This window comes from Bubalus bubalis, chromosome 2 (genome assembly GCF_019923935.1).
Source record: "Bubalus bubalis isolate 160015118507 breed Murrah chromosome 2, NDDB_SH_1, whole genome shotgun sequence".
Lineage (NCBI taxonomy): Eukaryota > Metazoa > Chordata > Mammalia > Artiodactyla > Bovidae > Bubalus > Bubalus bubalis.
In genome coordinates, this window is record NC_059158.1 from 86,272,419 (window position 1) to 86,416,597 (window position 144,179).

The 144,179-nt window shown below is 38.2% G+C and overlaps 2 protein-coding genes across 6 annotated transcripts; both read left to right on the forward strand.

The window, feature by feature from the left end:
• The first annotated feature begins 7,166 nt into the window (after positions 1-7,166).
• LOC102411144 (fibroblast activation protein alpha) lies at positions 7,167-85,254 on the forward strand. 4 transcript variants are annotated; one of them, XM_025275886.3, is made up of 27 exons: positions 7,177-7,440; positions 8,670-8,850; positions 9,182-9,266; positions 25,666-25,764; positions 26,938-27,032; positions 27,953-28,027; positions 30,424-30,476; positions 34,179-34,251; positions 34,948-35,068; positions 35,990-36,144; positions 38,230-38,333; positions 40,144-40,279; positions 44,571-44,615; positions 50,800-50,904; positions 51,003-51,073; positions 53,793-53,846; positions 55,591-55,715; positions 60,502-60,549; positions 66,343-66,441; positions 66,900-66,969; positions 67,711-67,905; positions 73,532-73,586; positions 81,183-81,282; positions 82,459-82,523; positions 82,994-83,066; positions 83,327-83,400; positions 84,854-85,254. In XM_025275886.3, exons 2-27 carry the CDS (start codon positions 8,845-8,847, stop codon positions 84,953-84,955), a joined length of 2,283 nt encoding a protein of 760 aa, XP_025131671.2. In that variant the 5' UTR covers positions 7,177-7,440; positions 8,670-8,844; the 3' UTR covers positions 84,956-85,254. The 4 variants fall into 4 exon arrangements, with proteins under 4 accessions (XP_044790587.1, XP_025131671.2, XP_025131674.2 ...); XM_025275889.3 differs by lacking the exon at positions 7,177-7,440 and adding an exon at positions 7,612-7,800; XM_006073995.4 differs by lacking the exon at positions 7,177-7,440 and having other exon boundaries at positions 8,621-8,850.
• Positions 85,255-106,349: 21,095 nt separating this feature from the next.
• Positions 106,350-116,758, forward strand: GCG (glucagon). 2 transcript variants are annotated; one of them, XM_006073997.3, is made up of 6 exons: positions 106,350-106,493; positions 109,561-109,661; positions 111,125-111,286; positions 113,615-113,752; positions 115,490-115,633; positions 116,282-116,758. In XM_006073997.3, exons 2-6 carry the CDS (start codon positions 109,570-109,572, stop codon positions 116,286-116,288), a joined length of 543 nt encoding a protein of 180 aa, XP_006074059.1. In that variant the 5' UTR covers positions 106,350-106,493; positions 109,561-109,569; the 3' UTR covers positions 116,289-116,758. The 2 variants fall into 2 exon arrangements, with proteins under 2 accessions (XP_006074059.1, XP_006074060.1); XM_006073998.3 differs by lacking the exon at positions 116,282-116,758 and having other exon boundaries at positions 115,490-115,637.
• The last annotated feature ends 27,421 nt before the right edge of the window (positions 116,759-144,179 follow it).

A 144,179-nucleotide genomic window follows, 5' to 3' on the forward strand; every position in this document is an offset into this window, starting at 1 on the left:
ATATTACTTTGCCAACAAAGGTCTGTCTAGTCAAGGCTATGGTTTTTCCAGTAGTCATGTATGGATGTGAGAGTTGGACTGTGAAGAAAGCTGAGCGCCAAAGAATTGATGCTTTTGAACAGTGGTGTTGGAGAAGACTCCTGAGGGTCTCTTGGAGTATAAGGAGATCCAACCAGTCCATCCTAAAGGAGATCAGTCCTGGGTGTTCATTGGAACAACTGATGCTGAAGCTGAAACTCCAATACTTTGGCCACCTCATGCGAAGAGCTGACTCATTGGAAAAGACTCTGATGCTGGGAGGGATTGGGGGCAGGAGGAGAAGGGGACGACAGAGGATGAGATGGCTGGATAGCATCACCGACTCGATGGATGTGAGTTTGAGTGAACTCCGGGAGTTGGTGATAGACAGGGAGGCCTGGCATGCTGTGATTCATGGGGTTGCAAAAGGTAGACACGACTGAGTGACTGAACTGAACTGAATCCAATAAATGGTTCCCAGGTGACACTAGTGGAAAAGAATCCGCCTGTCAATGTAGGAGACTCAGGTTCAATCCCTGAGTTGGAAAGATGTCCTGGAGAAGGAAATGGCAACCCACTCCAGTTTTCTTGCCTGGAGAATCCCATGGATAGAAGAGCCGGGCAGGCTACAGTCCATGGGGTTGCAAAGAGTCAGACTCAAATACAATAAATAAAAAATATCCATTTGGTTATGTTATTTGGCATTTCTTTGATTTCTAGCCAATTTAGCATCATGTTTATATTTTTATCACTTGTGAATTTGCCTGAGTAAACTGCTTTGTTTTGTTTTACCATTTATCCACTTTTCCCTATTGTGCTGCAGAATAAATGTTCTGAAAGAGGAACACAAGATGGGAAGCACAAATGTCACCTCAAACTTATTCAGCTTATAGCTGAAAGTTTGTATCCTTTACCAAGCTCTCCCTGTTTCCCCCAGCAACCACTTTTCTACTCTATTTCTGAGTCTGACTTTTTTTAAAAAAAAGATTTCATATATAAATGAAAACACAACATATATGTCTTTCTTTATTGGGTTATTTCACTTTGCATAATGCCCCTCAGATCCATCCATGTTGTTAACAGTAAGTGTCAGGATCCCTGATTTCTCATGGATGAATAATATTTCACTGTATATGTTGTGTGCTTAGTAAGGCAATGGCACCCCACTCCAGTACTCTTGCCTGGAAAATCCCATGGACGGAGGAGCCTGGTGGGCTGCAGTCCATGGGGTCTCGAGGAGTCGGACACAACTGAGCGATGTCACTTTCACTTTTCACTTTCCTGCATTGGAGAAGGAAATGGCAACCCACTCCAGTGTTCTTGCCTGGAGAATCCCAGGGATGGCGGAGCCTGGTGGGCTGCCGTCTATGGGGTCGCACAGAGTTGGACACGACTGAAGCGACTTAGCAGCAGCAGCAGCAGGCACTCAGTCATATCCAACTCTTTTCAGCCCCCCATGGATAGTAGCCTGCCAGGCTCCTCTGTCCATGGGGATTCTCCAGCCAAGAATACTTGAGTGAGTTGCCACGCCCTCCTCCAGGGGATCTTTGAAACCCAGGAACTGAACCCAGTTCTCCTGCATTGCAGGCAGATTCTTTACCCTCGGAGCTGCCAGGGAAGCCCATTGTATATGTATACCCATAATTCCTTATCCATTCATCTGTTGATGTGACACTTAGGTTGTTTCTATATCTTGGCTATTGTGAATAGTGTTGCAATGCACATGGGAATGAAGATACCTGTTTGATATCCTGTCTTCACTTCTTTGGACATGAACCAGAAGAGGGATTACTGAATTCAAGCTTAAATTGTTGTCTTCTGATCTCATAATTATCTTTGTGGTCATTTTTCCAGATTTTTCTTGAGTTTTTTTTTTTTTCCTTACTTCTTTTTCTTAGTGTCCTTTACATTTTCTTTAACATTTTAAGATTTTGAGTCTTCTTTTTTAAAAAAAAAATATTATTCTTCTCTACTTATTCTTGGTTTTCATAATAGATATAAGAATGAGGGAAGATCAGAGAGACCTTGGTATGCAGGTGGGGCTTATTGGCTGGTGGGTTTTGTTTAAGGATAAGTGGTCAGGAATCCATTGAATTGAAGAACTGAATTTACTTTGTTGCACTGACTCCCAGCAAGTTCCTCTCACAGTCCCCACAAATAGTTTAATATCTCTTAAATCTTTTATTTTTTTCAGTTCAGTTCACTTCAGTCGCTCAGTTGTGTCCAACTCTTTGTGACCCCATGAATCACAGCACGCCAGGCCTTCCTGTCCATCACCAACTCCCGGAGTTCACTCAGACTCACGTCCATCAAGTCAGTGATGCCATCCAGACATCTCATCCTCCGTCGTCCCCTTCTCCTCCTGCCCCCATTCCCTCCCAGCTACTGCTGCTGCTGCTGCTGCTAAGTTGCTTCAGTCGTGTCCAACTCTGTGCGACCCCATAGACAGCAGCCCACCAGGCTCCCCTGTCCCTGGGATTCTCCAGGCAAGAACACTGGAGTGGGTTACCATTTCCTTCTCCAATGCATGAAAGTGAAAAGTGAAAGTGAAGTCACACAGAGTCTTTTCCAATTAGTCAACTCTTCGCATGAGGTGGCCAAAGTACTGGAGTTTCAGCTTTAGCATCAGTCCTTCCAAAGAAATCCCAGGGCTGATCTCCTTCAGAATGGACTGGTTGCATCTCCTTGCAGTCCAAGGGACTCTCAAGAGTCTTCTCCAACACCACAGTTCAAAAGCATCAATTCTTTGGCGCTCAGCTTTCTTCACAGTCCAACTCTCACATCCATACATGACCACTGGAAAAACCATAGCCTTGACTAGACGGACCTTTGTTGGCAAAGTAATATCTCTGCTTTTCAATATGCTATCTAGGTTGGTCATAACTTTTTCCCAAGGAGTAAGCGTCTTTTAATTTCATGGCTGCAGTCACCATCTGCAGTGATTTTGGAGCACAAAAAAATAAAGTCTGACACTGTTTCCACTGTTTCCCCATCTATTTCCCATGAAGTGATGGGACCAGATGCCATGATCTTCGTTTTCTGAATGTTGAGCTTTAAGCCAACTTTTTCACGCTCCACTTTAACTTTCATCAAGAGGCTTTTTAGTTTCTCTTCACTTCCTGCCTGAAATAAATGCTCAGCTGCAGATTGTTTTGCATCCAGAGGTGAAGAATCCATACATCATATCTAACTGCTGCTGCTGCTGCTGCTGCTAAGTCGCTTCAGTCGTGTCCAACTCCATGCGACCCCACAGACGGCAGCCCACCAGGCTCCCCCATCCCTGGGATTCTCCAGGCAAGAATACTGGAGTGGGCTGCCATTTCCTTTTCCAGCCTTCCTTTTTTCCCAGTGCCAGTTCTCTCTCCTACCCTCAGTGGTAAATGTCATTTCAATTCTGGAACCATCCATGTAAGTCCCATTCTAGGTGTGTCCCAGGCAGTTGCTATTTCTGCTCTGCTATCCCATGCTCTCTCCATCTCTTCACTGTTACATGTCTTATCCTTTTCTTCCTTTTCCAATCAGTTTAAGGGTGTTTTAGAAAGCAAAGAAATTGATGTATATGTTCATTCTACCATTTTGACCTGACCTGAAATGAAGTGACCTGAGAATCTCTGTAGTTCTTTTATAAATAGTTTAGAATGTTACTCAATGTATTTCTTCCCCCCTCCTCAATTATTGCCATAATATGGAATCAATTAAGCTCCCATATATATCCCAAATGATTCCCTCACTTCTCATTGTTTTGGCAACTATGGTATAGATACCTTCACCTCTTTCCTCTACCATAGCCACCTACTTCTGTATCCACACCCACACCTTTGTCAGCACCTTGCACTGAAATCTTAAACTGAAACCTGCTCATTTTTGATAACAACTTCTTTATGTCCTATTCTATCACTGGTCTCATCAAGATATCCAGCTTATTAGACCATCTAATTTCTTCCTTCTGTTTCACCTTTTCCTAGATCCAGTCTTGATTACACACCCCAATCACTATATATATATATATATATATATATATATATATATATACACACCCTCCTAGCAGAAACTTAAACATGGACCAATCAAATTGTGTTATAGGATAAGACTTAAGACTGTTTGGATTCATGTGGTGTCTCTACCACCCACATAGCTCATGAACACATAATCATAAGCTATGTAACTTTGAGGGAGTTACTTAAATTTTCTTTGCATCCATGCCCTTGTGTTTCAAATGAAGAACATAATGGTACCAATGTTCTGAAGGTGGAATGAGAAAGTACAAATAAAGTGCTTAGAAAAATGTCAGGATTAATATGTATTCAGTAAGCATTACCTATTAATAGTAATATTCTCTACTGTAAAAATACTAGTGAAATTGCAGTCTAGTAAGTTTTATCAAAGTGTATAAAACACACACTCAATTTAAACTATTTAATATAATCAAGCCTACTGATTTATTACTTCTAGGAAAATGTAATATTTGCATTTTTAACCTGCATCTAAACACCCAAAGAAATAGGTTGTTTCTCTACTTTTTATTTCCTAATCCGACTTTATTGTGAACTTTCTGGGCCACCAAGGAGACCTTGCCCTAATTATTAGAGGATAATAAACACTGGCATCTAATTATAATATTTATTAAGAAAGTAGGTATCAATTACAAACCAGGAGGCATGTTGCTTCATATTCTCCCTCATGTAACAACTGGAGTTTTAGAAAATAGATCAGATTCAAAAGTAATTTAAGCTGTATCATTTGTCATCGATGCTGTTACATCACATCTTCCACATCTATACTTATGTGACAGTTGCCCCAAGCTTTGACGATATTAGCTCTTCTTAGCTTAGATCTCATATCTTTGATGATGGATATTCTGATGAATCCCTTAATTTAAACAGGTCCCTGGAGGGATACCTTCTGATCCTAGGCATTCTGTAACTATTGCTCTGATTACTAGACCTCAATTCTAATAAAACTCTAACCAAGCTGATATTTTGGACGCAGACCCTATAGAGTAAGACGGAGATCTTTGGAGTCATGTGTAACAGTGTTCTCTGAAGATGTGAGGACTACACGTATTTTACCTCTAATTATTCTACCATCACACTTGGATGCCTTTCAACAGAAAACTCAGTAAGATATTAATTAAAATTTTAACTTATTATTTTTTTAATTTTTAAAAATGTTTATTACTTTGGAATCAATATATTTTTAAAAATTAAAAAAAATAAATAAGCTTTGGAATCAACTTCAAGACTTATCACAAAGACTCAGTATACCATAGTAACAATGTTTCCTGCTGGAATCTTGGGCAAGTTACCTAATTTTTCAGGACTCCATTTCCTAATCATTAAAATGGGTTTTGTATGAGTTATAGGAAATGTATTAATGCACTTTGTACAAAACAGTTGGCAGGAAATTTTTACTGAATGTGAGAAGACAAATGGACAGGCATGGCCTTCTTGGGAGCAAGCTTTTATTTTAGAGTTATTGCCCAACCTTAATAATATGTTTTAGCTTTTGATTAATGAAAGCATCTTTCTTTATCTCCCTACCCCAAATTAGAAAGACAAAATCCTTATTTATGCTTTCAACATTGTCTTAACCTTCGTACTCAAGGAATATACAGCTGAATGTGTTTTCTGGGAAAACATCTAAATCAAAATCATTTTTGGCAGACACAGTAGCTATTACTAAATAGTTCTATTGCTACTAAATAGCAAGCTAAGGATTTATGTTATAGTTAACTTATTCAGTGGGCTTACTAAAATGCAGTCATATTTTAAATTAAAACGTGTAAGTTCCATCTCTGGAAAAAGCTCACTTTAGTCTCTAGTATCCTAATACTTACACTTAATTGTTTATAGGCCAAAGTCATACTTTCCATTTTATCAGCAATGAATAGGTCCAGAATTGCTAAATGAGGAAAGTCTCCGTCTCAATAAAAATAAGACTTAGACTTGAATTAAGGATCACAAACATGTGCCATGTTGACTTTCTGTCTCTCCTCCTGGGTCCATGTAGCAATCAACAAACCCACCAGGGAGCTCTTGGGCACTTTCTTCTACTAAACACAAAGCCAGCTTCAGCAAGGGCTCCAGGAAAGGAAAAGAAACAAATATGTAAGGACTCACTTGCCAGGTGGTGGAGTGGTAAAGAATACACTTACCAATGCAGGAGAGGCAAGAAACACAGGTTCAATCTCTGGGTTCAGAAGATTCCCTTGGAGGAGGAAATGGCAACCCACTCCAGTCTTATTGCCTGGAAAACTCTATAGACAAAGGAGCCTGATGGGCTATATAGTCCAGGGGGTAATAAAGAGTCAGACATGACTAAGCGTTCACACACACATACACACACACACACACACACACACACACACACACAGTTGCCAGGCTTGTAGAAGAATGTAAGTTTCCTGAAGACACAGATCATAGCTTATTCATAATTATTTCCACCCCCTGGCCTATTCATAATTATTTTCCCCAAAAAATGTTAACTGGATGTTAACTAACTACATAAAATAAGGCTATATTGAGTTTCTTTAATGTTTAAAAAATGTTAGCATAAGCATTTGCATTTTGACTCTAAAAGGAGAAAAAGTCAGTAAAGAGGCTATAATATTAAAAGAATGTAAGTTATTTTTGTGGGAGTAATTGTTAGAAAATTAGAACACTTACACATTATCTCAAAGGGATGGATATGTGTAGTTTTGTTATAAGCAATGTATCCCTAACTCCCCTTTATTTCTGTAGTCAGTCTCATTTTTCTTGAAACCTTTCAAACCAGTCAGAATCGTCCAAAATTTGCAGTTTGAATTACCCAACCATCCAAGGAAAAAACAAACAAAATTAAAGAAACATGTTTTAGCCTCATATTTTCCCTTCTCACTAAAAGTTTCAATCAAAACTTTTTCTTCTTAAAGCACCCAGATTTCTTCTTAGATTCTGTCAAATGAGTTTCTTATAGACACCCACACTTAACTGCAATCCTAAGTGGTACCCAGGCAAGTCACATGTCAGTGCATTTTTAATTGCTAAAGCCAAGAGTAACCATTTTAATTATGCCCTAATCATTTACTACAGTCAGTTCTTCTTCAGGATGTAAAGTCGTGGAAATAACTCACTAAAAAGCACTTGGAGACTTTGGAGCCTTGGCAGCTGGAACAGAACTTCTGAGAATGCGCTGTGTGAACTTTCCAAAGAAGGCAATACATGTGAGAGGACCCACATGGTAGCAGCAGTTCATTTGGAACCTGGCTGGTGGCTTTTATCTTGGATTTGAGGATTTCACAAGCACACGGAGATGCCTACATGTATATAGCACAACTTGGATGTTTATCTCAATGATTGCTCCAGTTTGCAAAGAGCTGGCCCCATCAACTGCAAAGGAGGGAGGGCCGCCTCTCCAACCTGGGGTGGCTACATCTCGCTGCCAGTAAGTGCTTCATGACTCATTTTCCTCAACAGAATTTTCATAAGGCTGGAATTCAGGGAGGGATGTCTGGAGAATGTCTGAAAGGAAGTTCACAAGCCACTGTCCTGCGCTTTGCTGGAGAAAACCTTCCATGGTAGTCAGACCGGTTGACTAAAGCAAACAGCAAAAGATTTCAGAAACATTTCCTCATTACTGTTCATGAAAAATCCATGAAAGTTCACCATGAAGTTTGTTTTAGTCAGGTTGAGACCCATGACTGGGGGAAAAAACACACAGTAGGTTAACAACTGTATTTATGAGGAACAACAGAATCTATCCAAAGGAGTTATACTGAACCAGCCAACATACGCTATTAAACTGGTATGTGTGTGTGCATGTGGACGTGTGTGTGTGTTAATTCAGACTGATGTCAGATGATGTCAGGTTGACCGATTGCTTGGGATTTATGCAAATTTAGCCAAAATGAAATTGTACATATGACTTACTTCTTTTTTCAAATGCTTTTTATTTATTTTAAAGGCTTTATAATTACTAACTGTTCTCTCTCAGAATATATTCTGAGAGGGAAGCAAAAATATCACTTTTGCAAAGCCATGTTCATTCTTTCAAAGGTCTGCTGGTAAATTATTCTTACTGATCTTTCCATCTTTCTGGCCTGTGCATATACACCTAACCCATACTAAATTTCACCAGATGGCATTTTAATTCTTTAAAGTAAAGCAGTCGTGGGTTTAGACAGTTGAATTTTTAAACTTCTGTATTTACTGAAAGTGCATATGGTGCTATATGGACAAAGAAATTGTGCTGAAAGAAAAACATTTCTGTCTGCAGTACCTCATAATCTCCCAGAGAAAGAAAAATTGCAGTAACATGGAGTCTGTCTTACAAAATCTTATGTGGCTTTAATCTTCTTCCTCTGCTAAAAGTTAGATATATGTGTATTATACACACCTTAAAGTTATATTTTAAATTCTTCCTTTGGTTGCAAATAGAAAGGTTATCCAAAACCCCATGACTTTCCAATATGATTCATAAGTGATTTCTAGAAGAAAATGAAACATAAACCTAAACTTGTTAAAAAAAATATTTTAAAAAACCTCTGTATGTCAACGTAAGCAGATGTTGGTGTAGAATTTACAAGGATAAGAAGGCTATAAAACCTCCCTTGAGCCACTCACAGTTCATTTCAAGGCCAAGAACGCCCCCAAAATCTGTTTCTAATTTTACAGAAATCTTTTGAAATTTGGCACGGTTTTCGAAAGTCCGTGGAAAGAAAAAAAAAAACTTGCCCTAGCTTCGACTTCCAACTACGAAGACAGACCTGCTTCTTTCAACGGTTTTCACAGATCTGGTGACCCACGCTCTGAAGTCAGAATTAGCTAACTTTCAAAAACATCTGGAAAAATGAAGGTTAGTATATGTAGCCTCAGATACTGCTAAATGATGGGGGCTGGCTGAGTTGAGCACAATCAAGAGTTTTCTATTGTTTAGAAGGTGAGGATTTATACATAAGTATGTACTTCCTGGAGTGGGTTAGGATAGGGGAATCGTTCTAAATATACTGTGGAAACATTTCTCCTTGCAGAGCTGGAAGAATTCCAGCAATTATAGCCAGATCAGTGGAAGACAATCAAAAGCTTTATGGGGAGGGAGAAAGTGGATTTAGGTGTAAACAAAATCTTGCCATTTCTACTATTTAGCAGAAACCATTCATATGTCTAATTTTCTTTATTTTATGTAGACATGGTTAAAAATTGTATTTGGAGTTGCCACCTCTGCTGTGCTTGCTTTATTGGTGATGTGTATTGTCTTACGTCCTTCAAGAGGTAAGAATTTTCTCTATTTTGCTCAGTCTGCCTAGAACAGTTTGGAAAAAGCAGTAGTGCATGGTGACAAGAGATTGAACATTTCCTAAGTGCTTATTTTCCAAAGTAACTCTGTTATTTCTAAGAAGACATATAAGCTCCCAGGTATGTTGTTGAGCAACCAGAATCACTGAGGAATTGAAGGCATAAGTAGCAAGAGATTTCCAGTATTACTTCTGCAATAGAAAAACCCGAGCACTCTTCTGTAACACCCCGACGTCTCTCCAAAATACATGCTAAATTCCAAGCTTTGACAGGCCTTTAGAGACAGTATTTTTAACTAACATTGCTTTTCATTATTGGATTGCCTCATGGAAAGTAAAGATGAGTAAGAATGGAAAAGTTAAAACAGAATCTATGGAAATTTTTATTATGAGTCTTTCCAAAAATTTAGGGAGGCAGTCAAGAATAGAGATCTCAGGAATAGCTGCATAGAAAAAGTGAAATTGTTTTTCTAGATGCAAAAGCCAAGAAAATCAAATTAGAAGACTAAATATTATTAAGCAAGCATTATGTTTAGTTTTTAAATGGATCCTTTTTAAACAGGCTTAGATAACATTGATCTCACTTTGATGAAATTCAGGAGACTGGGGCTAGTTTGGATTTAAATTAAGACTTTGTTTATAAACCTTTCTGTGATATCAGGGACATAGGTTTTTATGAAACTATGTAAAGAAGCTTACGATCTAAAACAGGAAAAATGTACAATAATAACATGTCTAGCTTTGGAGTCTAGGGAAAGGAAAAATGTTTGCACCAACATTAAAAGCTTATGATAGCTTGTGATAGCTTATGATAGCTGAAGTGGGAAATACCTCTGGTTCAAAGCTAACTGACAATAATGGAAGAACAGTGGCAAGCCTTTAGCTGAAGAAAGTATGAGTTCTGAATTATTTATTGCTTTAAAATTGAAATATAGGAAAATACTTTGAAAAATTAAGAATGCTCATGAGATTTTCACAGAATTACAAAATGAGGAGGTTAACCAATAAGATAAAGGCAATATGTCTTCAGTGTAGATCTTCAATACTCATTCCTCTCTGTGAGCACAAGATTATTCTGAGGCTGTTAATTGAAATAGATTGTGTGAGTCTGTATTTTTTGTACTTTGTCAAGTTAAAATTGTTTTCAGACCAGTGTCTCACCTCATTTTGGGGCCATATTTTCCTCAAAGCAGCAGTGGTCACGCAGTGGATTAGGTTCTATCCTATTGATTCCTTGAATGCTAATACATGCAAAAATAACACCTAATTTTGAAAGGAAACTCCCCAATACTTGAAATGGACAATTTGCTTCATCAGAAACAAATGTGTGGGGAACACAAGTATGTGGATTTTAGGGGGACTAAGATCCCGCATGCTGCTCAGGGTGGCCTAAAAAAAAGTCAAGGAAAAGTATGTGGATTTTATGGTGAACCTGCCTCCATGTCTAGAGGCAAGGGTGAGTTGCATTTGCATTTTGGAATTTGAGTCATTATTTCCAGTAAGAAATATATGACAGTTATAGTATATGAAAGTGAGAACATTTTGAGAAACTTAAAGACCCACTTACAAAACACTCGTTCGTTTGCTGTTGTTTAGTTGCTCAGTCATGTCCAGCTCCTTGCGACCCCATGGACTGCAGCATGCCAGGTTTCCCTATCCTTCACCATCTTCTGGAGCTTGCTCAAACTCATGTCCATTGAGCCAGTGATGCCATCCAACTATGTCATCCAATGTCATCCCCTTTTCCTGCCTTCAATCTTTCCCAACATCAGGGTCTTTTCCAATGAGTCAGCTCTTTGCATCAGGTGGCCAAAGTGTTGGAGCTTCAGCTTCATCATTGTTATATATTAACAGATGAAGTCCCACTAGTTAGTCCCACTCAGTTAATTGAGTTTCACCTCTGCCCATCATTGTGCTAGTTGGGGAAATAAGGGTACTGCATTTAAACTTTCGTCTGAAAGCATGAATAAGAATGCAGTATGGATGCTCAGTCATTACCACCAATATGGGATCAGGCATTCACTTAGACCACTGGGTCACTTAAATCACTAGGTCTAAGTGAAATAAGAAGTGAAAGTGAAAGTGAAGTCACTCAGTCGTGTCCGACTCTTTGTGACCCCATGGACTGTAGCCTTTCAGGCTCCTGCGTCCATGGGATTTTCCAGGCAAGAGTGCTGGAGTAGAATTGCCATTTCCTTCTCCAGGGAATCTTCCCGACCCAGGAATCGAATCTGGGTCTCCCGCATTGCAGGCAGATGCTTTACCGTCTGAGCCACCAGGGGAATAAGAAGAGGAAGGGTTTTTCCAAGGAGAGGGTAGGTCCCAGGAACATCAGTCTGAAAATTAAAAGAGCTTTGGGAGAATTAGGCAGGATTTTAGGAACAAATAGGACAATGGGGTGGTAAAATGAGAAAGATCCATTTAGCTCACTCACATAATAATAAAAATAACAGATAACTATTTTGGGACTTCCTAATTTTCCCATTTTTTATTTTTACCCAGTGGGAAACAGGTGTGAGTTCCCATACCTTAGACCCAAGCTGTCCTCATTGGCCTCAGCCTACTCCCCTCCAACCAATTCCCTTTCTTTTCTCCTTCTCTATTTTTTCTCTTGAGGTTCTTCTTCCCAAGCATCATTCCTCATCCTATGTGACGATACAACCACACCAAGAGTAGAAACTAAGCTTCTCATCTTTCCCTCATTTTTGCCAACCTTGAGGACAAACACAAGACTTTTTGGTTTAAGAGATATGCAGAAGTGACCAAATAAAAGCCAGACAAGCAAAAACTAGAATTGGAAAGTAACAGAGGCTCCAGAATTTTTCAACTAAATTCTATATGGCCTTGCTTCATGATTTACAGTTTCTGAATTCCTGAACATTTGTGAAAGGACTTAGGGGAGCTATCTGCACTTTTCTTGATTTCATTTGAGTATAGAGTTCACTACATGAGCAAACATTCAATAAACATTAACTATTTTTTTTCTAAAATTGCTAACATTTTGTGGCAGTTTAATAAATGGTAGCAAGCATTTCATTGTGTTCTCCATCCTAGTACACAAAGATGACAGCTCCCTCTGTGTGATGTATTTTTTTTTCCCCTCAATGATGCTCTTCTTAAGGCTGAGAGTAGGGAGTAGTTATCCCTGAGTAGCACCCGTGTTCCTATCCTCCACCTCTTTGGATCAGAAACGAATTTTTTCAGGAACTTTGGTTGCAAAGCAAGGATATTAGCAGCTGTAAGGCAAAAGCAGGAGAGAAGAAATGAAGAAGAAAGGAAAAGGAAGCTGAGGTGGGTAGGAGTAGAGAATAAGGCTCAGTGAGGGATAAAGAAAAGAGAGATTATATAGTGTGGAGAAGTCGGGTTCTTCTGGGCAGGGCCTCCAGTGCCTGCAGTGAAAGGAGCACCACCTTTAGCTAGCATAGCTTCAGATCTCCTTGAAGGCCTCTCGTCGACTTCTGCATACTTTTCCTTTTATTATTTTTTTATTGTTCATTTTGGCCTGCAGTATTTTATACAAATTTGCATTAGTTGTCAATTTTTTTAAATCATAAGATTTCACATAAAAATGTAGATTTTTTTTTTTACTTCTTTTTAAATATTAGATCTGACAACATTGGGCCCATGGGAATAGTTGACTCAGAAGCAGGTGTTGTCCTTAGGGTGGCAATGCATTCTCCAGTTTGCTATGTACCCCAATATAAAATAGAAAATGGAGAAAAACCTTCAGTTTTATTTGCATAAAGTAACATATTCACTTACAACATCTACTTGACTTCTATAAACAGTTGGATTTTTAACTCGTGAGCCGAAGAAGTTATAGTGTTCCTCTTGTGATTAAAAATAACCATCTACTGAATAAAAAAAACAGAGATTAGCATCCCATAGTTATCCATTATCCACAATGCCTAGTCCACTGTGGCTTTTGGATACTTTGGTTATTTGTTCAACAGTTATTTATTGAGTAACTTCCAGATACCAGGCACAGGTATAAGGCATGAATGAAAATTCTCTGGCCTTACAAAAGGACAGTCTGACAATAAACAAGTAAATAGTGAATTAATAGAATATTTAAAATTTGTAAAAGTGCTACAGAAGACATCTGGAGTGGGGCTGTGTTAGACATCCAGGGTTGCCATAACAAAATATCACCTGGGTGATAATAATAAAAAACAAAATAAAGCCTGGGTGGCTTAAATAACAGAAATTGCTATTCTCACAGTTCTGGAGACTGAAGTCTCAGATCAAGGTGTAACTGAGTTTAGTTTTTCTGGGGGCTTCTCTCCTTGGCTTGTAGATGGATGCCTTAAGCTTTGTCCTCACATGACTTTTTCTCTGTGCATGTGCATTCCTGGTATCTCTTCCTCTTTCAGTAAGGACACCACTAGCTTCATCAGATTAGGGCTCCGCTGTGTGTTCTTGAATAATCATAATTACTTTGTTAAAGCACCTATTTCCAAATACAGTTCCATTGAGGATTGGAGTTTCAATTTATGTATTTTGAGAGGACAAAATTCAGTTCATAACAAAAGTGGCTAGGGAAGGCCTCTCTGAGATGATATTTGAGCCAAGACCTAAAGGACAGGAAGGATGCAAACTGCAGGCTAGATCCTCACTGCAGAGGGAAATGCAGACACAAAGTCTCTGACATAGGCAAGTATCTGGGAAGTTCAACCTGTGCGGCCAAAATTATGTAACCGATGAACACAGGAAAAAAAATATATATATGCATATAGACTTATGAGTATACATACACATTTATAAAATTTATAGTGATTGCTTACTTAGGTAAGTAATAACCTTATATAATTATTTCAGAGGGTAATCTGAATTCACAGATGATTTAGACAGAATGTGGATCAATATTTTATAAAGACAAGTATCACTTAGAATGCCTATATTTTCAGCAGAAATCCATTGTTCTTATTACTGTTATTGTAACTATTGCTAGTACTATAATCTCAACAACCTATTTTTGTAAAGTAAGATATATGTGAGACCAAATTATCATCAAAGGAGATGTGAATTTGTTTTTAAGGCTTAAAATGTTCCCAGTATCAACATTCAGAACTGTGAAACAGAATATTCACTGTTCTTTTGGAGGAAATATGGGGAAGTCTAAAGGGCTGAAGAAAAGATTCAGAAAGTTCATGGACCTAAAAGAGTTTTTAGTTGAGTATAAATATCAGCCTTGCAGATTATATTTCTCTACTTTGCTCTTGGATTTTAAAGTCACAGAGGATGAATCTTGGCAAATTCTTTTTGAGTTTTGTCAAATTCTAAATAATTTGAAAACAATCCAAGTTTTCGGATGATTCCCATATTGCAGAGGAGTTTACCTGTCTCTGATTTCCAAAGTGAATTGTGTTACAACTACACAAGAATTTACAGTCATACATACACCTTGAAAAATCAGGTTCTAAAGCTCTAACTGGGAATATGAAATCAAGGCTAAAGGTTTTTTTTAACAAGAGGCATTCAAACTGAGCCTTAAAATCTAGGAACATGCTAGGGTAAATTAAAATAATATTTCCATAGGATAATCAATATTAATGAGTCTTTTATTTACTTATTGCTTATTTTATGTAAAGCAAAGAACTTACTTTTTATTTCAGTATCCTTGTGAATTAACAAAAATTATGTAGTAAAAATTGAATAGCTTACAATCATTAACCTTTATCCCTGTGAATAATAAACAAATAGAGTTGCTTTATATCTAAATTAAAATTTTCTCCAACAGATTATGGTTTTTATACTTGGTAGAAAAACTGATGAGATAGTATTCCTTAAAGGAACAGGTTAGAAAGACTGTATATCAAAAAAAAATCAGACAACTTAGATGAAAAGAACAAATTCTTGTAAAGATAAAAACTACCACAATTCACTCAAGAGTAAACAGAAAACCTGAATAGAACTATAACAACTGAGAAAATTGTTTTAATGATTTTAAAACTTCCCACAAAGAAAACCCCAAGCCCAGTTGACTTCACTGGTAAACTCTAGAGAACATTTTAAGAATTATTACCAACCCTTCACAAACTCTTTCAAACTATAAAATAGAACACTTATCAATTCATCTTTAAGGCCAGATGCTATGATACCAAAACCATACTCCTTTATGTTACAAGTAAAGAAGTTACAGACCAATAGTAGTTACAGACCAATATCTATTATGAATATAAATGGAAAGATCCTCATCATACTACTGGCAAGCCAAATCCAGTAATGTATAAAAAGGATTATTCACCAAGATCAAGTGAGATTTATTCCAAGAATATAAGGTTTAACATCCAAAAATCAATTACTATAATGAGTTATATTAATAGAAAAAGAGACCAAAAAAAATATGGTGATTTCAATAGATACAGAAAAAGGATTTAACAAAATACAGCCCCCTTTCATTATAAAAACACTCAGCAGACTGGAAATAGGAGGAATTTCCTCTATCTGATAAAGGGCATCCACACACACACACACACAAATCAGGGTTAATATCACACTGGTGAAAGTCAGTGCTCTTTCCCTAAGATCAAGAATAAGATAGCATGTTAGTCCTTATTTCTATTAAATGTCTTATTGACAGTTGTATGGGCTTTCCTTGTGGCTCAGCTGGTAAAGAATCCACTTGCGATGTGGGAGACCTGGTTTTGATCCCTGGGTTGGGAAGATCCCCTGGAGAAGGAAAAGGCTACCCATTCCAGTACTTTGGCCTGGAGAATTCCATGGGCTGTATAGTCCACGAGGTCGCAAAGAGTTGGACGTGACTGAGAGACTTTCTCTTTCACTTTTTGGCAGTTGTATCCAGGGCAATTAGATAAAGAAAGAAAGAAAAAGTATCCAGATTAGGAAGGAAGAAGCAAAACTATATTTAGAGATGACATGATCTTGTTTATGGAAAATCCTAAGGAATTCACTAAAAAATAATGGAACTAACAAGCAAGTTGAGTAAATTTGCAAAACACAAGATTAATATATATAAATCAATTGTTTTCCTATACATTAGCAATAAACAATACAAAAAGATATAAATAAATGAAAATAAATCCTATATTTATAGATCACAAAACAGCATTTTAAAGAAGGCAATAGTCTCTAAATATGTCTGCAAACTAAATATGACCCCTATCCAAATCCCAGATCATACTTTCTGCAGAAATTTATAAGGTGATTCCAAAATTCACATGGAAATACAAGGGATCGAGAATAGCTATCTTGAAATGGAAGACTGAATCTGCCTGCACTACAGGCAGATTCTTTACTCACTGAGTCATTAGGGAAGCCCACAGCTTCCGGGAAGCCAAAGGACAGACATATCCCCTAAAGAAGATATTGTGCTTGTTGCTGAGTCACTAAGCCGTGTCTCTTTGTGACCCTATGGACTCAGCATGCCAGGCTTCCCTATCTCCTAGAGTTTGTTCAAACTCATGTTCATTGAGTCAGTGAGCCATCCAACTATCTCATTCCCTGTCACCCTCTTCTTCCCCTGCCCTCTTTCTTTTCCAGCATCAGGGTCTCTTCCAATGAGTTGGCTCTTCCCATCAGGTGGCCAAAGTATTGGAGCTTCAGCTTCAGCATCAGTCCTTCCCATTGATTTCCTTTACAATTGACTGGTTTGATCTCCTTGCTGTCCAAGGGACTCTCCAGAGTCTTCTCTAGCATCACAGTTCAAAATCATCAATTCTTCAGTGCTCAACCTCCCTTATGGTCCTACTCTCAGGTCCATACACAACTACTGGAAAGTAAGCAATAAGCTTATGAAGAGACTCAACATCATTAGTCATTAGAAAAATGTAATTCAAATTCACAATGAAGGGATTTCCCTAGTGATCCAGTGGTTAAGAATGTGGGCTTTCACTGCAAGGGGCCTGGGTTTGATCCCAGGGAATTAAGATCTTGGGTGCCAAGAGATGTGGCCAAAAAAACAAAAAACAAAAAAACCCACAGTGAAATCCTAGAAATGAAATTGCAGGTGTAGCAAACAGATATCCATTACAGCCTACCTAGTGAGACATAGCTTGGCCTTGGAGGTTGTAGGAGAAATAGAGAGGGTAGAGAGAGATTTTGGACATAGAATTGTCAGACCTGGGTGCTACACAACGGCAGTAAGCAAAGACGGAAGGCAAAGATAAATCACGGGTATTTGAATTGAACAACGAAGTGGATGATAGTGCCATTGACTTGGAGAAATCTGGAGCAGCAGGATGGAATTCCTGTGTTTCTGAGCTTTAGACATACTGATTTTGAAGTGCTTGTGAAATACACAAGTGGAAATATCATCTAGGATTCAAAGAAGAAATCCAAGTAAATTCAATAAAAGTTACATCACAATTTAAAACAGAGATTAGAGGAAGATGAGATGGCAAAGGAGACCAAGTGGGCCTTCAAATATAGACCGGGTTTACTTTCATCTTCAGGGTCACCAAAACATTTGTCATTTAATACCATGTGGTGCTAGTGATAAAGAACTCACCTGCCAATGGAGGAGACTTAAGAGATGAAGGTTCAATTCCTGGGTTGGGAAGAGCCCCTTTAGGATGGCATGGCAACCCACTTCAGTACTTATGCCCAGAGAATCCCGCAGAGAGAAGAGCCTGGTGAGCTACAGTCCATAGCATTGCAGAGTCTCCCACAACTGAGGTGACTTAGCACGCACGCAAAGTAGTAAAGATCACAGGGTATGGTCAACATAAAGCATAAGAACATGGTGCATGCATATGTTCTCAGTCACTTCAGTTGTGTCCAACTCTGTGACCCCATACACTGTGGCCTGCCAGGTTCCTCTGACCATGGGATTTTCTACGCAAGGATATTAGAGTGGGTTGCCATGCCCTTCTCCAGGGGATGTTCCTGACCCAGGGATTGGACCCACATCTCTTATATCTCCTGCATTGGTAGGTGGATTCTTTACCACTGAGCCACTTGGGAAGCCCCTTACTGCTCTAGAGATGGGGGAGTGGGAAGCCCCATTTAACATAGCACAACAATAACATAATACACAGAATGAACTTTTAAAAACCTGACAATTCCTTTGAATAACTTATATTGTTTAGTGTTATCTACAGAGAGAACCTTGCAATATTTTTTCAAAACCAAGAGCTACTACATTCTTCAGTGAGACATTAAAAGCTTTATAGCAATCTCTTTGCTAATATTTGATGGAGATCAAATTGTCTCATTTTCTCTTAATGTTCATTTTGAGGTATAATTATCCTACCTCCCCTTGTGTGTTGCTTGATTTTTGTGTTTGTTTTGTTGTTGTTCTATTACAGTGTGCATTCACTTTAAATCAAAAGGCAGTGGTAAAGCACCCAGTCTCTAAAATCAGATGGAGCTGGATTTAAACCCCAGCTCTGTTATATATTAGCAAGTTATTTTAACTCTCTGGTTTCCATTTCCTAATCTTCAAAATGGTGTTGATAATAGTACTTATATATCAGAGAGTTTCTGTGAGCATTTCATGGGACTATACATGTAGAGTGCCCCATACATAGAACTTAGTATAACACTTTTTGTTACTGGTCTAAAGCTACCACAGTCCCATTTCTTCAAAATTGTCAGCCTTTGCCCAAATATAATATTGATTTTAAATAGTTTGTTCCCCATCCTTTTATTTCCAGCATTTACTCCTGTGGTGCTCACTCCAGAAATAAACATGACCTGATGTGATGGCTGGACATACTGCCTACTGAGGACAGCATCATTGTAGAGCAGGCAGAGAGACAGATGCGGTGTGCTTGGAAGTCCATGTCACTCCGCTGAGATGGCCTCATAAGCATCAGTTTCAAAATCAGTATGAAAGTGAGAACAAAAAGACCTACCAGCCATTTATGAGCCCACTATAATAAACCATGTTTTCTCATTTAGTTTATGATGAATATTAGAACTGACATCTGATGTCTCTGCTCTGACAGTTATTGTCAGTTTTTCAAGACTAGAAAATTAAATGACAAAAACAGAATCCTAATAAAGAATAAATACAAAATTTTAAGAAAGAATTAGGAGAATAGTGAATCATTACTTGTGAATTATTTCTGTGAATTGTAATTTTTTGGATTCGTAATTGAAATAATTTCCATCTTTGTTTTACTAAGTTGAAAATGCAAATAATTATTGTTAATTAGAGTGTTTAAGCAGTGTATGAGTAATTGTAAAGATGAGCCAAATTGACTCTAAGGGCACTATCAGGAAGTAAGTGTTAAGTGAGTGTCAGTTACCAGTGGAAGAATGATACACTCTCAGAATTCATTTATATTCTGCTCAACTACTTTGAGTTTAAAAATTTCAGATGGCAAAACTAAACTTTCAAAATAATCAAGAGATTATAATTCAATATTAAAACATTATTTAGAAAAAGTAATGAAAATCCACACATTCAATTTTTTAGGTGGCTAGAACTTGTTTGGTGTGATTGATGCCATAGTGATGCATTTTATACTGATTTACATGTACAAACACACACACACATACATATTCAAAACACTAGAAAACAATGGCTCCTTCCCCTATCATTGCTTTCCCTGTTATCTTGTTTAAACATAAGCTATGGCAGCAGGATCAGTCCCCTTGCCCTTTCTCTATTCCATAGAAGTCAGCAGAGGGAATGTACCTAAAGAAGAATCCATCTGGCGATGAGCAAGAGGACTGAATAGAGACATAAACATTACAAGAGACTTTGAACATTCCTTGAAAGCCATAATCAACATTAGCTGTGGGGAGTCTGTCCGTGAGATGTAAATTGCTATGCAGGCCAGACCTGTCCACCTACCAGGAGTTCATAGGCTGTGAGAAATTCAACTGATAGGTACAGGAGAACACTGAACTAAGTAGATTCAGTGAAATCACTAAATTTGGATTCTTTGAAGAAGACTCACCAGTGGGGCTTGAACAAAAATGAGAATCAGGGCTTTATCCCCAATTCTGAATCAGTAGATTTGAGATAAGAACTAGGAATCTGTTTTTCAAACAAGTGTTCCAGCTAACTCCAAGGACAAAATTTGATATATTTTAAAATGATGTCCAGGTAGAAGAGTTTATATATGAAATTTACAACATGGACAGGATGGTAAAAAGTAAGGGCAGGTGTATCTTTGGGGGAGGATTAGTTAAAAAAAAAAAAACAACACCTAAAATAAAATCTGTACATTTGATTTATTTTTTCATTCAACAAATATTTATTATTCTTCGACTATATGCCAAACATGGTCCTAGCTGGTACAAAGAACCAGAGATTAGATTGGAAATTCTAAGTACATGTTTTATAACTCTTAATATGTGATCTAATCCATCATCTTAGAGCAGGTACATTACTCTATTCTATTATGAACATGTGGTCATTTTAAGCAGAAAGAAAAGAATGCCTAATGTAAATCTTCCCCCATCTGATTCAGTAGAATCAGCCCGACTCCAGGACAGGCTGACACCTTTTGACCCCTGGTTACACCCCATGCAATGTTAGGAGTAATCACCTATCCCAAAGCTCTATTTCCCCTATTTCCACAAACCCTATTTCCAGATAAATCCAGCTGGCTCCTCTTGATGTGTTCAGTATAACACCTTATCTCTTCCTGGGTGCTGGTGAAGCTTATTATCATTATGATAATTAGCAGTATAATTAATGCATATTTAAATTGTTTCACAGATATTGAGTCAATGTGACATATGTTAAGTTCTCTAGATCATTAGCATTTATAGCTACTATCAGTTCAGTTCAGTCGCCTCAGTCGTGTCTGACTCTTTGTGACCCCATGGACTGCAGCATGCCAGGCTTCCCTGTCCATCACCAACTCCCGGAGCTTACTCAAACTCATGTCCATCGAGTCAGTGATGCCATCCAACCATCTCATCCTCTGTCATCCCCTTCTCCTCCCACCTTCAATCTTTCCCAGCATCAGGCTCTTTTCCAATAAGTCAGTTCTTCACATCAGATGGCCAAAGTATTGGAGTTTCAGCTTCAGCATCAGTCCTTCCAGTGAATATTCAGGACTGATTTCCTTTAGGAATGACTGATTGGATCTCCTTGGGACTCTGAAGAGTCTTCTCCAACACCACAGTTGCATAGCTACTATGCACCCATTTAAAATAAATGGCTGGCTGAGAAGTAATATGACATATACCCTTACTCTCACATAACTTTACTGGATAATCTAAATTAGAGGTTACAAAGAGTAAATAACTAATCCTTGAAATTTTCTTGAGAAATCTGATAAGAATCAGCATGATTGTTAATGTTAAAGGAAAATGAGTAGGAATTTTAAAATAATTTGAAATTCTTGTTTTTTAATAAATTTTATTTATCCATATGTGTGATATCAGTACTAACTGTACTTATGATCATGATTGGACTATTTCAGTTATGGAGCCCTAGGATGACCAAGATGTTCCAAGTATAACTGATGAATTCCATTACATTAGAATAAAAATTAACCTTTATATACTAACAGCTTAATCTGAAACTACATTTCCTATATTGTCAGGGGATGTTCAACTTTAAAGAATCCAATATGTTGCACTTTTTTTCCTTTGTGTGCCATTTCTCAAGGATTCTCTGTTCCTTATCAGTTCCTATTCCAGGAACAAGTAGAGCTGGATGCAGTTCTCAGGACTGAGATCATGGGAAAGGGCACCTGCCTGGATTCCTCTCAGTGGCTCCCTTCAATGACTCTTTTCAGTGTCAGCAACCTTGTGTGTATTAGACTATCCATTTTCATCCTTTGTAATGGCTGAGTAATCATTTTACTAAAGATATATAAGCCTGCATTTCTGCTAATAAAATACCCTTGTTCCACTAGAGACCCCATGTCGTTCTTTCTCTCTCTCCCTCTGGCTAATTCTCTGGAGTGCAGAAACCTGCTGAGCTCACTTTCCTGCCCAGGCTTTCAAGACCTCTTCGAGAGGACGCCCTGTGCCTCCATGAGCGGTACAAGCCCTGTCCTAGGGCTTTATTGGTTCTCTGCGTAACCCAGGGAATATTAGCCTCTTTCTCTCTTTTGCTTTCTTATCAGCGACTCCAGACCACCAGGTTCCGGTCCATTAAAGGACTGCAACACTATATTGTGATTTCGTGTGTTTGTGCTTACTCAGTTGCATTCAATTCTTTGCAACCCCATGGACTGTATGTAGCCCACTGGGCTCCTCTGTCCATGGGAATTCTCCAGGCAAGAATACTGGAGTGAATTGTCATGCCCTCCTCACTGTGATTTTAGTAGATATTTTTTAAAATCTCAGTGGCCGAATTAGTTTGGAAAACACAGATCAAAAATATTTATTTCAAGAATATGATGAGCTATGACAATAACAAAAGCTAACATTTGTTGACTGCCAAGCATAGAGTTAAATGTTTCACTTGAATTAGCTCACTTAATTTAACCTTCTATAAAAATGAAGACTAATTATAGCTAAGAACTTCTCAATTAAACATAATTGCAAGTAAGGAAAACTATATTCAAGGATACTTAAACAGGAAAATCTATTATATAAGTCATTAGCCATAATCAAAGCATTATTCATGCTAGACAAAAAATATGTCACCAAGATTATATTGATTTATTGAATTAATAACTAAAAAAGTTTTTAAAAAGCAGTTACCTAAGTTTTCTTGGTATTCATAGTACAGGGATTCACTAAGGTAAATTTTGTTCATCTGTAAGTTCAGTATTGTAAAGACACAAATTAAATATATCTCAAAAGAAAATAATTTCCACTTTAAATAGTACTAGAATTTTCCCTTGACTATTTAGAAACAGATTGCAATTTACTCTTGAAAGTTAAATAAAATCAAATTAAAATACTTAGCAATTATACTTATGCCATTGTAGTAAAATGGTATTTTATTCATTGAATGGGAATTACCAAATCAGTGGTATGAATTTTGTACAAGATCATTTAATTAATTAGAAGCACTTTCATTACAAATAATTGTATAGCATGTAGAACTTTACTTAGGATGCAAAGTACCTGTACAAATGTGATTATTAGAATAATCTAACTTCATTTATTAAGTATTTAGTGTCTGGTTGCAAAGGGGTTCATCAGTCACTCATGTTCTTCTAGCTACCAGGATACTGTTTAGTAAATTAAGATAACTCATGGTCCTAATAAAAAGTTGGAGCATACTTACTTCAGTGTGAATCAGTTAAAACCTCCGAAAATGCTATTATCCAGGTGGTCCCTTGGACCTTATCATATGGCAGTTTACTTATGTTATTGTATAGTTAATAGAGCATATTTTTTCTCAAATTCCAAAATTTAAAGTGGTAGACCTGGAAGGTATTATCAACATTTTCTAGTCCAGTCCTTTACATTATAGGTGAGCAAGCTGTGATGCCAGAGATTGTCTTACTCAGTATAGGAAATTGGTAGTAGAAACATTCTGTAAAGAAGAGGGCACAAATCTCATCCATCCACCCATCAATCCTTCATTTCATGTATTCATTCATTCATCAAGTATTTATTAAATGCCTATTATGTTCTAGACCCTAGGGATATGGTGGTGATCAAAACTAGACATGGTCCCTGGCCTTACATGACTCTTTTGAGAATACAGTGGGAGGTAATGAAATGTGAATAAAATAATCACTCAAATGCATACAAGATAACAAACCAAGACAAATGTCCTTTGAAAGGGGAACCTGAGGTATGGTACTGTATAACAAGGGAACCAGACCTAAACCAGGGGGTCAGGAAGGGCTTGCTAGAGGAAGTGGCTCTTATTAAGCACAAAGGGCTGAAAATAAGTTATAAGGAGAGAAGGGAGAGGGTGAAAAGAGGTGCAATGGCTCTAGAGAAAGAATTAAATATTTGAGGAACAGAAAGTACAGCATGTTTGGAATCGAGAAGAAGTGAGAGAAGGGCAAGAAAGGGCTGGAGAGATAGATCATCCCAGATCAGCTAGGGCCTATCGTCCAGACTAATGGTTTTGTTCTTTATCTTGAGAGTCTTGGAAAGTTGTGGAAGATTTTAGCAGGAAGATAAAGTTAAAGCTCATCTTTGACAGTTTTATTTTTACATGAGCAAATACCAGATTTGTATATCCTATCCAGGGTGTAGGACACTTTCCTATGTTTTGGTTCTATAAGTGATCGTCTGGAGAAGGGGTAAGGTAGGAGAAATGGAGGACAGGAATATGGATGTGAAGAAGGATTGGAAGTTGGTCACCATAGTTTCTGGAGTAGCAGACCGTTGCCAGGCTCTACAATGAATTTGGTCTGAGAATGGAAATCACATTTGAAACATATCATTGTCTTAGAGGGTTCAAATACACCTGAGTTTTGCTTGTGGTTTGCGAACTACTTTAGGTTAGTTTTTACATGGAAAACCTCTACTCTTGGAATTTCCAAGGTCAATTGTATAGATGATGTGGTTTTCTTTTCTTCTGGTCCACTTTGTCTTTATAAAAATCCCTAGCCAGGATAAGAAATTATCTGCATTCATTAATGTCTCTCTTGAGATGTCTGAAGGTAAGGATTCTGGCTGATGTCACCTGACCAATTGGGATGCTAAAATACATCATTTATGTCAATAGAAATCTAAGTCAAGCATGTGTGAGGAACTACAAAGAACTGCTTAAAAGACTGAGTTTTTAGTCAAATGTGCATGGGCTTCCCCTGTGGCTCAGTGGTAAAAAATCCACCTGCAGTGCAGGAGCTGCAGGAGATGTGGAGCCTATCCCTGGGTTGGGAAGATCCCATGGAGGAGGAAATGCAACTGTACCCAGTATTCTTGCTTTGAGAACCCCATGACAGAGAAGCCTGGTGGGCTACAGTTCATGGCGTCTCCAGAGTCGGACATGACTGAAGCAACTAAGCATGCGTGGTCTGCAATCTCAGTTTTGAAAGACCTAGAGTTGTTGGAGCCTCATCTCATCTTCCTTCTTAAAAACCTCTGAAAGTTCTTCACTGCCTGAAGAATAATATCTCTGATGCTCAGCGTGGTCTCCTTCACACTTCTCAAGTTTTTCCCACAACGTGTTCATTTCAGGCAATCAAACTACTTCTCTAAGCCTCATTAGCCTCTCTATAAAAAAAAGGAAATAATACTCGTAGTCATTAGGACAAGAGTTAATGGTTCTGGTGGTAAAGAATCTGCCTGCCAGTGCAGGAGACATGAGATGTGGGTTCAATCCCTGGGTCAGGAAGATCCCCTGAAGGAAGAAATGGCAACCTACTACAGTATTCTTGTCAGGAGAATCCCATGGACAGAGCAGCCTAGTGGGCTACAATCCATAGGGTCACAAAGAGTAGGACACGATGGAGCATCTGAGCAAACACACAAAAAACAAGGGTTTAGCAATGGCAGATCTTTTCTTTATATGATATCTGAGAGATATCTGAGTTATTAATCTTCTTTTAAGTAATGATATGTTTCCTCCTTCCCCAAAGTTCACAACTCTGAAGAGAGTACAACACGAGCACTCACACTGAAGGATATTTTAAATGGGACATTTTCTTATAAAACATTTTTTCCAAATTGGATTTCAGGTAAGTGAATTATGTTTTACATTTTTTTAAATGTGTGGTTTTAGTGTTTTTAGTGCCAGCACATCTCTATTGTAACATAAGCCACCTTAGTTGAAATGGATTAAAAGAGCAATTATTTAGATAAGTCAAGTGGCCACCAAAGCATTTTTGACAGAACTACTTAGACAGGATTTGCTCAATAATAATGATGCCAATAGTAGCTTTAGCAGAACAGTAAAATCTGAGAATGCATTGTTAGAATAAGCTGAGCATAGGCTATAGCTTTTCAGAATGGGAAATAAGCACCTATTTAAAAGAGGTCATGAGAATTTTACAAAGAGAAATTCCACTGTTAATCTAGATAATCTAAGAAATGAACAAATCCTACCCTGAAGACAAATCCTTTAAGGGCCATAAAATTGATATTTGCATATAGTTTTTCAAAATAGCGTGTTGTTAAATGAATCCAGTCAAACAAATGGTAAAAGAAACTAATTGCGTATATTATAATTTATATCCAAAATGCCACTAAAAATTGAATATTTTTGTTTTCTCTTTAGAAAATAACATGCATATAAATAGGTTTGAAACTAAGTCAAAAACAGCCTAAATGGAATGTGTGTGTGTGTGTATATATATATTTGCAAAAGAAACATGCCATTTTAACTAGTTTATTCTCCTTATAATGACTCATTGAGAAAGACTCTGATGCTGGGAGGGAGGGATTGGGTGCAGGAGGAGAAGGGGACGACAGAGGATGAGATGGCTGGATGGCATCACTGACTTGATGGACATGGGTTTGGGTGAACTCCGGGAGTTGGTGATGGACAGGGAGGCCTGGTGTGCTGCAATTCATGGGGTCGCAAAGAGTTGGACACGACTGAGCGACTGAACTAACTAATGCAGAGAAAATCCAAGTTTATTCCTAATCACCCTGAACTGGTAAAATAAGGCTTCTACTGGCAAATACAGCATTTTTGTATAAAGTATAGGAAAGCATCCTTTCCTGTCTTCCACCATCAACTTATTGGTTTTTTTTTTTTAACTTATTTTAAATTTGACAAAGCAATGTGTACTGGACAGAGAGGAAAAAAAAATAGTCTGTCTATAAAATAAGAGAGGTGTTTCTTTGTTATAAATATATTTCTTGCTAAGGGAGATCATTTCAAGTTTTGTTTTCCTTCTTGTTTAAAGGACAAGAATATCTTCATCAATCTACAGATAATAATGTAGTATTTTATAATATTGAAACAGGAGAATCATATACCATTTTGAGTAATACCACCATGGTATGTATCCACCATCATCTTCCTCCTCAAAAATCTCTGCCAGCTCTTCACTGACCAAGGAACAGAGTTCAAACTCGGAGCACCTGATCTGGACCCAACTTGCCTTCTCAGCTGTCTCCCACCATAGTTATCCTCCAATTCTCTCTGCTAGTCACACTAGGTTACTATCCTTGCCTCCTCAATTACTAGCATTTTTCTTCCTCTGTAGAACTAGTATCCCATGAAATAAGAGGTACAAACTCAGTTCTTCTGGCCAGGCAAATTGAGTTCAGATCCTCACTCTCATTTACTAGTTATGGGTCCTTGGGGTTCCACATTCTAGCATCCTCATTGTGCCTCAGATTCTTCTTCTGTAGAGTAGGAATAATAATACCACTTTGGGTCAGTATAAGAATTAAATAAAGGGACATTTGAAAGTGCTTAGAACAGTGCTCAGTAAGAGAGCTCAGTGACTAGTCCTATGGTACATACGCACACATTCTTCTGTCCTAGGCTCTCGGACCTCCTACTTTCTCTACCCTCAGTAGCCTAGTAATCTCTTAGTCAAGCTTGGCTGATATTTCTCCTTCTCTGGGCAACACATGATCCTCTCATTTGCATTTAATCACTTCTTCCTCAAAATTTTTGCAGTGCTGTATTTACCTCTCTCTTATAAAACTGTCTAAATTATAATGTTATTTATTTACAAGTTTAATATTATAAGCCTCTTAAAATCACAAAGTGTATCTTATTTATCATACCGTCATCCCTTAAAGTGTAGTAAATTTCTTTGTATATGGTAGGTATTACCTAAACTTTTAAAAAATTACTTTTAATGTATATGTGGGAGTATATCAATGATATAATATTCTCTTAGAACTATAAATGTATATGGCTCTGTTATTTTTTCTGTATTCTAATCAATTTCTTCATAATTTCAGAAAAGTGTGAATGCTTCAAATTATGGTTTATCACCTGATCGGCAATTTGCATACCTAGAAAGTGATTATTCAAAGGTATTGGCAATTTAATTTGGATTTGTCTGATTACATCTCCTATTAACCCACAGACTGGTCTCTAAAAGAGGAAACAAAAATCTCTTTACCTCTAAATATTTGAGAAATTAATGCAATTCTAGTTGAATCCCCAAAGCATAACAGTAACATACAAGTAATTCAGAAATTGGCATTCTTGTCTGGCTATCATCAAGTATTAAAAATTACTTTCATCCTGAGGGAAAAATTTATTTTGGGGGCACTGATATTCATCATAAAAATGTTATTTGGCATCATTAGTCAATTCTCACTTATTTTAACCTTTTAAATATTTATTATTATTGAAAATGGAACTATCACAGTGTATCTTATTTAACTCACTTGCTCAAGCACAATAATATACAGTCAGTGGTTAGACCACAGTTTAATCTGTGTCTTTGAAAGCCTTGTGTAGTGTAGCAGTATCCATAGCTGGACTGTTTAGCCGTACTTAATTTCCCCTTCCTGGATGAGGTTGTGGAGGGAAGATAATCAACTTATTTTTTTCTACATACTTTTACTGGCAAAAGAATTTATTTCAAATTCAACTTCTAATAATTACTTTGATATCAAGAACCTTTTGTTTTAACTGCCATTTTTCAAATTTAGTTGAGATGCAAAACTCCCTCAATGCAGAGAATGAAAAGTCAAGCTTGCCCCTCCCCCATTGTTCTGACAGCTGATTATTTTCCAGTGGACCAGGACTTGGTCACCTGCAATCTTCAGAAAGACATGTCTCAACATGCTGGAGTTTCTTTGCCAAAAGGTTGAAAACCCTTTAAGAAATAAAATCCAAAATAATACTTGATTTGTTCACTTAACTACAGTACAGATGCATGTCAGGAAGCAACAGTTAGAACTGGACATGGAACAACAGACTGGTTCCAAATAGGAAAAGGAGTACGTCCAGGCTGTATATTGTCACCCTGCTTATTTAACTTACATGCAGAGTACATCATGAGAAACGCTGGGCTGGAAGAAGCACAAGCTGGAATCAAGATTGCCAGGAGAAATATCAATAACCTCAGATATGCATATGATATGACCCTTATGGCAGGAGGCAAAAAACTAAAAAGCCTCTTGATGAAAGTGAAAGAGGAGAATGAAAAAGTTGGCTTAAAACTCAACATTCAGAAAACTAAGATCATGGCATCTAGTCCCATCACTTCATGGCAAATAGATGGGGAAACAATGGAAACAGTGACAGACTTTATTTTTGTGGACTCCAAAATCACTGCAGATGGTGATTGCAGCTATGAAATTAAAAGATGCTTGCTCCTTGGAAGAAAAGTTATGACCAATCTAGATAGCATATTAAAAAGCAGAGACATTATTTCGCCAACAAAGGTCCATCTAGTCAAAGCTATGGTTCTTCCAGTCATCATGTATGGATGTGAGAGTTGAACTGTAAAGAAAGCTGAGTGCTGAAGAATTGATGCTTTTGAACTGTGGTGTTGGAGAAGACTTTTGAGAGACCCTTGGACTACAAGGAGATCCAACCAGTCATTCCTAAAGGAAATCAGTCCTGAATATTCATAGGAAGTACTGATGCTGAAGCTGAAACTCCAATACTTTGGCCACATGATATGAAGAACTGACTCATTTGAAAGGACACTGATGCTGGGAAAGATTGAAGGTGGCGGGAGAAGAGGACGACAGAGGATAAGTTGGTTGGCTGGCATCACTGACTCAATGGACATGAGTTTGAGTAAACTCTGGGAGTTGGTGGTAGCCAGGGAGGCCTGGTGGCCTGCAGTCCATGGGGTCAGACACAACTGAGAAACTGAACTGAACAGTACAGATAAACAATGAAAAAAAGAGCAGTTTTCTTTTTTTCCTGGAGGAATTACAAGCTGTATATCTCTTATTTATTTTTTCAATATCTATTATTTAAAAAAAAAAAAACTATGCTCAAAAAAAGCAAGCATTTTATAAGAAACTATATGATGGATAAAATTAGCTTTACCCAGTTTTATGGGATATTATAATTATTACTCAGGTACAGGGTAATCCTTACAGGACTTGGAAATTGTAGTGATTTTACTTCAATCAAGGTTAAGTAGAAAGGGAACAAATTTAGAATACAACGTGTTAGAGAAAAGCTTTTTATATTAAGAAATGTCTTTGGATATACTTTTTATGGAGTAAGGGTTGAATCACTGCTGAGATTAGTTCTGGAATTTGGATGAACAGCACAGAAGTCTACAGTAAAACTCTTTAAATGACACTCATTTGGAATTGAAACATCTCTTTCCTAGTGCTTTGTGAAAACAGTTTTTATAATTCTGAACCTTGAACTGAGTGATCTATGATTCTACCTTATTGACCTGAGCCTCTTGTGAATCATAATTTGTCTTTGCCTCTTTTCTTCCTGACAGCTTTGGAGATACTCTTACACAGCAACATATCACATCTACGACCTTACAAACGGGTAAAATGTCATGTCTTTTTATTAACACAACTTCAATCTCATATAGAGCCTCCAGACTCTAATTTGAGATTGACTGTGTTATCTTATTTCTAATCTTAGTTTCTTACGTCTTTATAATAAACATATACCTATGCAACTTAAGAAATTCAAAGAAATACTTCCTTGGAATATTCACCTGTTTTTATTTGACTGATATCTTACATTTTTATACAAAACATAGTTTTGTTTTTCCTACTTTTGAACACCTAATTATAAATTTCTAGTTTATGAAAGTAAACATATCTATAAAAGTACCAAAAATGCATGGGAATGATACATGGGGAGAGGGGCTCCTTCAATGGAAGGAAGCAGAAGGGAGGGAAATGTAGCATTTAATCTAAATTTAATTAATATTATGCTAATTGTTTTTAAATGCAAAATGTTAATATTTTTAATTTAGATGAGTAAATTATCATCTATTATATTATTTTCTATATCTCTGTGTTTAATTTTTTGAAATATTTACAGCTTAAAAAAAATTAAAAGAATGAGTAGGTAGGCAAAGGACTGAGGGAGAGAATTTCTGACAGAAGCAACAACATGAAAGACCTAAAAAGAAAGGGAGAGCACAGAGTGTTCAGGAAATTCAAAGTAGGTCAGTTGAGTTGAAATTGGAGGAGGGCATGCTTACTAATAGGAGGCGGTGTAAGGTTGGGAAGGAATTGAGGCCAGAAATCATGCAGTAAATAATAATAAGGAAGCCATTAAGAAGAGTTTAGTTCTCATCCTGATGACGATAGGGAATCACTGAATGGTTTTAAATGGGAAATGACATGATCAGATTTGCACTTACGAAAAATCACTCTAAATATGGGCAATGAATTGGTTTAGTTACTCATCTTAATGTGATATCCTATTTGCTGTTATATAAAAGGGAAAATAATTATATGGCTTGAAAAGGCATTAAAAATCTTACAGTCTATTTCCCCTTTTGTCCAGTAAAAGCACAAAAATTTAAAGACAACTTTCTACTTCTTCTAAATTCTTTCTACTTCTTTCAGAAAAGAATGATTCTGATCTTCTTGAACTGTCAAATTAAGAAATAGGATCTGCTATATAATGTAGACTCTAAATCCATCCAATACACTCTTGAGTCTTTTCCTCTGTATCCACATTGTTACCGAAGTCAAGAAGTGTTTATTGAGCAACTCTTACGTGGGCTTCCCCAATGGCTCACTGGGTGAAGAATCTGCCTGCAATGCAGGAGACAGAGGAGTCAGCCCCTGGGTAGGGAAGATCCCCTGGGTAAGGAAATGCAACCCACTCCAGTATTCTTACCTGGAAAATCCCATGGGCAGAGGAGCCTGGTGGGCTACAGTTCAAAGGGTGGAAAAGGATCAGACGCAAGTGAGCACAAGCACAGACAGACATATGACAGGGAGACACAAATGAGTTTGAGGTGGTAACCCTATTATCAAAATCTTTAGACTAGTGAAATGGAAACCTTACTCTTTCAGTAGCATTTCTCAAGGCTTTAATCATTTCCTTGTTTTTCTTTTAATCATTTTAAAGTTCTGTGGAGGTTCACCAAATTAAATAACATTCCAAAAGAAGATGACAATACTAGTATTTTAATCATGGTTTCTATAAACTTCATGGCCTAGAAGCATTTTAAATATTTAGCTTTTGTGCAGTGAACTTAATCAAACCACTGTTGTGTTTTCCTGCACAACGTCAGATTGTTTTTTGGTCAGGTAAATACACCATAATTTAAGGAGTGAAGAATGACAAATTTGTTGAAATGCAAGGCAAGACTGAATATCATTCATTCCAAGTCTTCTATGTGCCTCTGAAAATTGTATTTAAAAAATCTACCTTAGAGAAGATGAGGATCGTTCTGGTTTCAAGCAAGGGAAGGGTAACTGAAGAGATGAAAGCCTTTGTAAAGAACCGTGCTCCGTTTTCTCTCATACTGTAAAACAGACAGTGGCCGCTGTGGTGGCTTGCCAGCCGTGAAGAGACGGTGGGCTGAGATTTTCAGCTTGTCTGCATGATTGCATAGATGATTCCATGGGATATGGAAACCTAAAGCAATGTTACGATGTCAAGGTAACATGGACACTGATTTGAGACAGAGCAGTAAATGGGGGCAAATGTCTTCTCTCCTGAGACATTCTTTTTCCTCTGCCCTCCTATGTTGATCTGTTCCGAACATTCTAGTGGCCTGGTGCTTACAAAATGCCTTCTACGATCAGGATCCCCACTGCAACACCAACATTCTTCCTCTGTGGCAATCACTTTTTCTACAGTCAAAGTTGATCTGTCCAGTGCCGTGTTCCCTCATTGTTTGCTAGGCCGCATCATACTTTGTGATGTAATAAGTTAAATCAAGGTAACATGTGTTAGAAGTGTTCACAAGTGTCCAAACTTTAAAATGATGGGAAAAATAGAAACAGCAAGCCTATGTCAGGTTGGAGAGATGTTTTTGGAGGGGGCAGACAAGGAGTCTTCCTTCATATGCCTCACATTATACCTTGGAGGTAGGTCTTGTTTTGCATCTCCACACAAGCATTCTTGATGAAACTATTCATTTCAAGAAGATAATAGTCAAAATTTAAACAAGACATCCTATGACTCTAACACTTATAAAAGTCTGAACATATTCTTGCTGAAGAACTACAAAGTCTCCATGGTGCAAGTCAGTCAATTGAGTATTTGCAGGATGACTTAAAGCATCAAAGTGAGATTTTGGGCCAATAGTATATTTGAAATTGGGCTTCCCAGGGGGCACTAGTGGGAAAGAACACGCCTGCCAATGCAGGAGACGTAAGAGATGTGGGTTTGATCCTTGGGTTGAGAATATCCCCTGAAGGACAGCATGGAAACTCACTCCAGTATTCTTGCCTGGAGAATCCCATGGACAGATGGAGGCTGGCAGGCTACAGTCCATAGGGTCACAAAGAGTCGGACATGACTAAAGCGACTTAGCACACAAGCATGCATATTTGAAATTTCCCCATGGGTGGAGGACTTTCAAGCTTAAGGCATACTGCCCAGTATATGATCTGTTTTTCAGTTTAGCTTGAGATCAGATGTTCCTTTCTTTTTCTGATTTCAAGTCAGATCCCTGGGGAGATTGTCAAATGGCATCTTATTTTCAAAAATTTGAAATGCATATGCATTCACAGGGATGGGGGTTGTGAATGAAAATGTGGAAGAGTACATATTAAACTTTAGCACAATTATAGAATTTCAGAGCTGGAAGTCTCTTTAGCGACCATTTCAGCCTTGTGTGTACAAATTTTACAGTTCTGAGGGTTAAGAGACTTGAGTTTAATGATGGGTCTGCCAAGAACTAGCAATATTATTTTTTAAAAGTCCTATCATTTCTCTAATCTTAAGTTTATTTTCACAAGACTAGGGAGATTCAATTAGATAATTTCTAGAGGTATTTCCACTTAGTCTATAAACATTTAATCCATTCACCTCAGTATAAAAGGTCAGAAAACTGAGATCCAGAGACATTAAATGACCTGTGAACTAATGAAGAACTACAACTACCGCCCCATGTCTTCTGTCTCATGTTATATCACATTCTTTCTATTACGTTTGCAGAAGCATAGATGATGATGCATTATTTTTTTTTTCTTTTTATACCTATTATTTGCACTGAACAGCAAAATTCATTTGTTTGTTTTTTTTTCTTTCTTTCTTTTCTTCTAGGGAGTTTATAAGAAGAAATGAGCTTCCTCGTCCAATTCAGTATTTATGCTGGTCGCCTGTTGGGAGTAAATTAGTAAGTGTTTAAATTATAGAAGTGTTTAATCATTTAAATAAAAGAGGAGCCATTTGATTTTGGCCTTTGTTAAATTTCCCTGCCTGAAAAAAAATACATTTATGACTATTTTAAGTGGTTAAAAATGGGAAGAGTTTAGATAAATTGAAACCCATCTGAGAATTCCGCAAAATCTCAAGCTCATGGATAGACTTCTTTAAATATCGCAGTCAAAAACTTTATCCTCATACTCAGCCAGAATGCGTTGTGCCAGAAAGCTCAGGAAAAATATGGTTTTCACAAGTTTCCCAGACTAGCTTCAGACAACATGAAATTTTGTCCAAGCTCTTATTTAAGGACTCTAAATAAAGATTAGATCTGGCTAGCTATTAATATTCAGAGATTTATTTGACTTTCTGTTAATATACACAATTATTTATTTACTTAATAAAAGCAACTAATATAATAGCAGACATTGTTCTTTATTTAATATATAGACTTTAAAATCATAACTTTTATATGTTAAAAATCATAATGTTAATGTGAGTTGGTTGGTATTTTTTGACCTGTTAAAATGGTATCTTAGTTGCAAGTCTTTTCATATCTGGATTATCACTCTTTTTAAAAGTATTAGGTGAATAATTAACACAAATATGCAAACTTTATTGTGTTTCTTATGAAATTTCTCCTTATTAACTAACTTACCACCACTTGTAGGCATATGTCTATCAAAACAATATCTATCTGAAACAAAGACCAGAAGACCCACCTTTTCAAATAACATATAATGGAAAAGAAAATAAAATATTTAATGGAATCCCAGACTGGGTTTACGAAGGTACGTCGTATTCTTTTTCTTCTGCTGTGGTTAGGCTTTTAATTGAAAATAATCACACGCATTTAGTAACATTTAGATGAGTGGTATGTTGCTGTGATGAGGGTGGCATTTCTGAAAGCTGTTATCAGGTTATGAACAGGACGTGCACATTCTGAAAGAACGAAATCTTGTTATCAGACTGGTGGAATTTATTTTCATGAGCATTATAAAGCAGTAGTAATAATTTATATTCTAAGAAGTATATGGTCCTTAGAAGCAGTGTGAGTATATTTTCTCAGGTTTATCTTTTCTTGCAAAATAAACCTTTTATCCAAAACTAAAGAGCTGTCTATATTATTGTGCAGGAAAATTTTCTTAGTTCTCAATGCTGTCGTGAATTTTGTCCTCTTTCTTAGCTCATGTAGGATCCAGGACTTAATTGGACTTTAAAAGGTCTTCTAGTCCTTGCCTTTGTTAAAAAAAAAAAAAAAATATATATATATATATATATATCTATATATAACTAAATTAACAGTTTTTTTTAAATATTCCTAGAACAGAAAGTTAACTTTCAAATTTATGTTGCTCTGTAGTATAAGTATGGTTTTCCTTGTCTTGGCTACTTTAGATGACTGTAAAGAAGCTCCCCCCAACGGGAAAATTAATTATTGTTGAGATTTTATTTTAAAAAATACATTCCTGATTAATGTCAATTCCCCAGTACACTAATTGATGTTTGATATAGGGTATAAGGTTACACTATTCCTCTATACCCAGCTTATTCATCTTTTGATAACCAAAGCATGATATATATCACATCCACATTAAATAAATTATTTCAGTTAATAAATGGCTATATACAATGTATTTTGAAGTATTTACAATTATTTTGAGTAAGCTGTCTCAGTAACTAATAATAATATGCTAGTATTTATTTTTCAGAGGAAATGCTTGCTACAAAATATGCTCTCTGGTGGTCTCCTAATGGAAAATTTTTGGCGTATGCAGAATTTAATGACACAGAGATACCAGTTATTGCCTATTCCTATTATGGTGATGAACAATATCCTAGAACAATAAATATTCCATACCCAAAGGTATGTGGAATACTTTTAGCAGATGCTTCCATTTCCCTGCTGTCAAAATGAGCAACCAATACCGTGAATAGAGGTGGGATCAACAAGTTTGGAGAGCTTCTTATCCTTGTGCATTGTAAGGCAAACATTGTACTGTGCTCTATTATTTATGTGGACATCTGTTGCTTTGGACATCTGGTTGTGCTGGATGAAGTAGTCTTTGCAAAATCCATTGCAGTCTTTGAAAAACATATGGTCTAGATCATGGAGGAAAAACAAGCTTAACTTAATTTTAATTTTTTTCTTACTTCATGCTCCAAATTCAGGGTAAAGTTCTGTTTTGCAATTCCTTCTGAATTCTGATCTAAATGCAAACTAGAATGGGAAATTAAGACGTTGAATGTGATGTTCCTGTCAGGTCAAAGCAAGTAGGAGTTATGGTCTTTTCTGGACATTTATAGCGACTTCACTTTCCCTTTTCCCTTTCATGCATTGGAGAAGGAAATGGCAACCCAGTCCAGTATTCTTGCCTGGAGGATCCCAGGGACAGGGGAGCCTGGTGGGCTGCCATCTATGGGGTCGCATAGAGTTGGACATGACTAAGCAACTTAGCAGCAGCAGCATGGTAGTTTAAGTTTATAAGCCTAGGTTCTTCTTTGAGGGAATTAGACATGCTGTGAACCAATGTTTCTTACATAAACATTCTAAAATTCTTAGCTTATGTACTTCACATGCAGTCCCACCTCTCAAGAGAGGCCTCCTGAAAATAAGAGGCCTCATGAAAATAAATTCCACCAGAATGGCCATGTCACAGTGGAGAAATGTCATAATCTGAGTTAATTTAGAAAGGAAATCTGAAAGATCAAATCACAAATTCTCCTCTGGCATGAGGAGTAGAAGTGATTTTAGAAGGTAATTCTTTGTTCTTAAGTCACTATTGTTTTTCCTTGCCAAAGGGAACCCTGTTATAGAGGTCCCTATATTGACAAAGACGGGAAGGACATGCATAGACAGAAGTGGATTCTGAAGCAAGTCAAAGTGGCCATAGTGAGAGAAATAGAAATTCCAGATAGTCTAAAATTTATATTAAAAATCATATGAGAAAAGGAAATGAGTATGGGGGAGGGTGTCTGTTTAGGTAGAAGATACTTCAAAGATTGTGTATTAAGTCTGAAAGCTGGGGGTATTTGGAAGTGAGAGGTATGATCCTTGGAACCCAAAAGATGGAAAAGAACTTGGATCTTTAGAAGGTTGTATGGAGCAGGAAGAGATGAAGAAACCCAGAAGTCAGGAGCAACTCACACTGACAGAGAAGTCAGGACCCCAATTCTCCTGTTTCTTTGAAGCTGAAGCTGCTGAACATCTGACACTGGACTGAGAAGTGAGGCAACTATATATATGGCCTATATGCCTAATTTTTGTGGATTTAAATTATTTGACAATTTTAAGGTTCTCTTTTTCTGTGGTAAAATAACAGAACTCTAAGAAGATTCGTGAACATGAACTACACTGCCATGTAAACCTAGGGCATATGCTAAGGCAAAAAGCACAAAGCAAGAACAGTGTAAACCACAAGACATTTTATTTTGGGGTGGAATTTTCCTAATTTGGGGGCATTGAAAGCAGTAATAATTTAAGCAGCTACTAGACTGTTTGGTAATTGTCCTAGATTAAATTACAGGGTAAAAGCAAAAAGTATTTTTCATTATTTATTCTTTACACTCCCCAAATCAAGCTCCCTCTGCACTCCCCTTGGCACATGGAGAAATTATTACAATTATCCTAATAACAATAATAATAGTGCAAACTATCTGTCTTAAAAGTCAGAAAAGAGAATATCGATTATGGAACTACACTTTTAAATCCCTAATAGTTTTCCCTATGAATTAAAGCTCCCATTAATCACTAAGAGTATGTATTTTCACTCTGGTTGCACAATATTTGTAATTACACTGCAATGAAATTTGTAAACGTTAGAATGTTTTCAACAGTAATATACCTAACAATTACTAGCTTATAAAAATACGCCTAAATTCCAAAAGTGTCTTTAAAATGTTGGTGATAATTAGAATTTTGTGAGTTTATCTATCTCCACTTTCTTCACAGGCTGGAGCTAAGAATCCTGTTGTTAGGATCTTTATCATTGATGCCACTTACCCTGAGCATATAGGTCCCAGAGAAGTGCCAGTACCAGCAATGATAGCCTCAAGGTAAATTCATCTCTGATGCTCCCCACCTTTTAAACTGAATTTTAGCACTGAAATTTCTTCATCAGGGTTTACATTTCTTTTCTAGCAAGTTTGCAATGACTATGCTACAATAAAAATAAATAAATAAATTAGCATGCCAAACTAAACACATAGCAAAATTAAAATTCACAAATAAGTTTTCTAAACTGATGTGAACATACTAACCCTTTACATACATATAAAGATGACCAGAGTACTCAGTCTAAGTGCTGCTTCCCTTGGATATGTGAGTGTAAGCTAGGGACAAACAAGGAGATAGTAAAATTTATGCATGCTCTCTGCCTGGCTTCCTTCAAGTCTGGCCTACTTTTTCCCAGCATTTGTGGATCATGCTTATTATATGTGCATGGCAAACAGGAGAAGATAAGCCAACCCCCTCCAAATATTAGTGTTTTTCACTAGGATGCAGTCTATTTGAAGTGACCCGGTTGTAGCATTATCTGTTTGTGGATGAACTGCAGGCAGACCTGGACAGAAGCATTTTCATTTCTGTGAAAGGTACCAGCATGGTACCCATTGAGATCTTGTCTGATTGATCCTGGTCATTCTGGTTGACATGGAAAACAGGGAGGGGTCCATAAGCCCTGTCTGGCTGGCATCCTTACTCCTTCCCATATTCTCTCAGAACAAGGCTTGACTCCTCTTCTCCTGCCTCAGGAGGAAGGTCAGCCAGGGCCAGATGATTGATTAATAGGAAAAAAAACACCTCATCAGAGGCCTCTGCCGGACTTTGCCAAGGTGAATCCACTCTCGGATAATCAAACATTCTTTTTTTTTTTTTTCAATTATCCATTATTCCCCACCCTAATCTGGTTGATGAAAACTGGACTAAATATATCTGATTTTTTTATGCATCATTCTCCTCCAGAGGCAAGCAGGACGAAAGAAAGCATCATTTGTGCATCTGTAATATACTAACAATGTAATAATATCTAACATTTTTTGAGCACTCACTATGTTGTATGTATAGTTTGTAAGCACTTTAAGCATTCTTAGTAAATCTTTACAGCAACCTTTCATACTGGTAATGTTATTATTCCCATATTATATAGAAACAGAGGCACAGATATGTTAGTCAAGGTAGTATAACTAGTAGGAGATAAAGCCAGACTCTGAACTAGAGATCCCTTGTAGCTCTGTGATTCCTTTTACAACAAGGTCCAACATTTTGTGGTTTATTTACATTGTTGTTCTCTACACGTTCACCCTCAGAGCCAGGTAATCATTGCTTCCTTTCACCAACATCCACTTTGTGCCAAGCACTGTTTGAGTTACTTTGCATACACTATCTCTGATTATTATACTAACCCAAATTTCAACCCCTGACCTGTAGCTAAAACTTAGCTTCCAACACAAACCTGCCTGGAAAGAAAGGTGGTCTTTTATCCACTTAGCTCTCTTTTAATTAGTTAAAAAGTGAAAACTTGAGTTCAGCTATGGAAAAATAGGCAATTGAATGCTTTTTGTCCTGTAGGTTGGCCAATAACTTTGGCCTTGTGTCTTAATTTTTTTCCTAAGCTATTAAAATCCCAACTGGGGAGAAAATTCAATTATAAAATCATTCTATTAGATCAGTGAACTCTTGTATGTTCTCTAAAACTTAGCAGGTGTATTTAAATTTTTAATGTTTAAAAGAATATTTTGCCTTCCTTACCTGTGGCTTAAGTGTTTCAGAATAATAAAATATGTCCTTTAGAAAACACAAATTAAGAAATTATTTGAATGTGATATTGATTTATAGTTGTGACTTTCTGTTTTGATTTGTTTGCAGTGATTATTATTTCAGTTGGCTCACATGGGTTACTGATGATCGAATATGTTTGCAGTGGCTAAAAAGAATCCAAAATGTTTCAGTCTTGTCTACATGTGATTTCAGGGAAGACTGGCAGACATGGAACTGTCCAAAGGTATGTTGCATTAAAACCACAGAGGTGTATTTCTGAAGATAAAAGTACAAGAGTGGGGACTTATCTATAGCTAATATTTTATATTATAAAGCAGAATTACTGCATTCAACTCCTGATTGCTTTGCAAAAAACACTATTTGAAGGTTCGTTATTTTTATTAAACCAGTAAGATACCTTTTGTTTTCTTGAATGACTTTGTATTGAAACTGAATAGAGAAAAAGATTAAATGACAATGCCATACTGGGAAAATCAGGTATCTGGTTTTGAATTAGGATGGAAGTCCATCCTTTTGAGATTATAAAATTGTCAGTCCAAAAAAGCAAAATAATGATGATAAAAATAAAAGATGGGTCCATTAAAGAAGTAGATGTGTTCTATTCAAAAGAATTAGAGAAAAATGCAAACGGTGATGTTTGCATTTGTAAGTGTTCTATTCAAAAGAATTAGAGAAAAATGCAAACGGTGATGTTTGCATTTGCAAATGTTCTATTCAATGTCAAAATTGAAAAATAAGAATTCCAAAGTAAACAAATATTATCAAAGGAAAGCCAAACACTTCTATTTGAAAATCAAAAGTAGGTAACTGAGAATGATATGAAACAGATTTAATTATCCTGCTAGCCTGTTATCTTTGCAGAGTGCTCAATACTGTGCTAATTTTAGGGAGAAAAAACTAGGCACAGATTTATTGTTGAGTTTTAATTGTTTTTATTGCTCAAATCCAAACATAATCTGTTGAATTAATGAGTCAGAAAGCTACTTCTCCAATCGGAAAGCTTCAAAATAGGCCTGTTCTTAAGTACTCATATTAGAGACTAAGAAACACAAAATGTTTTCTTTAAATAGGAAATTTGATGGGTACATTTCATGAGACATCTAATTATGAAGAAATGTTTCATTAAACCAAATATAGAATAAACCTATTTTATAAAGTAAGAAAAAAAGCACAGAGCAATCAAAGTAAAACACTAAATTCCATCTAGAAATTAGGACATTATGTTTTGCAAGAAAAAAGTCATATGAATCTGTTTGGAAATATATCAGGACTATAATAGTCAACATTACTCAGGCTAAAAATATTTTTAAATCACTACTGGGTCTGTAAGAAGCTTGACTAATTTTGATGGAATATGCTAGAAGCTTATTTTTATCTTATTTATGTTTTGATATACAAAGCAGGAAGATTTTTGGCATTAATGCAGTATCATAGGCAAAAAGAAAAGATAGAATAAATTTAATTTTTCTAGGTAAATAGAAACAATTGGGTGAATATATTGTTAATATCGTCATTGAATCTCAATACTAGGAATTATTGATTTAATTATATTAGTTTATAAGATTGGTCATTTAGATAAAATTTTTAGCTCTTAAAACTAAGCATTTAAAACTATAATTGCTTTGGAATTTGAATTTCTAATTTATCAAATCTGAGACAACTTAATCCAAACTGACAGAACATATAAGATGCTCATTCAATGAGATGTGGAATTCCCTGGAATATAAACTTAAGTTTTATGGCCAAAATCAGTGATTAAGTTTAGAATACCAGGTTTGAATAACCTTAAAATTTCAAAACAACTGCAGTTTCGAAATAGTCTGGTAAGTACATGGAACATATTTTTTAGATTTAAGAACAGAGTTGAATTTTCCAGTAACCATACTTATGACTGATGTGTGTGTGTGTTTAGTTTTGAAAACAAACAACATTTAAGGTTAAGAGACTTGGCAACACTTTATTCATATTGGGAGTCATACCCAAAATAAGCAAAGGAAACTGGCAATAATTACTTGCAATATAACTGTATTAATAAATTTGTAGTTTGAGGGAGGAACATCCTTCATCGTATTATTCTCTGCAAGAGAATTAAAATTAATTTTATCTTAATAGCTATAAATGATGAATAAAACACTTCAGTCTATTAAGTCTTATCTTATTTTTTCTGAAACACTGTCCTATCCCTATAAGAGAAAATCCAAACTATGCTTTCAAAACTTATTATTCCTTTGCTTTTTATGACAATACACTCTCTCATGTTTCTCTTTCTAGTTTACTGTTTCTTTCTAGCTCTTCCTCTTCTGACTTTTCTAGAAATCTTATTATTCTCCAAGTTAATGCATTTAACCCCTCCAAAAGTTCAGCAGGTTAATACAAAAGGTTTGCACATTCATGTAACCATCTAATAGTGAGGCCAGGTAAGTGGGTGAGGAAATGGGTGCTCTGCTCCACCGAGTCATTCAGGAATCCAGGTTGATAACATTTCTGTCTTCATCCAGTAACTTCTAAGGATATTCCAAGGTTATTCAAAGCTGGTCATCAACATCCAGCTAGGGAGTGAAAAAAGAATGGAGGATATGTATGAAAGGGTTTTATAGGTTAGACATAGAAGTAGCACGAGTTACTTTTGCTCAAAAGCTATGGGTTAGAACTTACACATGACCACATCCAAGTGGATGGGGGCCTGGGAAATGTAGCCTGCCTGAAGTTCTAGGAAAACTAGGAAGTAAATGATTGCTAATTATCTTAAGTCTCTATTCCAACACTCTGTTACTCTCTTAGGTGATTTTTATCTAATACAAGAAAGTTTCAATTACCACTTGACCCACAAATTCATTCTGAGGATTTGAACTTTTATGTATCTCTGGCTACATCTGCTCTACTCCACCCTCACTACCACTACCCAGATTTTGGTCTTCAGCATCTTTTTTCCAAACATTATAATGTCGTTATTTAGTCGCTAAGTCATGGCTGACTTTTTTTGTGACCCCCCAAAGACTGTAACCCGCCAGGCTCATCTGTCCATGGAATTCTCCAGGCAAGAATACTGGAGCGGGTTGCCATTTCTTTCTCCAGGGCATCTTACTAACCCAGAGATCAAATCTACATTTCCTGCATTGCAGGCAGATTTTTTACTGCTGAGCCACCAGGGAAGCCTCCCACTATGTTACCCACTTCTCATCTCTTCTCTTATCATGTTCACAATTATATTTTTCAAATTGTGATTTTGAAAACTTTCAAAGGATTTATTATCCACTGGAGAAATCCAAATTTCCTAATTGTGGCATAAAATTTTCTCCAAGATTTTGCTGATGCCCCTACATTCTCCCTCATCTTCTAATTCTTTCCCACAGTCAGCCCCCACTCAGCCATACTGAGCCACCTGTGGTTTTCTAAACTAGCCTCATCTCTATGCTATTTATTCCATCTAGAATACTTTTCATTTAACTGTTTATAAAATTCTATTCATTTTTAGGCTTATTAAGTATTTGTTCAATAAATTTGTTGTACTATCCTCAGTTCACTTCAGTTCAGTTCAGTCACTCAGTCATGTCTGACTCTTTGCGATCCCATGAATCACAGCACGCCAGGCCTCTCTGTCCATCACCAACTCCCGGAGTTCACTGAGACTCACGTCCATCGAGTCAGTGATGCCATCCAGCCATCTCATCCTCTGTTGTCCCCTTCTCCTCCTGCCCCCAACCCCTCCCAGCGTCAGAGTCTTTTCCAATGAGTCAACTCTTCGCATGAGGTGGCCAAAGTACTGGAGTTTCAGCTTTAGCATCATTTCTTCCAAAGAAATCCCAGGGCTGATCTCCTTCAGAATGGACTGGTTGGATCTCCTTGCAGTCCAAGGAACTCTTAAGAGCCTTCTCCAACACCACAGTTCAAAAGCATCAATTCTTCAGCGCTCAGCCTTCTTCACAGTCCAACTCTCACATCTATACATGACCACTGGAAAAACCATAGCCTTGACTAGATGGACCTTTGTTGGCAAAGTAATGTCTCTGCTTTTGAATATGCTATCTAGGTTGGTCATAACTTTCCTTCCAAGGAGTAAGCGTCTTTTAATTTCATGGCTTCAGTCAAGTATATACCAAAAATAAGATTCAATGCAAATTTTAAGATTTATAGATACTTTATAAGATTGAGGAAAGAAAAAAAAATTAACCTAAATTCCACTGGGAAATGCCTTTTTACCTAAATGACAACAGTTTGGTTTGTGGTAGGTCTCCATGGATATTGTTATAATTCCAGTCACTGACTTGTGGAAAATTTAACCAGAATTATGAATGATTTGCAATAAGATACAGCCCTCAGATCATCCGTATGTATGCAATAGTGATGTTGCATAAGATTTTGAATTTAGTCATCTTCAACTCAAGTGTGTAGTTGGTTGACTAACAGTAGTACACTCTGACCAGCCAGCTTAACTTGTTCAACTGTCCAGAGTAAAAAACTGTCCTCTTAATACTATGTTTCATTTGATCTTTTTTTTTTTTTTCTCCTCTTAGACCCAGGAGCATATAGAAGAAAGCAGAACTGGATGGGCTGGTGGAGTATGATTGCTATCTTTTCCTTATCTTTTAATTAAATTCTCAGCTATTAAAGGACTATTTGAAATGTATGCAAACTGGCACTACTTGATTTTATAGAAAAATAACAAGGTAAAAAACACAAAGGTAGTGATCCCTTCAGCAATTCTGTGCCAGACAATTTTAATGTCTATATATCTAGAATTCTATTGAGAATGAATCATATACCTCATGTTCATTTCTTAACTTTTTCAACCAACTCTCTGATATCTATAATTAATATTGCTTCTTTAAAAAGGTAATAAATATCATTTTTCAAAAGGGAACACAATCCCTGATTTACTTAAAATAATCTTGATAACTTTTAGCCATTTGAATCCAGGGAAAATAATTACATTTGGTATCCTTGGTTTAGAGACAACCCTACCTCTCATTATATTTTATATAAATAAGTGAGTAGATTAATTTCATACATACCCATATTTATTCTAGTTTTTAAGTAAAGTGGTATCAGTTAGGGAAGTGTGTGTTTTGTTACAATTTGTAATCATATATATCTGGATTATTTTGGATAGATTTATTCAGTGATTTTTAAGGATTTTTGTGTAAAACTAAATTGTGTTTTAGGAAAACATTAATTGTATCTTATAGCTTATACGAAGAACACAAAATAAGACAAATAATAAATGAATATTATATGGATGCTACCATTTATCACAAATATGGCATTGAATTCAACTAACATTTGGGTAAAAAAAAGAAAGACTACTTATGAGATTTGGACACATGCAAAGAAAAAAGAAACTCATATAGTTTAACACATTAACCCAAGACAAGGGACAATAAAGAATTCAGAAGTAAATTCTGAGACGTTAAGTCCTATAAAAATTTAAATTAAGATGGAGAGTGAAGTAAACATCTTCAGGTATTGAAAATTATTTTTTGTATACTTTCCTAGATCCAGCAATTTTAGCTTACATATATTTACTTTCTATCTTCAGTTAAAGGTACTTCAGTTTTATTCATTAAGAGAATTTTGTTGTGTTAGTCGCTCAGTCTTATCCAACTCTTTGCATTCCCATGGACTCCCAGAGGACCAGGTTCCTCTGTCCATGGTCTTCTCCAGGCAAGAATACTGGAGTGGATAGTCATTTCCTTCTCCAGGGGATCCTCCTGACCCAGGGATTGAACCCCAGTCTCCCATATTGCAGGCAGATTCTTACTGTCTATGCCACCAGGGAAGCCCCTAACTAGAGAATAGTTATTACTTTATTTTTTTATGTAAATAAGTGTACATGGTTGCAGGCTAAGTCACTTCAGTTATGTCCAACTCTTTTTGACCCTATGGACTGTAGCCCATCAGGCTCCTTTACCCATGGAATTTTCCAGGCAAGAATACTGGAGTGGGTTGCCCTGCCCTCCTCCAGGGGATCCTTCCAACCCAGGGATAAAATCAGCATCTCTTATGTCTTCTGCATTGGCAGGCAGATTCTTTACCACTAGCACCATGTAACAAGGTAACAAGGATAAGTGTGTAATTCAGAAAAAAAAAAAGAAAAAGAAAATCCTATTTTATTTCACTCTTTAACATTGTATAAGTAACAGGAAAAAAGGAAGAAGTCAGTGAAAGAACAGGATTTTCTAAATTTTTTGGATTCTAGGTCAACCAGAAGCTTGCCTTCCAGAAAGATAATTCTTAGATCAGCATTTGAAAACTTGAGAAAAGGGAAAATTTTAATTTATGAGTTCACTGTCATTATAGAGATTTCCTGTAAAGAATGAGAGAAGAAAGAATACTTGCAAATATCTTTAGTTGTGTTCTCCATGATAATGATATAGCTAGAGTTTCTATAAAGTAATATGAATGATGTGATTTTACAAATAGATAAACCATGATACCAGCAATCTTATCAAAGACGTGATCTTAGGAATCCATACACCTTTATTCTGAAAATACTGGCACCATTTGGAACACTCTGAAATGCTTTAAAACACATCTTTTGAAATCTGTTTATAAGCAGGTTGAGGACAATTTTATCTTGTAAATTTTCATAGTCTGTATAGCATCAGTCTTGTAATCCCAGCAAACAACAGCTGAATGAATGAATGAATTGACTTCTAAAGTTTTACAACATTGTTTTAAATACCCTCAGTGGAAGCACATACATGCCCTTTGAGGGAGAATGAGGTCTCTACATTAAATCAAAAATCATGCCAAAATAAATCTAGTGAATAAATGAAATATGTATCTAGTGTAAAATATGATTTTACACTAGATCATTATAGTATCTATAGTTTTAGAATTCTAATGGAAAAAATTAGTTTTCCTGTGTACTAATCTCAATTTCTCCAAATGTATCCAATAGTCATTAACTTTCTGAATATTAGAAGAATTGTGGAAAATTTTTTGAAGTGAATTTTCAAGAGTAAGTTCACACTTCCCCAAGGCAGCTATTTTCAAGGGGGCCATTCATTAGATTTTATAAGCCCTGACAAGCTTTTTGGAGTCATGACTTTGTATAGTCATAACTCATATATCATAATGTGCTGCATAGCTTCCTTTGACCCCTAATCAAACCAGTGGCTTAATAAAATTACCTAAAAGTAACCCAGAAATATTGTTTTTCAGACATCTGTTCAAATAATATTTATGAGGGTTTTAGATAAAGTGTATAGGCTAGTCATATTAATATAAATTTAAAGAGCACTTTTAGACCAGTTTTTCCTTTAGTATTTGTCAAAGAGGTTTAAAATGAAAAAGGCCGTCAGAGATCACCTATGAACTAGAAAAGAGACTAAATGACAGTTAACCTATTAATTCAGGCAGAGAACTAGCAAATACTTCCTTGAGAACTATAAGGAAGTTCTTAATGTCACTTCCTTTTCTTCTGCATGAGATATTGTGTCTTGGGGGGGAATGTTCTAATTTCTTCTTTGGTATTTTATCAGAAAAATAACAACAAATTCACTTCAAATTTTTTTTTTTTTTTTGTCCTGTGGAGAGCAGACAAAAAAGGAAGATTTAATCAGACTCTATTAATAGTATTTAATCATTAAAATGTGAAGATAAGATACTAAATACATAATGCTTAGAATGCAAAGCCACATTTAAATCATTTAAAAATAATTAAGCCATACACCACATCACATTTGAGTGGTTGGTGAAATCCTATGGCTTAGATAAATGGACGCTCTTCTTGATGCTTGAAAGTCTGTGCCTTTGACTAAATATGGACTCAGTTTAGGCATCAGCCTTCCATAAGCAGATATTTACCATCTGTGGCAAAAAATTAACTGGTGTTAAATCATCTTACCTTCCAAGAAAAATATTTTAAATGACTTTGTAAGTAGAGATGAGGAGTTTATCAGCACATCTAAGCATGATAAAGGGAGCTGTGAGGATGTCTTGTTAAACTGAGGACCACCTAGTGACATGTGGTTATCTAGGGCCCAGGCGTGACTTGCTGCCAGAGCACTTAACTCAGGATGCATTATGGATCTCACTCTGGCAGAGTGAATGCGGAAATATTTTACACTCTCTTTACCTCACCCAAGTTACCTGTTCATCTAAAGCATCTGTCTTGGATGTGTGCAATTAAAGGAGAGAAGATAACAGTCTTTGCCTAACAGAAATATTCTTCCTGTTTGCCTGATTCTACTATCTTGAAACATAATGTTCTGCCCTCTTACTTTCTGTTTTCAATGAAAATGAAATTTTCTATTTTAATCTGGAACTAAGCCATTATTAGAGTTCCTTAACTCTCTGCAGATGTAAAGTGAGTATTTTTTTCACTAAGGTACCTTATCATATTTGTGACCCCAGTTCCATTACAGTGGTTGAGAAAATGTGGAGCCAATTTTCATCTTTCATCTTGATGGGGAGAGGGAGACACTGTAAAGTATTTACTAACAAGGAATCACTTGGCTGAGAGGGTGAAGCCTCGTTCTAAAATGAAAGAATGATTTTTCAGGCCACTACTAATGAAATTCCTTCCACAAAATTGCAAATCAGAATTTCCTATTCAGGGGCCTCATGGCTTTCAATTTCACTGAGTCAATACCCAGAATCCTCCCAGAACTGGTCTTATTATTAGTGTCTCATGTAAGGAGACAGAAGTTTCTCATTATTCCATTTTTTATTTTATTAAAAACATCAATTTTATGCCAAAGAGATAAGGACACCATATTAGTTTCCTAGGGTATCTGTAAAAAATTACCACAAACTTGGCTTAAAACAACAAAAATTCATTCTTTCATCATTCTGGAGGCTAGAAGTCCAAAGTCAAGGGGTTGGTGGGGCCATAGTTAGATGTCTCCAGGGAAGAATCCTTTCTCACTTCTTCCAGCTTCTGGTCTCCTGGCAATCCTTGGCCTTTCTTGGCTGGAGCTCCACCAGCTCCCACCCCTGCTTTCATCGTCATATGACCTACTCCCCTGGGTCTCTTTGCACCCTCATCTCTTCTGATGAGGACACCAATCACTGGCTCTAGGGCCATCTTGGATCCACTATGATCACATCTCAGTTCTTAACCTTGATTACACCTGTGAAAATGCTGTTTTCAAATAGGTCATTATCCTACTCTGTTTGAGCTGTTATAACAATGTATCCTACACTGAGTGGCTTATAAACAACAGAAAGTCATTTCTCACAGTTCCAGAGGCTAGAAGTCTGAGGTGAGGATGCCAGCATCATCAGGTTCTGGTGAGAGCTCTCTTCTGTCAACTTCTTGTTGTATCCCCCATGGTGGAGAGCAGAGCAGTGGGAGGACACTCTCCAGTAATTCTCGGAAATGGGCTAATCCCATTCGTGGGAGCTGTACCCTTATGACCTCATCGAATCCTAATTACCTCCCAAGGCCCCCACCTCTTGATACCAAATACCATCTTAATAGGGGCTGAGTTTCAATATATGAATTTGGGGGAACAGAAACATTCAATCCATAACAGTTATCTTCTGGGTTAGGTGGAAAAGCATTTGGGGGACACTAGTTAGACCCCACAGATACCACATCAAAAAGTTACATTTTAATATCATTCAATCATAATCATGACTTTTATTAAAAAACATTATGTCAGATTACATATGGGATCATCATTAAAAATACCTACAACTACTTCCCTTGTTATTTTGCTGTAAAGTGTGTCCCGGCAAGATGAGCGTCAGCAAATTAGGTGTTGGTAGCTGAAACTACTGGTAGTCTTTTGATTGTTGTTGCTTGGACAATTGTAAAGGATCTGAATGCTTTAACACTGTCATGTGGAAGCACTCATGCTAAGAAATCTAGTTTGGAATAACTTGCGGGAATATCTACTCTGTATGATGTAGATAGCTCTTTCCTCATGGAGCCCCTTTACCACGTTACCATCCTTCCTCCACCCAATGACCAGGATAAGAAAGGAAACCAGCAAATGTACAATGAGTCTCTTTTTCTAATGGGAGAAACTACTAGCTAAAATCTGATGTCAGGACATTTACAGGACTTTAATTATCTGTACCTTTCAGGATGCTGAGTTGTAGCTTGCTCTGTTCAGAACACACTAGACCTGTGGCAGAAACTCCTTAGGTTCTTCAGCAGTTCCCTACAGGTGGTGAGCATGGGCCCTGGGAAGAGGTCAGAGGTGAACAGTGAGATTTGGTCTGTTCCCTAAGCTCAAGGAGTACACCTTTCATTGTCTTGTTATTGGTTACATTTTTCTCTCAAGTCCAGAAGTCCCTTTCTGCCATTAAAAGCTGTGACTAGCAGTTTGTGATATTTTAATCTTTAAAATGTCTTTATTGTATCATCAGTATTAGGTGCTTGATATCAAACAAGTCAAGAATTAAAAGAGGCTATCAGCATTCAGAAGAGTCACATTTTGGTCAAATATAACATTTTGAAGTTTGACTTGGTTAAACATCAACATTCATTTGTGAATTTTTTTTAACTATGTCAAACCACGTAATCTCAGAATACAGAAATTCAAACTAAGCAATATAAACCCAAGGATATGTAGTAGCAATTAAGCAGTAGTTGGAATGTATAAGTGCCTGTTAGAAGCACGAGAAAAGCTGTCCATTTGAAAGGAAGGAATCTAGGGTGCGAGTGCGGGAAGGAAAGGGAGGCAAGACTTTGTGGTCCCGATACTTGTAACTACACATGGCTTTTAAAAAATCAATCATTTTAGTTTGGTTTGTCTCCTGAACATAACCTCTGTTCATTTCTTTCAGTTCTTTGTTTCAACACCAGTGTTCAGCCATGATACCATTTCATACTACAAAATATTTAGCGACAAGGATGGCTACAAACATATTCACTATATCAAAGACACTGTGGTATGTTCCTTCCAAGATTTATCTCCTGAAAGATCATTCACTTGAGGTTGCTCAAATAACGCTCAGCTTCACACAACATAATGTTTGTCTTTTTATAGGAAAATGCTATTCAAATTACAAGTGGCAAGTGGGAGGCCATAAATATATTCAGAGTAACACAGGATTCACTGTAAGTATTGCATGAAGCTTGATGCACCATTCAGGTTTTAATTGGCACTGATGGATGGATGAAATCTATAGCACCATTGCTTTCAGTTAAGAGCATTTTTGTTACTTATTCTAAAGTGTAGTTCAGACAGCTGTGGTTTCATTAAATTACACATTCTTTAATAATTAGTCAACACAATTTCCATTTTTGGAAAGAACATTTAGTAGGTGGTTATTTCTCTTCTGATAGTTGGTATATAATTACATTAAAAGTATAAAAGTTTTAAAATAGTAACTGGTCCTAAAGACAAATTTTCCCTCTAGCACTTGAAGCAATAAGCTAGGTTCAGAAGTCCAGAGGGCAGCTCCTTGATAAGAAACATTCTTGCAGTGATTCATTGTTGTATACGTTTGAGATTATTATCTGTAATAGCTATTATTTATTAAGTGATTGCTGTGTACCACATAATATAAAGTAGAAATGATAATCCCCGTTTTACAGATGAGAAAGCTGATACTTGGAAATTTAATTAACTTGGGCAAGGCTACATAGTTAGTGGTAGAACTAGGATTTAAACCTAAAGTATATTAAATCTAAGATTCTTATTATTAACCTCAACATGGGGCTTATTTCTTCTAGGTCTTTTCTTTTCAGTCCATCCTGTGTACTATCTAAATAGACCATCTTAAAATAAGCATTTTTGATCAAACATCTCTAATCAAGAATGTGTAGTTTTTTTTTCCCCTTTACTTCTAATAAAGTCCAAATCTAGGGCACTCTCTTGTAACTTCCCTGCCGTTAGCTTGAATTCTAAGAGCAAAAGAGGAAGATAATTAATCCAGCTTCACTGGATAAAATTTTTTAGAAACCTGTTGCCAATCCATGGAATTCTTTGAACTGTCAGCAAAGGAGTTTAGCCATTACATGGAGCAGCCATTAAAACTGCCCGTGTAAGATGAGTGACAAGATAAAACCTAATGGGAGATTTCAGGAATAATATATTTAGGAGGTAGGGGAAAACTGAAGGCAGGAAGACCCTGGTATGGTCATAATCTAGGCCTGAAGGGACAGAAGCCTGAACTAGAATAGTGGCAACGAAATGCAGACTCCGAGAGAAAACTGTGTCTCCATTTTTTAAAAATCTTTGGAACATGGGATAGTGCCTGGCACAAAATAGTTAAATGAATGAAAGGAAGGGTAGACAGACAGTGAAGAGAGACAGAGGCTGAAAAGGTAAGTCAGTGGCTGTGAGGGAAAAGGGAAGGGAAAGAGGGAATGTGGACTCTGTTCTAAGTGTTAGAGACAAAGACAATTGTGAAACCTTTGACATAACAAAAAAACTGTAGGAGGCAGTTGGGAAAAATCTGAGTAGTTTATTCATAGGTACTTTGAGATGATGTGGGAAAAGCGAGTATAGTGATGTTTGGAGTCCTATGAAGTCAGTAAGACATTTAGCAGGATGCTGGTTTAGAAGGTAAAGTTAATAGTAGGAATCAGGTGTATTCTGTTGCATTTTCCTCTTACTGGGGGTTTTCCCAGATGACTCAGTGCTAAAGAATCCACTTGCCAATGCAGAAGACACAAGTTCTATCCATGGGCTGGAAAATCCCCTGGAAGAGGAAATGGCAACCCACTTCCGTATTCTCACCTAGAAAATCCCATGGACAGAGAGCCTGGTGGCTACAGTCCATGGAGTCCCAAAGATTCAGACACATGAACGTGCACACTGGTGCCTTTTACTGGGAATAACAAAGTCGTTATTTCAGAGAGGATATACAAGTACTTGGGTGAATGAAAAGTTCTGAGAATTAAAAATAAGAAACCAAACCTAAAACTTTTAACACTTTATTGTGCTCTTCCCAAAAATTAAATGTCACTTATTTTGTTATATTCAGATGAACTCACAGAAGGGAAAATCATGTGCATTAAATTGGATTTCCCACTTTCTTAAGACAGATTAGAACTGGGACCGAGATACTTACATAACAAGCATGCTCTCTTGTGACTTGTTTTGCTTCTGGGTAAATTAGCATGCCCCTTTGTGTGGTATCCTTGGGTAGATGAGTTTCCTGATTTATAAAAAAGTGATCTGCTGTCAGTGCTTCTGTAAAATAAATTCTGCTGCTGCTGCTATGTTGCTTCAGTCGTGTCCGATTCTGTGCGACCCCATAGACGGCAGCCCACCAGGCTCCCCTGTCCCTGGGATTCTCCAGGCAAGAACACTGGAGTGGGTTGCCATTTCCTTCCCTAATGCATGAAAGTGAAAAGTGAAAGTGAAGTCGCTCAGTCGTGTCCGACTCTTAGCGACCCCATGGACTGCAGCCCACCAGGCTCCTCCGTCCATGGGATTTTCCAGGCAAGAGTACTAAACATATTCAAAATCATAGACAAAATTAAATAGTATAGCACAAAGAAATCAGTAAACTTAATTATGGAAAGGAAAGAGGTGATATTAATCAAACATCCTAGCTTAACCAAAAAAGAGTACTCAACATAATTTAATATTTCTCCTATAATTAATAAATATATTTGTGTAAATATATTTTATATATGTATAAGTCAGAGTATGTACATAAAATTCAGAAGTATGAACAGCAGCAATTTGTGTACATAAGCGCCAATTAATTGCTTCATTCCATTAAAGTCAGACTATATTGTTTACTATATTAGTATTATATTAACAATTCTATCACCATTTAGCCATCAATAATTATCTGGTAACTCCTGAATGTATTTTCAGGTTTTATTCTAGCAATGAATTTGAAGGCTACCCTGGAAGAAGAAATATCTATAGGTAATTTATGTCAATTCATTCTAATATTCTTATATATTGAAATTTGAATAAAAATCTATCAGAGTCCTCAGAATGTATAAAATATTTTTAAAAAAGCTGAAATGTAATAAAATTAATTTATGAATTAAAATATTCAGAGAATGTGTATACTACATCACTATAAAAATATATGCCCTTAACATACTAGCTAACCAAACGTTTTCAAAAAGAAAAATTAAGAAATTTTAATGCTGATACAAACATGGCATTAAACATTTCAACTAAATTTAGAGGTAATTGAGAAAATTCATGTAACACACATTCATCAAGTTACTACTGTATACCATGCATTGTGTTTATTCCTGTAATGTGTGATTTCTTTTAACATGACTTGCTTTGAGACTATTATGATTAGAAGGAATTCATCTCTGTTCATATGGTGATTGGAATGGTGCCCTTAACAGTCCCTTCTGGATATGGAAGTGAAAACAACAGCTTCCGTGGGTTGGTGGTCTGTTACAGGCCTTACACATTTTTATCTGCTTGATATATGTAATTTCATTTAATCACAACAAGAACTCTATGCAGTCAGTGATGTTGTTGGGCCAGGATTTATACCTGGGCATTCTGAACTTGACCCCCTATTGCTAACCGCCTACCTAATGTTTACAAGATCACACCAAAATATAAATGTGAATACTACTAACTGTAGTGAGAAAATAAATTTTTTCTTCTGCTGCATTCCTCTGTTCCTTTCTGGATCATAGCTTTTCATATGTTGAGAAGAATCCCCCTCTGATGATAGCGATGACTCTGATCACCCTCTAGCGTGCTCAAGGCAATGTCAGGGGCAGCAGTAGAAGGAACACTGCAGGGGCCGCAGGTACATTTACCAGCCACATCAGGACTCCACCTCTGGCTGCATCCTGGCATAACACCACCTGGTCCTCCCCAAATGAGACTCTGAGGGTTTGGGGTAAGGTCTGGGAAGTTGTATGTTAGAGCCAACTACTCAGAGAGTTGCCCCAGCGTGGTAGGTACAGGTTGGCTTGTGTAGGGCCATTTGGAGGGGGCATTTCCAAGAAGAGCTTCCATGAACCCAGATTTCCTGCCACATAAAATGAAAGGCATGAAATCTACTGAGAACCATGTTTGTTTGGCTTTTTTCCCAAATGGCTTATTACTAATTTCCCCTTCTAGATATATGATAAGGACAAGAGATCCCCTTTTTGATGATACTGTCAAATCTTTATTGTCTGTTTTGCCATGGGAACACACAATATAGGAGGTAATTGAGAAAATTCATGTAATACACATTCATTAAGTTAGTACTGCATACCAGGCATTGTATTTATTCCTATAATGTGTGATTTCTTTTAACATGACTTGCTTTGAGCAGATGGGAGAGAGATGGTACATGGGACATGAAAGAACTGTGCATTCTCAACCACTTTGTAAAGTAAGAGATTGATAGCTATGAGAAGTGACTACCTCGCTCCCATTTGAGGTGCTAGATATTTCTCCCACCGCCAGAAAACCGCTGAGGGCTTCTCCCTCAACGTCTGTGCCTATTCAGGCAAAGAGGGATTGAAGATCAGATGAATCAAAATACTGTGATTCTCCCTTTACTTTAAATGATATTGGCAACAGAAAAATAGTGAGCTTGATGTTAATATGTAAATCAGTCCTTTTGCACAGAGTAGTACATTTTGATAAATACAATCTCAAAATTTCAGCTTTTAGTTTTATTTTCATTTCCCTCCAGAATTAGCATTGGAAGCCATTCTCCAAGCAAGAAGTGCATTACTTGCCATCTAAGGAAAAAAAGGTGCCAATATTACACAGCAAGTTTCAGCGACTATGCCAAGTACTACGCACTCGTCTGCTATGGTAGGTAACGGACCTAACACACGCTCTACCCTCCTCTGCCTCTTTCCTTGTTCTTGTCACCATTATCTGATCAATCCTTAGCTACAGGTTATTGAGCACCTGTTATATGTGAGGACCTTATCTGCCTTATCTTATCTAATGCTTACGGGAAAAAAATGTAAGGAGGATAGGAAGGTATTATTATCTCCATTTTTTGCAGTTGAGGAAACAGACCTTTTGTAAAAGGTCCACACTGCTGGTAAGCATCAGAGCCAGATGGGAGTAAGAGTTCCTTGGCTGTAAATCCCAACCTCGTACCCACCATGTACCACAGCACCATGACGTTGTATTGTGAGAGCAATATCATAAAAAGAAGCATCCTCTGATAAAATGGTTCCTGGACTTCAGCCCCATTTGCTTGGAGAAATGACAATCTCCTATAGCCAGGGAAAGAAATCTGAGCTCTTTGTCTTGGAGGCCAGCAATTCTTTGAACTATAGCTTCCATGGGTATGGAAAATAAGGTTTTGTCACCTAGTATATCCTTTCTGAATTTGAGAAACATGAAAAGTAATTCATTCAAGTATTAAAAAAAAAAGCTCATAAAATATACTAGATGTTTCTTGGTTGTTTAGGTTACATGTCCATTTAACAAATAATTTCTATCCAGATAATTTTATTTTATACATAACCTTTCATCTGTATCTTGAACACATAGCAAAGTTGGGTTAGGCAACCAGTAAATCATTGAGATATGTTAGGTCCTTGCTAGTCATTATGGGGATTTTGGAAAACTGATCTGAAACATATCTACCCCTCCATCTCTGTTCTGACACCCCTTCCCCCACCACTATTAATCCCTGAGTTTCCCTGCAAGTTGAGGTTGGACAGAAAACAAAAGGGAGTTATTACAAAACATATGCCATTCTTGTTTCTGGTGTCAACTGCCGGTATTCGGGTGGGCAGCTCAGAATATAAACAGAATCTCTGACTGATTTCAATCCCTGCTCAGTGTAGAGGACCCTGAAGTTTCCTTTACTTGCCAAAAGAAAGGTTACCCTGACACGCCACTTCTTCAGTCCAAGCACCTGGGCCCAGAACCTCACCCCAGCTCTTTTGACTATGTGAAAATGAGTAAGCATTTTAATTCAAATGCTCCCTTCAAGATGGCACAAGATACCACTTTAATACAACACTTTCACGAAAGGTTTGGTCTGTGGCATCTCTGTAAAGTCAAAAGATTGTTGTTCATGACTATATGTGCTGATTGTGGTTACAGCATTTCAAGGTATATATTAAATGTCCCTCTCAATTTATGTGCAACATTTTTTTATCCCAAACTACGTATTCGTGCAGCATATATTGAAGCTTGCATGCCAGGCACAGGGTATCATTGAAATAACTGTCCTGAATCATCTGGTTGTCTATTTTCTCTCCTGGAGGCAGAATAAACTTCTTTTCATCTTTATATTCATAAGGCCAAAAAAGAATGGTTAGTGCATGGTAGACGTAGAATGTTTGTGGAATGAACTTAGGTAATTAGGGGAGATCAAAACATTGCTGCCTTTTGCAAAGCCTACCCCAAGCCTCATTTTTATGCTGATATTTGTTGTTGCTGTTGTTCAGTGGCTAAGTTGTGTCTATCTCTTGCAACCCATGGACTACAGCACACCAGGCTCCTCTGTCCATGGGTTTTCCCAGACAAGAATACTAGAGTGGGTTGCCAATTCCTTCTCCAGGGGATCTTCCCGACCCAGGGATCAAACCTGCATCTCCTGCATTGACAGACAGATTCTTTATTTCTGAGCCACCAGGGAAGCCCTTTATGCTGATATATTTACTGATAAAGACATCAATGACCCTACTCATACAAACACATTTATATTTTATGTATTCTGCATTTGTACAGTGCTTTAATGCTTTTTGAAAGCACTATACCACTTCTTAGTGTCTTCCTAAGATCTGGTTGAGCCTAAGTACCCCCTGAAGAGTAAGAAATCAAATACTAATCTCTCATCAAAAGTTGGTGAAAGACTCCTTTCTGGAACTTGAATCGCCTGACTTTTCCACACTCACTCTTCCTCGGCAGTATGGTAATTTCCCATTTAGCAAAAAATATACTGTGTGGGAAGCATCACATCGTCTGGTGTTTTTGAAGCTCCAGTAAAATGAGTCACTGCACCATCATAGGAAAAACCTTGAAATCTTCCCCTTTAGGACTAAGAGTAAAGCTTCATTATGTAACTTCAAACTCTCTGAGAGAGATGGTGAGTAAATCCCAGATAATAGGATTGAAGTAGGTAAAATCATATTGATGATGCTGATGGAACAAAAGCAGGGCAAAGAATACTTCTGCCACTAGGACCACACCCTCAGGCCACTTGTGTCAAGGGCAGTCAGTCATTAGTTTGTCTCATAGTTTGGACAAAAGATGTATGCTAGTTATCCCTACTGGAACTGCACACCTATGAACATCCCATAAGGTGGGTGCTGTTTGACTAAAGTTTAGAAATTCAGATTCATGTCTCATTGCCTTCAGTTTAGTTCAGTTCAGTCGTTCAGCCGTGTCCGACTCCTTGCGACCCCATGAATCGCAGCACTCCAGGCCTCCCTGTCCATCGCCATCTCCTGGAGTTCACTCAAACTCACGTCCATCGAGTCAGTGATGCCATCCAGCCATCTCATCCTCTGTCGTCCCCTTCTCCTCCTGCCCCCAATCCCTCCCAGCACCAGAGTCTTTTCCAATGAGTCAACTCTTTGCATGAGGTGGCCAAAGTATTGCAGTTTCAGCTTTAGCATCATTCCTTCCAAAGAAATCCCAGGGCTGATCTCCTTCAGAATGGACTGCTTGGATCTCCTTGCAGTCCAAGGGACTCTCAAGAGTCTTCTCCAACACCACAGTTCAAAGGCATCAATTCTTCAGTGCTCAGCCTTCTTCACAGTCCAACTCTCACATCCATACATGACCTTACATGCTAACAAAAATTACAATGTGTATTTGTACATTTTAATAATGTTGAAGAAAATCTAATCAAAATGAAAATCTGTGAAATTAAATTCTATAAAATTGAGACTCCACACAGTAAGTATTGCTGATTTTTGAGGGAGCCTAATAAATGATATCCTTTCTCCTCGCTCTCAGGTCAGATTGAGGAGTCAGGCAGGAAATCAAAATATAAAGGTTAACTGGAAAGGTTAACTGCCTATAAAGGTTAATTGGAAAATGGGACTAAGACCCCAGAATCACAATTACTCATACAAATATGAGTGTAACCTGACAGCCTCTGGCTTCACCCGTGGGGCCTGCCACTTTTAACACTTATAGCACACTGAGAAGCAAGTCAAAAGCATCTTCTCTGTAGGCCGAAAGATGTCAGATACAAGGCAGAAGAAGGAACTACTCACATCCAGGGTTTCTAATAACTTTACAAACATATTTCCAGGTATTATTTATTCTATAGTTCAAGTAAGTAATAGTTTTTTTAAATATTTACAGATATTGTTAAAATGACCAATTTTTGGACTTCCCTGGCAGTCCAGTGACTGGGACTCCATGATTCCACTGCACTGCAGGAGAGAAAAATAAGATCCCTGGTTGGGGAATTAAGATCAAAAAAAAAAAAAGAAAGGGGGCCAATTTCTGCACAGAGAACCTGAATTCCATGTTGAAATATATGGTGGACACTGGTTTGCCACTCAGACGTCCTACCTTCAGGACTGAGTCGTCATTTCTCCAGCTGCTGAAAGAGCTGGTGGCTAAAAGCTTACAGCTGGGCCCGCTGCACCCAAGCCAGAGATCGCTCATCTCTCAGGCCAAAATCAAGAATCACTCCATTCTGGGAGATAAAAGGCAAACTAGTTGGCTCCATTCAAGACAACTCCGAAGGCCAGCCAGCTCCAGAGCTCCCAGTGAGGTTGGCTGAGGTCTCTGTTGTGACTGCATCCTGCCCCACTTTCCCTCAGTAGCCCCCCTTTTTTTCTCTCCCCCCACAGCTGGGATCCTAATACAGCACCCCAGACGAACTTTTGTGCACAAAACAGACCTCCTTCTAGGTCTGTCTCGTAGGGAATGTGTCCTGTCACAGCATTTTGAACAGGAAATATTTTCTGTATAAATTAATTTCTGCCTATAGCAATTAAGGGGACTTTCCTAGTGAATCAGCTGGTAAAGAATCTGCCTGAAATGCAGGAGACCCGGGTTCAATCCCCAGGTCAGGAAGATCCCTTGGAGAAGGGAATGGCAACCCATTCCAGTACTACTCTTGCCTGGAGAATTCCATGGATGGAGAAGCTGGACAGGCTGCAGTCCGTGGTACTGGGAAGAGTCGGACACAACTGTGCGACTAACTTTTATAACAATTAAGTGAAAGAAAAAAAAGTTGCTGAGTTCTACCCACCAAAATAAACTGAACATTGAACCAGGAAGCAAAATTGAAAATATAATCTGAGTATTGGTGAAGTTAAAGACATAGCTAAAACTGGCCCATACAGCATATCTTCCCAGAAGGCCATTTATCACTGCTGCTTCCCATTTGTGTAATTAGATACTGACTATTTAGGATCACTCTTGGAAATATATACAGGCAACTATTCTCCTATGTCTGTTCTTGACTGGGCTCTGGTCTCATGTATTGTTTGAATGTAACTTAAAAGGGGATGTTTACTTCTTTATGGGAGAAAAAAAAAAGTTGCATAATTAAAAGAGGTAATTGAGCTTGACAGCAATCATAAATACGACCAGCAATTCTTACTGAAAGCTAAATGTTATTTGAAAACTAAGCCATGCTTTTGTTTCATCCTCTGCACAGGCCCAGGCCTCCCCATTTCCACCCTTCATGATGGCCGCACCGACCAAGGTACTGTCTCCCACATGCTGTGGTCTCAAGAAATCCTGGCCTCTTGCGACACTAGAGGAAGCAAGACAGATTCCCCACACCAGCAAGGAGAACAGTGACATACAGCTTATTGCATAGCTTATGATTATATTGATCAACCTATTCTTTGTCAAACCTGATCAGATGAAAGTTAATTATTATTTGCAGTAAGAACCTGGCATAAAGCAGATGAGTTATATAAAATGAATTAATCCTGTCTTCGCCAATCACCCTTATAAAAACACAGAAGCTTAAAATTGAAAGGAAGCTGAAGATTTTTAGTACACTCTCCCTCCCAAATAAGAAGGCCTGTTTTTTTGTTTTTTTTTTAACATCCCGAACTGGAGATGAGTTCCGGATATAACTCCAGTTCGAAGCAGAGGGTGACTATCACGCTAGCGTTTTTGTTTTAACAGCTACATCACACTGTTGCCACGTATGAGAGCCCTGAAATTTGGAGGCTCTTTCCATTTGCAACTGCTATCAAGGCAGATCTCCTCCATCCTGTATTCGTGATATTGGTTCAAAAATAGTTCACAGCTCAAAGATGACCATTTTTACTCTCGACGGAGATATACAAGTGTATAATTGCCCTGAGACTCTTCCTGCGGTTCTCTGTTACCTTTTGATTTACTATGAAACGTTGTGGGGTTGAAGTTGATGGAATCTAAGGGCAAAAAGGGACTTCAGCACTCAAGCCTGTGATTGTCCTTGGACAGCTTTGGTGACAAGTCAGGAGACTGACTGCTTTGGAATTAGTTTGGCTGCCAGCTCAATGGCCTACGCACAGGTGAAAATAAGGCAATGAGGGAAATCAGAGTCCATTCAGGAGCTCAGGACAGGACAAGCATTGAAATAATGAAACTGCGAATTTAGTTTCGTTTTGAAGTTTTGGGGGGTTTTGTTGTTTTTTTTTAACCTTGTGTCTAATAATGAAATACTTTAAAGAATAACAGATTGTATTTCTGAGTTTGGCTCATTTCAACCTTCAGTGAGAAATTTTAAAGCAAGACTAGTTTCAAATTTCTAAGTCTTTGTTTTAATGGAAATCACCATAAATGTGTAATTCTCATTTGTTCTCAAAAGAGAACACAATCTCTGATTTGCATAAAATAATCTTGATAACATTTAGCCATTTGAATCTGGGGAAAATAATTGCATGACTGCAAAATAAAGGTCAGCTTCTCTTTTTTAACGAATTTCCACTTTCTTACTATTCTTCTCATAGTCCTGCTAGATACCAATTTTTGTACTGCTTACAAAACTTTATCACCTCATTCAGTACTTACAAAATAGGTACAATGTTCATGTGTCTATATATGTTATATGTATTTACATGTTTTTAACTCTCAAAACCAATGAAAATTCTTTTATAGTACAGTTCTGCAAACTTGCCCCATGATGAAATTCTCCAGAGAGGTTTATTATAAATACAGGTTCTCAGGCCGGCCTCCAAAATTCCAGTTTAATAAGTCTTATATTGGGCTAGGGAATCTGTATTTTTAATCAATTACCAGATAAGTTTTGGAGTAGCTTTTCAGAGCAGATGCTATGTCTTCTATATATTTGTAGTTTCTCTTTGCATTTGGTGCCAAACATTTTCATTCAATACATTTTTATTAAGCGCCTATTACATTAAACCAAGCACTTTGCTAGAAAATACATTCTAAAAGTGAACAGATATTGCATTAGAGATGGTCCTGTTCTCAGGAGATTACAGGTCAGTGGGGAATGCAAAAGTGTAAACAGACAGTTTCAACACAGTGGGATTAAAGTATTAAGATAGGGAAAGTAGAGATTCATGAGAGCATATTAGCAGGGCTCCTCCTCTGGAATAGGGGGTTAAGAAATGTTTCCTAATGATGACTACGTCAATCTTAAGACTGATAAATATAAGGGAGAGGTTGATGCTGTTTGGATGTCTAACTTGGTCAAATGGATTCACACTGATGCTTTTTATTGAAAGATGGGACCCACAGTGGAGAGAACGTTTTTGGAGAGGTGATGAATTTTGTTTTGAATATTGAGTTTGAGGTACTGAAGACATGTGTCCAAGAGGAGCTGTTCTGGAGTGACATACTTTTGGATCTGGATATTGGAGGATTAGTTTGAGTTGAAGATAATTATCGGGAAGTTATTCATTTATGGAATACATGGTTACTTTGTGGAAATGGATGAGAGAACAGAGTGGGGAAAGTGAGAGTGGGCAAGGGTAGTAAATAATGAGACTAGAGGAAAATTGTGCAGAACACCAACATGAGAAATCAAGGAGAAAATGAACCTGTAAAGGAGACTGAGGGTGGAGAGAAGGAGAAGGACACCCTTGAGAGTATGGACTCATGGCATGGAGGGGAGAAGAGGGTCTCAAGAAAAAGGAGTGCTCAACTGTGTCAAGCAGTTCAGAGTGAAACAAGATCTGCCTTAAATCAATGAGCTTAACAAAGTAAGGATGAGCATTAGCTTAGTCAGAACAGTTTCAGTGGAGCAGTGGAGGTAGAAGCAAGATTGAAGTAAATTTAGGTTTGCATAGGAGGTAAGTAAATAAAAAGAGACTATTTTCAATAGGTCTGACTGATGAGTGGAGGAAAGAGGTGAATAATCCTGGAAGAGATTGATAGAGGTTTAAATTAGCTTTTGAAAACTGATAAACATTTGAGAATGGTTGAATGCTGATGGAAGAAATGTGGAGACCATGGTTGAAGACATAAAGGAGTGGATGTCCCTCCACTCTGGGTAAAGTGGAGTCCAGAGACAGGTGAGGAAATTAATCTCTGGCCTTGTGATGAGAGACAGTGAGGAAATTTTTGATGTAATTCTATGAAAGTTTGCAGAAAATAGGGCTTTCCTGATAGTTGAGTTGGTAAAGAATCCACCTGCCACAGTTTGTAGAAAACAGTGCAATGGCTATATTTTCTCTGCAAAGTGAAGTAAAGTCATTGGACAATAACAGATAGCACTTGACCCAGATGCTATAAAAACATAGAAGAGTTGACACTTGACATGGAGGACCCATTTGAGGCTTAGGAACTTCAGACACAGCAGATTTTCATTAAAATTGCTCAGCTGATTGAATAGCCTTATTTATCAGGTTTCCTGAAGATTCTTCACATAATTTAATCAATGAATAATATATCATAGTTAATATGATTTTAACAAATAAATCAGATGTGATTTATCATTCTTACACCTTGATTTCATCATAATGAAGAGTCTCCAAACATACGGAGAACACAACCACATATCATGTACTTGGTACTGAGCTGCTGGGCATCGAGTATACAATGATGAGTAAAAGAAGGTAACAGGTGTAGTCTGGGCTGTAGCAATCCTTGCCGTATTATATACTTCCAATGCAAAGCCACATAGAGAAGTCCAATTGCAACCCCTCCCTCTCTTTACAGCCCTATGAAATTCTATTTTGCTCCATGAGGTAGGAAAATTGCTCATCTACTATCCATAAAGATGCAACTCTGGACTGTAGAAGCATTAATAATCTTTTCTATTCAACTTGTCATTTCAGTAAGTCCTTAACTGGGAACAGACTAGAGAAGGAATCAAGGTCAACCCAATCAGGCAACATCCATGTATTGTCTCAGACTTCCAGCCTCTGTTGGCAAAATGATAAACATGGTCTAAGTAAATATTACAGCCACTCTGTGTGCTTGCTCCACATAGATTCCCTTTATCCTTGACAGTTCCACAATCAGAACCCGCACACAGAGAATGAAGGACTGGCTCCATTGTACTTAGAACTGAGTATTCATTTAACTCATTTTTTTAGTTTTGAGTTTTTAATTGAAATATAGTTCATCTACAATGCTGTGTTAATTTCAGGTATATAGCAAAGTGATTCAGTTATGTATGCAAGCTAAGTCACTTCCGTTGTGCCCAACTCTGTTCGACCTCATGGATTGTAGCCGGCCAGGTTCCTCTGTGCATGGGATTCTCTGGGCAAGAGTACTGGAGTGGGTTGCCATTTTCTCCTCCCAACCCAAGGATCAAACCCACACTTTTTACATCTCCTGCATTGGCAGGAGCATTCTTTACCCCTAGCACCACCTGGAAAGTCCTTAGAGTGAAAGTGAAATTCGCTCAGTTCTGTCTGAGTCTTTGTGACCCCAAGGACTGTAGCCCGCCAGGGTTCTCTGTTCATGGAATTTTCCAGGCAAGAATACAGGAGTAGGGGCCCATTCCCTTCTCCAGGGAGCTTCCCGACCCAGGGATCAAATTTAGGTCTCCTGCATTGCAGGCAGATTCTTTACCTTCTGAGTCACCAGGGAAGTCCATATATATATATATATATTCTCTTTCATATTCCTTTCCATTATAGGGTGTTACAAGATACTGAATGTATTGATAGCTCCCTGTGCTATACACTAGGTCCTTGTTGTTTATCTATTTATACACAGTAGTACATATTTGTAAATCCCAACCTCCTAATTTATCTCTCCCCATCTCCTGCTATTCCCTTTTTTAGTTTTAACTTTTAAATTGCCACAACTATCTCTTTCCTGATGGATTATCCAAAGTTAAAATGAAATGTATTATTTATCTTATACAACTCATACCAAAACATCTATCCTTGTTCTAAGATTAAATGTAACACGTTGGAGCAAAATGCCATGAGTACATGAAAACTGAGAGTTAAAAGAGAAGTGGTTTGGCAAACTTAGTGTAGTTACAAGTACTCCCCCAGCTCCCCATCTTCAAGGACCACTTTTTTAAAAAAGCACAAAAACAAGGAGTCCACAGGCCTGCTGTATCTCAGAAGTCATCCAGACCCTCTTTTTAAAAATAAAGCTACAAACGTCACTTATTATTCAAAAACCTAACTTTTCTCAGGAGATCAATGGATTTGTTCAGTTAAACAGCAGTTTTTTAGGAGATCTTTTCCAGGTTCCCCCTTTGAGAGTTCTCTTTAGGAGTCTAGGGTTGGTTCAGATGGTAGAGAATCTGCCTGCAATGCAGGAGAACCAGGTTCACTCCCTGGGTTGGGAAGAACCCTTGGAGAAGGAAATGTCACTCCACTCTAGTATTCTTGCCTGGAGAATTCCATGGACAGAGGAGCCTGGAGTGCTACAATCCATGGGATCACAAAGAGTCAGACATGACTGAGTGACTGACACTTTATGATGAAAGACAAAGATCATAGTGTGTATATATGGTTGTCCTCCTAAGATATATAACTACCTTGAAAGAAAGGATTTGAAGGAATTGAATGCACAGTAATTTAATTACAAAAAAAAAAAAAAAAGAATATCCTATATTAAGCAAGTACAGCAGGAAGAGTTTAAGAAAGAAACAGATATGAAAAAAATCACAGACTTAATATTTGATCTTGTGCATTGAAGATTTTAAAACAAACTTTAAAGCTATATACTTAATTGCTTTAAATATGAAGTATCAGCAATATAGATTTTATTTCTACCACTTTTGTTTTAGTGAATATTTTTTTCAAAATGCTACCTACTCAGGGTACTTATTAAAAAAAAGGTTGAACACAGGAAAATGTGGCTGAATAAGCATTGTTACTTCTGTGATTCTGCTCAAAATGTGTTTTGATGCCATCAGGGTCAGTTTAGGAGACAATGATTGAGGTCTTTTACAAGGTCATCCTGCTTTAAAGCCTGTATTAAAAATCTGCTTGTCAATATGAAAATCCTTAAGCAATCCATATACCATTTCAGTTTCATGCAGAGCAAATTCAAAGACATTTTAAGAAAGAAATTTTTTATTGAATTTCTATTAATTAAAAATGAACTTTTTTTTTTTAAGAAATTAAAATCCTGGAAGAAAACAAGGAATTGGAAAATGCTTTGAAAAATATTCAGCTGCCCAAAGAAGAAATTAAGAAACTTAAAGTGGATGATATTAGTAAGATCTTTAAAAACTTCTCATGAATAAATATGAAGCTGAGCACTTATCTTGCATTTTAAAAACAAAATTGTAGGGTAAATATTATGGTACAACCCTATAATATTACAGGATCTTAATTTAAAAATCTTACTGTAGCAATAAGGTTTTATGAAATATCTTTCATATGTTCGTGAATAGTGTTGATATTTTTTCTATAGCTCCATTTCAACACTGATTTTTTAAAAGTTTATCTAATTTTAATTTTAGAATGCGTGCTTCTAGAAAAACAATAGTTTGATATTTCTAATAACTTGTAAATTAGACAAAATACATAATAAAAATCAAGAAAAACATAGTCTTGATTCTTCACAATTTACTAATTATAAGTTGATTTTATATTATATATTATTATTAAAGAAAATATATAATGCTGAGTATAGTGGAATGAAGATTTTTCTCTGTTTTTGTTTTTCAAGCATTGTGGTACAAGATGATTCTTCCTCCTCAGTTTGACAAATCAAAGAAGTATCCCTTGCTAATTCAAGTGTATGTAATATTTTCTTTGGTTTAAAAACTATTTATTGAAAGCATGCTGTATTAAATACACATTTGTGGGATAGAATGAACCATTCTCCTCAGTAACAGTTCCTATTGATGCTGTTTTATATATTCCCCAACTAATCAGAGTAAATAAAATATGGCTATTTAAAATAGCTTGAGAAAGTTTTGAGATTTTTAGATGGACTTGCTTGCATTTGCTGTTTTGAATTTCCTTTGTGTGGCAAATTGCCTAATGTGTCAGAATACCTTTGAGATAGAGAAATTGCAGCCAAAAAAATATTGTAAATCATCTTCACATCTTATGTAATTGAGTTAGAAATGAAATAAGGGAATGGAATACATTTTGTGGAATCACACCCCAAATCAGTGCTGACCTACACACAATTTGCTTAAAACACCATGCATTTTTTTTAGTATATCTTATGCCTGCTTTTAGCAAGTGGCAGGTGGCAGAAATGACGAAAAACCCACACATATTCCTTGAAATGCCAACCCTAGATGTATCCGTTTTGGGGAATAGGAGGGGCTGTGTCCCAGAACAACTTCCTTGTAGCAAACCTCTGGGAAAAGCCTGGTCCTCTCTTGATTCTGAGCCAGTTCTAATGCCGCTGTTATTGAAATTTTATCATACGAATGTACCGGGAAATACTAAAGGCAATTCTTGGCCCCCATGGGAAGTTGAGTTTCACAAAAACATCAGAGATTCTCTTTCTTTTTTCCCTTTAGGTATGGTGGTCCCTGCAGTCAGAGTGTAAGATCTATATTCGCTATTAGTTGGATATCTTATCTTGCAAGTAAGGAAGGGATAGTCATTGCCTTGGTGGATGGTCGAGGAACAGCTTTCCAAGGTGACAAACTCCTGTATGCAGTGTATCGAAAGCTGGGTGTTTATGAAGTTGAGGACCAGATCACAGCTGTCAGGTGAGCGCCTTCTCATTCAAACAGAAACTGATGTCAGCCAAAGTTATGCAATAACTTCTGAGTTTCTCCATCCTTAATGCCTTAATTCTTTTTGTCTGTTTTCCTAACATTATCTAAAGCTATCATTAATCATCAAGGGATATTTTTACCCAATATGAGAAAAAAATTATTCATGGAAAAGAGTAGAAAAATAATTCGTAGTGAAAGATGATAAATACTCTCTTTCCATGGTTTAGTCATTAATAGCCTTTCATTAACATGGCTCACAATTAACAGAAAAATTTGTATAACTCTAGGAATGATCTGTAGAAAACCAAACATCTGGGTGCTCAAGCCTTGTGTTCTACCTCATAATTTCATAAATGGCTCAAGATTTCATCGGCACTATGTACTTACAGATATCAGACATTCATTTGTAATTAAACTATCATATTAGCAAGAAAGTGTTTTCCTACTTTCACTTGACCAAAAAAAATTATTTTATGTAATGGAAATTACATTATGAAAACATTTAGAGGAAATATAGATTTATAATCTGACTTCTTCCCAATTACATTCTCAACCACAATTTATGGCTCAATCATTTCTTCCGGAAACAAAAAGAAAAGAGTCACCAAAATTGTTCCTAATTTGGAAGCACTGTGCAGGATTCTTCTGGATATTTCTTATAGCTGTCAGGTTTCTGTTATTATGGTATGAGTAGGTGACATTAGAGAATAGTAGCTTGTAAATGTAAAAACTAACAGTCTGATTGCACTCTTAGTGATGGATATACGTGCATGCATGACAGCTAAAGGTCAAACAATGCTTCACAGAAAGAGCAATTTAGAAAATTAATTAGTATGTTTCTTTTATCATCTTAATATCACTAATGGTTATTGATTTCAGTGTAGCACACATAACACAGACTGTATTTAACAACTAGGAGCCAGGCCCAGACAACACTTTTCTGTATTTTTTGTCTCTAATCGAAGCAGAAGAGTTTAGACTCACAAGTGGTATTTTTTCAAAATAGAAAAGTAATCATATGCTTTTAAACTTTCATTCTGTGGACACTAATTACACACACACAAAAAAAACATTCAATTAAAAGCAAAGTCTACTTGGATAAAATCTAACAAATAAATAAGTAAATTATTAAATAATGTTACACAATCTGTAGGCATTATTCACACTTAACTTCTAGGAGGCTCTGTCTTTCCTACTCACCCAGATTTTTGGCCTTTCCACTATTTCAACTTTTTGGAGAGATACTTCTGGGTGACAGAGAGTCATAGGAAAGGTAATTCAAAGAAAAATCCCAAGATACAACGTCTCGTATAAGACTATGGTACGCCTTACAAATACTAATTCAGCTATCAGCACTATAGACTTCATCCTTTTTTGGCTGTATGTCACACTTGTTTGTATTAAACCATGCAATAAAATACCAGGGACATGTAATCGTGGGACAATATCAAAGGACAGAGCTGTAAACTGCGGTTTACAATTCAACTTTCCAAAGTTGGTAGAGCTAAAAAGTGATTTGTTTGGTGTTGACTGAAAACAATCATTACCATCATACATCATTATATGTTTGTGCATTTATTTATCTCCAAAAATGTGGCATTCAAATTTAAGAGGAATACCTCAAGAAACGGAAGAGCTAGAATAGATAACTTCTTAATGTTTTTCTTTGGATGAATTGAAAATTTAAACCTGATATCCATGCATTGACCTTAACATAAATTGTTATTTCTGTTCAACACATAGAACAGGAAGCCACAAATTCTATTGATTTTTCACAATAACATAAATGACGCTTAGAACTGAAATGAAGATTGGACCAGAGGCTGTAACTGTCTACCTTTACCTCCTCTGAGCCATTTTTGGATGGAACCTGAAGACAGTTTTTGTACTGTAGATCAGACATATGTTCACTCATTGACTCAGCCATTCAAGAGCAGGTGAAGTAGTATATGCAATTACAATACTCTGTATAAAATCATGCAATTCACAATCTCAACTTTCAGTGCACTTACAGTTTCTGAAGAGAGAATAAACCACATGGAACTTTCTGTATTTACCTCAGTGAACAGGGGTGTCTGTGTGGCCCATGCAAACTGCGTCTACAGCAATGGAGATGCCAACTGGCCTTCACCTTGCTTGAAGCCACTATTCTGCAAAAGTATAAGGGAGGCCTTGAAGCCTGATGTTTTGAGAAGACAAAAGCTAGAGAATAGATTCATAGTGATAATTCTGGAAAGAATTCAATCACATATTTTCCAGAGAAATATTTTAGGAATCAGACCCTGAATGTCTGACCTGAAGACTTGGGATTGTAATCCCTCTATGATAGCCCTCCAACTCTTGTTGCTGTCTTTCAGTCACTAAACTGTGTCTGATTCTGCAACCCCATGGACCATAGTCCACCAGGCTTCTCTGTCCATGGTCCTCAAATTACCTCTTCCTGCAAAAAAAAAAAAAAAGAAAATGAAATTTGTTTCCTTGAATCTCTTAGGAAATGCAATCAGGCTAAATTTTTTACATAGCAAAAAAATCATATGTACATATTTGAAAATACTAGTCAAGGTTGAGAAATAAATTCAACGAAGCAAAGCAGGGGGAAAAAAAAGCCCTAAGCTGCACAAATTTTGAATGCCCCAAAGGAAATGCATTTGAGGTCAAAGCTTAAGTAAAACTGAGACCTATGTTCTTCAGTCTCCTTTGCAAGTGGTACACATGTGAGTCCCTTAAAGCTTCAGTAGTTATAGGGTCAAATCTGCTCATTTGGGGTAAGTTCGGCACTTTAGACTTTCCCACTATTTTGAAACTTTATATAACTTCAGGGATAGTGATAAGAATTATATGAGAAACAATATACTGTTATACATGATACCAATAAAAACATTTCCAAAATAGAATAATAATCAATCAATAGGGTTTCAAACTGATCTTTAGCCTACGGTTATTTTTAAGAGAGAAAATTTGTAAAGTCCAGACCAATCTCCAAAATTAGAAAAACATGCTTTTTCCCCTGTTATTAACATTTTGTTGATTTAACTACATTATTGGCAGTATTTCTGATAACCCTCCTGAAAGCTCTTCAGAATTTTGGAGGTAAATTTTATAAAGCCTGGTTGGTCTCAAAGTGCTCAGATTATCTAGCTAACCTTTAACCTAGTCTTGCCACATTAAGTGTTAATGTTTCATTTCCATGTTAACTATTGCACTATCATTTCCTGTAAATGTCATCCTTTTGGAATAAACCTAGGAAGGGAGCTGTTAAGAATTTCCTGTTCCCATGTATCACCTGTTATTTGCTTTTACCCCAGATGCAAGGCAATATGATTGCTAGCTTCTGGGAGATCATAAAATCATGATTGATTTTATGGCTTCGAACTGGCTTCAAGCACTAGCAGCAAGATTGCTTTGTTTGGTTTTTTGTGTGTGTGTGTGTGTTTTTTGACAAAGAAAGTGAACCTTCTTTTCTTCCATTTGGCTTTTGAAGTTTGTGGGCAAATTGCCAAAATACCACAGTTGACAGCCTGTTTTCTCTACCTACTGTGAACAAGCATCCACACAGGTAGCAACTCTCCGTTTGCTACTGCATTTCTCCCCTGAAGACGCCTCAGTGTCCTTCAGAATTAGTGTCGAGTAAGCTGTGACTGACGGGGCTTCTTCCCATCTGTTTGTCCCGGGCATCTGCCCAACTCCTCTGTGCAGCAGAAACGTGCATTTTGAATCCATGCAACGAGCAAAATGGTTGCTGTGAAATCCCTTTAAGAAATTCCATTATTCAACTAACGCAAATCACTCCATTCAAGTTCCAGAGAAGAATGAGGAAGGACATTAACGTCACTTAAGGCAACCAAAAAAAAAAAAAAAGAGTTTTTCTGGTCATGAGTGTCACTTTGGTCTCATCCCCTTCTTTTCCTTCACTGTCCCATCCAGGCCTCTGTAATGGCTCATTCACTATGCTTTTTTCTTCCACTGCTTCTGTTTCTTTGAGAGTTTCTTCTATCAAAACACTCCCTAAATAAATCACAATGGCTCTCGAACACCAGCCTTCAGGTAAGTATGGAGTAAATTAGCCCAAAACACTCTTGCTTTGTAGCAGCAATTCACTTAGATTTCTGAGAGTTTCCCAGGACTTTCTGAAGGTCACCATTAAGCATGGCCCTTTGCTCCTAAGGAGAGATTTGTCTTCAAACTTGATTTCAAATGGAGGGTCTTTTGTGATGGAGCTTGAATGAATCATGTTCATATTCTAAAAGATATATATAGTTGTCCAAACCATGATTAACAGAGGGTATCTAAATATGATATGAGAGAGGGATAGATATTTTTCCAAGGATGGATGTGACCAAAAATGAGACAGAGATTATAATGTGTGTGTGTGTACTAAGGCTTCAGTCGTGTCCAACTCTTTGCTACCCTATGGACTGTAGCCTGCCAGGCTCCTCTGTCCATAGGATGCTCCAGGCAAGAATATTAGAGTGGGTTGCCCTGCCCTTCTCCAATTATAATGCATGTCAACTTAAATAAAAGGTTAAAATGAGGCAAACTCAAAATTGTTTAAAAATGAGTTTATTCAGATATAGCAGAGGAATTGCAGTTCTAGACTCACAAACTATTTTAGCAAGCTATAGGCCAGTTCATTGAGGGTTTGGGATAGGCTGTATTATAGGCAGGGAATATAAGGAGGGAAGAGTTCAGCGAGAGTCTGTTAAAATCAAAAACAAACAGAGACCAACTTTGACTACTACCTGGGCAGATAAAACTAGTCCCATCATACAAAGCTCAATTCAATGTATTTTGAGGAACTAACCTGACTTGGGTCATTTCTTGTTCTGGTCTCTGGAAACCATAAGCAAAACTTTCCAAGGTTGATATGAGGCCAACTCCCTATCATTTAAGAAAATTTCAGTAATATCAGTTTTCTGTACATCAGGCATATATGGAAATCAGTCTCTTGCAGTCCTGAGGGCACTTGTGTGTGATTTTTCATTTTTATTTTTCAGTCCCATTTTAGATTGATATTATTTCACATTAACACGTAAGCAAACAAAATCATAAGAAATTAATAAAATTTAAAACAGGAACAACAAAACCTTTTTTTTTTTCCCCAAAACTTGAAGATTTGGAAATTTGGTTCCACTCAAAATACTATTTCTTCCGATGTTACTATGAGCCTGTCTGTCTGTCTTTTTTACTTATAAATAATTTAACTATGTTTAATATCAAACTCAAAAACAGGTAGCTGTAGTCTGAGAACCTGAACTAACCATTTACTTCTTCAGTGCATTAAAAAATTAGTTCCCCTTTCGATCAATATTCATTTGCTGACTATGAGCTTCTTCATCTGAGCCCCAAGTAACACCAGGACAATTAGGGTAGGAGGCCTTACAGCCATGAGAGTACTACTCAATAGATGTACCAGAGAGTTTAACAGCTCCTTTTATCCTTTGCAGAAAACACGATAATATTATTTTAATTATTTGTAAATGCAACCTTATTATGCATGTGTTTAAACAAAGAAAATGTAGCGTTTCTATTAAATCTTTGGATTAAATATGCTTGTGTAATGAAGTAAATGTCATGTGTACACTCTTAAAATTCTAAAAATTTGTTTCTTTTACTTTAGAAAATTCATAGAAATGGGTTTCATTGATGAAAAAAGAATAGCCATATGGGGCTGGGTGAGTTGTTTTATATGTTTTATGCCTGTTATTTGGTTCAGCAATCATCATTTTCTAAAGTGTTCGCTTATAAGATTTCTCATGAAATGTTAATGTTGCAACATAATTTGATCTGTCAATGGAAACAGTCAATTTGGATAATCTGGGCTTCAAAGTGGTGGCTTTAAGTGTTTGTTCCTTTTTTAAAAATCATTTTGTTTCTCCCTTGTACAGAAAATTAACTCATAGTTGATACTCTTTCACTTAATTTCTGCTATTAGAGTATGTAAAACTGAATCATATTTATCAGAAGTTTATTCCCTTTGGTTTTTTAGAGTTAACATATTTCTTTTATACCTCATCATTTCATTTTAATGAAAAGCTAAGATAAAGTTGAAAATTACAGGAAATTTCAAAGTATAAATACCTTAGGACCCAGTCTATCTTAGTCGTATCTTGGCTATTTGATTCTTATTTTTGTAATCAAAATTTTTCCCTGAACTAATGTTAATTTCTGCTAACTGGAAAGAAATAATTATTACTAGTTATAGGTCATGGAGATCATTTCTCAAGTTTGAGAAACTATACTGGTTTTCTAAATACATACTGAGAAAAGTGGCGACATTTACCAGGCTTGGGCAATAAAGTCACTGGAAAGTTCAGAGAACTATGGGAAAGAGTTTAGAATCGCCTATTATAAATTATGGTAATCATCCTTCAAAAATTTCCTGTTTCACGTCTTGGTCTGAATTTGTACATTTGCAAGTCAATTTGCAGCCATTTGTGCTTGGGTTGTTTTTCTTGGCTGTTTTCTGAGAGCGGCCTGCATAAGATGGAGGGAATGAAACCCAATATTGAAGGGAATCTGCAGGATTCCTCTCAGCTCAGTGACCAGATGAAGAGCTGTTATGAATTTATAAAAAGTTTTTACTTCGAGCCATTTGGTCCTTCTTAAAACTATCAAGTGTTAAGTATCAAAACAGAATGGAATTCAAATGGGTGGAAATAAATGAAATATTTTATAGTGAAACATTTCAGATACGACTTTTCTTACCATCCATTTTTATAAAATTTCCTAAAGTAAATTCTTGAAAGATTCACATTTTGAACTGAACACTTACATATAATCATGAACATTTCTTTCAGAGTTTCGCTTTGCTTTTACTTCAGGCTTTGAAATAACCATAAAGTGAACTTTTAATTTCATTTCTAGAACATTCTAGGTTGAAGTACTTTGGTAGAGAACCACATATGTAGATGATTTAAGAAACTCACTCATCACATGAAGGAGAGTGGGCTTTATCCATGACTCTGTAACATGTTTCTCTTCTTAGTTTCCTGTTTCTGTGATCATTATACTCTATTCATCCTTTAAATGTTGGTGTTTTTCTGGATCTGGTCTTGATTCTCATTGTTCTTCACTTTCTTGGGGAAATCCACATGGTTTCAAAGACGAGGCCAGCTGCCAGATGCCTGCCACTAGCCCCCACCTCTCTCTTCTGAGCGCCACATTTCAAATGCCCGCTGATCATGTTTCCCAAATGTCTTACCGAGGCCTCAAGCTTAACTTGCTGAAGTTAAACATACTACGTTGGTGTTGTTCAGTCTCTAAGTCATGTCCGACTCTTTTGCTGCCCCTTGGACCATAACCTGCCAGGCTCCTCTCTCCATGGGATTTTCCAAGCAAGAATATTGGAGTGGTTGCTATTTCCTTCTCCAGGGGATATTCCCAACCCCAGGGTTGAACCCGCATCTCCCACATTGGTAAGTGTATTCTTTACTGCTGAGCCACCAGGGAAGCCCTAAACAGATAATAGTCTACTTTAAAACAAATCTTCATCTTTAATAAGGACCTTACCACATACCTGAGCTTCCCAGATGGCTCAGTGGTAAAGAATCTGCCTATATACTGCCTATATACCTGTGCAGGAAACACAGGTTTGAGAAGATCCCCTGGAAGAGGACATGGCGACCCACTACAGTATTCTAGCCTGGGGAATCCCATGGGCAGAGTGGCCTGGTGGGTTACAGTCCGTAGGGTTGCAAAGAATCAGATATGACTGAAGCCACTGAGCATGCACAGTGTATACCAAGTCACCCAAATTCATAACTCTAGAGATGCTTTCAACTTCTCCAGATCCCTGACTCCAATATTCTATTGATCAGTGAATTCTGTCAATTCTGCCTCCAAATATCTGAGTCTATTCTCATCATCCTCACTGACATTATTTTAGTTCAAGTTTCTTTATATGTAATTTAAACCAGAGCTTCTCAAACCTTAGCTTATATAAGCATCACCTGGAGAACGTGTTAAAGCAGTTCCCAGGGCCCTCACACCAGGGCATCTGATTCTGTACTCCAGAGTGGGGTATGAAAGTCCACTTGCATGGACCATAGGCTGGGAGGTACAGGTTTAAATCTTGCAGTTGTACCTTAACTAGCCTCCTTGCTTTAGTTTTGTAAGCTCCAATGTTGCTGATGAAATTTTTGTTCTAAAACACAACTCTTTCCATGTTGCTTTTTCGTTTATATTGCTCATACATATTCTAGGGCTACCTGCTTACTTCAGCCTAGGTCCCAAACACATTTACTTGCATGCAAGGCCCTTGGCAATCTGATTGCAACCTACTTTCTCAGTCTCATCTCCCTCTACTTTTCCCCAGACTTTATGAATAATTTGATTTGTCTGTGCCTCCTTGTTCCCATGAGTCAATCACGCCTGTTCCATGCACCTCAGTGGCCATCCTCTTCTTCCATGTCCCATGTCTTCCTCTCTCCAAAATGCAAAATTTCTACTTATTCTTTTAAGACCCAACTCAGATATGACCTTTGTATGCTCCAATAGCTCCTTATTACTGCTCTTATAGGAATTACCATTTTATCTGATTTGTGCATTGTTTTCTCTCACGAGGATGTAAGCTCATCAATGGAATGGACTTTGTTTTTCAACTTTGTTTCTCAAATGCTTAGCACAGTATTGGCCATCTCACATATCTATGAGGCTGTTTAAGCTGAATTTAATCCTGTGAGTTAACGTTCCTCCAATGTGTCGTACCATGAAATTTGGGGGCAAACGTTCTCTGGTCTAATAATTTGGTAAATTATGAAGTCTATATAATAGTGCATATAGGTTCCATGAAGAACAGTAAAGAAATCTGTTAATTTTTGTTAATATAGTATTACCAAAAAGTATTTGATTCCATGGATACCTCTTTGAGATGTGGTCTTGAAGTCAATAGGGAGTGAAACTGGAGTCTTAGAAAGATACTCTTGGCTGCAGAATGAAGAATGGCCTGATGTTGGGAGAGGGAGTGGTTCAAAAGACTAGGAGGGATGTAATATTGGCAACAAATACCAAGGGCCTGAATTTATGCAGTGAAGAAAGGGGCAAAAATAGGTCATAGTTTTGTGTGCTCTTTTATAATATAATAAGCAGACATCTATGGGAAATTGGAGAAGGGAAAGACAAAGATGTTGAGAATGACCATTTGGGTTTGTTTATCTATTACTGTGTTCTGTAAACATCTGTTTCCACAAAGTATTAGATACCTTTCTAAACTGAGAAATACACTAAAGCTAACTATACAATTTTTTCTTTGGCCAGTTGGTCAGTAAGTTACAAATCATACATTTCCCTCCATTATCCAGATTAAGAAGGGGAGAGAAGACATTTTCATTGTACCTTTTCATTTTTCTGGCGCACAAACCAAATTCTAGTAGCCTGGATTTTAGCTACTTAATAGGTATGTGCTATGTACTCAGCCCTATGCTTAGAAAGTGTCTGTTACGACAGTGGTTCTGACCTGGCAATTTTGCCACTCAGGGGACATTGGCAACGTCTGGAGACACTGGGTTGTCAGAGCTGGGGGAGCACTGCTAGCATCTAATGAGAAGAGGCCAGAGATGCTGTCAAATATCCCACAGTGCCCAGGACAGCCTCCAACAGAAAAGAACTATCCAGCCCCCAATGTCAATGGTGCCAAGGTTGAAAAACCTTGATTTATATGAAGAAAAATTAAAGCAATTATTCTGACAATTGAAGAGCAGCAGGGGTTTTGCTAAATTATTAGAATAACAACCTCATTTATGGGCTTTGCTTTGTTAATATAGACCTAGCCAGGTGGTGTTGAATAAGCATTAGTTCGTGATTTAATCTTAGTTCCTTTCTCTTCCAGTGACTAATTATAAGCAATTTGAATTGCTATGTGTGATCAACGATGTAAAAGTAGGGCAAATGCACCTCTAATGAGACTATATTAGACTCTGAACTTAAAACTTCCCAACAAGGTTGCTCTAATGTAGGGATATAGAGGAAGTGGCTTGTTGTCAGATGTCCTGCGGTTGAGTCTCAGCTCCACCGCTTACTCTAAATTTATTCTGAGCCTCAGTTTCCTCATCATGAAATGCAATAATAATTTCCCCACCAAATCACTGTGAGAGTTAGATGAGTTAATAGGAAAGTCATATATTAAACAAATATTGATTCTATTCCCAATGTGTTTCAGATTGCATCATCAGTGCTAGGGGGGACATTCATTAACAAGATGGACAAAAATCTCTACCTTTATCAAGTTGGGAATGGTTGGGGAGCAAGGCAATAAGCCAGAAAAATAAATAGCACAGATAGAATGTTAAATAATGATTGATGCAATGGAGAAAGGCAAAACAAGAAAGGAGTAAGGAGCATCATACCAGGTTGATGCAGTTTTAGATTAGAAGGACAGGTGAGACATTTATTTATTTATTTGAGTTAAGACTTGAAAAAGGAAAGAAGTAAGCCATGCCAATTTTGGAGACAAGAAAATTCCAAGCAGGGGGTGGTGGCATTTGCAGAAGTCCTGGGGCTAGATCATGCTTGGAGAGTTCAAAGAACATTAAGAGAACCAGTGAGCAAAGGGAAGTAGGATGGGGGAGAAAGGAGACAGAGCCTGTAGGACCACAAAGACTGTTGCAATGATCTTAGCCCTACAAATGTTAACCAGTTATTATTATTGCCTGTAGGCAAAATAGTCCAGTCCGATTTATAGCTCCCATCAGAATACTATTCCATAAATCCCTCAAAATTCTGTGCCCTTCTAAGAAAGTTTTTAAAGATATCCTCCATTTAAACAAAATGGCAAGGCATCTAAGTGCAAAGGACAAAATTCTAGAATTCTCATGGCCAATCTGCTCCGTGGGTTCTTTTCTTACTGCATCCACCCACTCTGCCTTGGAGCCCCACCCATGGGAGAACAGAAAAAAGTCAACTCGGGTGTTTTTTTTTTTTCCTCTCTTTATTTCTACAATAGAAACAGCTTTTCTAAGCTGCCTGAGAATTTAAAGTACACCTTCTTTTGTTGTGCTGCTGCTATACCAGTTTTGCTTTTACAAATTTCTGGAGACAATGTGTTCATATCGAAAAGGTGACAATTTTGTTCAGATATCACACTCTTATCTAATTAGTGAACAAATACAGATTAATATTTTTATAATTTCTAGGATTTGGGACAGAGATGTTTAAAACCCTTTTTACTATATGCAAATGCTCTAATTTCAAATATCATTCTGTGCTATTTTGTGTTATGGGGCATATAAGAGGAAAAGCAGAACCCAGTATTATAATTTGCAGTGAACATACTTTTCCAATAAAACTGTAAACAATCAAATTTCTAAAGGACTCAGGCTTACTCTACATGCATTTAAATCTAAAATTAAGAACAAAGAAGAAATCTTTCATTTCAGTAATAGTTGTTGCTAACCTACTAAACCAAACAGATTATTTTTATAAGTAAAAGTTTGATCCTGATGAGAATTTTCACTTATCAAAATGATTTTAAAACCCACATTTTCCTTCTGTTTTTAAAATATATTTTTCCTCTATTAAAATACGTTTTAGTTCTCCTCCAAGTATAATGAAAGGAGGCCATGGTATAATTGGAGCTGCCTCTTTTAGTCTGTGTTTTGTAGCCAAGGGTCCTCAGTAAGATTCCCTGGAGATGGAAACATAAAACTGTAAACTAGTTAGAGCATTCTTTTTCTAACAATTGAATTCAGCAAGAGGGTTTAGCTGATCCCTGCGGACCATGTATTTCATGGATCAAGACTAGACCCCGGCCACTGACCTGATGACTGACTTCACCCCTGTCTGCTGTCTCTCCCTCGCTCTGTAGGGCTCTCACTCCCACCCTCTCTTAAGACTGACTTTTCTGTGACAAAAGATGATATGATCTCTCCTGACCTGAGGGCAGATCATTCCCAGAAGTTTGTGGTAATAACAGGGCACACCCTTAGTTAGAGAGCCATATTGTCCTCTTTTGATTTGTAGGGATGTCCTGTGTTGGGGCAAGAATAATCACATCCTAATCTAGCACAGACATTGGTGGGGGGTAGGGTGGGTTTTGACCAGGACACTGCTTAATCCATGTGCCCAGAGGAAGCATCTCTCTCCCAACAGGTAGACAAAATTTGCCTTCTGGGGGAAGATGCAGCTTTATTATGAAGTTCTCTGTTCATTTCTTCAGGAAATGAACATTTTCAGGAAAAGGTTCAAATTTCCAAGTGACACAGACACACATCTCCTTCTGTTATCAGAGTCACATTTCTGAATCACCTACTGATTTCCTGGTAAAGAAAAGTGATGAGTGCTAAACCTGCTTCAGACTCTGCAATTTGTATCTCCTTTTGTGTTTGTGTTCTCATTAAGTTGAGGTAGTAGCGGCAAGTAAGATTTGTTAAGGCACCAATGGCTTTTCCTCCTTTGAGCTGCTATGCCAGAAATCCTCAAAACAGAATATGTGTATACAAACTCTGGCCATCTCTTCAGTTCAGTTCAGTTCAGTTCAGTTGCTCAGTCATGTCTGACTCTTTGCGACCCCATGAATCCCAGCACACCAGGCCTCCCTGTCCATCACCAACTCCCAGAGTTCACTCAGACTCACATCCATCGAGTCAGTGATGCCATCCAGCCATCTCATCCTCTGTCGTCCCCTTCTCCTCCTGCCCTCAATCCCTCCCAGCATCAGAGTCTTTTCCAATGAGTCAACTCTTCGCATGAGGTGGCCAAAGTACTGGAGTTTCAGCTTTAGCATCATTCCTTCCAAAGAAATCCCAGGGCTGATCTCCTTCAGAATGGACTGGTTGGATCTCCTTCTCTTAAACTACACAAAAGGTTCTTGTGTCGTTCCCTTGATGTTCTCTTTTGAAAACAAATTAAGTAAATAACAGATATAAGTTTTGCCTCACATTACTGTTGTACATTGTGGAATGTATCTTGCTTTTACATTTGGAAATGATCGTTTTTTGTGTGCACTTTTTAAGAGTAAAATTCTGCTTTTGCCACAGCAAGGTCCTGGTGGAAAAACATAGAGGCATGGGCAAAGAAGTTTTTGCAGAAAAATTGCAGTTGTATCTATCTCTTAAACTGTCCCCTCCATAATCTGATCAGCACACCAAGTATTTGTAATTGACTAGGATGAAATTGTTGGAACTTGCTGCCAAGAGTGCAAGATAGACATTTAATCTACCCAATCCATATTCCCCAGCTCCCATCAGCACTATTGTGAGTAGAATCATTATACAAATATGTGGGAGAGTTTAGGAGAGTGAATCTGGGACTGACTCCTAACAATGTCTCTACAGTCCTATGGAGGTTATGTTTCATCGCTGGCCCTTGCTTCAGGAACTGGTCTTTTCAAATGTGGGATAGCTGTGGCTCCGGTCTCCAGCTGGGAATATTACGGTATGGAAACATTCATAAATGTTGCTGCAAAAACATTTAACACATAATTACTCTATATTTAAGGTTGCTAGGAAAACAAATTATGCAGTAAAATTCACCCCAGCATCACTGGGAAAAATATAATCTATAAATGAGGTTGTTTATATGATTCATTATAATCATGTGGCAACAATCAAAGAAATCTTAAGACGAAAAAGGACTCTTCCAAAACCCAATGAATGTTATTCTCTCCTAGAAACCTTGTGCCCCCTGATAAACCAAATCTTTAAAAATCAGAGCTAACTCTGTTTTTTGCAGACACACAGGTGCAGCCAAACTGGCTTTTAAGCAGTTCTTAGGGAAAATCAAGCCAAGCCAAGTAATTCACCACCACACAATAGTTTGCAGCTGCCTGATACATTACTCCAGAAGTCACAGAAACAAAACATTTGTTCGAGACGTATACCTTTCATGTGTGCCTATTTTTATGATTAACATCAACGCAGGATGACTATTTGGAATTAATTATAATAAACGTACAAAAATTAGCTTTCATTAGAGCCTCTTCCCTGTGTTGAGGTGAAAATGAGGCAATTGTGACTTGGGAATCTTTATTCAAAGGAAAAAAGTGTGTTGGGGGGTGAGGAGTTGGGGGACATATTTCTATCCCGAATTAAGAGACCAGTGAGAGTACTAGAGGTGGCTGCATTTGTGATTTCTTTTAAAATGTAATGAGGTCATTCCTAGCTCAACATTTCCCCCATCAAAGAACTTTGGGCAGAAGTGAAAAAACTGAAGAGCTGTCCTTTCTATTGTTAGGTGCTCCTGTTTCCACAGTCTTCTCGGGCATCTCTTCTCCAGGCTTGTTGAGACAACTAGCAGAGCAAATGACTGGGGTGGAGCATTACAGAAAGGAAAGCAAGACCTTTCCTCAGCAGCTCCCCCTGGGAGACTGAGGAGCTGGCTCAGACAGTAAAGAATCTACCTGCAATGGAGGAGATCAGAGTTTCAATCCCTATATTGGGAGGATCCCCTGGAGTAGGGAATGGCTACCCACTCCAGTATTCTTGCCAGGAGAATTCCATTGACAGGAACCTAGCAGGGATGCAAGAAATCAGACATGACTGAGAGACTAATACATTCACTATCCAGCCTGAGTTATCACATGCAAACCTCATGCTCTTACATATTTTACAGCATCTATCTACACAGAGCGATTCATGGGCCTCCCAACAAAGGATGATAATCTCAAGCACTATAAAGTAAGCATTTTCTGTTTTATTTAGCTCATTAATTTATTTCATATGTGCTAAATAATTGGAAAGCAGTCATTCAGAGTTTACACTGCTGCTGGGTCCACAAGCAAATATGATGATCTTTTGTCAGCTGTAAAACACCTTACTAGAAGGAATTAACTCCCTTTGGATTCTACTTTTTCTTTCCTCATCCTCCTCCCCACCCCCAACCCCTACACAGCTTGAGCGGGCATCGTTTATGCCTAAGGTCTCACTCATATGTAACATATGACACATAAACTTTCAGTTTTTCAAACTAAGAATCAGATGGAAGTAATGCAAATGATGATGAAAATGTGTTGCTCTGACTCTTAAATATTTATCAACCAAAGCAATACATAATTTCAGTATTGGTGCTAAGTCCATTGCACAATGATTTAGCTAGTTTTCTATTAGAACTTGCAGCAACTAAAATGTTAATTTTTCCCCTTTTCCAGAATTCAACTGTGATGGCAAGAGCAGAATATTTCAGAAATGTAGACTATCTTCTCATCCACGGAACAGCAGATGGTGAGGTTTAAGCAAGACTCTTACACATAAAAATACTGAGCCAGCATCACTTTGTTTAAGAAACATTAAGCATCCTCCTATGCCTGTGCTCAGGGTCAGTACCTAAGAGTCAGGGACATTTCCATAAGTGAGTGTGATTACTCACTGCTGACAATGTCAACTGCATGACTAGATAATTGTTGGTGTTCATTTCCAGGCAGTACATTGTCACTCTGCTTTCTGGTATTTAACAGCACTTTAACTCTCTCTCTTTGTTGCAGATAATGTGCACTTTCAAAACTCAGCGCAGATTGCTAAAGCTCTGGTTAATGCACAAGTGGATTTCCAGGCAATGGTACATAATTTCATTTTATTCAGGTTGATGGCCTTAGACCCCTAAGCTAAAAGGAGGACTCTTCTTCTTCTTCTCCTTTTTTTTTTTTTTTTTTTTTTTTTTTTTTGCTAAAACCTGACAAGAAGGCTATTCAATAGAGTAGGCAGAACATTAGGAAATGACTCTTGGATCTTCCATGAACTCCCTGAGGGACACTAGGCAAACCACGCCACCTTTGCTGACCCCAGTCGAGTCATATATTAAATAAAGGCATCCACAAGATTAGAGGCTCCTCTAGCTCAAACATCCAACAGTTCTATGGTCCTACATACTGACTGCAGCTTCGTGCTTCAAATCCCTGTAAAACCTCAAAGCAGCCAGAAGATTCTGTGTATTCAGTAAGAAGCCATCACAGAAGGCTGTCAGAGACCTCAGAGGCTCCCAGAAATCATGCGGTTCCACTCAGAGCTAGAGAATCCTTCTATCTCTGTGTTTTCTATGTCTGACATGTGCTTGGCCCACCACAGAAGCTCATATTTTCACTGACTGAATGAATGAATGAGCTAGCTGTGAAATCCAGTTGCTTGAGGAGTGGGAAATGGAGACAGAGAGGAAAATAAGGCAAAACCCAAGTCGAGAGAGACAATCCTTGATGGTTCCATCCCCCTTCTCCACTTTTCCCTCACTTGCTTATGTTGCACAAGAACCTAGAAAAGGAAACCCTCCTTCTTTCAGAAATTTGGCTCCTTAAAATAATTTACAGAGGGTGAGGTGAGACTTTTCTGGTCTTTTTTTATCCCCTTTACCATTTTTTAAACTGTGACTCCTAAAGTGCATTCAACTCATAAGAATATAGTATTACATCAATAACCACTAGCCAACTTTATTCAGTGAAAATCACCTTACTGGCATCTCTCCAGCAATAAAATTTAAATCCATAATACCATCTCCCTGGTTTTTTTTTTTAATAATACTATTTTTAACTCCTATGAAGGATGTTTATGGTTATACATATTATGGATTTTCTACAATAGAGAGGAATTAGATTCAGAGGCTAAAAGCCTCATGGAATTTTTTAGCTAGAAGGCGCCTTAGAGGAAGTGAAATCCAACCCCCTCATTTTTCACATGAGGAAACCAAGCTCTGGAAATTCAAAGTAACCAACCCAGCACCCCAGTTCTGGAACCCAGGCTCGGAATCCCAGGGTGCTGGCTGCTGTGAGACCTCAACCACCCCAATGCGATCTCACATATAGGTTTAAAAAATATGAAGCAATGGTGAAAGTTAGTAAAAGGGCTTTAAATCTTCTTGTTCTTCATGTATACATGTAAATTATTTTATTTATGCAAGTATTCTTAGGTATTTCAATGGTAATATTAGAAAAATTACCAGGTTCTGAGAGCACAAAAAAGTCAAAGCCAGATGCACTGTGGGGTTGCAGGAATAAAATAAGTTTCTTCCCTTTGTGTTTCAGTGGTACTCGGACCAGAACCATGGCCTATCTGGCCTATCTACGAAGCACTTATACACCCACATGACCCACTTCCTAAAGCAGTGTTTTTCTTTGTCAGACTAAAACAATACAGATACAAGACTGTATCACAATCTGAACACTTCCTATAAATGCCTCAGACCGTTTACTTGTTTCACTCTTTATGCTGTTAAATGTTGGTATAAACAAACACACGAATGTTGTTCTGAAGGCTGACAGAAGATTCAGAGGACTCAGAAGTTCAACCTAAATATTGTTTACATATTCTGGCACTCTGTGAAAGAAGAGAAAAGGAGGCCCTGCCTTTTGCTTTGGACACAAACAGTGTTTTGTTACCTTGTTCCTTTGCGGGGAAAAGAATAAAATCAGAAGTTAAAATGCTATTATTTTCTCTGTGTTCCTTCCTTTCAGGTTCCAGTTTCTATCAGAGAAAGAAATGCTTGTGTTAGGCAAATGCTTGAATAATAGGGTGGTCATGGAGGAGAAGAATCTAGAAGCAGTTTGGGATTTTTGTAAATAGAATTCCAAATGCTGGAAAAAAATAGCTCAGAGTGTGCGAAAGCATTGTTCAGAAATCAGGTTGGCAATACATTTTGTAGAGGCACCCTGACGTTTGCTCTCTGTGCTGTCCCTCCAAGAAATGTTTATTAAATTTCTCCCAGGGGATTTCTTATTGTCAAAAGCATTTGATAAAGATAAAGTCAGAATGTTGAATCCAGGCTCCTTTTAAGAAATGCTTCAAATTTGGAAATGTTCCTATTTTAGATTCCTTTTTAGAATGAGTAATGGTAACTGTTTTCAGATTGCTACGCCACACCAAACTAAATAAATCAAAAAATTAAACAAAATGGACATCAGTAGCTAGAGAAGGAAAATGTTACGTCTATGAGATTATTCTGGGGTTTTTGTTCTATAAGTTTATTTGAAAAAGAAAAAAATACCAGAAGTACCATAACGCCTGCAATCCCAAAGGCAACGCTCTGCCAGTAACTGTCCCTGTCAATTAGAAACACAGCTAGTGTGCCATCTCTGTGATGACCATAGAATTAAAAAGGTCCACACCAGGTCACCATAAGATATCTCTTATATGAATGTCAAAAGTATCCACAAAGCCACCGCTGAGGGGACTTTTCATTGGCATGGTTCCCAGCATTGGATTACCCTGGATGATTTCTCCCCACCCTTGGCTTGATCCTGCCCAGTGGTAGACAGGAGACCCTCAACCTCTGTCAGGCTATATAACCATAAGAGGCGTGGAAACTTATAGCTCCAAGGGGCCTCAAAGGTCATATACCATAGCATCTTCTAGAGTTTTCTGATCTTTCTTAGTCCAGAACTCTTTCTCCTATGACTTTCTGAAATCATGCTCCCATTCAGGTCACAGAGTCCCACCTCACCTGTCAGGAAGGGCACGTTGTGGATGTCAGGGGGCCTGGGCAACACCCCTACAGATTCAGGACTGACCATAGCCCCTCTGCACATCTACGCAAGAGCTGATGCTCTGAGGGTCAGAGGGAAGCCATTGCTGTCGTCTTTTCTTCCACAGGGAGCAGTCTGCAAGGCAAACCCAAGACATTTCTGCATAATTTACTCCCCATTTGCTCTCTACAAGTAGGAAATGAAGACTAGCCAACAGTCATTGCCTGACACTCTATCAAAGGAGATACCAGGGCAATTACAAATAATAAGGAAGTCTTGTTACCTTCACTTATTTTCTGTCTTTGTGAAATGTGTGAAGCTGACATTTAATATCAATGTGCAAAAAGTCTTATCCAGTCTCAAGCCTTGGCTCCCACTACTGTAGAGGTAACTTCTATAAGACAGATTGCCATTTTCTCCAAGTAGAAATCTCTAAGGATTCTCCATGGTCTGTGAAATAATATTGTGGATATTCGATGTAGAACATTGTCATCATCACAGAAAGTGCTATTCAGTGGTGCTGTCCTAGAGGAATCTTCACAGACCATATCTTGGAACATAGCATATTGCATAGGCTCGCCAACTGGTGAATGATTGACCAACTCAACTCTGTTCATGGGAGACTCAGGCTTTCCACATCACTGTTAATGCAACCTTCCCTAACTCCTCAGGCAGAATTATGCAGCAGCTCCTTGGGACTGTGTGTGTTTATGTACTTATCTATCCATTCAAAAAACATCTGTCCAGTTTGTCTATATACCTGACACTATGCAAGGCTTTGAGGACGTAGAGCAGAACAAGGAAGCAGTGAGAGTGACAAGGTTATTTTGTAATTTTTTTTTTTTTAACCTTCACATTTTGTACAGATTTACCAGATTTTTCTTTTGGCTTGGAAAATAAGAGGTACATAAAGTACAAAGATTTTGGTAGAAAATACCAAACTAAAAGGGATAATTAAACATCTTATCATTTCTATTTGCAGGAAGTGAATCAGAATAACAACAATCCTTTGCCACACTTTATTCTTGCATATGGGATTTGGGAAGGAGGATGTCCCACCATATTAATTCACCCTACAGGGTATAATAATCTTTCATACATTGCAAACTCGAGATTTTCCTGCATTCATTCAACAAATGCAATTGCAAGTCCCTGATTTAGGTACTATAGGTGACCTTCTCCCAAAAAAAGATAGGTATGTTAAACAGTATGCCTATCTTTATGCTATGCTATACTAAGTCACTTCAGTCGTGTCCAACTCTGTGCGACCCCATAGACGGCAGCCCACCAGGCTCCCCTGTCCCTGAGATTCTCCAGGCAAGAACACTGGAGTGGGTTGCCATTTCCTTCTCCAATGCATATCTTTAGGCAGAGCTTAAAGTCTGTAAAGATAAGAAATGAATGTAACTACATTGCAAGTTTAAATGAGATCAGGACTCTGGGGGTGGGATTCTTGTATGTGTTAGAGGAAAACCATAAAAAAAATGATGCCATTTCAAAATAATCTCAAATTTTAATCCTGCCATGCTGGCCTTAGAGGTATTTCAAAAGGTTTCAAAATTCTGAGTGACTATCGTATAGTTGTTAGCATGAATGAGAAAGAAGCAATAAGAAAATGGGTATCTTACTAAATTTGATACAAATGAGGGAACCTTTATTGAGGCTTAATTTTTTTTTCAGATCTTCTTCAAAGTATGACATGTATGATTTATTTCCTTCAATAAACATTTTTTGAGTACCTATGTTATGCACGACAGTATTCTGTGTCCTGCAGGGGTTACAAAGATGAGTTTTTGTGACAAGTTCTCAATTTCTAGACTTTTTCAGTGAAGGCAACTTAACGAATCTGATTTTCCCAACATTTGAGCATTTTTCAGAAACTGACAGATCTTTATGCAAATGTTGTTGCCAAGCTGTTTGTAATGGTGAAATTATACTTTGACAGTAACTCTTTAAAATACATTAAACCCAGCTAAGGTTTTCTTTGAAATGTTGCCAATTAAGTGACTTTAATGAGCTTCTTGATGGTAATGTAATTAAAATTCAGATGTTCTAATTGTAAAAAAAAAAAAAATACAGTTCTGGGAAACTTAACAGTAAAATAAGCAAATGTGAAATGAAGTAAGGCTAATTTAAATGGTGATTATGTGGTCTTCTGAGAAGATTCTACGAAAACAATGCTTTCAATTATCCTGTTTGTAAAGAAGAAAGATGGCACCTAACAGATATTTTAAATGTATTCCACAAAGTAGATACTTTGAGTTTATCTAATAAGACAGATTAAAAAATTCTGAACACAGGCAGTCATTCCCACCTTGTGAAAGAACTGCTAAAACACTTCCTTGGTTTTAGGAACAGGTATCCTGGCAATCTGAAGTGAAATAATTTTTAATTCAGGGAGGAATTAGTGCCTGGACCTTACCAAGCTATTCACAGGGGAATAGATCTGGCTCCTAGTGGAAGTCTCTACTGACCACCTGCTCAGATTATTGGCATGCAATACTAGCATGCTGGTCACAGACACTTCTTTTTGACACACAGGTAATATCGTTGGCAAGCTAGAGCAGTATGATTTCATTCTATTGGCCTCTAATTAATACTCCATTACTTTCTCCACCCACTTGAAAAATGGCCTGACAATATGTGAGTGAAGTGAAAGTTACTCACTCGTGTTTGACTCTTTGCAACCCCATGGACTGGAGGCCTGCCAGGCTCCTCTGTCCTTGGGGATTCTCCAGGCAAGAATAGTGGAGTGGGTTGCCATGCCCTCCTCCAGGGGATCTTTCCAACCCAGGGATCGAACCCAGATCTTCCTCACTGCAGGTGGATTCTTTACCGTCTGAGCCACCAGGGAAGCCCAACTTCTGGAGTGGGTAAATTATCCCTTCTCCAGGAGATCTTCCAAACCCAGGAATCGAATCGGGGTCTCCTGCTTTGCAGGTAGATTCTTTACCAGCTGAGATACCATGATTTACAAATATTCTTTGGTGCGGCATTACATCTTTTGCTCTGTGGTTATAGAGTCCATATTATGTGCATAAGAGGGAGGGGTAATCAAACCAAGATAATGCCACCATCGCTTGACAGTTCATCGTCCTTCTTTCATAATTACTGTTTATAGACCAGCAAAGACAGGAGCATCTTTGCTAACCATGAATTAATAAGGTTAGGCATTTTTTTTTATGTTATAGAAAGCAAATTGTTGAAAGAAATGTCTTAATGAAATATGTAAAAAGATATAAAAGTTATTTCTTTGCTAAAAAGCTACTATCTATTCACTCATGATTCAATTTGTTATGGAAACATCCTTTCTGATAAAAGACATAATAGAAAATTTATATAGGTCAAAAAATTTGCTTTTATCACACTGACATTTTGCTGAATTTCCAGCTTTAAGGGACAATGTTTTACTATATGCAAGTGCTTTTTATACCAACAGGAGACAATGCTGCTCACTTTGCAATATTGCCTTCCTTTCAAATGAATTGGCTCACATGCCAATTCTTCTAAAGATAATATGTTCATTGTAACTTATTTTAGAGGTAATTGACTGTAACAGATTAGGGCACAAATACTAAAGTTAGATTACCTGATTTGAATCCCAGTTCAGCCACATACTAGCTGCCTAACTGTGGTCAGCTTTCACACATTCTTTCTGCTTCCTCTTCCTTACACGTGAAATGGGGGATAATAATACTTCCTACCCCACAGCATTTTGGAGATTTAATTTAGTTGCTATTGATACAGTTCATAGTGTCCGGCATATAGTGAGTATTTGGTAGGAGTCTGCCTAGATACATAAAGTAAACCACTTTTTAGTTGGCTTCTTCAGTAAATTAATTCTCAATAAATTAATAGTTTAATCAGAAACCAATAATTTCTTCCCAGTAGTAGTGAGTTTAGTATAAATATCAGAATCATTCATCAGTTAAAAATGAATTTCTGTCTTTTTCTGAATCGATACGGCCCTTTAAAAAAAACCAATATGATGGGGAAACTCATCGACCATAATAAATCATTTGACAATAGTAATATTGTCAATATTTGACAGTAGTAATGAAAACACCTTTGGGGAAAGCAGACCACCAAGGAAAAGTGTGCTTGAAGGATGCGGACAGTTCCCTCAGCCAGCTTCACACACAGCCACAAAGCACCACACCATTCCTTCCATTCTGGTTCTGTCCTCACCTGCTGCCCTCCAAACGCCACACACTAAGTCTCCTTTCTTTTATGCAGTCCAAACTCATTCCTGTTTCAGGGCCTCGAATGTTTATTTCTTGCATTTTTCATTTGGCTGTGTCCTTGCCATCTAAGTCTCAGGCCAAGTATCACAACCTTAGAGAGAACTTCTCTGGATTCAACAGTCACTGGATTTAAAGTTTCTTCTTCCACAGCCAGACTTCCAATCACAATATCTAACTTTGTTGGCTTGATCACACACATAACCATCAGAAATTTATATAGATATATGTTTGGAACCTAGTTCTCCTACTCAAATATAAGCTCTCTGTTAGCAGTGACCTGATCTGTCTTTTCACCTCTCTGCACCCGGGAACTTGATAGCCTTTGGAATAAGGTGGAAGGATCTTGATAAACCATTGCTGAACGTATTTCCACATTTTGCAGATAGAAAGGCCTATGAAACTAGAATCCTTATGTGTGATCTCACAGTGGAAACAGATCTCACCCTTTCTGGAAATGAGCGTGTAATAGAAACTTGTCTTTTCCCCTTCAAAGTGAAGGAAAAAAAAAAAAAAAAAATCCCTGAGTTGCAGGTGATTCACAGTCAGGAGAATGCAGTTAGGGAGGACATGAATCTTAGCCAGAGATCTAAAGAGCTGGCCTTTGGAACAAACATTAATTGGCTTAGGAAATAGAAACCAGCCCAGTGCACTGTCCTACCTCCAACTCTCACTGCCCCTAGATGACACCACAGACCAAGTTTAGCACAAAATGCTCAGACTGAAAAAAGTCATAGAAGTCTCTGGAATGCTATCGATTATTTTAGCATCTTTCACTTTTATTAAAGTATTTTTAAGAATATATTTTACTTAATAAATATATTTTAAGTACTAGTGGTTTCTTTCACATTATAAAACAAGCATGTTTTACACTGTTTCTTTCTCCTGATCAGATAAATCATAAGTTCAAGCCCAGAACGTTTGACTGGTTGGTTCTTTTAAATTCAAATTATAAACATGGAGTTATCAAAAATAAGCCAAACAAATATGTCTTTCAAAAGCTGTAAATTAAAGATCATATTTTTCTAGTTGATCATTCAACATGGGTGAATTGAACTTTCTAGGGTCCTTTCGATACAGCAGAGTATGGCCTTGTATATCTGCAAAGCTGCCAAACAGAATCAAGACAACTGAATTCTAATTCTTATGATTTGGACAAGCTCCTTCTTTTCCTGAGTTTCATTTCTCTCTGTGTACCACAGTTACTGGGCTAAAGCCATGGTTTATAAGTCCTAAGAATTAGTCTGTATTCCATTAGGTGATGGTACAAGGTAATTGCTAAGTGCTAAATCATATTCCTAAAACTGAGACCCATAAATTGGACAACTGGGGTCAATCTTGTGTTTTAATTCACTCTTCCCTCCCCTGGATCCTATCACCTTCTGGGATTAAAGTAGTTACATTTAGGATTTTTGTTTCCTCTCAATATAGATCTCTCATGATCTCTTTTCAGGCTGTATTTGTAGAGATGGGGTGAGATAATGATGCTTTATTATTTTTGGCCACATGGCACATGGGATCTCAGTTCCCCAAACAGGGATTGAACACATGTCCCCAGCACTGGAAGAATAGAATCTTAACCACTTGACTGCTAAGGATGTCCTTTTTTTTTTTTTTTTTTTTTTTTTTTTTTTTTTTTTTTGATGAAAAATCTCATATCCCCTAGAAACACTGAGATTGAAGTGTTCTGCCTGACTTGGATGATGAAAGTGAAGTCAATGACCCAACATGGCACTTTGATTGGTGCTAATACAGTATAATGGCAGAACTAAAGAGCCTCTTGATGAGGGTGAAAGAGAAGAGTGAAAGTTGACTTAAAACTCAACATTCAAAAACTAAGATCATGGCATCTAGTCTCATCACTTCATGCAAATGGAAAAGTGGAATCAGTGACAGATTTTATTTTCTTGGGTTCCAAAATCTCTGTGGACAATGACTGAAGTCATGAAATTAAAGGACACTTACTCCTTGGAAGGAAAGCTATGACAAACCTAGAGAGTGTGTTAAAAAAGCAGAGACACCATTTCATGGACAAAGGTCTGTAGAGTCAAAGTTTTTCCAGTAGTCATGTATGGATGTGAGAGTTGGACCATAAAGAAGTCTGAGCACTGAAGAATTGATGCTTTCAAATTGTGGTGCTGGAGAACACTCTTGAGAGTCCCTTGGACTACAAGGAGATTAAACCAGTTAATCCTAAAGGAAATCACTCTGAATATTCATTGGAAGGACTCATGCTGAAGCTGAAGCTCCAAGAGTTTGGCCACCTGATGCGAAGAGCTGACCCACTGGAAAAGACCCTGATGCTGGGAAAGATTGAAGGCAGGAGAAGGGGGCAGCAGAGGATGGTAAGGTAGCATCACTGACTCAGGGGACAGGAATTTGAGCAAACTTTGGGAGATAGTGAAGGATAGAGGAGCCAGCATGCTACAGTCCATGGGGTCACAAATAGTCAGACATGACTTAGCAACTGAGCAACAGCAACAACAATATGGTAATATTCACAAAGGAATTGCCATCACCACTCACCATCTTCCTTAGTGAGATTGATTTTATATGAATTAAATTGATAGTTGAGAATCTTGTATTGGACAAGTGCAACAGATGCCTTGGAGTACAGTTCTGATTCTCAACCAACTGCTGAGGTCAGCTAGGCAATCAGAATAAATGAAGCAAACCAAAGAGGGGGTCAGCAGGGTCTCAGTAACCTAAGGATGGGACTCAAACAAGCTGGTATGTGCTTCTAAAAGGATAACCAATACTGACTCAAACTGTTGCTAGTGACAATATGGGCCTATTATTTCCCAACTTGATTTTTGTCAAGAGAAGCCAGAAAACTGAACTGTTAAGTGTAAACTCTCTCTCAATTTTGAACCCTTGATAACTAATTTATGAGTAAAGAAAATTCATCTGTGTGCCAGATTTGGTCTATGGGTATTAATTTCTATTTAAAGTAATAATTTAATTGCCTATTTTTGAATGTCAATTACATATCAAGTACTCCATATACATTATTCCACTTAATTCTCTGAACTGTAAAGTTATAATTTTAAATTTAAAAAATTAAAATATGTGTATTTCTTATTAGGAAAATTAAATCAAATTACAGAGTCCACTGAATATTCCTAAATTCAAATCTGCTGGACCATGGTTTTCCTACAACTCCATGGAACAAGGACAGTGCCATTTATCAGGTATTCCAGAGGAGCAAGCGGAATGCCTTTTCAGGTAGCTTTGTTAAATATTACTGCCATCAATCAATGTTCGATATAGATTATCAATAAAGACAACCCTAGTGGCAGGCCCTCAGTCACTGTTAGAATTTAAGTACAGTTAATGGAGTAGCCATTAAGTGACTGCTTAAATAAACATTGGTAGGGTGGCTTGGAAAATGGAGTATGGTGCCCCTGTCTATAATTCGATGATTTCTACAGTGTTTCCATCTTGTTTCTGTCCCCAGCAAAATTTTGTGTATGTAGAGGAAAGCCATCCAATATGTAAATCCAATTCGTGACTGGACTCAAAATGTCGTTAGCATTCCAATCTCCCCATCACCTCTCCTCCACTCATCAGTATTTCTTCTGGATGTCTTCTCTCTGCCATTACCCCTGCTTTGTATCTTCCCACACCTGTCCTCCTACCAGCTCCCACGCTATGGCCATGGAGCCGCAGAAGGGGACAGAACAAGGGGGAAGCTCCTAAGAGACCACACAAGAATGGGCCCCAAATTGGAATCGGGTGTATCTTGCCAACAGTACTCAGGCTGCCAAAGCAGAGGCTCCAAAAATAAACAATGGAAGTCTAAACCTGAGGTTTTATTCCTTCAGATTAGGTTTTTAGAAAAAAAAAATGTGGAAACTTCAAAGTTCCATGAAAATAAGCATTTTCTCTCTCTCTTTTGTTTTTAGTTAGTGGCTCTCAGTGTGTTTTAAAAAAATATATATCACCTGGGCCTCCAGGTTGCCAAAGCACCTTCAACATATCCGGAGTACTTTTGTTATTTACTTTCTCAAGTTACAGTATCAGGAGCCATAAAACATTGTTTACTTAATCTTTGGTGAAAAAGCTGTGCCTAGTGAAACCTGCTACCCTAGTATCATTTCCTTGACATAGAATCTTTTGCATAGTGTTTCCTCTTAACAAGTATTAGTAATTTATCATCAAAGTGTTAAAGATGTGTGGTAAACCTTATATCTTAGATATTCAATATTCACATATTCCTGTGTCATAGCTCCCAGAAAATAAGTAAAGTCATGGAAACTATGTCTGCAACTGTTAATATGTATAATTTATTGAAATGCATAATCTTTTCATTGAAATTTTATTCATTTTTAAAAAAGAACTTCATATATCATATACATAGTTTGTTTATATGTTTATAAGTATAATGTACATATTTAAATATACATATGCACATATGTATATGTATATACACACATATCTATATTTTTAAGGTTCAGTATCTAGAATATATAAGGAACACTTTCAATTCAACAACACAATTTAAAAATGAGCAAAGGACTTGAATAGACATTTTTCCAAAGAAGTTATGCAAATGATCAACAAGCACATGAAAAAAAAGTTCCATATCCTTAGTCTTTAGGGAAATGTAGATCAAAACCACAATGAGATACCACTTAATACTTACCAAGTTGGCTATTAAAGAAGAGAAGTGTCAGCAAAGGTATGAATACCCTAATATATCGCTGGCAGGAATGTAAAATGGTTCAGCTGCTGTGAAAAACAGTTTAGTAGCTCTCCTAAAAGTTAAACATAGAATTACTGTACAACCCAGCAATTCCACTTCTAGATGTATAGTCAAAAGAATTGAAAACAGGTTCTCAAACAAATACTTATATAGGCATATTCTTAGCAGCAGTGATTCACGATAGTCAAAGGATGGAAACAGCCCAAACATCCATCAATAGATGAACAGACAAATGAATTGTTCTATATACACATAATGAATATTATTCAGCAATAGAAAGAAATGAAGTCCTGATACATGCTATAATGTGAATGAACCTCGAAAACAAGCTACGTGAAAGAAGCCCAGACACAAAAGGCTACTGTATGATTCCATTTTTATGAAGTATTCAGAATAGGTAAGTCCACAAGACAGAATGCAAATTAATAGTTGCCTGAGGATGAGAAGAAACTGCTCAATGAATAAGGCGTATTTTCTCTTGGAGTGATTGAAATGTTTTGGTACTAGGTGGAGTTGGTGGTTGCACAACATTGTGAATGTACTAAATGCCACTGAATCGTTCACTTTAAACAGTTTGATTTTGTCATACAATTTAATTTCAATAAATGATTTAAAAATCTAGTTTAAGAAACTCCATTTATAAAGATTTTCAGCAGAAGTAACGTAATAATTATGACATCCTTTCTAGAATCAATAGACTCAAGTTTTTCATCTAAGAGAAGAGTATATTTCAGGAAATTAGGCTCTTGGATACTTTATAAGTATTTCTTTTGATTCATCCTCTTTGCTGATAAAAGGAATATTCCTAATCTCAATTTAAAAACTTAAAATTTATTATACTTATTTAACTGGTTGTCATTCACACTTCCATACCTCTGGACACAGAAGAGAGGAACCCATAGAATTCACTCCCTTCAGTCATACCTTACACCTTATGAGCATTCAAAACACTTAGGCTTTCCAAATACTAGATATTCGCTTCTCTGCATCTTAAATTCTGTTCTTCCAACTTCCTGCTCAACTGCACTGAGCATAGCAGTTCTTCCAAAATGACTTTTTCAAATAGCCAACCTCAAGCTGCCTCCTACTTTGCTCCTCCCATTCTGTTTTCACATCAATCTACAGAAAACTATAAGAACAAGCTCTGTTTGCCAAGACCTGTCCCATTTCCATACTCTGCTCTCAATCCTATGCTCTTTCAGTGTTCCAGCTTCTTCAGCAGAACGTGAAATCTGTAGCTGTTGAAAAGGGTGAAAAGTCAGTTGGGTGACATCTCCAAAACTCATGGAACTGATTCTTAAAAAATGAACCTCCACAGTCACTTTGGAAAGCAATTTGGCAGTCTCTCAGTAAGTTAAACATAACCCATCAATTCTACTTCTAGACTTCTTCTTTAGAATTCTAGAATTCTACTTTGCCTGAGAGAATTAAAAACAGAACCAAACAAAAACTTGCACTCAAATATTTATAGCAGCATTATTCATAATAGCTCAAAAGTGGAAACAACCCAAGTGTTCATCAATTGATGAATAGTTAAACAAAAAGTGTTATAAACACATAATGGAATATTATGCAACCATAAAAAGCAATGATATACTGATACATGCTGCAGCATGGATGAACTTTGAAAATACTATGCTAAGTAAAAGAAATCAGATGCAAAAGTCCACGTCCTGAGTGATTCTATTTATATGAGATGTTCACAGAATAGGCAAATATACAGAGAGAAAGTAGATGAGTGGTTGTCAAGGGCTTGGAAAGGGGCAATGGGGAACAACTGCTAAGGGTACAGGGATTATTTTGAGAGTAGTGAAAATGTTCTGGAAGCAGACAGTGGCAATGGTTATACAACACAGTGAATAAACCAAAACTAGTGAATCAGGGAGCCTGGTGGGCTGCCGTCTATGGGGTCACACAGGGTCGGACACGACTGAAGCGACTTGGCAGCAGCAGCAGCAGTGAACCATGCAGTTTAAAATAAAAGCTAAACTATAAAATATCTGGAATTGCCAATTGTTTATTTTTTAGACCTCTTGCTGTCTTGGCCATCTGGTGGTTGTAAACGGATTCAGACAGAAGCCAAGGCAGATTCTGAGGGGGTTAGGAGATCCCACCTGGACTCCCACCACTGCTTTGCAGAGTCTTCCTCTAGAAAGGCCGTATGATCTGGATTCATAGCAAGTGGCTTTAACCAACTTGGTTGCCTATTCTAAGCCCCTGAATCAGTATTTGTAATATAGAGGCAAAAATATTGAACTTATTGTGTATTATGAGGATTAGACAGTGATATATTCAGAGATTTTTGCTTTTAGTAGACATTCATACATGGTAGCTATCTCTATTATCTTAGAGGACTTGCTCCTCATCTCTAAAATATTAAAAACAATCTGTCCTTAAACAATAGAAATATTTTCAAATTATCATTATTTTCTAAATTTGTTGTCTATAATTAAGCCTATATATGAATTTCGAGTGAAAATGAAAAAAAAAAAAAAGCAATCACCTAATCAGGTGGCTGGTACCCAACGAAATGAATGCCTATTACACTTTCATCCAGGTATGAAATCAAACATTGCCCTGAAATCATAATTTATACATGATTGTTTTCATTAATGTCAACTATCCTAAAGGATACATTTATGCAGGATAATTGCCCAGAAAGACATTAAATCAAATTGGTGCTTAATAAATCAAAGCAAAAGTTAAGATACTCAGCGAGTCACCTTTTTTCAATGTATTTTGCCTAGTGTTGAGAGAAAGAGGTGGATAAAAAGGTATAAGATCCAGACTTTGACTCCTAGAGTTAGCTGATCAATGTTTATGAAAGAGGATGCTGGTGACCATGGACTAGATTTATGAGAAAGTAATGGAGAATCAATGGCACCCCACTCCAGTACTCCTGCCTGGAAAATCCCATGGACGGAGAAGCCTGGCAGGCTGCAGTCCATGGGGTCACTGAGGGTCGGACACAACTGAGTGACTTCACTTTCACTTTTCACTTTCATGCATTGGAGAAGGAAATGGCAACCCACTCCAGTGTTCTTGCCTGGAGAATCCCAGGGACGGGGGAGCCTGGTGGGCTGCCGTCTATGGGGTCACACAGAGTCGGACACGACTGAAGTGACTTAGCAGCAGCAGCAGCAAGGGAGAATCTATCTTTATAAAACATTAGGAAGGGGTTCACAGTTAATGCTCTGATGTGCTCTATAAAGATTAAAAAATCTTTAATTAAAATGAAAGTGAGAAATCAGTGTTTACTTCCTTTCCTCTGACAATATGGCAACAAAGAAACAATTTACTTTTCAGCCAGAAAGAGTTAGGATGAGAACACAGTACTGAGGCCATAGAATTGTTTATGAGAGCAAAGATAAATCTGGGGGGTGATTTATTACAAAATGAAATTGTAGAAATTAATTCTGTATGTTTGAAGAGTAAAATAGTGAAACAATGAATTCTTCTAAATTAGATAAAAATTCTACTTAAAAATAAGAAAATAGCTTAGAGGACTTTATAAATTAGCCTTCAGTCTATGATTATATCATTTCAATATCACCAAAAAAAAAAAAAAAAACTGGGCATATCTTTACAATATATCTGATAAAATATGAGTCGGCAGCACCAGCACTGAGCAAATTTCAGGCAGGGGGCAAGAATGATTACAAGACATCATGAATAAGAAAAAGTGTTTATAACTCCATTTTGCATTTTATGCATTTTTTAGTATAGAGATTTCAAATTTTAAATATTTTAATGACTGAAGTTACTTCCTTTTACAGAAGCCTTTGAAAAATTGCAATGTTTTAATTGGTTCACATTAAACACTCTTAGAAGCTTGAGGGAAAAAAGTCTTTCCAGATGAGCAAGAGGTTGGATAAATGTAATGACATATGGTTTGTTTTTTATAGCTACAATATGCAAAAAATAGAAGCATAACACATGTATTCAATGATATATATGTATTTATACATATAAATATATATTCTGATATAAATTATGAGATATGATTATTTTGTATCAGTGTGATTTTGTTTTTCTCTTTCTTGTTCCCTTTATGAATAAAAATAACAACTGAAACTTAGAACAATTTTAAACATCTCATTATACCCAGGATCTAACGAAAGATAAAATCAACGTATGCAAAACCATGATGTTGCTTGGTCCTCTCCAACTTGTGAGCTAGGCTGTTGGAACAGGAACAGCTAGGCTGTAGGTCTCAGAACCTTGGGGTTGTAGTGGGATGGTTGGGGGCGGATATTGAGGAACTGTCTGCTGATAATATTACAGAATTTTCCCCCACCCAGCAGGATTCCACAGAATCACTCCAGATGAATGGGTCACCGACTGTTTCTTAAATATCTCTCAGTAACAATATGTCTCACATCCTTTGCCAACAACACCCCCCTAACACACACTGCAGTGTTCTTCTTTTATTGCCCCTGGACCCCTGAACTCATCAAGACACTCAGGAGACTTGAAAGGCATCTGATCATTATGTGCTATATACTTAATTGCAAAAGTTTCAAAGGCTTTTGTTAAATGGCTACATTTTTTTCTTCAAAGTTAAAAAAAAAATCTGAGTTAATGTAAAGTTTCCTTTCACATGCTATAGACAATTTTGGGGGGTAAGGGGGAGTGATTTTTTTGCAGGCTCACAGACTATTTTCAGAAGATCCTTCTTATGGAGTCTGCATGCATATTGAGAGGATCACCTCTGAGAAACCAAAATGGACCTCAAACCAAAATTTTCCTCATCGGGAAAGTGTTAGCAGTCACTATTAAGCCTTTCGTGACAGGGCAGAGGCATACTCTCAAGACAGGCCTTAAAAATGGTGGAGAAGGAGCTGGGGTCACTATTCCATTACCTCTGAATGGTGGTTCTCACGTCCTGCCTTCATTGCAGTGGTTTTTCTGTTACCAAGACCTGGGCCTGTGCTACCTTTTTACCTTCAAGTTTGAGGCCGCCATAAGTCCCTGAACTTCACTTTCTTTACCCAGCTCATGTTTGATAATGAAGGGTCAAACTCTTTTACTTCCAGAGTAACTGATTGCTGCTGCTGTGCTGTGCTCAGTCACGTCCAACTCTTTGTGATCCCATAGATAGCAGCCCACCAGGCTTCTCTGTCCATAGGATTTTCCAGGCTAGAATACCGGAGTAGGTTTCCATTTCCTCCTCTAGGGGATCTTCCTGATCCAGGGATCCAGTCGGCATCTCCTGTGTCTCCTGCATTGCAAAGGAATTCTTTACCCACTGAGCCATCTGGGAAGCCCAGAGTAACTGGTGCTAATGGCCCACCCCTCCACACTTATTTTTTTGTGGTTTTGATTTAACTTTTTAGCTTGGAAATTCCGATCATGTATAAATACAATTACATAATAAAACTTCACAGTAATAACTCATCAATTTCAAAAATTATCAATATTCTGCCATGCTCTCCACCCACATATCATGCTCCTTTTTAATTTTACCATTCTTTTTCTTAGATAGAATTTTCATAAATTGAAATCACAACTCTTGGCTGTACTATTTTGACAACTGGGCATTCTTGGTAAAGCATTGACCTTTCACAACATGGAATACTTCCACCTCCCCAGAAAGTTACCCCCAGATGATTCTCCTCTTCTGAGAGAAAACCATAATTCTGCATTTTATTTAACTTTAGTTTTGCTTCTGAACTTCTATGAATGGATTCATACTGTATGTAGTGTTTTGAGTCTAGCTTCTTTCACTTGGCATCATATCTATGATGGAGAAGGCAATGGCACCCCACTCCAGTACTCTTGCCTGGAAAATCCCATGGACGGAGGAGCCTGGTAGGCTGCAGTCCATGGGGTGGCCGAGGGTCAGACATGACTGAGCAACTTCACTTTGACTTTTCACTTTCATGCACTGGAGAAGGAAATGGCAACGCACTCCAGTGTTCTTGCCTGGAGAATCCCAGGGACGGGGGAGCCTGGTGGGCTGCCATCCCTGGGGTCGCACAGAGTTGGACACGACTGAAGTGACTTAGCAGCATATCTATGAAATTCATCCATATTGCAAACAATATCAGTTATTGTTCAGTAGAATTTCATGTTATGAATTCTGTACCACAATTTGCTCATTTTTCCTCTTGTTGATAAATAATTTGGTTCTTTCCAGCTTCTAACAGTTTTAAATAAAGCTGTTGTGAATATTTTTGTACAAGTCTTTTTGTGGATATAGTTTTTCATTTCTTTTGGGTAAAACACTTAGAAGTAGGATTACTAGGTCAAAGCATAGCTGTACATTTAGCTCTAAAGCTTAACCTTTTCCTAAAGTGGGAAAATCAGTATTTAGAAGTATTATTTGTACTCTGGTCTTGTCTAGCCCACTGCTCCACACTGCCTCCTACAGGTAAGCACTTTTATTAATTTCTTGTGCATCCTTCCAATTTTTAAAATCACAGTGATGAGTAAATAAATATCTATTTGTCCCTTTCTGTCTTCTAACCCACACAAAAAGGTAACCTACTATATATCCATAAACTGTCCTATTTTTACCTAACAACATATCTTAGAGTCTTTCCATATTGACTAATCATCAATAATAAATGGCTTCCTCTTTCTTTTTCTAGAAACTGCTCTATTGATGGCCCCTTATAGTACTTCCAACCTGTTTCTACTATACATATGCTGCAATAAGGAACACTGTATGCCCCCCACCCCCACCCCGCTGGCCTGCCAGCCCAGCTCCTGTTGTGGCCGAAGCCAAGAGCCAGCATGTCGATGCCCCTCCATCACTGAAATTTTGTATTTAGCTTCAAAGAAAGAGTACTTTGTGCCATTGCAGCGGCTCCCTGGGCCTGGAAGGGCCCCGCTCTCCCTCGTGGCTGGGGGGACACGTGCTTGCTGCCTCTGTGCTGGCCCAGACCAAGTTGGGGAAGAGGGACTAGGCGGTGCAGTCTTTCAGTGCGAAACACAGAGCCGAGGGTTGGGGGACACCTCGTGATGCCCCAGGACTTGAGGTTGGCAGAGGTCGGGCTGGGCTGGGCAGAGTCCAGTGACCTGAGCAGGAGTGCAACCCGTGGAGATGTTTGGGGCAGATGTTTGCCACCTCTCCGAGCCTTTGGTGGCAACACAACTGCCAAACTCATTGAGCGTATGGCCAGGCGACCATGCACACAGACACGTGCCAGGCACACGTCTGTGCTCACAGTGAGCCCAGGCACAACTCCACCCCAGGCACGTCCAGGGAGGGATGCAGGCCCTGCACCTGTGAGCAGTTGACCAAAGTGGCCAAAACCTGGGCTTTCAGAAGCTCCCTGGACAGCGCACCCTTCCCAGTCCCCTGGTCTCTGTGGGCACTAATTGGGTGCACTTCAGGCTTCTGTGCCCCAGTCTTGGGGGGGGGGGTTGGGGGTGGGGACAGCCCCCCAGGAACAGTTTCATTTCTCAGGATTCTCTCAGCTGAGAAAGAGCCAGGGAGCAGAGCATAGCCCCCTCCCTCCTCAGGGGCCTGATATTTCTGGAGCCTCTAAGCCAAAGAGCCCACTGGCTGTGGCAGATGGGGGTGAGGATGCCCCACCTAGACCATCTTGGGGTGGGGGTGCCCCCACCCCACCGGGCATCTGCACGAATGTTGATTGAGAGAAGGGACCGACTGCTGAGCATGGGGTCACCAAGGCTGGGCCAGAGGCCACTGGTGGGTGGTGCCGTGTGTCTGTGTCCACCTCTAACGGATGAGCCCAAGGCCCAGGCGCTGTGCCCCTCCCCGACGCTTGTGTGTGTGTCAGTGGGGCCTATGCCCTGCCCCACCCGCGAGTCTGCTGTGTCCACATGGAGAAGGTGCTAGTCCTGGTGCCCCCTCCCGTATGCCCCACACAGCTGTCCCCTGGAAACAAGCAGTGACCAGTCCATTCACCTCACCACCACCTGTCCCCCGCCCCCCATGGTGATCACTGTACAACTTTTTTATTCACAAATTCATGTTCCTCTCCCCTTCAGCCTTCACCTTGGGGGGTTGGTAACTTATTTGTCTGGATTCTTGGAGGCACCTCTGTGCATTTGTCCTCAGGTGGTCTTACGGATGTCTTTCAAAAAATGGTTATTTTATATGATTTGTCATGGAATTTATTCTAATAAATCATTCTTCTATCATGTGGCAAAAAAAAAAAAAAAAAACTTTGTACCTACGTCATTACATATAGATGGGATAAATTTCCAGAATGGTGCTTCAGCTTTACTGGGCTGAAGGGTGATAGGTATTTGTACTTTTGTTTACTATTGCCAAATAGTGCCTCAAACATATTGTGACGTGTTTTACTCCCATCAGCAATGCATGAGCATTCCCCTGGTCCATCCGCTTGCCACCGGAGTGCACTGTGAACCTGGATCTTTGCCACTGGCAAACATTTCAACCCAAGTTTCATGGGCAACTGATGAAACTAAACATGCGAAACCCCTGAACCCTGTGATTTTGTGAGGTGAGATCCTAAGAGGAATTTGCTACTTAATTTGTGGCATCAACTGAAAAACAAAAATGTGGAGTCTTTGTTCAAAAATTATTAAGAATTTCAAGATGGTATGAGTAGAACATTAAGCCAAGTGTGTGGCTCCACGCAATGGCCCAGGCTGAGAACCTTAAACATCATAAAGAAAATAAGAGATCTTTGAGTAGACATTTACTTTACCTGAAAACTTGATGTATGTTTTTGCACACTGCTCCATATAATACTCATATTTTAAATGACTTACATCAAGTTAAAGGATGTTTCAGGAAGACATGTTGTAGCTATCCTGTGGCCATACCCAGGTACTCCCCACACAGCCTGCTGGGAGAACTCTAGATGACATCTCCCAGGACTTTCCTGCTCCCAGACAAGCTGTTTAATACTAGTTACATAAATATAGGGTCAGCACTTTTCCTGCCTGAATAACTGCAATGATAGGAACTGAATACCAAGTGAAGGTTGATATTGGGACAGTCATTGGAAGAAGATCCCCTAGTCCAAGTGGCACTTGATGTTCGTCTTAATTTCTGACAATACAGTGTCCATGAGGGAGCCTGAGCTCCCCTTCCAGGGGAGGAGCGCGGTGCTTTATTCAGTGGGACTCAGTGCTTCTATACTCTCAAAATGCTTGCCATTAATGGTATTGGGACCCCCAAGAATTAGTCTTGTTGGGCTGGAGATAGATGACACTAGAGGAAATTTCCTGAAAGAAGTGAGGATAGTTATTTCTGAAATAATAGAAAGCAAGTAGAGTGGAGGGCTAAAAAGGAGTTTTGTGGTGAGCTATCGGAAGAGGGAATTTACTGAGATGCCAGATGCCATGTTAAGACCCTTACGTACAGCATCACAGGGCCCCCTTCTTAGGGCTGCTCCCACAAACAAATAGCATCTGCAAAGGAAAGAGAGACAGACGGACTGACAGAGACAGAAAGAGGGTAAGAAACCTCCATTCAAACAGGCAAATGGAAAAAAATAAAACTGAATGTCAAGCAATTCAAGAGAAATATAGCCAATATACTCATGAGGATTGAGGCCAGAGGGAAGAACAATTTGCTCCTATGTCAAACTAATCCACACTTTCCAGTCTTTACAGTCTGTATTAGTGATAATCCAGTTGGCCCTGAGGTGAGCCACAGTTCTCTGCTCTTTCACCCCCTCTGCTGGTGAAAGGAGTCCTCAGGTCAAAACACCAGCAAGCACAGGGAGAAGGTGAAGAAAATGAGATAGGTATTTTATACAGCCGTGCTTCTCAAACTTTAACATGCACATGAATCGCCTACGAAGCTTGGTAAAATGCAACTTACTCGGTAAGTCTGGACTTGGGCCTGAGAGTCTGCATTTTTGGTAAACTCCCAGGTTATACTGGGGTGCTTGGACCACGCTTCTAATAGCAAAGCTAACATTAATGATATACCACCAGCAATTACCAGCACGAATACCGTTTCCTGAGGTTACCTAATTTCACAGAGAACTGATCTCTTACGGTGTTTAAATAGCTCTACATCCAACAGTGGGTCCAATCCACAAAGGGAACTGTTTAAGTTCATTGGGAATATTTCTATAGTTGTCTCTAATTTACTCCTGTGCAAGTTTCATCATGCAGTTGATTATATTAAAGTGTTGGAATCTAGTTAGCAAAGGTTGCAAGGCTTTTGTTGAATGAAAGCAAATTTTTAGTTTAGAAGATTCATTTAATCAACACTCTCATTTCTGAACAGGAAGCTGAGGCATGAACAGAGTATGTGACTTGACTGAAGCCACACAGCTTATTGATAGCAGCCAGACTAAAATCTAATTACACTAACACTGTCTCATGCTGTCTGTCCAGATGATTTCCCATTTTCCCATTCCTCTAAGGTGATCAGACTCATATCTGCTAAATCCCATAGATCATTGAAGTCTTAAGTGGCAGATCACAAAGCTCAGTAATATGACATATACATAGTAACTCATTCTTTTGAAAATTAATGTCCAGCTCTCTTATCGATAGAGTTAGCCTTTAAATATGCATTGGAATAAAAAAGAAATATTAGACCTTGTCTTATTAGCATCACCCATCTTGGATGTTTAATCCTCACTTTGCTTTATCTTTTCTTCCTGAATCCCATTTTAAACAACAGTCTTAATTGGCATTCTTAATTGAAAAATCTTAATTGATATTCTTTAAAATTCCTCACCAAAATAATACAAATTAATTTCACATAGTGTTGATGAGAAGATCCCTAATGTTTTGAGTGAGTGATTTATTATTTGGGTAGATGAAAGAATGAATTGATTATTCTATTAAGATAAATTCATTATCACTAAATAGCAAAGAAGGGCTTATAAGACCCTCAAATAAGGCTATGCTCAAAGAGGTTGGCCATGGACTATATAATTTCACATTCTTTCGTCTGCAACATAAAAATTCACATCAGAGTACTTAAGTGATTTTCATTCCCGATCAAGAGTGAAGGTGAATTTCCAAACTTCCCTTTCCATTCTCAGCCAAAAAAAAAAAAAAAAGCAAGAGTAAATAAAAAGTTTCCTGGTCTCTGAGTTCCCACCCAATATAAGCTTATTATGCAGATGAGCAAAGTGAGTGGGCGAGTGAAATCGTTTGTAACAAAAACCCATTATTCACAGATGAAAAATTTATATTGTCAGCGTAATATCTGCAAGGCTAAACACCACTGGAGAGTATATAAAGGCAGTGAGCTTTGGTGCACAACTACAGAGCTCAGGACACTGCACACCCAAACGAGGGCTCACTCTCTCTTCACCTGCTCTGTTCCTCCTGGTGTCAGAAGGTAAGATTAATATTGAGTGATTGTAAGACTGTACATTCTGTTTAGGGTACAGTTAAGTGTTCATAAGGGGGCAAAGTATTATGAATTAAAGTGCTGTTTTTTCAACTTATACTTTGTTATTATACTACGCGGGGCAGAATTGAAATGAAAAAGTGATGTAAAATGCATTTAAATAAACTTTAACATAATAAAGCCTCAAAGCGAGTCAAAGAAATAATTCAATGAAAAGATATAAGATAGAAAGAAAAACAAAGATTCAAATCAAGGCACTTATTACAAAATTTAACTAATGAAAATTGCATTTTAAAACCAGTGGTGACATTTTGAAAAACAAATATTTTTCTTCGGATTCGATAAATGTGTATACCATTTTGAACAGAAGGCGCCTTTTAAACAGCAGAAATGTGCCCATTAGAGAGGTTATAATAGTAATTGATCCTTACCAATGAAAACGTATGGTTTTCCAGAAAAGCAAAATCAACATCATCATTCAAATATTCAAATTTCTGATAAGGCTATCAAAAAATCAAAGTCCATGAAATCAGCTCTTTGTAGATAAGACATAGCGTATTCAGGGCAGAAAAGAAATGTCATCAGTTTTTGGGAATTCTGTGGATGGAGCTGAGTAAAAGCACAGATTAATAATTTCTATGTTTTGGGGACCAATAATAATAAATAAACTATCTAAAATGTCTACATTACAAAATGAAATTTTAGTAAATGTACCTATTTAAGCTCTTAAGGACAAGGAACAATTTTACAAAGATCTTCAGGGGAGAAAATGATTTCATCGTGTTTTTTTGTGTTTGTTGGTTTTCACACCTCCCCATCAAATTCAGGATCTTAGTTTCCCGACCAGGGATCAAACCTGTGGCCCCTGTATTGGGAGCATGGTGTCTTAACCACTGGACCACCAGGGAAGTTCCATGTGGTATGTTTTCTTTCACACATACTAATTAATACCTGTGAGAAGAAATTACCTAGCCAGTTTTAAAAGAATTTATTTGGCCTATGGCCCCAGTATACTTAGGGATATACTATATAATATATGTCACCTTGCCTAGATCAAAGATTAATCTTTGCAAAAGGCTTCCTATTTAGGAAATATGATTGGTACCACATCTCCTTTTAAATTTGAGTGGAAATGTATAGGTTTTATTAAAGTGCAGACTCTCTCTGTAGGCTAAAGCGGGGGTGGGAGAGTAATTGCAAAGTCTCTCCTCACTGAATAAGATTTTGATACCAAAATGATGCAAATGTTTGCTTTCTCAAGTAGCAGTATTCAAAAATCCTTATTCTTAAATATTTCACAATTCTGTTGACTTTTACACAATAAATAAGTAAAGTTTCAAAAATCAGTTATTTATTTAAATAGAAATATTCTACTGCCTGGGGAGGACTTCAAACACTGACTTCTCTATGGTTGTTTCTTATACCAGCTCTCCCAGAAACTATATGTTCCATATCTGCCATATCCATATCCTAATAGAAGATATTGCAAAACCTTTAGGGACATTACATGAAAGCAATTATAGTTTTCAGTTGACTTTCCAACAATGATGTAATCCTAAAGAGGAATGTTTGCTTTAATTTTTTATGTTTCTGAATTTTATGAATGTATAATTGAAACTTGCAATCAAAGACCCTGCCTATATATTTGGCAAGGTTTCCCAAGTTTTCCAACTGTATAAACTGAAGCACAGAAACACACCAAATTAGTAATTGAATATTGGTGAATAAAGGGTGAACATGTAATGCCTATTGTGTTGCTTTATCTAATTGATCACTTAGTCTAAAAGGCAATATTTCAAAGGGAAAAAAAAAATACCACTGCAGGTATTTCCAGTCCTCATGTTTTAGTGCCAAAGAAAGATAGGAAGTATGGCTAAGATGTTAAAGACAAGGTTGATAGTTTAAAATGATATTTGTAAAATACTCATTTCAAACCAAATGCCATTTGCTAAAAATACTCAGTCAAATTTTTAACAAATAAGCATAATCAAACTTGGATTGAAATCCCCACTTCTCAAAGTAAATATGGTTGGACTTGAAAGAAGCAGAGAGGTTTACAAGAAACGCTGGATTTGAGGTTTTCATTCAGAAAATAGAGGTGCTTGTCCTGTGGGGTCATTCTGCCCCACACTTATGCTGGTTCCACCCCACCATCCACAGTACATCATCATGTCCTTGGCATCCTTTGGCCTCACGGGGCATCTGCTTATGATGCAAGGTATCTTGCAACATGGTCTAGGGTGTCACTAGCAGTGAATGACACATCCTGGACTCAGTCCAATTATAAAACAACCTGGGGACTTTCAAGACTTCAGAAGCAAGCATTAATTTTCTTTATGACAGTAATCTCTTAGTTTCTTAGTTGTGACTGTTCAAGTTGCCAGAAGCATTAGTTCTTGTTGCAAATTGCTTGTCTTTAAAATGATTTTTTTCCTTTAATTCAGAACAGGTCAAAGCACCCTAAAATACCTCAAATCTGTTGGCCGCTTTATAATTACAAAGTCTAGACCAAGTTGCACTATTTAAAATATAAATGAATAATACATCTGAACCGACAGCTGGTATGCCAAGTTGTAGCCTGAGGCTGCTTTAAGATGGTTGAAATGCAGTATAATGTAAACGCTTGGAAGTGAAGGACTATTAATTGAAAGCCAGACTGATAGTGAAGAGGGTGGGATCATGGATAAGGTGCCATTCAAGCTAACCATATGTAGCATATCATCTACAGTGGGTATTTTCAATGTTTATCATGGACATTTTTAATTTCAAGTCTGGAAATGAGCCTTCCAATTATTAACAGAAGAGTCCTACACTAATGAAGAAGTTTCATAGTGCTACACATCTTTTGTATTCTTTTTAGCCACCAAAAAAAAAAAAAAACTGCAAGAAAAATATAATATTTTAAATTAAACTACAAATATAATCAGAATAAAATTGATAACTAGTTTTTTCTTTCTACTCTCAATATTTACTTAGTCAAAACTGAACTAATTCACCTGACACTTTTAATATGGTTGAGTGTCTTTATGTCTCCCCTGACTCTGTGTTTCAACAGGCAGCAAAAATGAAAAGCCTTTACTTTGTGGCTGGATTGTTTGTAATGCTGGTCCAAGGCAGCTGGCAACGTCCCCTTCAGAACACAGAGGAGAAATCCAGGTATTAAATCTTTAGATTTGAACTAACATAGCACTATGCTTATAATACAGCCCAAGATAAGTGTGACTAGTAAATAGGTCTCAGTAATTTGGAATAAATGCCCTGAACCATTTTCAAACGTTTAAAGTATCATTGTGATAAAGGCTTTTCTGAAGTATAGATAAGAGTATGTTATTTCATAACCAAAGGAGTGAGGAATGTTGAAAAATATGATACATGGGAAATTATAGCTCTTCAAAATCTTTGGCTGATCCTGTCTGTCCATTCATTACTCTACCATTCATGGTAGATCATTTTAATTATTCACACCAACTTTTTCTTTTTATTTTAAAAAATAACATTGTTTCCTACTAATTGTAAAATTAGTAAAGAAATTTTACATGCACATTCATGATAGACAATATGCATGTACTGTATATAAATACATCCCAGATCATTTACAGCTTTGTATTGTATTTTTTATCTTAGCATTGTATTGTTAGATTATTTTGATAACATTACAAAGATCTATTAAAAGTATGATATTTAATGACTACATACTATTTCATCCTATAAATGTACAATATTTATTTAGCTACCCCTCCTCTTTTGAATACTTAAGAGTTCTTCAAATTTTCCTACAAAAAGCCTGCCAATAACATTTTTCCTACATTTCTTACTATTTTCTGAGGATTTATTTCTAGTGGTAAAATAATTATGTCAAAGGATTTGAATGAGTTTAAATTTTTTATAATATCTTGCCAATTTGCTTTCCAGAAAACTAATACACATGCACATTCCCACTGGCATTATAGAAATACTCCTCTCACAATATCCTCCCCGGTATTTAATCCTTGCTAATTTGACAGGTAAAAATAGTATCTCATTTCTATTTTGAGTCTTAATCATATTGAATATTTCCCCACATAGCCATGCCAACCAACTGTTGATTATTGGCATGTGGACTACCCACTACATAGTTTCAAATTAGCAAGTGCGCTTTTTCTTTTCTTTCTCTGGACTTTTAATTGTCTTTCCATTAGCTGCCACATAACCAGGTGAAGGAGCTCCTTTTTTATAGTAATATATGCAAAACAGAATTTGGACTATAAATCTGCTGCCCAAACAAAAATGATTTGGGACGCTTCACCCTTTTAAAATATTCAAGGCGTGTTGCTCTCTTCTGGCATTATTAACATAATGAGTAGATGAATTTGTTGAAAAAAGATTTATTTAATCCTATTTCAGAAAAAGAGAAGCCAGTTGAAAAATCAGTTGCTAGAGTTCCAAATCAGAGTATATTCAACTCTGGTAAAACCATGGGAATCCCATGGCAAATTAAGGTCTTTCTGAACTGCCAACTAAAATGCTGGGGGAACCTGCCTTCCAGCTTCATGTGGTTCTATATTTTGTAGAGAAGCTGCTTCTCAAGTGAATCTACTGTTAAGGAGAGATGTAGTTGCACCAATCCCTGTTCTTCACAGTTCATTCCCAGCTCCCCAGACTGACCCGCTCGGCGATCCAGATCAGATCAATGAAGACAAGCGCCACTCGCAGGGCACATTCACCAGTGACTACAGCAAGTACCTGGACTCCAGGCGTGCCCAGGATTTTGTGCAGTGGTTGATGAATACCAAGAGAAACAAGTAAGAATTTGAACCTGATCGGAAATGTACACTCAAATGTATTACTTAAATATGTCTAAAATTCTTCCTGACTTTCTTAAGTTATACATATCAAATAATGCCCATAAACTCATTTGTTTTTTGTTTTTTTAAATTTTATTTTATTTTTAAACTTTACATAATTGTATTAGTTTTGCCAAATATCAAAATGAATCCGCCACAGGTTTTTTAAGCTTGGTGGTGTTAACCTCCGTATTATGCCTTTGCATGTCCCACCCATCACCCCTGCAAAACTCTTGCTGCTAAGTCGCTTCAGTTGTGTCTGACTCTGTGCGACCCCATAGACGGCAGCCCACCAGGCTCCACCATCCCTGGGATTCTCCAGGCAAGAATACTGGACTGGGTTGCCATTTCCTTCTCCAATGCATAAAAGTGAAAAGTGAAAGTGAAGTTGTTCAGTCGTGTCCGACTCTTAGCGACCCCATGGACTGCAGCCCACCAAGCTCCTCCATCCGTGGGATTTTCCAGGCAAGAGTGCTGGAGTGGGTTGCCATTGCCTTCATTACCTACCCTCAAATGGGACATAGACTTTAAATAATTTTCCCAACTTTGGTCTTAGCAGTATTTACTCTGTTTCCCATTTTACTTTACAATGAAAGCTGACTTTTGTGAAACTGCAAGGTTAGGAATCTAATTCCTGACCAAAAGACAAGAGTAAATTCAACATTCTCTTGTAGGGTTCAAACTCATGACTATGATCACATTCAAAGCATCCTCTAGCCAAGTTCATCACGGTAAGAAATGGAAACAGATGCAGTCTTTTTCTTGTAGAATACAATCCAAGATACGCATTAAAATTACAGCCTAGCAGCACAGCATAAAGAGAGAAGGCACATAGGAACACAAGCCTATCGTAAGGCATACATTTTAATGTTGAATTTCTTTGACAGTGTTGGGGGTTTTGCTGCATGAGGCTACTGGAGGAAATCAGCCACAAGGGTTTCACAGGGATGGTGGAATTTCACAATTTCTTTGGAGGGTGGCCCACAAAGGGAGGGAGTTATGCATGCAAAGTAGCTGAAGGAATCTAAAAATCAGGAAAAGGGAATATATTTGTCCGGATAGAATGGAGAAGGGTAGAGAGAGAAAAACCAGAAAGAAGAATTAGAGAGGGTTGTTGACCAAAAATTCGTAAAGTGGAGAATACAGGAAAGACAGTGATCATGGTCAAAGAAGACACTAGAAGTTCTTGCTAAGGATTACAGACGGGGCTTCCCAGGTGGCTCAGTGGTATTGAATCCGCCTACAAATGCAGGAGACATAAGAGATGCAGGATCGGTCCCTGAGTCAGGCAGATCCCCTGGAGAAGGAAATGGAGACCCACTCTAGTATTCTTGCCTGGAAAATTCCATGGACAGAGGACCCTGGCGGGTTACAGTCCACGGGGTCACAAAGAGTCGGACATTACTGAGCTACTGAGCATGCATTGGTGAAACAGGAGAAACTACAAATTTGAAAAAATGCAAACTGTCTTCATTTCTAGAGAGACAATGCCACAATTTGGCGAATGAATGTAAAATAATCTTAGCTCCTAGGTGGTTTCTGTTGTGTTTAAGATGAAACCTTCCAGGGCTTATATATGATGGAGCAACTGACCATCTTTCTGGTCAACCCCTTCCATGGGGCATTCTGTACACATGTGAGGGTGATGTAAGGTCATTTTCTTAGCTTTCCTCACTGCTAGCCCATCATACATTTCCTTTAATTCATTATCCTGTGGTCCTTTCAATCACATTTTGTGACGCTCCTTTGCTTTCCTTTGATTCAGTAAACTAACTCTGACCCCATGTGTTGGAGTAGGAAATAGAAACCCACTCCAGTATTCCCGCCTGGAAAATTCCATGGACAGTGGAGCCCGGCAGGCTACAGTCCATGGGATCACAAAGTGAGCAACTGAGCACACACACACACGACCCTATATGTACAAATGACAAGCTGCTGCTTTGTTTGCGAGTGGCATGGCACAGTAGATAGCCCTCACACTTTTGGACTGAAGTAAGGGCAGTGTTAAGAATTAATGACACAGACAAGCGGAAGAGGTGAAAATGGGTCACTGGGTGGAGTGAGGGAGCTTAGCCTCCCTTAATTGTCATTAGATTGCCCCCATCAACCTTCACTCCCAATAATTAATGCAGCTTTCTGATGAGTCTCCTACACACCCTCATCTCCCCAATCTCCCTCTAAGCCCCCTCCACACAGAATCCAGAACCCGAAGCTGCCATTGCTTATAGGTGAGAACCATATTGCTAAAGAGACAGATCTTCAATTTAACTTTCACATTTCTTTCAGGAATAACATTGCCAAACGTCATGATGAATTTGAGAGACATGCTGAAGGGACCTTTACCAGTGATGTAAGTTCTTATTTGGAAGGCCAAGCTGCCAAGGAATTCATTGCTTGGCTGGTGAAAGGCCGAGGAAGGCGAGAGTAAGTCTGTACATTCTTATTTAATTTTTTTTTTTTTTTTTGCTTGATGCTGAAAACTTAGATTACAGTTATCCATAAATGGATCTGCATTATGAAGCCATTAATATAGTCTCACAAAGTAAGGAAATAACTCCTGTTGGTGGGAGAGAGTTTACAAAAGTCTCATCTATTTTATCTTTGAGAGCAAGTGTTAATGATAGTGTCACACAGGTTACTATTTATCCCCCATTATTAGTTGTGTTAAAATTAGGTATTAATTTGCCAGTCCAGGATACTTTTGAGGATAAACAGAGTGCTTCTGATAATTACGCCAGGAAAATATGCTTAGACTAGGACTGTCCAGGAAAACTAGGGATAAAGGAAGAGAAGAAATAATGCTGAAAACTTAGTTTCATTTTAAATATGTACATAGTTTATGTGTTAGTAAGTATTCAGGTAAAAATGTGATGCAGACAGGAACTAAAGATGTTTAATGAAATGGCATTCAAAACAAAGATATGTGCAAACATTCGTCTATTTAATGATGTATCCATTTTTTTGAGACTACCATAGAGATAATCATTAAATTATTACAGTTGAAAATGAGCCTAAGTACCTAAGACCTTTAGGTACTTCCTTGGATCTTACCACAGCCAAACAGACCCACAGACCAAACAGACCATCTCATTTTCTTGTGACCATTTTGATTGACTTTGAATTATGAAAATCAAGAAATTCATGTTCCACTTTATTTTTTCTTTAGTTGTTTTCTTTTTTTTTTTGGCCGTACCTTATGGCGTGTGGGTTTCCCAGCCATGGATCAACCCAGGCTCCCTGAAGTTGGAAACACAGAGTATTAACCACTGGACCATCAGGGATGTCTTTAGTGAGATTTTCAATAAGCGTATTGAGATTTTAAGGAGCTCTCAAGACAAAAAGGAACTAGTATTGTCACTGATTTTTAAAACAGCAGCAATAAAATTTATAAAATCAATACAAAAATAGTCACACAAGATTATTTTATAGTGTTTTAAAGAGATACCAAAAATTCTGTTAAACAAACCAGTCAGAGAAAATATCTAATATAGACTAAGGTTTAATCCCTTAAGACTGTACTTGGCAAGGCTGTTTTGATCATCATTAGTTTTATAAGATATACTCTATTTTTCTGAATATGCTGCTGCTGCTGTTGCTGCTGCTAAGTCGCCTCAGTCGTGTCCGACTCTGTGCGACCCCAGAGACGGCAGCCCACCAGGCTCCCCTGTCCCTGGGATTCTCCAGGCAAGAACACTGGAGTGGGTTGCCATTTCCTTCTCCAATGCATGAAAGTGAAAAGTGAAAGTGAAGTCGCTCAGTCGTGTCCTACTCTAGCGACCCCATGGACTGCAGCCCACCAGGCTCCTCCATCCATGGGATTTGCCAGGCAAGAGTACTGGAGTGGGGTGCCATTTCCGTCTCCATTTTCTGAATACAGACAAATCAATAGTTTCAATAATAAGTTCTATGTTGACAATACACTAAAATCTTAGAAGCAGCTGGAACACAGAAAAGGGCTTTGTTTCAGGTCCTGGCTCTGCACTTGTCTACCTAATTCCCTTTCTGACATTCAAGTTATGAGGCTTTTTGTGGTAAGCCCTCTGTAAATAGAAACATATGGTTTTCTCAGTGACCCTTACACAGGTTACCAGTGACAGGCAACCAATAAGCATTTCTTTGAAACGTTTAACCAAGTGCTGATTTTACCCCCCCATTTCTCAGTTTCCCAGAAGAAGTCAACATCGTTGAAGAACTCCGCCGCAGACACGCTGATGGCTCTTTCTCTGATGAGATGAACACCATTCTCGATAGTCTTGCCACCCGAGACTTTATAAACTGGTTGCTTCAGACGAAAATTACTGACAGGTGATTGTATTTTAGTTCATCCCTGAAACCATCAAAACTTTCATAAATATTATCATACTGCTATAGGTTGTTCCTACATGAAGGAGAGAGTCTTTACTTTGTTGGTATACAATGAAAATTATGAATCATTCAAGAGTATATTATATTTGTTTTTGATCATTACAATTTTATCATTTCACTCACTGATTCCAAACACTTTTCGTGAATGTTGGTAAGGGGCAAGTCATTAGGGATACAGGTATGGAGATGTTAAGCTGGTCATATATTAATAATATCGCAGATTACTGTGTATGTTGAAATTATAGCACAAAGTAAAATACCAGTATATATGATATTTAAATACTTAATGCAATAAGTATAGCAGTAAAATTTAAATGCCAAGATTAACAGGCATGTAATAGGTTGGTTGTAATTACTTTTTATAATTATCTATACACTTTATATTTCTTGCTGGGGACAAGTTAGGATAAGCCATCTGTGAAGGTAAATATTTGAAGAGTTCAAAACACAAACGGATGTATAAAATGAGAAGATGAACAGCCTTTATCAAAATAAATCATTGAAACATTTTCTGGCTAAGTTAACTGTATCATCTATGTATTATACTATGTTAAATAATCGTCTCTCTCTTTTTTTTTTAATTTCTAGGAAGTAAGTGTGTCATTCATTACTCAAGATCATCTTCACAATATCACCTGCCAGCCATGTGGGATGTTTGAAATTTTAAGTTCTGTAAATTTAACAGCTGTATTCTAAAGCCATATTGCTTGCATGCAAATAAATAAATTTCCTTTTAATATTGTATAACCAAACGATTATAAATTGAATACACCATTGTCAAAATACTGCTAAAATATCAGCTTTAAAATATGTTAATTCAGAATTCTCTTTCTTTTCTTCTGCTAACCTGCTTAGCAATGAAATTATTTCTCTGTGATATAATTTGTATATATAAATTACTCCAATCACAACATATTTGCATTATAATAAGATAAGGGGAAGGACTGGTAGCCACAGTTTTGAAATGGGAAAGAGAATTTTCTTCTTGAAACTTTTGTCATAAAAATGCTCAACTTTCAGTATATAAAAGATAAACTAAATAAAAATTTCAAGCTTCTTCATCAATGCCTGTATTCTCTCTTCTTTATGGTCCCACTCTTTCCAAATACTCCTACTTCCTAAGTTGGTAAGCCATAAGCCAAATCCGATGCACAGATATGGCTTCATGTTTTAAATTGCTGCACAGTACTTTAATGCTTTCAGCCAACATCAAAAAAACCAAGGTATTTTATATCAAAATGTTGATTTCTCATGTTTCTTGAAAAATTAGATCATCAGGCAATATTAGACCCACAAATCAAATCTCTTCTAAAGATGAGTACCAGTTGCCTCCTTCTGAAAAGTCACATGATTTTCAACTCACTATTGTGCCCCCTACACACACACACACCACACACACACACACACACCGCGCACACACACACACATCACACACACACACTGCACACACACACACACCACACACACACACATCACACACACACACACCACACACACACATCTGTGTATGTTACACATTTACATTCAGGTAATACGCATAAGTAGCCACTTTCCCCAGCCCAGTTTATTTTTGTATCTTATTTGCCTGGCGCCTGCAGACATTTAAGCTTGTCTATCATACCTTGTACCTTCATCTCCCTGTCCTGCAATGTCCAGTATTTTGGGCCAGTCTGGTGCTCATTGCCATGTTAGGGGTATTTTTTTGCTGTATACAGACAACATGGCCAACTCTCTTTCTCTCTTGTATTACATAGATATAATAATCAGATAACATTGTGTATACTTATGGTGAACAACTTGTCAATCTGATAGGGTTGCACTCTTTACACCAAAAGTTAAAACTCAAGCAAAAAATTACTAAGGAAAAGAAGGACACTTTAAAATGCCAAGTGTTCTGAATCATAATGAAGACCTATAACAGCTGTTAATATTTATGCACCCAATAACACACCAACCGCTTTCATAAGCAGAAACTACATGAGATTCAAAAAGCAACAGAGATAAACTGATAAAAGGAAATCTAAACTCTTTTCCCTTAACACAGGATAGAGTCAGGAAAGCAACAGAGACCTAAATAGCATAATCAATAAGATAGATCTCATAGGCCTAAACTGAACTATAAATTCTGATGAAAGAGGATACACATTCTCCAAAATGCAATGGAAAAGTCACAAAAATTGACCACATAGTTGGCCACAAAGAAAACCTTAGTTATACAAAAATTGTATGAATTTCTAAGTTTGGAATCATTCAGACTATAATGAAATTAAGCTAGAAATCAAAAACAAAAGAGAGCTTAAAAATTTACAACGACTTGAAACTGGGCAATCACTTCTAAATAAACCATGGATCAAAGACATCGTAAAAGAAATAAAAAATATACTTTTGTATTCTATTATAATGAAAACACAATAAATACAAATGATAGCTATAACTAAAACAGTATTTAGGAATAAAACATAGCTTTAAATGTATTTGTTAGGAAAGAATAAAATTTGAAACTCAATAGCCTCAGTTTTTAACCTCAAAAAGTTGAAGGAAAAAAGGACAGCAAATTTCAAAATGTAAAAGAATTATTTTTAAAAATATAGGAGAAAATAATAAAATGGATAAAATTTGGCACTAAAAATTAGCAAAGCCAAACTTAGTTATTTGACTAGATTAATAAAATTAAGAAACCCCCAGCAAGACTAGGCGAGGAAAAAAAAAGGAGGAAAAATTACAAATATCTGAAAGTGGGCCTCTCTAAAGAGCTCTCAAACAATAAAAGAATAATAAGTATATGGTACATAAAAATTATATGCCTGGTAAATTTGACAACTGGATAAAAAGAACAAATTCCTTTGAAAAATTTTACTTAAATAGACATAAATAGGAAGAAAATCTTAATTGTCCTCTGTTATGGAAATTGAATCTGTTATTTTAAAAACTTTTCCAGAAAAGAACCCCAGGCCCAGATGGTTTAACAGGTGAATTCTTCTAAACATTTAAGGAAGAAAAACACCAATATTACCTAAGTTCTTCAAAATAAGGAGCAAATAAAAAATATTTCCAGGTCACTTTATAAGACGAGTATAACCTTGATGAAAAATCTGACAAAGATTTTATAGAAATGGAACACAACAGATCAATCTGACTCATGGACATAGGTAAAAAAAATTCTATACAAAACATTAATGAATCAAATCTAGCAATATATAAAAGAAATACTACAGTACAAACAAATAAGGAGTAAGAGAAAACAGCAATATATAAAAATGAATTGGGAAACAACCATCGAAACAGATGAAATTGAAACATATGTTAGACTGTTGAGAATGTCTATGATATATTAACATAAAATATATTTGAAAACCTAGAAAAGATAGATAAAATTGAAAAGAAAGTGTAATTTGTAAAAATTGACACTAGTACAGATACAAGAGCTTAAATAAACCAATTTCATAGAAGAAAGGGAAAAAGAAATCAAAGAACCATCTCATAAAAAGTCACCAGGTCCAGATGGTTTTGCATGGAATTTTTATCAAACTTCCAAAGAAGCTGGTAGTCACAATACTTCATAACTTATTCCAGAGGCTAAGGGGAGAAAAGAAGAAAAAAGAATTTTCAAAGTCTTTTTATAAAGAGAACATAAAATTGATAACTAAACTTGATAAAGATAGAAGAAAAAAAACAGAAAATGATAAGCTAATTTCACATATGAGGCTGATTTAAAAATCCTAAAAATCCCAGAAAATAGAATTCAACAGCATATTAAAAATATTAGATAGCTAGTTGGAAGTTGCTATACAGCAACCAATACAATATTGTAACGGAATTATCCACCAATTAAAAATACATTAAAAAATAATACACAAGGCTATGGTTTTTCCTGTGGTCATGTATGGATGTGAGAGTTGGACTGTAAAGAAAGCTGAGTGCTGAAGAATTGATGCTTTTGAACTGTGGTACTGGAGAAGACTCTTGAGAGTCCCTTGGACTGCAAGGAGATCCAACCAGTCCATTCTAAAGGAGTTCAGCCCTGGGATTTCTTTGGAAGGAATGATGCTAAAGCTGAAACTCCAGTACTTTGGCCACCTCATGTGAAGAGTTGACTCATTGGAAAAGACTCTGATGCTGGGAGGGGTTGGGGGCAGGAGGAGAAGGGGAAGACAGAGGATGAGATGGCTGGATGGCATCACTGACTCGATGGACGTGAGTCTGAGTGAACTCCAGGAGTTGGTGATGGACAGGGAGGCCTGGCGTGCTGCGATTCACAGGGTCACAAAGAGTCAGACACGACTGAGCGACTGATCTGATCTGATGCTTGAATTTAGTTTATTCCAAAATTATCCAGGGTGGTTCCATATTAGAAAACCAATTAATGTAATATACCATATTAAGAGATCTGAAAAGAAAAAAATTATCATTTATCTCCACACAGGTTGCATATAAAAATATAATAATATAGAATTAAAGTGTTGGGCTTCCCTGGTGGCTCAGACAATGAAAAATCTGCCTGCAATGCAGGAGACCTGGGTTCAATCCCTGAGTCAAGAAGATCCCCTGGAGAAGGAAATGGCAACCCACTCCAGTATACTTGCCTGGAGAATTCATTCCATGGACAGAGGAACCTGGTGGGCTTTAGTCCATGGGGTTGTAAAGAGTTGGACACGATTGAGCGACTACCACTTTCACTTACTGCATTACCCGTTTATAACAAATTTGTGAAAGCCAGCTGCCTAAATGGTGGCGAAGATGTGGCACTGGAAGTCTCATACATTCTGAGCAATAGTAAAAATGAGATGGTCACATGGGAAAATTGGCAATTTGTTATAATGTTAATATATGCATGTTATATATATTACCTAAAGAAACAGATCTTTATAAACAACCTAAATACTCATCCATCCATAGGATACTGGTTGAATGAATCAAATTGCTTCAACAAATGGACAAACTGCACAGCCATTGAAAAATATGTGTGTGTGTGTGTATGATTTGAACAAGGTTGTTCTAGTAACTTTCATAATAGCCAAAATATTGGAAATCCAAATGTCCATAAACAGAAGAATGGACAGAGAAACTGGCATGTTCATCCAATAAAATATTACACAGCAATAAAAGGATAAATTATTATAATGCTAGCAACAATACGAATAAACCTCGCAAATGATATGTTATACAAAATTATCCAGATACAAAATAGACCATACTGCTTGATTCTATTTTATGAAGCTTAAGAACAGCACAAACTAAGCAATGATGGTAGAATAGCTCAGTAGGTGCTTCTGGGGAGGGAAGTGTGGAGTTCTGAGTAGAATGGACACTGGAGAGCTCCCTAGAATGATGGAAATGCTCTATTTCATGATTAACATGGGGGTTACAGGGATGTGAACATTTATCAGATATCAGCAAAATGTGCACTCAAGATCTGTGCATGTGTGCATAAATTATGCCTTGTTAAATAAATTTAAAAGTGCAAAAATCTATGTGAATAAAACTGTACTGAGAAATTATTTCTAATTTGAAAGCTTAACAATACACTCTGTTAACAAGGATGTGGGTACATAGAACCTTCCAAACACTGCATGCTGCTGCTGCTGCTGCTGCTAAGTTGCTTCAGTCGTGTCTGACTCTGTGTGACCCCATAGACAGCAGGCCACCAGGCTCCTCTGTCCCTGGATTCTCCAGGCAAGAACACTGGAGTGGGCTGCCATTTCCTTCTCCAATGCATGAAAGTGAAGAATGAAAGTGAAGTCACTCAGTCGTGTCCAACTCTTAGCGACCCCATGGACTGCAGCCCACCAGGCTCCTCCGTCCATGGGATTTTCCAGGCAAGAGTACTGGAGTGAGGTGCCATTGCCTTCTCTGATATGAACATACAAATATTATTACCCCTTCTGCAGGAGTATTTGACAATATATGCAAAAATGCTTACGCATTTACGCTTTTCTTCAGCAGCCCCAGTTCCAGAAATTTATCCTAATGATACATACTTAGAATAAAAATCTACCTATGTACAAGGTTATTCTTTGTTATTACTAATTATTCATTGTAAAAAATTAAAAACAACCTGAATACCCACAAAATACCCTTTGAATGAATCAAGATACACCCAGAAAATGGAACTGTACAGCCACTGAATAAAGAAAAAATTTTCAATTCATAAACATAGGTTTGTTTCCAGAAGTATTAGTGTAATTGTTGGGGAGGAAAAATGCTATCCTGTACCCTTCTAAGTTCTCCTGACTTCCCAGATCTAGGGGCTTTCCACATGGTTGAGTGGTAAATGATCCACCTGCCAATGTAAGAGATGCAGGTTTGATCTTCAGGTCAGGAAGATGCCCTGGAGAAGAAAATGGCAACCCACTCCAGTATTCTTGCCTGGGAAATCCAATGGTCAGAGGAGCCTGGTGGGCTGCATGGGGTGGCAAAGTGTAGCACACCACAATTAAATTAACAGGATTAACAGAAAATCAAATGTCATTCCATACATTCAGGAACCCCACATATATAAGAGGGTCAGAGACTCCCACATACGTGAGAGATTCTTGGTAATAATTCTTTTACTGGGGAAAATTTCCAATCTAAATTCGTCTAGGTAGTTTAGGAAGGGACAATAGTTTCCCTTTAAGGGTCTCTATTGCCTGTAGCTCAAAATAACCCACATGCTAAAGTAGCACATGTTGGGGAGTCCTGCTCTGAATCCTTATGTAATAATTTTGAGACTGCTAGGAGAGAGACTCTTTAAGGGAATGCATCTTTATTGACTCCTGGGCTATTGTCAGTAGACTCCAAGCCTGGACTGGACAATGGCAAAAGGGTTGTTTCATGATTCGGGGAAAGCCTCTCTGGGATGCCTCCATTTAGAGATAACCAGGTCACATACGTTGATGATGGTCACTTAACATGCCTCTGCACACACACACACACACATGCACACACACACATACACACTAACACCAAAAAGATACTGTAATATCGTAACAACATTGCAGACGCTTTATCCAAATTGCACACTTGTTCCAAGTCCCCATGCGCTACATCTCAGAGCATCAGACACAGCCCCAGAAACAACTATTCCTCCAGAGACAACACACTCACTAGTAGAGTTAGCTCACATCATATCAGGCCTTTGGGGAGTGACTCGGGGCAAACAGGCACAGCATCTTCCTCACCCTGCTTCTAGCCAAAATGGTAGCAGATAAGTGCCCCCTTTGCTCCCAAACAAAACTGGAAGGCTCCCAGGTGGGGACACATGCCCTGAGGGGACAGACCTTACTGCTTTGGCAAGAGATTTTTATCACAGGGCCGCTGCCCTCTTCTGGAACTAGAAGGTACGAAACCATTCTGGTGGGTAATTTCACTAGATTCCCACTGGCTTCTCCCTCCAGAAACACTGCTTCCCGTCATGTAATCTCCCTCTTCAGCAGGGATGTGCTCATTCTCTTTGGCCTACCAGACATTGTAGAGTCAAATCAAGGTACCCTTTTGCTTCCCAAGCTGTTCAGTCATATCCTACATCTAGCTAACATCCATCCAGAATGTGGAATCTTAGGAATTTCCACCTTACTGATCTCAAGTGGCCAGACTTATAGACAGGTGGCTTACCCAGAGACATGTTCCTCAAGCTTTTAAACAATAAATGATCTCCCTAAAGGACAAATATTTTACCTTAAGTTCTAATACTGCTTAATTCCTGGCCAGTCAGTCAGTCACTCCTGGTCTCTAAATCCCTCATATCACTGACAGTCTTCTCCAAAGACTTCCCCGATGGTACCTCCAGGGAACATTCACTTCCGTCATCTTAGAGAGGATGTCACTCATGTCCAATCACAGATAAATGTTCCCCTTAACATTTTGACTTTGCCATAATCTCGCCATCTTCCACATACTGGCAACCCTACTGAGGGTGGATTGTGCAGTATGACTCTGTAATTACAGAAAAACTAAGGGAACGAAATTGCTTAGAAATCATGATTATACAGCTATCATTGGCCCACACGATGGCCCAGTACAAGCCACCAAGCACAGGTCACTGATTCTACCTCACTATTCAGGTTATAAAAGCTGATTAATTAAACAAAATTCATCAAAAATCTTATAAGAAGTGGAAATTATAGCTCCAGAAGCCACTAGCGGAAAACTGTGTGGATCTCAGAGAGAGGGACATAGGCCCTCTGCCTTGTGAGTGTCAGTCACATTCAGTTCAGTTCAGTTCAGTTCAGTCGCTCAGTTGTGTCTGACTCTTTGTGACCCCATGAATCATACGCCAGGCCCCCCGTCCATCACCAACTCCCGGAGTTTACCCAAACTCATGTCCATCGAGTCAGTGATGCCATCCAGCCATCTCATCCTCTGCCGTCCCCTTTTCCTCCTGCCTCCAATCCCTCCCAGCATCAGAGTCTTTTCCAATGAGTCAACTCTTCGCATGAGGTGGCCAAAGTATTGGAGTTTCAGCTTTAGCATCATTCCTTCTAAAGAAATCCCAGGGCTGATCTCCTTCAGAATGGACTGGTTGCATCTCCTTGCAGTCCAAGGGACTCTCAAGAGTCTTCTCCAACACCACAGTTCAAAAGCATCAATTCTTCAGCACTCAGCTTTCTTCACAGTCCAACTCTCACATCCATACATGACCACTGGAAAAACCATAGCCTTGACTAGACGGACCTTTATTGGCAAAGTAATGTCTCTGCTTTTGAATATGCTATCTAGGTTGGTCATAACTTTCCTTCCAAGGAGTAAGTGTCTTTTAATTTCATGGCTGCAATCACCATTTGCAGTGATTTTGGAGCCCAGAAAAATAAAGTTTTTTATTTTTCCACTGTTTCCCCATCTATTTCCCATGAAGCAATGGGGCCAGATGCCAGTCACATTAGGAAGTGAAATCCACATTGGAACCCAGGAATCCAGGTTACTAAGGCATCTTGGGGGTTGAGGAAACAACCTGCTAGGCCAAAGCAACTCCATCTTTGATGGTATCTAGATGCTGTGAAAGTGCTGCACTCAATATGCCAGCAAATTTGGAAAACACAGCAGTGGCCACAGGACTGGAAAAGGTCAGTTTTCATTCCAATCCCAAAGAAAGGCAATGCGAAAGAACACTCAAACTACCGCACAATTGCACTCATCTCACACACTAGTAAAGTAATGCTCAAAATTCTCCAAGCCAGGCTTCAGCAATATGTGAACCGTGAACTTCCTGATGTTCAAGCTGGTTTTAGAAAAGGCAGAGGAACCAGAGATCAAATTGCCAACATCTGCTGGATCATGGAAAAAGCAAGAGAGTTCCAGGAAAACATCTATTTCTGCTTTATTGACTATGCCAAAGCCTTTGACTGTGTGGATCACAATAAACTGTGGAAAATTCTGAAAGAGATGGGAATACCAGATCACCCGACCTGCCTCTTGAGAAACCCGTATGCAGGTCAGGAAGCAACAGTTAGAACTGGACATGGAACAACAGACTGGTTCCAAATAGGAAGAGGAGTACATCAAGGCTGTATATTGTCACCCTGCTTATTTAATTTATATGCAGAATACATCATGAGAAACGCTGGACTGGAAGAAGCACAAGCTGGAATCAAGATTGCTGGGAGAAGTATCAATAACCTCAGATACGCAGATGACACCACCCTTATGGCAGAAAGTGAAGAGGAACTCAAAAGCCTCTTGATGAAAGTGAAAGTGGAGAGTGAAAAAGTTGGCTTAAAGCTCAACATTCAGAAAACGAAGATCATGGTATCCGGTCCCATCACTTCATGGGAAATAGATGGGGAAACAGTGTCAGACTTTATTTTTCTGGGCTCCAAAATCACTGCAGATGGTGACTGCAGCCAAGAAATTAAAAGACACTTACTCCTTGGAAGGAAAGTTATGACCAACCTAGATAGCATATTCAAAAGCAGAGACATTACTTTGCCAACAAAGGTCCGTCTAGTCAAGGCTATGGTTTTTCCAGTGGTCATGTATGGTTGTGAGAGTTGGACTGTGAAGAAAGCTGAGTGCTGAAGAATTGATGCTTTTGAACTGTGGTGTTGGAGAAGACTCTTGAGAGTCCCTTGGACTGCAAGGAGATGCAACCAGTCCATTCTGAAGGAGATCAGCCCTGGGATTTCTTTAGAAGAAATGATGCTAAAGCTGAAACTCCAATACTTTGGCCACCTCATGTGAAGAGTTGACTCATTGGAAAAGACTCTGATGCTGGGAGGGATTGGAGGCAGGAGGAAAAGAGGACGGCAGAGGATGAGATGGCTGGATGGCATCACTGACTCGATGGACGTGCGTCTGGGTGAACTCCGGGAGTTGGTGATGGACAGGGAGGCCTGGCGTGCTGCGATTCATGGGGTCGAAAAGAGTCGGACATGACTGAGCGACTGAACTGAACTGAACTGAGACTGCTGCCCTGAAGGAGGCGCCAGCAAACTGCTGCTGCTACTGCTGCTAAGTCGCCTCAGTCGTGTCCGACTCTGTGCGACCCCATAGACAGCAGCCCACCAGGCTTCCTGTCCCTGGGATTCTCCAGGCAAGAACACTGGAGTGGGTTGCCATTTCCTTCTCCAATGCATGAAAGTGAAAAGTGAAAGTGAAGTCGCTCAGTCGTGTCCTACTCTAGCGACCCCATGGACTGCAGCCCACCAGGCTCCTCCGTCCATGGGATTTTCTAGGCAAAAGTACTGAGTGGGGTGCCATTGCCTTCTCCAGTAGACCCCTGAGACCTGTGGAAATCAGCCAGGAAAACAGATGCAGGGAGGGTGGCTGAGCATCAAGCCCTGTGAGAAGAGTTTCAGCCAGTGAGCTACCAGGTGTCGATTCTGACCCAGAGCTCACCTCCCTCTACATTGAATGGCGCCAATGGAAGTGATACATAAGGAGCTGTTCCATCCTTATTGTTGCTGTTCAGTCATTCAGTGGTGTCCAACTCTTTTGTGATCCCACAGACTGTAGTCCACTAGGCTCTTTCGGAGAAGGCGATGGCACCCCACTCCAGTACTCTTGCCTGGAGAATCCCATGGACGGAGGAGCCTGGTGGGTTGCAGTCCATTGGGCCGCTAAGAGTCGGACACGACTGAGAGACTTCACTTTCACTTTTCACTTTCATGCACTGGAGAAGGAAATGGCAACCCACTCCAGTGTTCTTGCCTGGAGAATCCCAGGGACGGGAAGCCTGGTGGGCTGCCGTCTATGGGGTCGCACAGAGTCGGACACAACTGAAGCGACTTAGCAGCAGCAGCAGCAGCAGGCTCTTTTATCTATGGGATTTCTCAGGCAAGAATACTGGAGCAGGTTGCCATTTCCTTCTCCAGGGGATCTTCCCCACCCAGGGATTGAACCCATATCTCCTGAATTGGCAGGCAGATTCTTTACCACTGAGCCACCTGGGAAGCCCATTCCCTCCTTATACCATGCCTCAGATTACAAGCCAGGCAGAATGGCCTCCCAGTGTAATCAAACGAGACCCATCTGGCTGGCAGGTTTGTGTCCTAATGATCCTGCTGCTGCCGCTGCTGCTAAGTCACTTCAGTCGTGTCCGACTCTGTGCGACCCCAGAGACGGCAGCCCACCAGGCTCCCCTGCCCCTGGGATTCTCCAGGCAAAAACACTGGAGTGGGTTGCCATTTCCTTCTCCAATGCATGAAAGTGAAAAGTGAAAGTGAAGTCGCTCAGTCCTGTCCGACCCTTAGCGACCCCATGGACTGCAGCCTACCAGGCTCCTCCACCCATGGGATTCTCCAGGCAAGAGTACTGGAGTGGGGTGCCATTGCCTTCTCCACCTAATGATCCTACTATATATATAATCTCAGTGGGACACTCTCTGGATTGTGAAGTTGCCATTCACAAAACGTTCCTACAATTAACCCATCAGTGTGCCCAGAAGTTACGCATTACGGAGGAACTCTCCACAGAGCTGAGTCACAGATATCACACTCTCCTTTGCAAGGTGCCTGTGATGATCCTACAGAGCTCACTGAGATGTGCTCAACTAGCATTAGATCCTGCACTTGTGATTTCACTCTGAGACAGGCCTCTAGCATACACACTCGGAACATGACACCAGCCAGCCAGTCCATGAGTCTCTCCCCAGGGAGGTCACCTTCCCTGGAACTGGCCACCACCATCCCCAAGACCCCAGAGACTCAGAGGACATAGCCCCAGCCCAGGAGCTTGCTATTGGAGATGCCAGCACCTCAGCCAACACATCTCAACTCCACTAGACATTTGGATGCCCCCCTTCTTGTATCCTCCCTGCCAGGTGGGAGATGGCTGTGGTGACTATCAGCCTGGAGGATGAGTTGCAAAAACGGCTCCAGTTGGTCAGCTCAGATCAGATAGGCTTCCCCAGTGGCTCAGTGGTAAAGAATCTGCTTATGATGCAGGAGCGTCAGGAGATGCGGGTTTGATCCCTGGGTGGGGAAAATCCCCCGGAGAAGGGTACAGCAACACACTCCAGCATTCTTGCTTGGAGAATCCCATGGACAGAGGAGCCTGGCGGACAATAGTCCATAGGATCACAAAGAGCCAGACACGACTCAAGCGACTGAACATGCGCTGTCAGCTCAAAAGACATAGATGTTTTCTGAAATATCTATCTGCTTGCCTCAAGAACCATGCCTCTATCAGAACATTTGCAAAACCCAAGTTCCCCACCAACTGCCTGGCTGCACTAGACATTTTCACCTCAATGTTGTCAACCACGATTTGGCACTTGCCATCTACTCCTACAAGGATTAAATCATGTGCTGCTACAGCTTTTGACCCTCAACACCCCCTTGAAAGGAGCTCAGGGTGGAGCGCAGAAATGAGGCACTCTGTGCTCTGCGAAAAGCTGGCAGAACAGGTCTTCAGACAGGATTTTTCAGGAGCTGATTTTATAAGCCCAATTCTTACATCTCTTCATATCTAGAAAAACACTAAATTCCTTCATGGTGACATCTGCTCCTCATGACTAGCAGAAACGTTCTGCAAAAATGTGTGCTTGATTGCTTGTGTTCCCCCTTCAACAAAATCACTCATAGACTAAACCTCCTCCCTATCTCTTTGGAGAAGTTTTCTTAGAACTCTCTGAAATGCTGTCTAACAAGCTGTAGCCTTCATTTTGCCCCAAATAAAACTTAACTTTCAACTCTCACTTTGTGTGTTTTAAGTTAGCAATGTCAAGCCAAACAATGTATTTGAAATCACGTTAATCATGAAATAAGGCACTTCCTCAAAACATCTCTAGCTTGACCTGCTTGGAGCCCAAGGTCAGGAACTTCTGGGTACTGTGTTCCTGCTCAGTGTCCTATTAATAGATTACAGCCTTTCTTCCCTCCTGAGGCATCTATGAGAGACCTTGCTCCCCCATTATTCCCTCCCCCCACTTTCAGCAATACCTCCACACCCGAAATTGCCACTTCTGAGTTGAACAGTAATGTGTTGGTAAATGTTCACTGGCTCATCATCAAGGGGTGGGAGGGGGATAATGAGGAAATGCTTGATTATGCTATCTTTGTATAATGTTTTATGCAGAATGGAACATACATGCATTCTTAGTTACTCAGTTGTATTTGACTCTTTGGAATCCTGTGAATGTAGCCCCCTGGGCTCTTCTGTCCATGAGATACTTTAGGCAAGAATACTGGAGTTGGTTTCCATTTCCTCCTCCAAGGAAACTTCCACCAGAGATCGAACCAGCGTCTCTTGTGTCCCCTGCATGGGCAGGCAGATTCTTTTACCACTGAGTCACCTGGGAAGCCCCAGAGAACAGAGAAAATTTACTAATTGTTCAGATGGTAAAAGGAGGAAGGAGACGACTAATTAGTAGAACCAAGGAATGGTTGCTGTTGTTCAGTTGCTAAGTCGTGTTTGACTCTTTGTGACCCCATGGACTACAGCATGCTAGGATTCCTTGTCCTTCACTATTCCCCAGAGTTTGCGCAAACTCATGTCCATTGAGTCATTTGTTGACTAAATATTTGTTGGTTGGCTTGTTAAGATGCAATGACTTTAGAACAAATTTGTATCTCCTCCCTCCCAGCCTGTGCAGACCACATGGAAAGTAGAATTGGGAAAGGTTGGTATTCAAAGGTAGTTGCACTCTCTTCTCTTTTAAACAGAGAGAAGTGGGAGAAGGAAGCAGACACAGAGATAAAATAGCACCCTTCCTAACCTAACTGGTCAACTTTTACAGGTAACCAAAAAATGACTGAAGAACAAACAACATGAGTTCAGAGGCTTACCTTCACAGGGCAGAACATAAGTTTAAACAATAAATTTTCTGGAAACTAATTCTAAAGTTTTGCTGTTTAGAAATGCTGTTTCCCCTAGGAAATCACAAATTCTTGCCAAGGCAGAGTTCTCACTTTCCCCCTAATGTTTTTGAATGATCTCTCACTTTTCCAACAATTATCATTGCATTTTGCTGTTTGAAATCATTTCTATCTGACATCTGGAACAAATGTGTGGCATATCTAGGAAACTAACTTTTCGTTGTTGTTTTTTTTTTTTTTTTCCCAAAAAAAGTTACATTTAGACTAACACATCTTCCTGGAAAATTCATGTGCTTCACATTCTTAACATTTTTATATCCCAGTGAGAGAAATAGAACAGAGAGCAGTGGCAGGTCAAGTTGAAAGGAGATGAGCTTAAAAATCAGGCAGACTGGGACTTGCATGACAGCTCTGCCGGTGAATAAAATGGTATAATAACCCCTACTTCGTGCTTAAGTCTTGGCACTTAACTGAGATAGCACATTCCAAGCTCATGGTGCTGCCCCCTGCACATAGTTCAGTTCAGTTCAGTTCAGTCACTCAGTCATGGCCGACTCTCTGCAACCCCATGGACTGCAGCACACCAGGCTTCCCTGTCCATCATCAACTCCTGCTGCTGCTGCTGCTAAGTCGCTTCAGTCGTGTCCGACTCTGTGCGACCCCATAGATGGAAGCCCACCAGGCTCCCCCATCCCTGGGATTCTCCAGGGAAGAGTACTGGAGTCACCAACTCCTGGAGCTTACTTAAACTCACATCCATCGTGTTGGTGATGCCATTCAACAATCTCATCCTCTGTCGTCCCCTTCTCCTCCTGCCTTCAATCTTTCCCAGCATCAGGGTCTTTTCCAATGAGTCAATTCGTAGCATCAGATGGCCAAAGTATTGGAGTTTCATCTTCAGCATCAGTCCTTCCAATGAATATTCAAGACTGATTTCCTTTAGGATGGACTCTTCTATTACTTAAATTATTTCAAAACAGTTGATAAGAAGTTAAGGTTATCAATAGTCTAGTAAATACCCACTGGTATTGTTGTGGCTTTGGATGGTGAGAACATAATACTAAACAACCTTAATAAGTCCAAAACTGGTCTATTAAATAAAATCATGAATTTCAAGACAAGCACAGATATGTAAATAAAGCTGTGTTAGTTTCTTATTCCTGCTATCACAAATTGCCACAAATTTCGTGGCTTATTACAACATGAATTTATTATCTTACACTTCTACAGATCAGAAGCCCAAAGTATTGGCAGAACCACACTCCTTCCAGTGGCCCTGGGGAAATTTTGGTTCCCTCCTTCTTCCAATTTCTTGCAAATTGACTGTCTGCATTCCTCTGCATTCCTGCCTCTTTCTCCATCTTCCAAGTGCCTCTCTCTAATCTCTACTCTTGTCATCATATCTCTTTTGCTGCTGAACCTTAATCTCTCATCTCCTTTTTGTAAGCACACTTGTGACTACATTCAGTTGAGTTCAGTCGCTCCATCGCGCCTGACTCTTTACGACCCCATGAACCGCAGCACGCCATGCCTCCCTGTCCATCACCAACTCCTAGAGTTTACCCAAACTCATGTCCATTGAGTTGGTGATGCCATCTAATCATTTCATCCTCTGTCGTCCCTTTCTCCTCCTGCCACCAATCTTTCCCAGCATCAGGGTCTTTTCAAATGAGTCAGCTCTTCGCATCAGGTGGCCAAAGTATTGGAGTTTCAGCTTCAACATCAGTCCTTCCAATGAACACCCAGGACTGATCTCCTTTAGGATGGACTGGTTGGATCTCCTTGATTACATTGGGTCCACCTAGATAATCCAGATAACTTCTGCTTTTCAAGATCTTTAATTCAATATCATCTGCAAAGTCCCCTTTTCCGTGTAAGGTAATATAGTCACTGGTTCTGGGGATTGGGATGTGACATTTTGAGGGGGCCATTCATCAGTCTACAGCAAGACCCAAGACAGATTACACAGATATGACATATAGAAAATAGCAGTTTGACAGTAAAAGGCTTGGGATTTATTGTGGAACATATTATGTGCCAGAAACAGAAAGGAAATGCTGTAATTTAAACAGCAAATATGACACTGGGGTAAGATAAGAAGAAAACTATGCTGTTTATTTACAGCTGATTTGGACTTAGGAAGAAATGCCATTACCAGTTTCATATAGCGAAGTGTAGAATAGACTCCAAGGAGAAAAATTCTTAATTACAAAAATCATCATATATAGAGGGGGGAAAATGTCTTCTGAAAAATAAGTGAATTTCAACCGTTATAGCTTGAAGGGGGAGGGGGGAGGTACAGCATACATCTTAATAATTAATTGGGAAAGTAGGAGTGTCAGCCAGAGATAATTAACAGAAAAGGTTGATCGTGTATTCTCCATACTCACAGAGAACTGAGAAAAAGGAAATGGGCCAAACTGCAATGAGAAGCTAGGCTTTTAAAAAAGGAAGTTCTTGACCATGAAGATCAGACTACCAAGGGAAGCTGTGTAATCTCCATCCTTAAAGAGCTTTAAAAATAGTATAAACAGCCATCTGCACAAGATGATTTATGCATTGACCTTCAGGAGGCGGGCCCAGATCATCTCATGAAGTCCCTTCCAAGTGTGGGATTCTATGATTTAATCAGTATGTGATTTTTCTCAGCTCCACATTTTGTGAGATAACCAGCAGATGGAAGCCACGAATTCCCCAACATCATACCAAAATCATGGTTCCTCGTACTGGTAGGGCCCGGTCAAGCTTGCCAAATTGGCATCGGTTGTAAAAATCATTGAAGGACCCACCTCAAACATTTATTTATCTCCTCATGGGTGTCTGGACCACCCATGTCCACAAAATACAGATAATCTTTATATTGATTCATGTGCATTTAGCTTTCACTTAGCATAAGAGAAAATTGCATATGTTAGAAGTATTTGTCTGGTTTTAAAATCTGAGGCAATAGCTCTTAAAAATGTTATGAAAGATTCACAGACCCCCATCTGAGCAGAAATTGGACCAATTGGACACTTTGCTCTGAAAAGACTTGTGACTCACTTGGACCTCAGTGTTTGTCACTTGAGTAACAGATACAGTTCTCTGTGTATGTTTATTTGTTCATTCAACAAATATCTGAGTGCTGACTGCATTCTAGGTTATGTACAAAATATTAGAATGCAACAGTGAGGCAGACTCCCCTCATGGAGCTTTGAGTCTTCTGGGAGAAACAAATAAACAGCCCATTTTGCTGAAGAGGGATAAAAGCTATAATGGGGCTAGGAACATGGTGCTAACTTCAAAGGAGTAACCAACCCAATTTGAAGAGACCCTTAGGTCCCTTAGAATGAGATGGTTGGATGGCATCACCAACTCAATGGACATGAGTTTGAGTAAACTCTGGGAGTTGGTGATGGACAGGGAGGCTTGGTGTGCTGCAGTTCATGGGGTCAAAAAGAGTTGGACACAACTGAGCGATTGAACTGAACTGAACTGAAGAGGATTTCTGCACTTCTCCAGTGGCTCAGCGGTGAAGAATCTGCCTGCAATGCAGGCATATTGCAGGAGACACAGGTTTGATCCATGAGTCAGGAAGATCCCCTGGAGAAGGGCACAGTAACCCACTCCAGTATTCTTGCTTGGAGAATCCCATGGACAGAAAAGCCTGGCATACTACAGTCCAAAGGATTGCAAAGAGTCGTACACAAGTGAATCAACTTAGCATGCAAGAGGATTTCTAGAGAAAATGAAGCCTAAGCTGGGATCTGAAGGATGAATGGGAGTTACTAGGGAAGAAGGTTGTGGAAACATATTTCATGGAAAGGAAACAGCCTGGCTGGGAGGCTGGCAGTGCCATGGTATGGGAATTGAGCGTCTTAGCATATGGCTGGGGCTTGGAGGGTAAAGGGAAGGTTGAAAGTGAATGGGAGGAAGGAGACAGCAAGATAAAGTCAGCAATGAAGCTTGAGAGATCATGAGAACTCTCATAACCATGCTAAAGAATTGGGACTTTTACATAAAAGTAATGAGCTGCCATTCAAAGGTATAGATCAGATTTGTCCTTTCAAAAGATATATTATGGTACAGCTTTGAATCCAAGGACAGGAAAACACTGACATCTGTTTTAGCAAAAGGAAGAGTTTCTCAGAAGAATATTGAGAATATAAGGAGTCCAGGTAGGAACTGAACGTCCAAGCTGAGTGCAGGGCAGAGAGGTTAGCTGGGAGCCACAGAGCCTGGTGTGGGAGCAACGTGGTACTTCATTCATCTCCTATTGTTGCTTCTTGGAGCTTTGTCCCTTCCAAATGCTTTCTGTTCCTCCAGTTCTGTTAATGGTCACCAAAGTCTCCTAAATTGTAAGCTTTCAAACTTAGCCAGTTCTTTCTAGTATAAATCCTACTTGTCAATGGAGGGGACTGCCAGGCTCATCTTTAATCTAGGAGCTCACCTCTTGACCACAGAACTGTGACAGGGAGCAGAGTTGCATGACAATGAGGCAGCTGCGCTTCAGCCACTTGGATGGCGAAGGAGGGCTTGCTCCTAGATATGTAAGTGCTGCATGGCAGATTTATCCGAGTTGCTTTGCTACAACTTAGATGGAGTAATGGAAAGCCTGGAGGCACAGCCAATGTGGACTTGGTTACATACATGTCCTTGCATACAAGGTGGAGCTTGTATCTAGGGTCCATGAGGAGAGCTGAAGCCTCCATTAATTCCAGGAACTACATAGCCACACAAGCCACAAGCCCAGAGCAAGCTTGGAACCTCCATCAAGCTCCACAACCCAGAGAACAGGTTTCTGGGAATGTGTTCATATTCAAAGATATAACTACTGGCAGGTTCTACTCTCATATGTGAATTTCTAACCAGCATGCTTTTACTCAAATTGTTCTTTTGTTTCATCGTGTTACTAAAAAAAAGTATGACAGGTTGGCATGCTTGTTCATGAATGTCTGCAACTGTAATTTCTTACAAATTAGCTTATGATCACTATATAGGCTACCATTTATAATAGCCTCTGAAACAGTTAAAATCATCTTATCAGTACTGACAAAACTTTCCTTAAATTTGTGAAGTATGAACTATAAGCCTTTTTATTAATTTACCTCCCTCATATTTCCATTTGTTTTCAATTTCTGTCAATAGATGTTACATTAAGCAATATATATGCAGTTACCTATTTCACCACTAGATGGCATCATACATCTTTCCTTCTAATTTGATCTCAAACTAGCTTTTTAGAAAAAGGATTTGCTTTTGTTTTTGCCTGTTGTTTTTCAAAGAGTTAATCGAATTATTGCATCATTTATTGAGCCTTCATTAATGTCACTATTTATTTGTAATACTATCTTTAATCATATACTAAATTTCTATATATGCTACACGTTTCCAGGCAATTTTATTATTTCCTCTGTCAATTCTTATTACAACACCATGCTGTTTTAATTACTTTAGTTTTACAATGCATTTTAACATCTTTTATCACCATCATTACTCCTCAACTGTGTCTTCAACTTCAAAATCTTTTTAATCCATTAATTTATCCACATGAAATTTGGAATGATTTCATTCCCTTAAAAAATTTACTAGCATTTTTATTGGAATTGACAATAATTTGACAATAATTGTATAGGCTAATTTTTGAGGAGGTTACATCCTTGCAGTATTTATTCCTTTACGTGTAATAAATGCTTCTGAACCAGAGATGCAGATAAGAACATACGCAGAATTCTTGGCATATGCATGAGTGTGTGTGTATATGTACAGAATAAATGATTAAATAGAGAGGGACACATTCAAATATTCTTTTTAAAAGGAGAAAAATAACTCCTCATGTCCAACTGTAGCAGATGGGCTAAGTAAATTACTGTATAATCTCAATGGAATACTTTGCTCTACCACATACAGTGATTTCAAATGATTGTCAAATGAGAAAATGCTCATAATAAAAGGTTAAGTAAATATAGTAGTTGTGAAATTATACATACAACAATTTAAAAATAGAGACAGAAGGAAATAGAATCTATGCTAACTCATCCCATCTAGGAGGTAGAATTGCAACTAATTCATATTTTATTAACACTTTCCAGACTTTTCTGTACTTCCTATAGTGAACATGTATTGATTTCATAATCAGAAAAAGAAACCTTCTAAATCTTTAAAGCAAATAGATTTCATGGAGATTTCAAAGGTATATCGTTTTCTTTTCTATCTATATACAGATTGATTTATTGACCAGTTTTTAGTAAAAATACTCTTGTGTTATTCAAAGTCAGGAAGTTTCCCATAGCTCAAAAAGTTGCTTTCTGTTGATTTTTTCCCATATGTTTCCCTGCCATCCCCTTAGAGACATAATCTCAAGTTGTAGGTCACTGTCTCCAGAAAGTCCCTCCACTTCAATTTCTTTTGCACAGGTCTGACCTTTCAATCAATCTCTGAGAGCAGGTCTTCACCTTCCAGTAAGCAGTAGAAATCGATGGGTCTCAAACTTTCTGGTCTCAAGGCCTCATTATATTTTTAAAAATTATTGACTATGCCAAAGAGATTTTTTTAGATTATATTTATCAATATTTAACATATTCAAAATTGAAACAAATTTCTATATATTTATTTTAATTTATTTAAATAAAAAAATAAGGAGGAGGTTGACCAAGATGATGACATTGGGGGCTCCTGGATGCCCCTCCTCCCATGAACACAAAGAATGTATAGCTGCACACAGAGAAATCATCTCTGAACGAAATTCAAAAGCCCCACACACTGAGTGAATTAGAAAATACCTACATTGGATTGGGTGGGAAATGCTGAGACAAACTCTTGCCAAAAAACCTCACCCTTGGTACAGGGCATACAATCCTGAGGGAACACTCAACTCTCAACTTCTCTCTGAAGAGTGAAGAGTTTGGACCCCACACCTAGTGCTCCAACTTTTCAGACTCTCACTTGAGAGATGGGCCTCCCAAAACTTAGCTCTGAAAGCCAATGAGGCTTGTGTTCTTGGATGCTTGAGACTACAGCTAACAAAGAGTTCTTAAGGAACAGGCACTCACTCACTGCAGCTACCTCCCCAGGGGTCAGCACATAAGGAGCAAGGAAAAAACGCCCATTTCCCAGTCTTTTTGTAAAAGGGGTCCATCTGCAGACTTTGAAAGTTGCTGCTTGAAGGTTAGGCTTCTAATGTAACATACATCTAGGGGCTGGTGGCGATTGTCGCCAGAGGATGCATACTCTTACCACTTTTATTCAACATAGTATTGGAGATAATGATCAAGGCAGTTATTCAGGAAAAAAAAATTGAAGTCATTCAAACTGAAAAGAAAACTAAAAGCATCTCTATTTGCAGATGACATAATACTGCATATAGAAAATCCTAAAGACTTAACCAAAAATATTAGAATGAGAAAAACAAGTTTAATAAAATTGCATGACATGAAACTAAATATACAAAGTCAGCTGCATTTCTATACACTAACAACAAACAACAGAAATAAAATTAATAAACAATCTCATTTACTATAGCATGAAAAAGAGTAAAATACTTAAGAATAATTTAACAAGGAGGTAAAAGTTCTATAACTTTAAGATGTTCATGAACAAAGTTGAAGAAAACAAATAAATTGAAAGAAATTCTGTGTTCATAGACTGGAAGAATTGATAAAGTTAAAATGTCTATATGATACAATGTGATCTACAGATTCAGTGTAACCCCTATAAAAATGACAATGGCATTTTTCACAGAAATTAAAAAAGCAATTCTAAAATTTCTATGGAGTCACAGAAGACCTCAAATAGCTAAGGCAATCTTGAGAAAGAAGAATAAAGCTGGACACATCACATTCCTAATTTTAAGTTACATTACAAATTTATAGTAATGAAAAGAGTATGGTGCTGAAACAGAAACAGACACATAAATCAATACGGAACAGAATACCGAGCCCAGAAATAAACACATACATATATGTTCAATTAATTTTTCACCAAGGAGCCAAAAGCATACAGTGGATAAAGAACAGCCTCTGCAATAAATGATGTTGACAAAGCTGAATTGTCACATGTGAAAGAGTGAAACTGGATCCCTGTCTTGGACCATGCACAAAACCCAATTCAAAATGGACTGAAGACTTGAATGTAAGATCTGAAACAGTGAAATTCCTGTAAGAAAATACAGAAGGCAAGCTTCTTGACATTGGTCCTAATCATAATTTTTTGGGTTTGACACTAAAAGCAAAAATAACAAGTGAAGCTGCATCAAACTACAATGTTTTTGCTCAGCAAGGCAAACCACCAACAAAAGGAAATTACTTGCAAATTACATATCCAATAAGGGGCTAATATCCAAAGTAGATTGGAACTCATACAACTCGATCACAAAACAAACCAAATAATCCAATATAAAAATGGGCAAAGGACCTTAATAGGTATTTTTCCAAAGAAGACACACCAATGGCCAACAGGCTGCATGGAGAGGTGTTCAATATCACTAATCATCAGGGAAATGCAAATCAAAACCACAATGAGCTGTCACCTCACACCTGTTAGGATGACTTTTATTAAATAGAAATCACAAATGTTGTCAAGGTTGTGAAGAAAAGGAAATATTTTTACACTCTTGGTAGGAATACAAACTACAATGGAAAATGCTATAAAGTTCCCTCAAAAAAAAGAAAAATAGAAATACCATGTGACAAAAGAAAATTTCACTTCTGGATATATACCCAAAGTAAACAAAACCATATCTCAAAAAGATATATGTACTCCCAAGTTCACTGAAGCATTAGTTGCAATAGCCAAGATATGGACACATTTAAATGTCTGTCAAGGGATGAATTAATCAAGAAAATGTGTGTGTGCGTGTGTGTGTGTATCTTGTGGTTTGTGACATGTATGAACCTGGAGGACATTATGTGAAATAAACCAGGCACAGAAAGATAAATACTTCATGTTATCACTTACATGCGGAATTTTTAAAAAGCACAAAGTCATAGGAACAGAAAGTAGAGAAGTGGTTGCGTGGGCTGGGGTGTGACCAGAATAAGGAGAGACTGGTAAAATGGCACAAAGTTTCAGTTATAAAATGAATAAAAGATGAATAAGATCTGAGAATCTAATGTATAACTTGGTGAATATAGTTGATAACACTGTGATTGTATAATTTAAATATTCTCACCAAAAAAGGTAAACATGTGAATTTATGGATATGATAACTTGATGAGGGAATCCTTTTACGATGTGTACATGTATCAGATACCCACATTGTAGACTTACAATTTTATTTGTAATTACACCACAAGAAATTTGAACAAAAAAAGATTGTGACTGAGACTTTAGCCTCATCTGAAGTTCTGCTGGGGAAGGATATGTTTCCCATCTCACTGGGGTGTTGGCAGAACTGTTTCTTGCTGGCTGTGGGTTTGGGACCGTCCTCAGCTCCCTGAGGCATCTACAGTTCCTTGACACCTGGGGTTCCCCAAATGGCCACTTGCTTCCTCACGGGAGAGATGGAGCACGTCCAGCAAAATGAGCTTGTGTAAGAGAATCACAAATCACCGATTCCCTATTATGTTTGGCATAGTTGGTTAGTGTCTCAGATGTGTGTATGGAGCATCCTGGCTGTAGGATACATCAAATAATTTACCTGATAGAATGAAGCAAAGTCTTCCTGATGAGAGGATATGTTCCCTAAGACCCCAGATAATAAGGAACCAGCCATGAGAAGATGGGAGGTTAGGAGCATTCTGCAAAAAAGGAACAGAAAATGGGAAATGTAGTTATACCTACAGAGAGACCATATTATCATGGCATTATAACTTTGAGTTTTGCTTCTGTGTCTGTTTTCTCTATCATCCAATGCTCTGTACAAGATATCTCAGAATCAGCATATCCCTGGTGGTCCAGTGGTTAAGAAAACACCTTCCAATCAGGGAACACAGGTTTGATCCCTGGTGGGGAAATTAAGATCCCACATGCGGTGAGACAAGAAGCCTACATGCCCCAGCTAGATAGAAGTCCACATGCCCCAACAAAAGATTTCACATGATGCAAGAGATCTTGCTGCAACTAAGACCCAAAGCAGCCTAACAAATAAATAAATATTTTTAAGCAATAACAACAACAGAAAACTAATTATCTCAGAATCTTCAACATGTATTATACAGTAGACAATCAGCAAATTTACTTAACAAAAGGGTGAACTTTTAAATAAATAAATAAAATTTTTGAACTAAACTCATTGCAAGTTAACATAAATAACAAATTTTTATAGGGGGAAAAAATCCTTTATTTTCCAAAACAACAAAAATATAGTTACCAAAATGTTGTCATTTTCCATGTTTTGAAATTTATTTCATTTCTAGCTTAATATAAACCAGCTGGATTCTCATGTCTGCTTCTGAACTCAATCTGTTGTGCTCTCATATATCACATAGCCTCTGGAAAACTCCACTGTAGAGTCACAAGACAAAAAGGAAAAATGGCTAGTGATTTCTTAGTATCCTTAAGCATAAAGTTATGACTTGATAAAGTTCTGGAGGAATTCCAGGGCCCCCCTCCCCACCCCAGTCTATACTTTGAAATTCATTACATAGTTGGATTAAAACAATCATCAAATTCTTTCCTCTCTCTGTTATAATACTCAGGTACTCAGCTGAAACTGAAAAATAATGATGATGAGAGTAAAAACACTAACAGAAAATCTGGTCCCTCATTGTCCACGTGATTACATGGAACGACAATGGGACTATTTTTAAGCTAGACCTGTGTGTCACTCCAGAGGTGACTGGGTTTGTTGACGTCATCTCCTACCCCTAAATCCACCACTGCTCTCACCACTACGTGGTTACTCCTTATTCCTCTTGGGAGATAGTTTAAGATTCACTGTTTTTAATTCTACTCCTCTTATACTTCTTGATGAGTTCATTATCATAAAAGTGATGTTTTCCATGCCTGCCCTCTCAATTCCTAGCTCTCCCTTCTTTCATTGATGTTGCCCTCCCCTTCACCCTGGCTACTCATTCCAATGAATATACCCTTGAATAACTGCAAACTCTCCACAGTCTCAACTTTAAACAACCTAGTTTCTGGCCAATAGCTACTGTTTTGTTGTGGTTTTTTTTCCTCCAGTTCACTTCCTATACCCCAGTTTCAACAATCTCTCAACTCCGCAAACACTTCTAGTCCATTGAGCCTACAAACTTTTCACTGGTTCTCCTTGTATCCTCACTCACTTTCCCATTATCCAGGTTAAATTCCATGGTCACTTATTATAATCACTCCCGTAAAATCACACTCTCTTGGATTAAAGCCCTATTCTAATTAAATACAATGTCTGCCTACTCTATACCTATACCTTCCTGGTTGAACTTGCCTAGAGAAAAATCCACTGATGACATCAATCGAAATTCATGATTACCAAAATGTTCACAAGTGAGTCTTTCTTTAATGGACACTTTCATAGGTCTCCAGTAGGATCACTCCTGAATGCCTCCCCTGAGATTCCCTTGTCTCAGACAGGCAGATGCATCCTATTATGGATTGTCAAGCAAAGGGTGACCAACCATCCTAGTTTGTTTGGTAGTACCCCTGTTTCAGCATTTACAGTCCCATGTCCTAGGAAACCCTTCAGTCCTGGAAAAACAAGAATGGTGGAGCATCCTAGTCATAGGTGCCCTGTACCCCTTCATTAATCTGATATCAACGCCAACTGCTGGCTTCTGGTCCTTCACTCATTTAGGGCATTAGATAAAATCAATGATAATCATATATTGATTCACCCACACAAGTGATTCACATCTCTGGTCCATAGAAAATATTCTCTGGCTGTTTTGAAATCTGGAGGTATAAACCCTCCATCCTGCCTGAATCCAAATATTTGCAGTGGTCATCTCCAAAAGCAGCTTCTTGTACTTCCCCTCCTTTTCCTAAGAGGAATTAAGTGTGTCTTGGGCCCATTGGAACAGATTCCTCCCCATGGCCTCTGGGAGGGTTTGGTGATGGCCAAGAGGCCTCAACCGGGGTTCGGTTTGGGCTTCTCAAAAAGATACATGTTCCTCACAGATGTTGGTCAAGTCTGTATATAACCGTTATGATAAGTATGGTGAGCCCATAAATAACCCTACCCTGGGCCTACCTACCTTGCTTACTCTATGGTGGAATAATAAAAACTTTAATTACCATCACCTTTTAAAAACAGTAGCAATTTTAGTAGAATAATAAATAAAATAAAAATGTTATTTTAAGCAAAATAATAATAACCAATACCAAATTTTAATATAATAAGATTTGTAATAAAAAAAATAACACTTTTTCTTGTTGCCATTGCTCTAAGTCTTCTGAGAATTGGGCAGTAGTCTAGTGAGAATCTCAACTGCATGAAACATGTTTCAAAACTCCCCAAACAGACACACTGAAGTCTCTTCTTACTTAAGTTGCAGTAAAGGAAATAATGATGGCTCAGACGGTAAAGAATCTGCCTGAAATGCAGGAGACCTGTGTTTGATCCCTGGATCGGGAAGATCCCCTGGAGAAGGGGATGGCTACCCATCCGAGTATTCTTGCCTGGAGGACTCCGTGGAGAGAGGATTCTGGTGGGCTACAGTCTATGGGGTCACAAAGCATCAGGCTAGACTGAGTGACTAACACTTTCACTTTCATCATTTCCTATAATGGAGCAACTTCTCTTCACAAAGAAATCATTTCAAAATTCTCCTCCATATCAGCTCTCTCCATATGAAAGTGATTGAGGAGTTTCGGACATGGAATGTAAACTTTTCACATTGTGATCTGGCTATGGAATATTATCTCAAGTCTATATTGGAATTTCGGTCTCTAACTTTAATTTGAACATTCTAGTATACAAGATTATCCAAAATAAAAACTGTACCCAGTAAGTGGCACCTGCAGAAATATGTGCAGAATATTTGTAGCAGATTGTATTTTCCACCAAATGTGATAGCAATATTTATGTTCTCATATAACCTTGACATCCTTCCATCAAGCAGTGGAATCTATCCTTCTCTCTCCAAATATGGGAAACCTCAGTGACTCACTTCTAAAAAATGCAATGTCACGGGAGCCTGACTTCCTAGATGAGGTCGGAAAGGGCCATATAGCCTCTGGCAACTTCTCTTTCTCTGGCTCTCAATCAAGACCAGCTAGATAATTGGGACCCAATACAAAATGGGACTTCCCTGGTGGCTCAGATGGTAAAGCGTCTGCCTACAATGCGGGAGACCAGGGTTCTATCCCTGGGTCAGGAAGATCCCCTGGAGAAGGAAATGGCAATCCACTCCAGTACTATTGCCTGGAAAATCCCATGGACAGAGGAGCCTGGTAGGTTACAGTCTAAGGGGTGGCAGAGAGTCGGACACGACTGAGTGACTTCACTTTCACTTTCAATACAAAATGAAAATGAGCAGCCCCTTTTGCAAAACTTAAAAATTTCAAGACAAGTACCACAGAACACTACACCAAGCATGAGATGAGTGTGGGGCCTTGTGTGATGCATAGGTCACCAGCCAGATTTGCTGAAGATGCTTACCCTTGAAAACCAGCCACCATGTGGAGAGAAAATCTAGGCTAAACAGAGCAGTCATGTGTACCACTTCTAGCTGACAGCCCTAGAAAGACCCTCAGCCGATAGCCTCGTCGCCCACCTGACACGTGAGTAAAGGAGCATTCAGACAATTCCAGCCACCAGGCCTCTAATCTTCTGGATGAAACTCCAGACCTAATAAAAACAAGCTGCCTTCCTTGTTAATATAACTATAGATTTTTTTTTAATGCCACTATATCTTGAGATTGTCACACAGCCATGCTAAGTACAACAACCTGATTTACAGACACAATACGTGAAAGACGTGCAGCCGGCCACACCTGCCCTTTCTCTGCTCTTCAAGCGTCTGCACACAACCTGTCTCCTCAGACACCAGAGTCCTGTGTTCTGCTGAAAAAGCTTCAACCACCGCAACAGCACGGTAACGGAACAAGTGCAAGTCTCCCCTCTTCCTAAAGCAGCTCCTGCCTTTTAGCACCTTTGCCAGCATCAAAGTGTAATCTCCTTGAACTTCCTTGTCCAGCAGTTAAGATTCTGCACTTACAATGCAGGAGGCATGGGTTCGATCCCTGGTCAGGAAATTAAGATCCCACATGCTGCATGGAGTGGCCCAAAAAAAAAAGCTTAATCATCTTTCACATTAGAGCTCCTTTAACAGGGTTTCAATCTCAAGACAAGAGAGCCACTCAGAACATCTAGCCCTGACTCCACAGGCAGCCTTTCA

Coding starts and splice junctions, on each gene's coding strand:
- LOC102411144 (XM_025275886.3), top strand. Junction 35,069..35,989: donor CCCAGACTGGGTTTACGAAG/GTACGTCGTATT, acceptor TTTATTTTTCAG/AGGAAATGCTTGCTACAAAA. Junction 55,716..60,501: donor CTACGCACTCGTCTGCTATG/GTAGGTAACGGA, acceptor TCCTCTGCACAG/GCCCAGGCCTCCCCATTTCC.
- GCG (XM_006073997.3), top strand. CDS start 109,570: ATGAAAAGCCTTTACTTTGTGGCTGGATTGTTTGTAATGCTGGTCCAA. Junction 111,287..113,614: donor ATGAATACCAAGAGAAACAA/GTAAGAATTTGA, acceptor CATTTCTTTCAG/GAATAACATTGCCAAACGTC. Junction 113,753..115,489: donor AAAGGCCGAGGAAGGCGAGA/GTAAGTCTGTAC, acceptor CCCATTTCTCAG/TTTCCCAGAAGAAGTCAACA.